Source organism: Triturus cristatus, chromosome 4_2 (genome assembly GCF_964204655.1).
Source record: "Triturus cristatus chromosome 4_2, aTriCri1.1, whole genome shotgun sequence".
NCBI lineage: Eukaryota > Metazoa > Chordata > Amphibia > Caudata > Salamandridae > Triturus > Triturus cristatus.
In genome coordinates this window covers 964,537,244-964,681,422 of record NC_140586.1, presented here as the reverse complement: position 1 = coordinate 964,681,422, position 144,179 = coordinate 964,537,244, and the positions used below count along the sequence as shown (strand labels likewise).

The 144,179-nt window shown below is 47.5% G+C and overlaps 1 protein-coding gene across 2 annotated transcripts; it reads right to left on the bottom strand.

Moving 5' to 3' along the window:
* Nucleotides 1-53,444: 53,444 nt before the first annotated feature.
* LOC146839152 (uncharacterized) lies at nucleotides 53,445-114,836 on the bottom strand. 2 transcript variants are annotated; one of them, XM_085603179.1, is made up of 5 exons: nucleotides 114,647-114,836; nucleotides 88,101-88,214; nucleotides 72,559-72,619; nucleotides 57,423-57,508; nucleotides 53,445-56,954 (listed from the first exon to the last, which is right to left on the bottom strand). In XM_085603179.1, exon 5 carries the CDS (start codon nucleotides 56,083-56,085, stop codon nucleotides 54,703-54,705), a length of 1,383 nt encoding a protein of 460 aa, XP_085459305.1. In that variant the 5' UTR covers nucleotides 56,086-56,954; nucleotides 57,423-57,508; nucleotides 72,559-72,619; nucleotides 88,101-88,214; nucleotides 114,647-114,836; the 3' UTR covers nucleotides 53,445-54,702. The 2 variants fall into 2 exon arrangements, with proteins under 2 accessions (XP_085459305.1, XP_085459306.1); XM_085603180.1 differs by lacking the exons at nucleotides 88,101-88,214; nucleotides 114,647-114,836 and adding an exon at nucleotides 81,247-81,302.
* Between the last annotated feature and the right edge of the window lie 29,343 nt (nucleotides 114,837-144,179).

Genomic DNA, 144,179 nt, shown 5'->3' with positions numbered 1-144,179 from the left:
ATGATTTACTGTATCAAAGGCAGCAGGCAGGTCTAGTAGCACCAAGGCTAACACCGACCCTTCTCTGCTGCTCTTCCAAGATCATCTAACACAGTTACCCAGGCAGATCCCATGCCATGAGCAGGGCAAAAGTCAGACTGTGCTGGATCAAGTAAATCATGATCTTCGATTAAAGAAGCTTGTTGACATAATTTTTCAAAGTCCAAAAATGGAGCACAGAAATAGATCTAAAATGTCCAGAGACCGAGGGGTCGGCTGATGTGTTTTTGAGATTGGAACTGCCATAGAATGTTTCCAGCCATATCATATGGTGCTGCACACCATGTTTTCATTTTTTTCCCCAAACTAAAGTGAGAGGGAGTCACACAACTGTTAGAGTGTTCAACTGTATTGGAGGTGAAGATGGGTTTTCTAGCGACTGGACGACAGAGAGAGGTAGTTTAGAGGTGTTGGATGCATTGAGTATTGTACTAGTAAAGAGCTCTCATTTAGGAGCATATTTTATTTATTTATTTTATTTCAGGAGTTTTTTATAGCGCTGACACAACCCAGGGGGTATCAGAGGGCTTTATGGGGAGGATGAGAAGGAGCATGTTGGAGCTTCTTAGGTTCTCTGGATGTCTTTTACTACACCTGCATTAGTGAGTTTAGCTGCAGGGTACTCTGGTTTGCCAGTGTGTAGGGCTTTGTGGATGAGGCAGGCCGTTTTGCAACAACAATGCGGTTCAATTGGTAGCCACTTTAAGTTTTGCGGTGCTGGAGTGATGTGTTTTGTGTTTCTTGGCTCCTGTGGCCATCCTTGCTGCTGCGTTTAGGATGGTTCTCATGGGGGCTACGTGTGCTCTGGCTGCTCCAGTAAGTGTGACATTACCATAGTCTAGTCTGGACAGAACTAGAGCTTGTGTTGTGGTTTTTAGGTCATTAGGTGGCAGGAAAGGCATGATATTGTTGAGGAGTTTTAAACTGTAAAATGAGCCCTTTGCAGTGGAGCTTATGTGACTGCTCATGTTTAGTCTTGAGTCCAGAGAGATCCCCAGAGATTTGGCTGAGTCAGGTAGAGTTCAGGGAGTCCAGGGTGTTTATCCATTCTTGGATCTGTGGGGGGTGGTTGTGATTGGAGAAGACAAGAATTTCATGTTTTTTCTTGGTTGAGTTTGAAGTGGTTGTGTGGAATGATATGCGGTTTCGTACTTTTGTGAGCGTGGAGTTAAGTTGTGAATATCATTAAGACAGGATATTTCTAGGTAGAGCTGAGTGTCATCGGCATGTCGGTGGTAGGAGATATTTGCTTGCTTGGTGGTGAGGGGTTCCATGTAACTGTTGATGAGTGTGGGGGAAAGGACTGAGTCCTGCGGGACATCTCGGGTTATTGGGGAGATGTCAGACATTGAGTTGTTGATTTTTATGAGCTGGGATCGGTTATGTAGAAATGAAGTTAACCGTTTCAGAACAGCGCCATCAGCTCTGATACACTTTTGTAGGGCTTCGAAGAGTAACGAGTGGTCAACCGTTTCAAAGGCCAAGACAAGTCAAGCAGGACGAGCAGGCAGCATCTCTTAGTGTCAAGGCCGTTGTGAATGTTATCTGTTATATTCAGCATAGCTGTTTCAGTGCTGCATCCCTTTCTGAAACCTGACTGGTGGGAGTCGAGGAGGTTGTTGAGTTGGGAGAGAACACATTTCTCGAGGATGTTTGCTAGGAAAGGAAGGTTGGTGATGGTCTAAAGTTCTTAGGATCGTTTGCGTCTGCATCAGGTTTCTTTAGCAGGGGGTGACTTGGCCTTGTTTAAGGCAGTTAGTCTCAGCCCGCTGTTCAGGGAGCTGTAAATGATCTTGGTCCATAAAGGGGTAAAGGTGAGATTGAGGTTTATAGCCAGGCAGGCAGTGGGTCTGTGTAGGAGGGGTAGGGTTTGTATTTGGCAATCACCATGGAGATGTCCTCTTCTGTGAGAGGTTTGAAGTCCTTCCAATTCTTGGGTGTGGAGGAAGGTTTTGGATGCTGTATTATTTTTGCAGTTGATGGGGGAGCAGTCTCGGTTTTGGGGATTGTGGAGTGAGCTAGGGATGAGTTTATCTTCGTTTTGGGTGAAGAGTTCCTGTGTTGAGTTTGTGGGTGATAGTCTAGGGAGAGCTCAATTTTGGTGATTTTCTCATTGTAGAATGTGGCCTGGTTGTCTCACTGTGGTTTTGAGGCAGGGGGATTTTCTTTGGCAGATTTGGAGGTTTGATTTCAGATGATGTTGAAGAGCTCTTAGGGGCTATTTTTAGCTTAGTCTAGGGTGATACCGAAGAAGGTGGTTTTCTCTTTGAGGATGCGTTTTTTGTAATACCTACATTCTCATCTGAGCTGGAAGAGATTGGTTGTAAATGGGTTTGCTCTCCAGAGTGTTTCAACGGCTCTTACTTGTCTTCTTTCAAAGTTCAAGTCTTTGTTGAACCAGGCTCTTGACGGGGTATCTCCGATCCTTTTGTGTTTCAGGGATGCCAGTTGGTGCAGCGCAGTTTTCATTGTCGAGTCGTAGAGGGGAGTGAGCTCATCCGTAATGAGGTCGTCTGTGGTGGGTGTGAGTAGGGATGACATTTTCTCTTTCAAATTAGAGCGAGGGATAGGATTGAGGTTTCTGCGCCATTGATGTGTCACCTGAGCTCGTTTCGGTGGCACTGTGGCTTAGTTAATATTAAAGAGAATGTCGTGGTGGTCTGACCAGTCGATTGGGAGAATTTTGTTGATGCTTACTTTTTCGTTTTTGACTATGATAACATCTAAGGTAGTCAGGAAGTCACCTAGGATAATGCTGTTGGAGTCAGAGAGGGAGTAGCGTGTTAGTAGGCCAGATAGTTGTTCTCCGAGTGCAGGAGTGTTTCCTGGCGGGTGGTAGATGAGATGACATTTTGTTGCTTTGTTGTCATTTCGTGTTAGGTTGGTGCTGTGTTATTCGAATGTTGGATAGAAGGAGGTTTTAGTTTCAGCTATTTTGATGCTGTTCTTATGTATGATGGCTATACCACCGCCTAGATGATCTAATCTGTCCTTTTTGATAAAAGAGAAACGTGGGGGACTAGGAGGTAAAGTATCATAACGGAGGATTCATTTAGCCAGGTTTCGGTGACAAACATAATGTCAACGTCGTAGTTCAGTATGCTATCAGCCAAATTCGGTTGCATGTTTGATTGCTGATCTACAGTTTATTAGCATGCAGTGTACCTTGCAGCTGGTGGTCTGGATTGGGGGTGTGTTGTTTTTTTGTGCTCTTATTATTTCAGACTTAATTTCTTAGGAGTAATTTACTTGCCAAAGCGTTTCACTAATTTTACACTCATGTTTAATTAGTTTACGGTTGTCATGGTGCAGTGGGCCATTTAACTGGGTGACACGAGTGTGAGGCCAGCTAAATCCAGTTCAGATATAAAACGGCAGCTTCCACCACTGAACATTCAGGTGGCAAAATGGTGACTGATTCAGGCACTTTTGTGTCCATAGCGGTGACTGAAGTATCATTGTCAAACTCAACTAAATACTTGGTTGTCCAGAATAAGATGGTAGAAAGAGGACTCGACAAAGCTTCAGGTGACAGTTTCGCCTATTGGAGTGCCTCAATAAATGGCTTCTATCGAATCCATGATGTGGCCCTTCTGACTTATAGAAACAGCAGCCTCTACCCTCCCCACACAGCATTGTGTATACCAGCCTCCCCTCTCACAGACTGCAGATAAGTATGAAGAGTTGAAGAATTGGGTTTGAACGTACAAATCACACGCAGCCTCACCCTGACACGTATCCAGGGCAAGTATGTTGGACCGCTGTTATACAATGATCTTAAAGGTGATAACTGTCTCATTGATGTGCGCTTGTAGAAACAATATACAAACTTTCATAACACAACCGTGTATGTTCCAGCTCATTATCCTTAGCTTCAGAGAGTCTCCTGTCTCTATGCATGCTCCTTTATGGAGTGGGGTGAGGCTTCCCCATGCCGCAGCTCATACATATGTATGAACCGTGCATGTTCCCTCTTATCACCTGAAGCTTCAGAGAGAACTCCTGACCCAATGCACACTCACATATGGAATGGGGCGAGGCTACCCCATGCCGCAGCTCAGACCTATGCATGAACCGTGCATGTTTCCACTGATCACCTGAAGCATCAGAGAGTCTCTGTTCCTATCCATGCTCATTTATGGAGTGGGGCTAGGCTACATCATGCAGCAGCTCATACCTATGCATGAACCGGGTATGTTCCGTTATCACCTGAAACTTCTAAGAGAACTCCTGACCCAATGAACACTCATATATGGAATGGGACGAGGCTACCCCATGCCGCACCTCAGACCTATGCATGAACCGTGTATGTTCAATTATCACCTGAAGCTTCAGAGAGACCCCTGTCCATATGCATGCTCATTTATGGAGTGAGGCGAGGCTACCCCATGCCGCAGCTCAGAACTATGCATGAACCGTGCATGTTCTGTTATCACCTGAAGCTGCAGAGAGAACTCCTGTCCCTATCCATGCTCATTTATGGAGTGAGGTGAGGCTTCCCCATGCAGCAGCTCAGACCTATACATGAACCGTGCATGTTCCCTCTTATCACCAGAAGCTTCTGAGAAAACTCCTGTCCCTATGCATACTCATTTATCGAGTGGGGTGAGGCACCCCATGCAGCAGCTCAGACCTATGTATGAACCGTGCATGTTCCCTCTTATCACTGAAGCTTCTAAGAGAACTTCTGTCCCTATGCACACTCACTTATGGAGGGGGGCGAGGCTACCTCATGCAGCAGCTCATACCTATGCATGAACCGCGCATGTTCCCTCTGATCACCTGGAGCTTCAGAGAGTCTCCTGTCCCTATGCATGCTCATTTATGGAGTAGGGAGAGGCTACCCCATGCAGCAGCTCATACCTATTTATGAACCGTGCATGTTCTGTTATCACCTGAAGCTGCCGTGAGAACCCCTGCCTCTATGCATACTCATTTATGGAGTAGGGAGAGGTTAACCCATGAAGCAGCTCATGCCTATGCATGAACAGTGCATGTTCCCTCTGATCACCTGAAGCTTCAGAAAGTCTTCTGTCCCTATCCATGCTCATTTATGGAGTAGGGAGAGGCTACCCCATGCAGCAGCTCAGACCTGTGTATGAACCGTGCAACCTCCCTCTTATCACATGAGCTTCAGAGAGTCTCCTGTCCCTATCCATGCTCATTTATGGAGTAGGGAGAGGCTAATCCATGAAGCAGCTCATACCTATGCATGAATCGTGCATGTTCCCTCTTATCACCTGAAGCTTCTGAGAGACTCCTGTTCCCATCCATGCTCATTTGTGGAGTAGAGAGAGGCTAACCCATGAAGCAGCTCATACCTATGTATGAACCGTGTATGTTTCGCCTTATCACCTAAAGTTTCAGAGAGAACTCCTGTCCCTATGCATACTCATTTATGCAGTGGGGTGGGGATTCCCCATGCAGCTGTTCAGACCTATGCATGAACCATGCATGTTCCCTCTTATCACCTGAAGCTTCAGAGAGTCTCCTGTCCCTATTCATGCTCAGTTATGGAGTAGGGAGAGGCTAACCCATGAAACAGCTCATACCTATGCATGAACCGTGCATGTTCCCTCTTATCACCTGAAGCTTCAGAGAGTTTCCTGTCCCTATACATGCACATTTATGGAGTGAGGCGAGGCACCCCAAGCAGCAGCTCATACCTATGTATGAACCGTGCATGTTCTGTTATCACCTGAAGCTGCCGTGAGAACTCCTGCCTCTATGCATACTCACTTATGGAGTAGGGAGAGGCTAACCCATGAAGCAGCTCATACCTATGCATGAACCGTGCATGTTCCCTCGGATCACCTGAAGCTTCAGAGAGTCTCCTGTCCCTATCCATTCTCATTTATGGAGTGAGGCGAGGCACCCCATGCAGCAGCTCCGACCTGCGCATGAACCGTGCATGTTCCCTCTGATCACCTGAAGCTTCAGAGAGTCTCCTGTCCCTATCCATGCTCATTTATCGTGTGGGGCAGGGCTTCCCCATGCAGCAGCCCAGACCTATGAATGAACCGTGCATGTTCTCTCTTATTACCTGAAGCTTCAGAGAGTCTCCTGTCCCTATCCATGCTCATTTATGGAGTGAGGCGAGGTACCCCATGCAGCAGCTCAGACCTATGCATGAACCGTGCATTGTCCCTCTGATCACCTGAAACTTCAGAGAGATCCCTGTCCCTATCCATGCAGCAGTTCTTTGCAGTCTTGCATTGAAACTGACGACATGACCCGACGCCAAAAGACACCTATGCACCCGGCTTCCCTGGGTAAGGTAACTCGAGTACTCCAGTGCTCCTGTGGGTGCTAGTCCTAGAAAAAGGGTTTGGTCCTGCCTCAATCAGATGTGTCCCTAATCTTTAAATTTCCAACCACGACATTGCCCATAGAAGATAACGGAACCCACGGTTGTGTTTACACACTGCATACAGTCCCCGTGGGTTCCCTGTGTCACTACCTTGGGTGGTTTCTTGGGGTCTCAGCGATTCTACAGGCTCTAGGCCTTGTGTCTATTTCAGTCGTGGTTCTTATACCATTTTTTTGGTATATGGTTTGGTACGCCCCTAGGGCCTAAACATGTATTTGTGCTATTACTGATGATTGCTCACTTGTAACGTAAGTACTTCGAACTCCGGTCTCATAAAGAGACTAGAGGGGTGTGTGTTAAGCGAAATACATATATTTTGAATATATACCTGGTGTGGTTGTCTTTTCATTTGATCATTCAAGAGGTTACAGACTAGTAAAACAAGCTGCTTTACATTCCTTCAAGATTTAGCATGAAGGCTGCTCTCCATAGCTACCACTAGGATAGCTTTCAATAAAGGTTGTCTTTAACCTATAACCAATAAGGGGTTGTTTGGACTGATACAGGGTGCCCACTATAACTAGTGGACAGCATATATCAGGCCAACTTCTCTCACAGGGTGTGAATGAACCCTGTGTATCGTCGATGAATAATCCTCTTTTTCCGATATTGAAACCGGATGGTTCATATCGTATAGTTTTAGATTACGTACATTTGAACAGTCATGTTCGTAACTTTGCCATTCAGAACACACATAGCTCTGTGTTATTAAACAACATTGTTCGCATAAAATATAGAACAACTTTTGATATTCCCAACAGCTTTTTAAGCCATTGATTGGCTCCTGAGAGCCATGGTTTGACCGCATTCAGTGCGTTAGGCAATCAAAGACGATATACAAGATTGCCTACAGGATATAAGAATAGCCTTGGCATGTTTGCGGCACGCATTGTATCAATTTTACATGAGATTGACCCTAGTGCCTTTTCGCAAGTCAATGAAATTTATTTGACTGATGATGAGATAAATTCTCATCTTCTGCGCGTTGATCGCATTGTCACACATTTTGCTAAATTGGGCTACAAATCGCACATTGCTTTTCTGGCAGTACTTTTTCTTGGTTATGAACTTAATCACAAAGGTGCGGGGTTGGCTCCATATTTGTTTTGAGAAATGTGCTCAATTGCAGACTCCCTCTGCCCTTAAAAATTTGCAGTCTTTGCTGTTTTTTCTAATTTTGGTAGAACATATATTCCTGATTATGCCCAGCATATCAAGCCGCTATACGCATTGATACAACCCTCTTTCTCATCTTCCAGTTGGCTTCCAGAACATACAGCAGTATTTGGGGCTTTGCCATCTGATCTGCTTGCCTCTCAGTGATTGTTAACGAGAGATAGTACTGCTAATGTGGTCATAAGGATTGTCCCAGGCGGGGTAGCTTTTACCTTCGTGACTTTCAATGAGGGGGGGCATGGTCCCCATTGCTTATAAATCACATTTGTGTACTCCAGCTGAGATGTGTTTCTCTTCTACAGAATATTTTTAACAGCTGTCCAGATGGCGATTCTGAACCCTCTTTGGCTCAGGATGAACGCATTTTCATGGTCTCGCCAGTACCTGCTTTAGATGCGGTTACGAAGGCTAGTGTCTCAAATTCCAAAGCCTTGCATCCACATTGGATACAATAGGCTAGTTCTTTGACGTCGTCTGGTGTCAACTTTGTCTTGAAACTTCTTTGCAAACACAGGAATTTTCACAATGTGAACATGTTCATCCAACTCCTTTATCATGACTCCCTCTTGATCAGTACAAATGCATTATTTACACTGATGGGTCTGCGTAGCCCGCCATTGGTTCTAAACTTGCTTATTCTGCAGCCTACGCAATTGTGGCAGGTTCGATTATTGATGGGGATTTCAAATCCTCCTTGGTGCACACACAATCTTTTGGGAATTGCACGGCTCAATTGATGGAGCTACATGCTTTGGTTTTGGCTCTTGAGTTTGCTTATTCGGACGTTCCTACACTTGTTGTGTGCGTTTCTTTTTCCTGTGTACAATCCTTCAATGACGACTTGTCGTGATTCTAAAAGTAGCGCACCTAAGCATAAAACGCTTTGGGTCCAAGTGGCTGCTCTTAAGGAACTTTTAACACTAATATGTTATCCATACTTTGGGACATCAACGTGTGAGAGCACACGCTGTTGGTAATTCAATGGCTGATGAGGCCGGCAAATCTGCAGTAGCCACTTGTTCAGTAGCAGCAGTCAGTAGGTCTATGACTAAAAGTGATGATGATATTCTAGCAGCTATAGAGGCGTCGAAGGATGGTACGGAGTTTCCCTAAGGTTTCCCTTCACATTATACATACCACTTGTCATCTGATCAAATTCCATTTGCAACTATTCCATCTGTTAGGGGTCGGCTGATTCCCAAAGAGAACCGCAGACTTTCTTTGATCATAGCCGCACATGAAGGCGTTACTGTGCATGCCGGAGTGACAGCGACTATTTTTCTTTAACAGCAATGTTTTTGGTGGCTTGGTTTGCATCAACAGGCACGTAAATACGTTCTTTGCTGTGACATTTGTCAACAGATTAAGCCTTCAACTGTTTCGCGTCCACCTCACACTCAACTGTACATTTCAAATCAACCGTTTGGTTGTATTTATCTTCATTACTGCGGTCCTTTAACGTCTGATAATGCTTCTAAATATATCTTGGTTGCAGAGGATTCATACCCTAGAATGCTTTGGGTTTGGCCTCAACGTAGTGCTGACACTCGAACTGTTATATAAGATTTGTGTATCTTTGTAGGGACATTTGCCTGTGGCACCTTCCATATAGACCAAGGTCCTGTTTTTGCCTCTAAGGCTTACCGGGATGCGATGAAGTGTCTGGGGGTGCAGGTGCAATTCTCGTCTCCATGTCGGCCTGAAGGCAATTCTATTGTGGAGCGGATGAACCGTGACTTAAAGCAATCTTTGACAGCGAGGGTATTAGGTACTGGTAGGGGCTGGTTTACTCATCTATATGGAGTTCAACGTGCATTTAACAATCTCCCAAGAAGATCTCTGAGTGGGCGGACCCCATACAAAATGCTCTTTGGCATTAAAATGTTTGTGCCAGACCTTGATGGTCTAGACTTTGTGGCGACTGCCGCACACTTTGACGTTGAAAACCATTGTGCTATGTTACAGGATCTACAAAAGGCTTTTGCTTCACAAGCAAAAGCACGGATGCAGCGGTGCTGATTCCAGTTTCTGGCTGACTTCCTAAAGTTGGAGATCTCATCCGAGAAAAGGTGGAGAACAAAAAAGAATTTGGTCCATCATACCGTGCACCGGTCTGAGTCCTTGGTTTGAAAGGCACCCGTTCTGTGATTCTGCCTCCACTACCTGGTCTTAAGGAGAATTGTTACATTTCAATCGAGCATGTCAAGCTACACCATATGGCCGATGCTGAGTAGTATGAATAAAAGCGTTCAACGCCGGGATATTTCATTGAATCCATCAGCTTCTGTTTCCTCGACGTCTCCCCAACAAATGGAGGGGTAGATGGAATCTTCAATTGATTTCTTTCCTGTTTTACCTTCTACATCTACAACTGTGGATAATGAGTATACTTCACCACCAGTTGAAGTTATAATTGACATTCCGGAGAGTACAATTCATTCATCTTCAAATGAAGAAAAACCCCTGTTGTTTCAGCTGGGGTCCAGTGGTTACTATATGGACCGTAATAGCTTTTCCTCTGATTCATCTTCGTTGTCATCATTAGAGGCAGAGCCCCCTACACATACCAGTCTTTTTATCACCTGGTTCAAAAAGACTTCCCAAGTTCCGCCCTGCACATATGTCTGGATGGTGCTGACAATGGTGTTTCTCTTCATGTGGATTGGGTTTGTGACTATGGTTTTCCTTTTGATTCATTTATCATGACTCCCTCTTGATCAGTACAAATGCATTATTTACACTGATGGATCTGCGTAGCCCGCCATTGGTTCTAAACTTGCTTATTCTGCAGCCTACGCAATTGTGGCAGGTTCGATTATTGATGGGGATTTCAAATCCTCCTTGGTGCACACGCAATCTTTTGGGAATTGCACGGCTCAATTGATGGAGCTACATGCTTTGGTTTTGGCTCTTGAGTTTGCTTATTCGGACGTTCCTACACTTGTTGTGTGCGTTTCTTTTTCCTGTGCACAATCCTTCAATGACGACTTGTCGTGATTCTAAAAGTAGCGCACCTAAACATAAAACGCTTTGGGTCCAAGTGGCTGCTCTTAAGGAACTTTTAACACTAATATGTTATCCATACTTTGGGACATCAACGTGTGAGAGCACACGCTGTTGGTAATTCAATGGCTGTTGAGGCCGGCAAATCTGCAGTAGCCACTTGTTCAGTAGCAGCAGTCAGTAGGTCTATGACTAAAAGTGATGATGATATTCTAGCAGCTATAGAGGCGTCGAAGGATGGTACGGAGTTTCCCTAAGGTTTCCCTTCACATTATACATACCACTTGTCATCTGATCAAATTCCATTTGCAACTATTCCATATGTTAGGGGTCGGCTGATTGCCAAAGAGAACCGCAGACTTTTTTTGATCATAGCCGCACATGAAGGCGTTGCTGTGCATGCCGGAGTGACAGCGACTATTTTCCTTTAACAGCAACGTTTATGGTGGCTTGGCTTGTATCAACAGGCACGTAAATACGTTCTTTGCTGTGACATTTGTCAACAGATTAAGCCTTCAACTGTTTCGCGTCCACCTCACACTCAACTGTACATTTCAAATCAACCGTTTGGTTGTATTTATCTTCATTACTGCGGTCCTTTAACGTCTGATAATGCTTCTAAATATATCTTGGTTGCAGAGGATTCATACTCTAGAATGCTTTGGGTTTGGCCTCAACGTAGTGCTGACACTCGAACTGTTATATAAGATTTGTGTATCTTTGTAGGGACATTTGCCTGTGGCACCTTCCATATAGACCAAGGTCCTGTTTTTGCCTCTAAGGCTTACTGGGATGCGATGAAGTGTCTGGGGTGCAGGTGCAATTCTCGTCTCCATGTCGGCCTGAGGGCAATTCTGTTGTGGAGCGGATGAACCGTTACTTAAAGCAATCTTTGACAGCGAGGGTATTAGGTACGTACTGGTAGGGGCTGGTTTACTCATCTATATGGAGTTCAACGTGCATTTAACAATCTCCCAAGAAGATCTCTGAGTGGGCGGACCCCATACAAAATGCTCTTTGGCATTAAAATGTTTGTGCCAGACCTTGATGGTCTAGACTTTGTGGCGACTGCCGCACCCTTTGACGTTGAAAACCATTGTGCTATGTTACAGGATCTACAAAAGGCTTTTGCTTCACAAGCAAAAGCACGGATGCAGCGTTGCTGATTCCGGTTTCTGGCTGACTTCCTAAAGTTGGAGATCTCATCCGAGAAAAGGTGGAGAACAAAAAAGAATTTGGTCCATCCTACCGTGCACCGGTCTGAGTCCTTGGTTTGAAAGGCACCCGTTCTGTGATTCTGCCCCCACTACCTGGTCGTAAGGAGAATTGTTACATTTCAATCGAGCATGTCAAGCTACACCATATGGCCGATGCTGAGTAGTATGCCTAAAAGCGTTCAACGCCGGGATATTTCACTGAATCCGTCAGCTTCTGTTTCCTCGACGTCTCCACAACAAATGGAGGGGTAGATGGAATCTTCAATTGATTTCTTGCCTGTTTTACCTTCTACATCTACAACTGTGGATAATGAGTATACTTCACCTCCAGTCGAAGTTATAATTGACATTCCGGAGAGTACAATTCATTCATCTTCAAATGAAGAAAAACCCCTGTTGTTTCGGCTGGGGTCCAGTGGTTACTATATGGACCGTAATAGCTTTTCCTCTGATTCATCTTCGTTGTCATCATCAGAGGCAGAGCCCCCTACACATACCAGTCTTTTTATCACCTGGTTCAAAAAGACTTCCCAAGTTCCGCCCTGCACATATGTCTGGATGGTGCTGACAATGGTGTTTCTCTTCATGTGGATTGGGTTTGTGACTATGGTTTTCCTTTTGATTAATGGCAATTACTTACCTGTACGCTCTGCTGTGTGCTTGGTTGACTTAGTTCTGGCCCCTCACACTTCTTCACATAGAATGAAAAGAGATCAAGCCCTAGTAAATATTTCAGCCTTCCCAGTTGTTCATGGCATTGTTTGGGATAAAGTACCAATCGGTATCCATGGCCCGACCGAAACTTTGAACATACCATACAATTTCCGTGTTTCTTTAGGCGATGTGGTTTGACCTGGAATACACTCCGATGACTGGGGTGTTAATGCTGTTTATTCACTGTTTTCTTATTTAAAATATTATACTGCAGGTATCCCGTATATAATACCAGTTTCACAACGTGTGACTTGTTGATCACAGATTTCAATTAGCTAAGCAGACTCAAAGTGCTATTGTTTCAACAATAACATGAATCTCCCCCTCCATTTTTGGAGAATTAATACACCAAATACTTAATTCGTTTAATACAGAGGGCCTTGCCCACTTTTTTAAACTTGTGGGAGCTGTACTTGTCACCTCCTTTCAGACTATTTTTGGAGTAATACCCGCTATTATTTATTCTACTTTTTCCAGCATCTTCGGAGGGTTTTCTCTGGTGCTACTGCTAATTTGTGGCGTACTTGTCCTTCTATTGCTGCTCCGCAATGGCTGCTCGATCTGTAAAGCTGCCAGACCGGGTAAAGTTGCAGCTGTACCGTGATCAGATGCGCCAGCTTTTTGGCTCCATGCCATTAAAGAATCTTAACATTGACTATTGGCTGACCTTCCATTAAGCCTATTTTACCTGCGTGCAACCTGTGTTCCACTGCCTTTGGTGCCCTTTTCAATGGGCCCTGGATGTCTGCCTCTCCAATGAGACACACGCTGCCCTGGATTATTCACTGTTAATGTGTCAGTTGAAGGCCCATGACCAGGAGTGTTCCATGGGTAGGCACCTGGTGTGCGATCCTCTACTTGGACCAACAGCAAATTTGAGTACCTGTGCTCTGGATCAGAGTTTCTTCTAAGTTAACACAGGTTGCCCTGATATGCTCCTAATCGCCTCTGGATATGAGGAGCATGTGTGCTCATTCGACTTACTTAACTGGATCGCATACCTTTTTACTATGGAAGGTTCAGACAACATATTGGAGTTTATGGAATTCCGCTTTTCCCACAACATTTTGGTCTCTGAAGAGTAGCTGTGAATGGATATGTTTTTGGGAACTACATTGGCTATTTGAAAGGCCAGGTACAGGCAGAAGCTGATGAAAACAATGCAATAATACAAGCCGGTGAATGGGCATCCGAAGGAAGGTCATGTAAAAAGCAGAAGCTGATGGAAACAATGCAGTAATATGAGCCAGTCAATGGGCGTCCGAAGGAAGGCCAGGTACAGGCAGAAGCTGATGGAAACAATGCAACAATACAAGCCGGTCAATGGGCATCAGAAGGAAGGCCAGGTACAGGCAGAAGCAGATGGAACCAATGCAATAATACGAGCCAGTCAAAGGGCATCTGAAGGAATGCCAGGTACAGGCAGAAGCTGATGAAAGCAATTCAATAATACGAGCCAATCAATGGGTGTCTGAAGGAAGGCCAGGTACAGGCAGACACTAATGCAAACAATGCAATAATATGAGCCAGTCAATGGGCGTCCAAAGGAAGGCCAGGTACAGGTGGAAGCTGATGGAAACAATACAATAATATGAGCCAGTGAATGGGCTTCCGAAGGAAGACAAAGTACAGGTAGAAGGTGATGCAAACAATGCAATAAAACTAGCCGGTCAATGGGCATCCGAAGGTAGGCCAGGTACAGGTAGAAGTTGATGCAAACAATCCAATAATATGAGCCAGTCAATGGGCGTCCAAAGGAACGAGAGCTACAGGTAGAAGCTTATGGCAACAATGCAATAATAGGAGCCAGTCAATCGGTGTCCAAAGTAAGGCCAGGTACAGGCAGAAGCTGATGCAACCAATGCAATAATACAAGCCTGTCAATGGGTGTTCGAAGGAAGGCCATGTACAGGCAGAAGCTGATGCAAACAATGTAATAATACGACCCGGTCAACGGGCATCGAAGAAAGGACTGGTACAGGCAGAAGCTGATACAAACAATACAATAATACTAGCCGGTCAATGGGCATCTGAAGGAAGGCCAGGTATACCAGAACCAATATCAATATTGGAGCTCTCTGATGCCATGTATACCAGGTTTCCTGCTGACAGCACAAATTATCTTGATAGTGTAGGGGAACAATCTCATTTAACATCTCTTTCTATACAATCACCAGCCAAATACCATCTATTCAAATACTTTGTATTGTATTACATGTCAACTTCTGAAAAGAAGCCTTGTTGTAGGCCTGGTTATCAACCAGTGTGTGGGTCATTGAGTTCCGTTAAGGATCCCTCGCTCTTCTGGAGAGAAGCCTTGTCCTAGTTCACAAATATTAAGGGCAGAGTAAGGCAGCAAGGCTCAGAAAACTGTACCACCCAGTATAGTCACTCACATGTCGCAGCTCATGTATTGCCCACCTCAAACGATCAGCTGCCACACGGTCATAAATTAAATACAATTTCAACAGCAAGATTAGAGGCAATACAATCTTAACAGGACATTTCAATCCGATGATTTTTTGTGGACGTGGGACTAACCCGATATGAATACTTTAACCAACACAAGAATTTGAAACGCTGGGAGCTGTATGGAGAGTCACATTTGATTTGATTTGAACCCAACTGTCGAAGGTACTCCTATGAATACTTGATGAATTACTATTCCATGAAGGATGAAGAAGCAGTCGAAGTGCGATAGAGTGCTGGCATTACTGTTTCGAATTTTAAGATAGTGTTAATACATTACGTTGCCCTGATGAAGCCCTTGTAGGGCAAAACGCGTTGGCTGTGCCTACTTGTTATTGAAGATAATGAAATAAAAAACCTTTCTGCTTACACAAAAATACAGTGAATGGAAAATTATTGAACATTGAAACGTCCCGTTAAGAGTTTATTGCCTCTCATCCTTCTTGTTGGAGGGAGGACCACCGGGGAGTCGGAGGGACTACTCCGGGCACCTTCCTACCGCCAAGTTATAGCCGAGCGCCGCTGAGAAGCCTCCTAGGAGAGGTCCTTCTCCTATAATCGTACTAGGCCCAGTAACACCACCACACAGGACTCCGTATCAGTTGCTTATCTTGGTTCTTTATATAAGAAAAGGAGCACGTTCAATATGTACAGTGGGATCGAGGGATCCAGTAAGAGTCTCAATGTCTTTGAGGGAATAGGGTAGCGGGACAGTCTTAGTACCAGCCAGGTACGGAAGGGCTCTGCGCCAGACCTTGGATGCTGGTCTCGGAGCGGTTTGGACGTGGAGAGCCGCGACGGCGTCAGCAGGGCTTGGGTGGTAGTTCCGCTTGGGTCGAGTCGCGACACAGTCAGCAGGGCTCCGGTGGTAGGTCCGCTTCGGTCGAGCCGCGACGAGGTCAGCTGGGCTCTGATGGTCTGTTGCAACAAGGTCGGGCCGCGACGGCGTCAGCAGGGCCCCAAAGGTTCGTGAAGGTCTTGTAAGCATGAGGGAGCCGCGACGTCATCAGCAGGGCTCAGTAGGTAGGTTCAGGAAGAGTCTTTCTCCGTAGGGTCAGCCGCGATCCGATCAGCAGGGCTCTTGACTCCGGGATACAACTGTCATCTTGTTGTCGGGTCGCCCCAGATATAGGTCTTGAGCCCTTTGATGTCCGGACCCTTGCGCCCAGGAGGGCGGAGAGGCTGGGTAGGGTGCGGCCAGACGCCCAGCAGGAGAGGCGCCAGGCCCCAGAGAGCTGTGGGGCGATCGCACCTAGGTGTGGAAGGAAGGTTGGGGGTCCCATCGATACTGCCCTCCGCCGGGAGTGGGAAGGGCTCACGTGGTATCCCCCGGGCCAGGGGTTGGCGCCTCGATGTCGGGCCTCGCTGGGACCGAGGCCGGGTAGAGCAGGGTCACGGAGGTGGTCACGTGGAGTGACGTGTAATCCAAGATGGAGGAGCCCCGGGGTGCATGGGACCTCGTGCGGCTGAGCGAGGGGGAACAGGACCACGCCACGAGGCTGGCTCCAACACGCGTCCCCCCCAGCTGAAGGCAGGGAGAGTCACCCATCTCCTTAGGGGTTCTCCTCGCCGAGGCGGAAGAATCGGGACAGGCCGTCAGCATTGGCGTGGTCATTGCCGGGCCGGTGTTCCACGGTGAAGTCCATCCCTTGCAGCGAGATGGACCATCGCAACAGCTTGGGGTTCTCGCCCCGCATTTGCATGAGCCACCGCAAGGGTCGGTGGTCAGTCTGGACCCTGAAGTGGGTGCCGAAAAGGTAGGGCCGGAGCTTCTTGAGAGCCCATACCACAGCGAAGGCCTCCCGCTCGATGGTGCTCCACCTCTGTTCTCATGGCAGCAGTCGGCGGCTGATAAAGGCCACAGGTCGGTCGAGGCCCTCGGCGTCCATCTGGGAGAGGACCGCCCCGGCCCCGTACTCTGATGCGTCGGTCTGCACCACAAATTCCTTGCTGTAGTCAGGGGCCTGGAGCACCGGGGCAGCACACATGGCCGCCTTGAGGGCTTCAAAAGCGGTCTGACAGCGGGGCGTCCAGTGCACCACCTTGGGCTGTTTCTTGGAAGTGAGCTCCGTAAGGGGGCCCACGATGCTGCCATAATCTTTAATAAATCGCCGGTAGTAGCCTGTGAGGCCTAAGAAGGCCCGGACAGCGGTCTGGGTTGCGGGGGGCTCCCACGCCTGGATGGCATCGACCTTCAACTGGAGGGGCGCCACCTGGCCACTCCCCACCTGGTGGCCCAGATAGGTCACAGATCCTTGACCGATCTGGCACTTGCTGGCCTTAATTGTGAGCCCGGCCCTTTGGAGAGCGGCCAGGACTTCGCCGAGGTGTCCCAGGTGCGCGGCCCAATGGTCGCTGAAGACTGCAATGTCGTCGAGGTAGGCCGCGCTAAAGGCTTCTAGCCCGGCCAGGACCTTGTTTACCAGCCTCTGAAAGGTCGCTGGGGCGTTCTTCATACAGAAGGGCATCACCCGAAAGTGGTAGTGCCCATCGGGGGTGGAAAAGGCGGATCGTTCCTGGGTGCCGGGAGTGAGCTTGATCTGCCAGTCCCCAGCGGTGAGATCAAAGGTGCTTAGGTAGCGGGCGGCCCCTAAGCGATCGATCAGCTCGTCTGCCCGGGGCAGGGGGTGGGCATCGGTCTTGGTGACTGCGTTCAGGCCCCGGTAGTCTACACAAAATCGGAGTTCCGGAGAAGTACCTGGGCGGCGGCCTTCGGCACCAAGACCACCGGGCTGGCCCACGGGCTGTCTGAGGGCTCAATGACTCCGAGGGCGAGCATCTTGGCGACCTCGGTCTGTATGCAGGCCCGGACTCGGTCAGGTACTCGGTAGGCGCGATGTCGCACAGGGGGGCTATCCCCGGTATCCACGTCGTGTACGCACCAGGGGGTCACCCCGGGCGTGAGAGAGAAGAGGGCAGCGAAGGGTTGCAGCAGCCTCCGGCAGTCATGGCTCTGTTCTGGGGTCAGCGTGTCGGAGAGGTGGACTACCTCCAAGGAACCGTCTTGGCCCGAGGACCCCAGGAGGTCTGGCAGGGGCTCGGAGTCGCTTTCGCCCCCATCATCAGTAGCCAGCAGCAGGCTTAGTTCAGTTCGGGCAAAGTGGGGCTTGAGCCGGTTGGCGTGCAGGACCCGGAGGGGGTTCCTCGGGGACTCCATGTCGACTAGGTAGGTGACGGGGCTCTTCCTCTCAACCACCTTGAAGGGCCCGGTCCACTTGTCCTGCAGGGCACAGGGGTCCACGGGTGACATGACCCAGACTTGCTGGCCTGGCTCGAACTCGATGGTCGAGGCATTTGCGTCATACCAGCGCTTCATGTCTTCTTGGCTGGCTTCGAGGTTGGCTTCTGCCAGGGCCCGGAACTTCCGAGTCTGGTTCCGCAGGGTCAGGAGGTACCGGTAGACGTCGGGGGGGGCATCTTGGACGTTCGCCTCCCAGCCCTCCTTGACCAGGCTGAGGGGCCCTCGGACGGGGTGCCCATACAATAGTTCGAAGGGGCTGAAGCCCAGGGATTTCTGTGGTACCTCTCGATAGGCGAACAGGAGGCAGGGCAGCAGGACATCCCACCTCCTCCACAGGGGCTCTTCCAGACCTTTGATCATCCCTTTTAGGGTCCTGTTGAACCGCTTGACCAGTCCGTTCCCCTGGGGGTGGTAAGGGGTAGTGAATCTGTAGGTGACCCCACATTGTTGCCAGAGGGATTTCATGTACTTTGAAATAAAGTTCGTACCCCTGTCGCTCACCACTTCTCGGGGGAACCCCACCCTGGAGAAGATGCCCATCAGGGCCCGGCCCACCACTGGAGCTGTCACAGTGCGGAGTGGGATGGCCTCAGGGTATCGGGTGGCGTGGTCGACCAGTACCAGGATGAAGCGGTGTCCTAGGGCGGTTCGGGGGTCGAGGGGCCCCACGATGTCGATCCCCACTCGTTCGAACGGGGTGTGGATGGCTGGAAATGGTTGGAGGGGGGCTTTAACTCGACCCCCAGTTTTTCCGCTAGCCTGGCAGGTCTGGCAGGACCGGCAGTGGTGGTCCACGTCTCTCCGCATTCGGGGCCAATAGAAATGGGTCACTAGGCGGCTGTAAGTCTTGTCCCGCCCGAGGTGTCCGGCGAGGGGCACGTCATGTGCCAGGTTCAGGAGGAACTCCCGGAACCGGAGGGGAACCACCAACACCCGGCCGGCTCCCAGCTCGGCGACTTTCTGCTCGCTGTATAGTAAGTCATTGTCCCAATAGACCCAGTGGGTTCCCGTGGGGTCCCCCGAGGCCTGGGCGGCCGCTTGCTGTCGGGCCCCCTCGAGGGACGGGCAGGCCTTCTGTTCTTGCTGGAATTGTTCGCGGGTGGGGCCCCCATCGTGGCGCCACTGAGCCAGCTCGGGGATCTCGCTGAGGGAGGCGGCCTCGTCGGGAGACAGTTCGGATGGCCCGGCCTCATCGTCGGGTTCCTCCGTGCCGGAGGAGGGTGATAGTTCTGGGCCCGTAGGCTGGTCGGTGGCCGCGGCAGCGGCGGGTTGGGCGGTCATGGACCGGGTGGTGGCGCAGGCCCACTCAGGCAGCCCTAGCATCCCCAGATGCTCTCGGCGCTTCACCTGGGCCCAGGGGGAGCTCTCTAGGTCATTCCCCAGGAGGCAGTCCACGGGGGCGTCGTCGCGGACAGTCACTTTTAGGGTGCCGGACACTCCTCCCCACTCGAAGGGGATCCTGGCCATCCGGCACATGCTTTCGGTGTTGTCCGCGGTCCGGACAGGGCTTTGGACATGTGGCAGGATTTGTTCAGGGGTCACTAGGTGGCAGCGGACAGCGGTCACGCTAGCCCCAGTGTCCCGGAGGGCTTCGGCCCGTCGTCCGTTGATGGTGACCCACTGCTGGTACTTCTGGGTGTTGCTTGGGATGGCCGCTCAGGGCACCATTTCTCGTGAGCCCAGGCAGACGAGCAACATGGCAGCTGGTTCCCACTCGGGGGACCCGTCCTCGCGGCTTTCCTCCTCTTCTTCTCCTTCCCCCAGGGCAGCGGCGGCTATTTGTCGGGGAGGGGGCCCAGCGGTCCCGTTTCATCGGTTCACGGGGCAGGCCGGGTCGCTCGCATAGTGGCCGGTCTGCTGGCAGCCGAAGCAGGTCACTGGTGGTCGGGGTCCCGGTCGGGCGATGGGGGTCCCCCTTCGGCCCAGGGTCGGGGACGTGTGGTTGGCGGCTTGGCCTCGTGGCGGGCTTCTGGGCGGTCCGGCCGGGAATTTTCAGCTGCGGTGGGACCCCCCTCCTCCTCCCCGCTGGTGAGGAGGTCCCGTGGTACTCCGTTGGTAGTCCCCCACGGGGTTCCAGGGGACCCTTGTGTTGACCCATCGGTCTGCTTCGGCGGCGAGCTTCCGGGGCTCGGTCAACTTACTGTCTAGGAGGTGTTGCCTTAGTTCCACAAAGCAGTTGTTGGCGAGGTGCTCCCAGACAATGAGGTCTAACAGTTCATTGTACGAGGTGACCTTGCTCCCTTTTATCCATCCTTCAAAGGCCCGGCTGAAGAAGTCCACGTACTCGACCCAGGTGGTACCGGGGAGCTTCTTGCAGTCCCGGAAGCGCTGCCCGTACATCTCGGCTGATAGTCCGTAGCGGGTGAGTAGGGCTTCCTTCATGTGATCGTAGGAGGTCATCACTGCGTCGGGGAGTTGCAGCAGGGTATCACGGCCCTCGCTGAGGAACCTCCCCCATAGGCCGGCACCCCAATCCTTCCGGGGTACCCGATGGGAGGTCATGGCTACCTCGTAGGCTCGTAACCACTGCTGGATGTCGTCGTTCTTGTAGTACTCTTTGACGACATCCTTGGGGATATGAACCTTTGGCTCGGTCAGTGGCAGAGCGTCCCGGGCCCCGGGGGTGCTGGTCTCCCCCGTTTTGGCTTTCAGTTTGAGTTCTTTGAGGCTCCTCTCATGCTCGAGGGTTAGCCGTCTCTCTTCGAGTTCTCGATGCCGTTTCTTTTCCTCGATTTGCTCTTGCAGCCGTAGTTGCTTCAGGGCTATTTTCTTCTCCGCCAGCTGGAGCTCGCCGTCCAGCCGGAGTCGTGCGAGGTCCATTTCGTGTGCCCGGACCCTCTCTCGTTCTCGTATTTCTTCGTGGGATAGGCTGGCTTCGGGAATGCCTCGCCCCCCATCTGTCGGGGTTGTGGTCGGCAGGTTTTCGTTCCGGGCCGAGGTCCCTTCGGTGCGGGGTGGAGTGGCTCGGCTTCGGCCCAGGCTTCCAGGGCTTTCTGCATTTCTTCCTTGGTGCCCAATCCTGTGGTTGGGATCCCTTTGTCCTTGCAGAATTGTTTTAGTTCTTTGTGGGTGTATTCTTCCAGTTTTTCCAGCTGGAAGGTTGCCGCCACGGTTGCTTCTTGGCCGTCCATGGTTCCCTTTTCTTTTTCCGTCTGGTTAGGTAGTGGGTGCGTTACTTGCTTGTACGATTGCGTCTGGCTCGGATCCCGTCGCTGGCCACCAAATGTTGGAGGGAGGACCACCGGGGAGTCGGAGGGACTACTCCGGGCACCTTCCTACCGCCAAGTTATAGTCGAGCGCCGCTGAGAAGCCTCCTAGGAGAGGTCCTTCTCCTATAATCGTACTAGGCCCAGTAACACCACCACACAGGACTCCGTATCGGTTGCTTATCTTGGTTCTTTATATAAGAAAAGGAGCACGTTCAATATGTACAGTGGGATCGAGGGATCCAGTAAGAGTCTCAATGTCTTTGAGGGAATAGGGTAGCGGGACAGTCTTAGTACCAGCCAGGTACGGAAGGGCTCTGCGCCAGACCTTGGATGCTGGTCTCGGAGCGGTTTGGACATGGAGAGCCGCGACGGCGTCAGCAGGGCTTGGGTGGTAGTTCCGCTTGGGTCGAGCCGCGACACAGTCAGCAGGGCTCCGGTGGTAGGTCCGCTTCGGTCGAGCCGCGATGAGGTCAGCTGGGCTCTGATGGTCTGTTGCAACAAGGTCGGGCCGCGACGGCGTCAGCAGGGCCCCAAAGGTTCGTGAAGGTCTTGTAAGCACGAGGGAGCCGCGACGTCGTCAGCAGGGCTCAGTAGGTAGGTTCAGGAAGAGTCTTTCTCCGTAGGGTCAGCCGCGATCCGATCAGCAGGGCTCTTGACTCCGGGATACAACTGTCATCTTGTTGTCGGGTCGCCCCAGATATAGGTCTTGAGCCCTTTGATGTCCGGACCCTTGCGCCCAGGAGGGCGGAGAGGCCGGGTAGGGCACGGCCAGACGCCCAGCATGGAGAGGCGCCAGGCCCCAGAGAGCTGTGGTGCGATCGCACCTAGGTGTGGAAGGACGGTTGGGGGTCCCATCGATACTGCCCTCCGCCGGGAGTGGGAAGGGCTCACGTGGTATCCCCCGGGCCAGGGGTTGGCGCCTCGAGGCCGGATAGAGCAGGGTCACGGAGGTGGTCACGTGGAGTGACGTGTAATCCAAGATGGAGGAGCCCCGGGGTGCATGGGACCTCGTGCGGCTGAGCGAGGGGGAACAGGACCACACCACGAGGCCGGCTCCAACACTTCTGTTGAAAAAGTCTTGTCCTAGGCCTGGTTATAACAGTTTGTGGGTCAGTGACATCCATTAATGATCCCTCGCTCTTCTGGAGAGAAGCCTTGTCGTAGGTCTGGCCATTACACAGTGTGAGGGAATCAGTGACTTCCATTAATGCTGCAGCGCTGTGACTTTCAATTATGATGCCTCACTCTTCTGGAGAGAAGCTTTGTCCAACAGCTGGTTATCACGAAGTGTGAGGGAATCAGTGACATCCATTAATGCTCCCTCACTCTTCTGGAGAGAAGCTTTGTCCAACGGCTGGTTATCATGAAGTGTGAGGGAATAAGTGGCTTCCATTAATGATCCCTCGCTCTTCTGGAGACAAGCCTCTTCCTAGGCCTGGTTATAACACAGTTTGTGGGTCAGTGACTGACATTAATGATGCCTCGCTCTTCTGGAGAGAACATTGTCCAACGGCTGGTTATCACGAAGTGTGAGGGAATAAGTGACTTCCATTAATGATCCCTCGCTCTTCTGGAGAGAAGCCTTGGCGTAGGTCTGGTTATCACACAGTGTGAAGGAATCAGTGACTTCCATTAATGATGCCTCGCTCTTCTGGAGAGAAGCCTTGGCGTAGGTCTGGTTATCACACAGTGTGAGGGAATCAGTGACTTCCATTAATGATGCCTCACTCTTCTGGAGAGAAGCCTTGGCGTAGGTCTGGTTATCACACAGTGTGAGGGAATCAGTGACTTCCATTTATGATGCCTCGCTCTTCTGGAGAGAAGGCTTGGCGTAGGTCTGGTTATCAGACCGTGTGAAGGAATCAGTGACTTCCATTAATGATGCCTCACTCTTCTGGAGAGAAGCCTTGGCGTAGGTCTGGTTATCACACCGTGTGAGGGAATCAGTGACTTCCATTAATGATGCCTCACTCTTCTGGAGAGAAGGCTTGGCGTAGGTCTGGTTATCACACAGTGTGAAGGAATCAGTGACTTCCATTAATGATGCCTCACTCTTCTGGAGAGAAGCCTTGGCGTAGGTCTGGTTATCACACAGTGTGAGGGAATCAGTGACTTCCATTAATGATCCCTCACTCTTCTGAAGAGAAGCCTTGTCATAGGTCTGGTTATCACACCGTGTGAGGGAATCAGTGACTTCCATTAATGATCCCTCACTCTTCTGAAGAGAAGCCTTGTCATAGGTCTGGTTATCACACCGTGTGAGGGAATCAGTGACTTCCATTAATGATCCCTCACTCTTCTGAAGAGAAGTCTTGTCATAAGTCTGGTTATCACACAGTGTGAGGGAATCAGTGACTTACATTAATGATCCCTCACTCTTCTGAAGAGAAGTCTTGTCGTAGGTCTGGTTATCACACAGTGTGAGGGAATCAGTGACTTCCATTAATGATGCCTCGCTCTTCTGGAGAGAAGCCTTGTCGTAGGTCTGGTTATCACACAGTGTGAGGGAATCAGTGACTTCCATTTATGATGCCTCGCACTTCTGGAGAGAAGCCTTGTCGTAGGTCTGGTTATCACACAGTGTGAGGGAATCAGTGACTTCCATTAATGATGCCTCACTCTTCTGGAGAGAAGCCTTGTCGTAGGTCTGGTTATCACACAGTGTGAGGGAATCAGTGACTTCCATTAATGATCCCTCGCTCTTCTGGAGAGAAGCCTTTGCGTAGGTCTGGTTATCACACAGTGTGAGGGAATCAGTGACTTCCATTAATGATGCCTCACTCTTCTGGAGAGAAGCCTTGTCGTAGGTCTGGTTATCACACAGTGTGAGGGAATCAGTGACTTCCATTAATGATCCCTCGCTCTTCTGGAGAGAAGCCTTGGCGTAGGTCTGGTTATCACACAGTGTGAGGGAATCAGTGACTTCCATTAATGATGCCTCACTCTTCTGGAGAGAAGCCTTGTCGTAGGTCTGGTTATCACACAGTGTGAGGGAATCAGTGACTTCCATTAATGATGCCTCACTCTTCTGGAGAGAAGCCTTTGCGTAGGTCTGGTTATCAGACCGTGTGAGGGAATCAGTGACTTCCATTAATGATCCCTCGCTCTTCTGGAGTGAAGCCTTGTCGTAGGTCTGGTTATCACACCGTGTGAGAGAATCAGTGACTTCCATTAATGATGCCTCACTCTACTGGAGAGAAGCCTTGTCGTAGGTCTGGTTATCACACAGAGTGAGGGAATCAGTGACTTCCATTAATGATGCCTCACTCTTCTGGAGAGAACCCTTGGCGTAGGTCTGGTTATCACACAGTGTGAGGGAATCAGTGACTTCCATTAATGATGCCTCACTCTTCTGGAGAGAAGCCTTGGCGTAGGTCTGGTTATCACACAGTGTGAGGGAATCAGTGACTTCCATTAATGATGCCTCGCTCTTCTGGAGAGAAGCCTTGTCGTAGGTCTGGTTATCACACCGTGTGAGGGAATCAGTGACTTCCATTAATGATGCCTCACTCTTCTGGAGAGAATCCTTGTCGTAGGTCTGGTTATCACACAGAGTGAGGGAATCAGTGACTTCCATTAATGATGCCTCACTCTTCTGGAGAGAAGCCTTGGCGTAGGTCTGGTTATCACACAGTGTGAGGGAATCAGTGACTTCCATTTATGATGCCTCACTCTTCTGGAGAGAAGCCTTGGCGTAGGTCTGGTTATCACACCGTGTGAGGGAATCAGTGACTTCCATTAATGATGCCTCACTCTTCTGGAGAGAAGCCTCGTCCTAGGCCTGGTTATCACACAGTGTGAGGGAATCAGTGACTTCTATTAATAATCCCTCGCTCTTCTGGAGAGAAGCCTGGGCGTAGGTCTGGTTATCACACAGTGTGAGGGAATCAGTGACTTCCATTAATGATGCCTCACTCTTCTGGAGAGAAGCCTTGTCGTAGGTCTGTTTATTACACCGTGTGAGGGAATCAGTGACTTCCATTAATGATGCCTCACTCTTCTGGAGAGAAGCCTCGTCCTACGCCTGGTTATCACACAGTGTGAGGGAATCAGTGACTTCCATTAATAATCCCTCGCTCTTCTGGAGAGAAGCCTGGGCGTAGGTCTGGTTATCACACAGTGTGAGGGAATCAGTGACTTCCATTAATGATCCCTCACTCTTCTGGAGAGAAGCCTCGTCCTAGGCCTGGTTATAACACCGTGTGAGGGAATCAGTGAAATCCATTAATGATCCCTCACTCTTCTGGAGAGAAGCCTTGTCGTAGGTCTGGTTATCACACAGAGTGAGGGAATCAGTGACTTCCATTAATGATGCCTCACTCTACTGGAGAGAAGCCTTGTCGTAGGTCTGGTTATCACACAGAGTGAGGGAATCAGTGACTTCCATTAATGATGCCTCGCTCTTCTGGAGAGAAGCCTCGTCCTACGCCTGGTTATCACACAGTGTGAGGGAATCAGTGACTTCCATTAATAATCCCTCGCTCTTCTGGAGAGAAGCCTGGGCGTAGGTCTGGTTATCACACAGTGTGAGGGAATCAGTGACTTCCATTAATGATGCCTCGCTCTTCTGGAGAGAAGCCTTGTCGTAGGTCTGATTATCACACAGCTGTAGCGCTGTGACTTTCATTAATGACCCCTCACTCACATTTGCTTCGCCACTAATGGTCATACAAATCACATATCCCTAAATATAAAATGGCCAATTTAAAACTAGTTTGTCTTTGTGAAAAAGTAAAAGGAATTAATCCTCCTAAATGTTTATGCGTTGTGTTATGTATCAGGATGTGTGTGTGGAAGATTGGTCTCTGCCATTTCCCACCGGTTGGGTGGTGGTGATGGTGGTCAGTGGTAGGGAGAACTTGCAGGACTCGGCACTTGGATAACATTAACTCAGTGCAATTCATTGGTAGTTACTGCTTCTGTCTAATGAAGACATTTCAGTTTTTTGGTGAACCTCTTTATATGTGATGCTGGGCTTGAGAACGCCCTGGGTTTTGTGGTTCCACCCACACACAAGCCGTATGCAGATGATTCAGAATGCTGCCTTCAATCATACTTGTAGTCTGAACAGCATCTTAATTGTTAACTCTATGCTCACGAGACAGCATCTACTTTTTAAGTCTATGCATTCACTTCCCGAAATGGGTTTTCTTTTTTTTTGCATAGACAAGCCCCAGAATCAGTTGTGTCCCTTCTCCCCTGAACCCAAGTTTGTTTTTGCAGTGCTAAGGTTCCAGAAACATAAAACAGGTCATCGACTTTCGAGTATAGCTCCCTAGACCAGGAATTACGCAGCCCATCTCAGAAAAAACAAGGCTTATATTTACCCATATCTAGATGATTGGCTTATAAAAGTAAACTCTCCTAAAACAACAGCAACAGCAACATTTTTTACATTTGTGGCGGATTCCCTAATACTGTGGATGATGGACACCATTATTTGTGTGTCGTCAGCATAAGACAACATCTCCAGCCCAAAGGATCTCACAACCTTAGCTAGCGGGGCAACATAGATATTAAAAAATGACGGGCTCAATGAGGAGCCCTGCGGAACTCCACATAACAAGGAATGTGAAGCCGAGTAGAATTGGCCCATTTTCACTGTCTGTGCCTAATCACTGAGAAAGGATGCAATAATGCCAAGGGCCGTGCCCCGATCCCTATCTCCTTGAGACGTTCGACCAGCCTCAAAGGAGATAGGGTATCAAAAGCTGCAGTAAGGTTGAGAAGAACCAGCAATGTGGTGTGCCCTGCATCGACCTGAGTACGGATGTTAGTAAATTCTGCAGTTAATGCTGTCTCCGTACAGGGCCGAACTAGGAACCAAAACTGGCCCTGGCAAATTGCTCTGCTGTCCCCCCAGGGGTTGGGGATGCGGCGAGCTGTTTGCCACGGCCGGTTTCGGCCGATTTCGTTACAGCGGCCGATATTGCAGCTGAGCTGCAAAAACGGCACTGCAACAATATCAGCCCCAGGGGCCCAACACCGGCCCCCAAGCTATAGCCAGTCTGGCCTTGTCTCCGTACTATGATGGCTTCTAAAGCCATGCTATGAGCCATCAAGTAGCTGGTGATCATTTAGGTAGGCAGTAAGGTGAGAATTTAAATGTGTTTCCAAAATCTTTGCTGGGACTGGTAGCAAAGACATTGGACGATAATTTTTCAATCCCGTTGGGTCCAATGAAGGCTTTTTAAGACTGGCTTAACCACCGCAGTCTTCCAAAGGGTAGGATACTGCCCCTCGGAGATAGCTACGTTAAGTACAGCGGTGAGGTGGGGAACAATAACTTCTCTACCTAATTTTAGTACCTTCAGAGGGCATGCGTCCAAAGGAGAACCGGATGTAACTCCTTCTAGCAGCCGGTCCGTAACATCTGGAGCCATGCGAGGGAAGGTGAGTAGCCTGGGTGCCTCCTCCATGCTTACACAATCATTCAGGTGGAGTTTGGGCTGAGCAGATAGAACCGCTTTAGAGTTGGAAGCCTCCAACAGAGAATATATATCTGTAATTTTGGTGTGGAAGAAGTTTGCTATTCTATCACAGAGTTCCTGCAAAACCTCCAATGGATCTGTGACAGGGGGGATGTGAGAGAGTTTATAACATTAAAAAAGCTCTCTTGAAGATTTAATCGACGCAGTGATCTTTGCATAATACATTCCTTTTTCTTCCATAATAGCCGCTTTATATTCCTTCAAGCGCTGTTTGTGTAACTCTCTACCCCTCGGCGCTAAATCTGTACGCCATAGCCTCTCCTGTTTGCGGCACTATTGCCTCAGCATTCTGAGTCTGTCAGAAAACCAAGGAGCGGAGGGCTTTTTCCTAGCTGCATGGTGATTTTTAACGGGTGCTAAAGTGTCCATGGCTACTAACAGCTTTTTAGATAATTCAGCTGCTTCCAGATTTGCATCCGGGTGCCTGGGAAGCTGAAAGTTCTTGAAGAGGTTAGTGAGTGCCTCCTTGCTAATAAGGCTACGATTTCTCCTTTCCTCCAATTTTCTACTTTCAGCTAAAACAGTCCCTGATGCCAAAGTCTGTAAATTAAAAGGAATGGCAAAATGATCTGACCAGGAGAGATGTATCGGCTCTCCCACCTTGATTTGCAGATCACTAGAAAAAATGCCATCTAATATATGCCCGCCACATGGGTGGGGCTCATAACCAACTGTGGAAATCCGCAGCAGCTCAGGGTTTCCAAGAGAGTTTGAATGTCTCTACATAACGTTTTATTCAGATTAGAAGTTAAAATCACACAACAGTGGAAAATGAGACCTTCCAGGTAGGGATCTCAAAGAGTACTTATCGGAGAGTAGGATCAGCACTTATGTTGCCCCCACTTTTTTTCTGATGTTAACACTGGTTTCTGGCTATAGTCTGGCTGGGTCTCTGCTAATCAGGGCCCCAGCCTCTCTGTTCTCTCTAAACAACTTGGACAGCATACTAGATGCACTAGTGATTGGATACTGTGGTACCTTATTAGCCCCTAGTATATGGTACCTTAGGTACCAAGGGCATAGGTACTTCACAGGCCTACCAGGGGCTGAAGCATTATGCCACCCCTGGGAAGCAGACTAAATCTGACACCACAGGCTTGCTACTGCAGCCTGGGTGAGGTAGTGTTAGCACTCCTCACTGAGATATAGGTTCCCTAAATCGCACCATACACACACATATAAACCTATCAGTCACCCCTAAGGCAGGCCCTATCAATCCTGAGGGCAGGGTGCTTGGTTTACAATGTGAGGGGGTGCCTCTGCATGAGCAGGGCCCCTCTGCAGCTGGCAGAGTCTATTCTCTGTGGCTGTTTGTGCATGCGGCTAAACCCTATACTCTTAAGTGCATTATAACCTCGCGGTAAATGCTAACTCTGGGATAACTGCATCAAAACATGTCGTGTTTGGTGTAAAACGCTTTGGAATCATACCCCCACACCAGTAACTGGCGTGGGAGTTATGATCCCACCCTTCTAGAGGGGAAGACATGTACCTACTGTGGAAACACGGTAGAAATCTGAAAGAGCCCTGGCATCACAAAATGGATTCAACCAGCACAGACACTGGGCTGCCCTCCTGCTGCTGACTGAAACTCGCAGTGCAGGAGGCCCAACAATAGGCATCCTGTCACAGGGAGGTGTCACCACCTTCCAGACAGGATTTAGTGTATTGGGGCTGGGTGGGTGCACTCCTAGAGTGCTTTGAAGTCCTGCATTGGGGGAGCAGTAGGCTCCTCTGTGCATATGCCAGCTCAAACCGGTTCAGGGGCTACCTGCCCCTGCTCTGGCACGAAACTGGACAAAGGAAAGTGGGTGTAACCACCCACTCCCCTGACCCTCCCATAGGAGTGGTCATAGAGCTAGTCCCTCCCTTTCCTTTATTATAAGTTAGGGAACCCTTGCCATTGCAAGTTAGATATCCCTTGACGACGCTCTACAAGAAGAATCCTGGCCCTTTGATGTTCTACTACCTTTGGAAGACTGAAAAATCTCCCTTGGAGTCAAGGAGCGACTCCCCTGCTTGGCAGGCACCAAAAACTTGAATCAACGGTCGCAAACTTTCCCGCTCCTGCTGGAGTCCGAAGTCCCTGCAGCCCCAGAAGTGGATTTTCTGACTTCTCGACGGCCATTGTGAGTCCCCAGCAGAGCTGAGGCGAGTGGACCCCACGAGTGACGAGGAATAGCAATACCCAGGGACCGTGCACTATTATCGAGTGCAATCCCTTCACTACGTTCTACGAACTTGTGCATTGGACCATGTGTGTTCCAAGCCTCCAGCAGGATTTCCACCGAAGATCAGAGGCCTACCTCATCCCGAGTGACCATGGGTGCCTGTGAAGTGAATCCTCACAAGGTGTCTTCGCGATCCCTTGCTGGCTGGCTTGTGGGTCCCCTGAAGACTTTCTCATCAAAACAAAGGGCTCTCCTGGTTTCCCCAGATGTGCCCTCACCTACCCTCGCTGGGTAAGTCCCTCAGACCTTGCCGGTCTGCACCGCTCACTTTCTTAAAATTCCACAAGACTTACTGTTGCCAAGGCTTGTTGGCTCCAATCCGGTTGCCGACACCTCAGTAAGCTGCAGACTTTGTGGGACACAGCAAATCCAGCTCCTGGTCATCGTTGACGCCTCCTGGACCTCGTGACTGAAGAGTCAAAACACCCTTGATCACCTGAAATCACTCGACTACCGTGGGCATCCATCTTGCTGGCCACCGGTCACTGGCAAGTGACTGTGAACACTGTCTCCTCTGCTTTCAGGTCTTCTTCTTCTTGAATCCAGCCTTGGATTCCACCGGACACTTCTTCAGTCTTCACAAGCAGCAACACTTCTTCGGCTTCCATTGAAAACGACGACGCGACCCGACACCAAAAGACACCTATGCACCCGGCTTCCCTGGGTGAGGTAACTTGTGCACTCCGGTGCTCCTGTGGGTGTTGGCCCTCGAACTACTTACTTTGTAGTGGCTTGCTTATAGACTCTCTAGAAGTACCCTAAAACTTTAAAAATCCAACCGCGACTTGCTCCATTGAAATCAATAGGGAACCCGTGGCTGTGTTCTCACACTGCACGCATCTCCCGTGGGTCCTTTACTTACCTGCCTTGGGTGGATTAGTGAAGCCCCAGCGCTTCCGAAGGCCCTAGGCCTTGTCCCTTTGCAAGACGACATTCCTAAACCTCTTTTTTAGTGTATGGTCTGGTACGCCCCTAGGGCCCCAGCCATTTTTGTGCTTAACTTATTGTGAAACGTTGATATTTGCATATGTTCCTGACTTCTAATCTCATAAAGAGATTAATAGAGTGTGTCTAGAAATAAATACATATATATTTGATATATATACCTGTGTGGTGTCCTTCCATTTGGTAATTCAAGACATTATAAGGTAAAACAAGCTGCTTTACATTCCTCAGAGACTTAGCCTGAAGGCTGCTCTCCACAGCTACCACTAGGATAGCTTTCTTTAAAAGGTTGTCTTAAACCTATCTACCATAAGAGTCGAATTGGACTGGTGCAAGGTGCCCACTATAACTAGTGACCAGCATATGCCAGGCCAACTTCACACATTGGTGGGCAGCGTGTGGGATTCCAGCTTGCCATTGTTTTACCAGAAAATCTCTATTTGAATTACTAACTGAAAACCACTCAAGGTACTCAAGATACATATAAAAGCCAAGCTTAGTATCAATAAGTTCTACATATACACACTTTACTTACACTCCTGCTGATCTGCTATTTTCGCACAAAGAGCACACTGGGCACTTTGTCTTCAGTGCCTCGCGCTGATCATTTGTTAATGCTTGCTGCTTGTGGGGGGAATCATAGACAGGACACCGCCATCTTGGCGGTTAGCATTCTAGCTTCTCTCCCTGGGGCTATAAATTGTCATGTTGACGCGACCGCGCCGCCGGCGCGCCAAAGGCAAGCCCGTCTGCGCCCGTCCGTGCTCGGTCCGGGCTCTGGGCCTGTCCCCCTGGTCCTTTAACATCAAACTTTGAAGCATATCCCAGGGAGCAGCTCATGGGCTGGGATCCTGAGGGGGGTAAGGCCTGCTGCCCAAGGATTATTCCTAAATTAATCAAGGAGGCACAGGTCGAGCACTGCCCTAAGTGCTCTCTTGCCCTGCCTGGCATCACTGAGAGTCTTAGTATTCCTCGTAGTAATATAGCCCATGCTAGGACCCTTCAAGCTACTCAGGCGCCACTTAAATGCCTTGTGCTCAATGCTAGGTCTTTAATCAAGCACAGTGTGGAATGTGCTTTGTTTATGGAAGACCATAACATCAAATTAGGTTTTATAAGTGACTCCTGGTCTGATGAAGCTTCGGGCCCGATCTGGTTAAAGCTACTAGCCCCGGTTTCTTCTGCTTCGCCCTTGACAGACTCTCCAAGAGAGGCGGCGGGCTGGCAGTCATTCATCATGACTCTCTTAAACCGAAGCCTCCGAGCAGACTTGCGAGGCACTGTTAATTATTATTCATACTTCGGATCATGACACACTTAACACTATCCTCCTATATCGACCCCCAGGGCCCAGGGGTGCGTTTTTAGACTCCATAGGATCACTTTTGGAGGAAGGATTGTGCAACTAGTATTTCACAGTCATGGGCGATTTAAATTTTTATCTGGAAGATCCGAACGACTCTGATAATATAAAACAAGTCTTGCATAACCACCACAAACCTCCGGTTAAGGCAATTATAACCACAAGGGCCTGGAAAAATATTGTTAATCTTGCTCTAGGAAATCTTCTACAAGGCTCACCATTGCCTAACGTAGAAGGAACCCCGACCATCAATACAGACTGCGTGGATTCTGCCTGCAAGAAACGAGTGCCAGGTAAACGGTGTATTCTCAAGCGGGCACTGCCAACTGCCCCGTGGTACTCTGAAAGCTTAAAAACTCACAAATTAGAGCCCAAAAAGTTGGAGAGAGTATGGAGGAGAGAGTATAGTAACTCTGGTCGAGAGGCCTACAAGGTAGGTCTTGCTAGTTATAAAAAACTGCTTTCTGAAACCAAAAAGACCTACTTTGGGGAACAAATTAGAGTTGCTGGATCCTCATCCAAAGTGCTGTTTAAAACTATTTCCGTGCTAACTACTTCTCCTAGCCCCAAGACAGAAAGCCACTCAGAACTATGCGAGTCTTTGGCTGCCCTCTTCTTACAAAAGGTTGAAAATATTTTTTCCTCCTTTACGTTTACGCCCGCAGCTACTAATGAGGTAGTGCCAATAGACCAGAGCAATTATAGACCCATCTCTCGTCTCCCCTTCCCGGGCAAGATGATTGAGAGGGCTATGAACGGCCAACTTAGCTTGTTCCTTCAGACCAACTCTTTATGAGACACCACGCAGTTTGGATTTCATGCGGAGCATAGCACTGAACTGGCATTAATAAAATCCACAGATGAGATCAGGGAGGCTTTAGATCAGGGTGGTGTCGCCATACTTATCATGCTGGATCTCTCGGCCGCATTTGATACGGTCCATCACGAAGTCCTGATGGACCATCTATCAGCGGTCGGTGTCCAAGGCAAGGCTTGGGACCACCTGAAATCGTTCCTGGCCAACAGAACACAAACTGTGGACCTCGGTAGAGATAGTTCTAAGCCCTTCTCTCTCCCCTGTGGAGTTCCACAAGGGTCTTCACTCAGCCCGACATTATTTAACATATATGTCGGTCCGCTGGCAGTCCTGATCAAATCCTTTGGATTCCAGTTAACCTCCTACGCCGACGACACGCAAATTGTGTTGTCAACCCAAAAAGGGTAAGAGGCTGAGACTGGCGAAAAATGTCATAACTGCATGGAGGCGATTGCAGCCTGGATGGCATCAAACTGCCTCAAACTCAACGCAGAAAAAACCGAGGTCATATTATACAGGAACACTGCCAACCTCTGGACACCGGACTGGTGGCCGAATACAATGGGCGGGCCTCCAGTTCCAGTGGAAAAGGCGAAAAATCTCGGAGTGATTATTGACTTGAAACTTGCTTTTGATGATCATGTCAGCAGGGTTGTCTCATCCTGCTTTTTTATTCTTAGAATTCTTTGTAAAATTAAATTCCTCCTCCCGGAAGACAGCCTGAAAACTGCAGTCACTGCGCTCATTCTGTCACAGCTGGATTACTGTAACAGACTCTACATTAACATCCAGAAAAAACATCTGTCCAGAATCCAGATCGTGCAGAATGCGGCAGCTAGGATGCTCACAGGTACACCCAGGTTTGTCTCGGTGAGGGCGGGACTCAGAACTCTTCACTGGCTCCCTGTGGAACTACGGATTCAGTTTAAGGCCATGTGTATAGTCTTTAAAGCCCTTAATGGCATAGGCCCCGATTTCCTGAAACATTCAATACAGTGGTATGTTCCAGGAAGAGCCCTGTGCTCCTTACAAACTAAACACGCTATTCTCCCCCGCTATAATAAAACTAGTTGGGGTGGCAGGAGTTTTCATCATTGTGCCACCAAGGCATGGAACAGCATTCCCTTCCATCTCAGGAACTCAACAGAGCTTCTTCACTTTAGGAAGGGATTACAAACTTGGCTATTTACCTAAATGGTCATCTTAGGCAATTGTCATAGTTTCCTCTTTTTGGTAGGTAGCGCACAGCGCCAGGACATCCCAGGGTAACAGAGCGCTTTAAAAATTTCAGTAACATAACATAACCAACGTTCCTACAACCAACTATTGCCAGCCAAACCCAGAGCTGAATATAGAAGAGAAAAAGCAGGGACTACTTCATAAATAACAAATGTTTGTATTGCGGAAATCAGTAGTGTTGCAGCATGGAAATCTATCCACGCCTTCGCCAAACACTATTGTTTAGAGTTTGATACTCAGCCAGAAGCTAGAGTAGGCCAGGCAACTCTTTGCAAACTTAGCAAATAAGGTTCTGTACTGTTTCTGTGGATGGACTATATTTTACTAACCGCTTTATGACTGTCAATAAAGAGCCTTCAATGCGGAAGAAAATGTTAGGCACCTGTGGTCCGGATTCTGCATTGTAAAAATGTTCAATTAATGCATAACTGACCTGCCCTCCTCCCTGACTGCTCTTTTAAAGGATGGGTATGGGTGCATCTCTACATACATATGCACATAAGTATCTTGGCTTTGATTTTAGCCTTAAAAAGAGCTGGATTTGTGAGGTAATTGCCAGTACTGTGCATTGTGGGAAGAGGTGCCTCGCACACTCTTAAACCGACAGGGTCCTTTTTCAGATTTCCTGGCAATGATTAAAGTAAGACAAAGGGACTGCATGTTACCTTCTTGCTCCCATTTAAAAAAGCATGCCTTCTTCTCTGCAAATGTATACCTCAAAGCAGTCATATGAAAATAAATTAAAAAGATTTACTAGAACTTTCAGGAAATATGAAGCCTCTGATGGCCTCCATCTCACAGATACCTGGATAAGACTTGACGGATAAGACTCCATGGAAAAAAGACTTTCTTCAAATGCTATTCTGTACATGGAAGAACCATATAAATGAGAGCTCGAGGTTCTGCGCATGCTGCAGCAGCTATTCTAGCGTTTGGCACTATCATTGGGGACCTTACGATGGAGAACCAGAATTACAGGTAGGTAACCCTGTCTTCGTCATGACACAATTATTCCTAGTGTTGGTTTTACAGTTAACGTAATCAAGTGTGCTTGGATGTTTTTTTATATACGCTTATTTCACAGAATGTTTAATTTCTTTTTTTTTCACATTGTGCTAAACTCACAATGTGTTTTCCTGGTTTCATGTGCCTTCCTGCATCGTGTGGAGAAATGAATGAACAATTGCTGAGAAAAGACACTGTTGGGAATGACCATCTTTTGCGAGGAATCGCGCAGATTCTTGCTGAACCCGTTTAGGTGGCTTTAGGGATCTGCACACCTTACTCCTGCTAACCAGTGATAAAGTGCTTGGGCTCTCACTTCCAGGTGTGGTAAAAATGGAATGCACCTAATTAGCATATTTAAATTACTTATATGTCCCTAGTAAATGATACGTTATATACCCAGGGCTTGGAAATTAAATACTACTAGTGGGCAGGAGCACTCATTGTGCCAGCCACTAAAGTAGCTTATAAACCTGTCTCAGGACTGACACTGCACCTGTAGGGCAGGTTAAAACTGCCATTTCAACCTGGCAAAATAAAGTTTCATAGGGCATGGTATTTAAAAAGTAGGAGGTGTACTTATGTTTTCCATGTTGTGTCAGTGAAACCCCCGCCAAAGTCATTTTTCACTGTGGCAAGGCTAGCCTTCCCTATATTAAAAGCGGGCTACCATATTACATTTAATAATTGATAACGTCAGCTTGAGAACAACTAGAAAAATACTTCTTCCCCTCATGTGAATTGTAATTTAAAATCCTCTTTAGGGGCGTGGTTTGGAGCGTCACGAATGCTCCGGACCCCTCCGTCATCCGCTCCTTAATACACAGCCATCGATGGTCCCGGGCCGTGTGGTCCGAGGGGCTCCCTGAACAGGGGCAGGCACTGAAGAGCCACCGTACCCACCTGGCCCCATGCTCCCCGGAAACTCCCCCCTTGCAGAGCTGGAATCGGGACCAGTCACGCGCCCTGGGAGGCCTCGCTTGATCCGCCCTTCCCATTGGCACCCTGCCGGCGGGGGGCCCCACTGGGCGGCATGGCTTGAGATGTGTGTAGTATATGGTGTTTGTTAAGTTTATCTGTTTATCTCATTTCATGTTTCTTGTCCTTTTATAGAATGTAATGTATTGGAGTGTTGCCAATGCTCTAAATTCTCTGTGGACTGTATTTGTACCTTGTCTGGAATGTTGCTGTTTGTAAACTCTATATTGCATCTGAAGATCCAAGGATGAGTTAAGATCATTCTTGGGTTTAGACGATTTTTATTCTAAATTCGTAAACAATTTTCTCTGAAAAAACTCATTCTATGAGAAATTTACTTAAAAACAAAGTTATAGTCTCATGGTCCACGGAATGTCAAGAAGCATTTCTTTTTATTACAAAAAGCTATTTGTAATGCACCTAATCTTCAAGGATTTGATCCTTGTGCTCACACGTTTGTTCCTACTGATGCAAGTTCTAAAGGCCTCGGTACAGTTTTAACCCAATTATCTGATAGTAAACAAGAGGTTGTTATCGCCTTTGCATTCAGGTCCCTTACTCCTACAGAGGAGAAGTATTCAGTAATTGGAAGATAAGACCTTTGCTGTTGTTTGGGGCTTAGAACATATTAGAAAATTCTTATGGGGGAAAAGATATATTGTTAGGACTCATCACAAACCCCTTACAAAATTACTTACCACTGAAGGTCTCAACAGAGCCACGTCAGGATTGCCAGACTTTCTATGCATTTGCAAGATTATTTGTTTGAAATTCACTATGTTCCAGGGGCTAACATGAAATGCAGACCGCCTTAGCAGACTTTCTTCACCCCTTACAGAGATTGATTGTAACTCATGGAATGATTTCTCTGTTGCCAATGTTCTTTCTAACAGTGATCTCAAGAATAGCATTTCTCAAGAACAATGGTTAAAGGCTGATATGGATGACAATATTTTAGCTGATGTTAAGTCAAGAGTCGTTGATTGGTGGAACATTTCTAGTAAAAAGAATCTTCATGATGACATGAGATATTTTTGGGAAGTTAGGGATAAACTTTCCATTTCTGATAATTTACTTTTAAGAGGTGACAAAATTATTCCTCCTGCTCTTTGAGAAAACAAATCATACATTTATCTCATGAAGGTCATCCTGGCATTTCTCGTACTAAATCCAGGGTAAGATACCATTATTGGTGGCCTGGAGTTGACAATACTGCTGAAAAGATTGTAAGAACCTGTGTAAATTGCAAAATTGCTGACAAGTCCGAGAAAACCTTTAATCCACCTTTAGGTATTGTTTGTTCCCCTAAATTACCTTGGGAAGAATTAGCGTTTGACATTGTGGGCCCTATCAATTGGATGGATGGTCCATTTAAGTACATTATTGTCCTTGTTGATTTATTCTCTAGGTGGTTTGAACTTAAAGTTGTTGCTAAAGTGGACACTAGAACTGTTAGTGTTTTTTTAGATCCCATTTTTCTTCAAGAATGTTTACCGGCTTATATTTTGACCGATAATGGGGTGCAGTTTAAATCTAAAGAAATGCTGAATTTTCTTACTTCTAACGGTATTATTAAAAAATGTACCCCCCTTTATCATCCCTCCAGCAATGGCACTGTAGAGAGACTTAATAGAGTTATCAAAGGCACTTTACAATTGTGTAGAAAATCAAAACTTTCTTGGGAGGAGGAGTTAAAAAAATGCTGTGAGCTTACAGAGTGACACCCCATCCATCTTTAGGCAAACGTCCTTTTTCTCTTATGAGATGTAGAATTCCATTTTTCAAAACAAATACCAGTTGGATGAAGCGCAATCAAATGTCTTTTTGTGATTTAAAGGATGTTGGATCTACTTTAGCTAACTCTCAAATAAAAAATAAGGTTTATTATGATGCTAAACATGGAACTAAACCTGCAAATTTGTATGTTGGTCAATGTGTTTGCGTTAAAAGTGCTAAAAAGGTACCCAAAGGACATAGCAAGTTTAGTTTTCCAAAAAAGATTCCAAAAATCCATCATAACACTGTGACTTTAGATAATGGTGAAACATGGCACATGAGTCGATTAGCTTTGGCTCTCTCTACCAGTTCGGGTGATTTACCTGTTTCTAATCACCAATTAAGTACTGGCACAAAGTCATCTCCCCATCATTATTTCTGGTGTTATGAAGATACCAGTAAAGATTGACATTCTTCTTCCTTTGATGTTGTTCCCTCCAACATTAACAGTGATCCAGTGCTTGGACGCCGGCGGGAGGGCAGCATTAATTTTGCTGGACCTCTAGGCAGCGTTCGACACGGTCCCTCATTCACTTCTCCTTGCGCGACTTGCCGGGATCGGTGTGTCAGGAACGGTCTGGGGCTGGCTTAGGTCGTTCTTGGAGGGGCAGGTTCAGCATATTTGGCTTCCACCGTCCTCCTCCTCCCCTCAGTCAGTGACAACTGGAGTCCCCCAGGGGTCTTCCCTTAGCCCCCTTCTTTTTAACATATATGTCACACCTCTGATATATCTGGCGGAGAGTTTGGTGGCCAAGGTGATGGCCTATGCTGACGACACCCAGCTGCTTTTCACCTGGGACAAAAATGCGGACTCTGTTCTATCGGTCCAACACTGTCTATCTTCTATCTTCAAATGGTTGGCAGATGCACAGCTCAAGTGCAATGAAGAGAAGTCCGAGATTCTTCTTTTTGAGAAATTTCCGTCCAACTTCCAAGAATATCTCTGGCCACCTGAGTTCTCCTTTTTGATGCACATTAAGAAGTTGGCTGGTTGTTGTTTCGGTCTTCACAAAACCCTTAGAAAATATTTTCCTCTCCTACCGCAGGCGGCAAGGGAAACTGTTACTTGTGCACTGATTCTGTCTCGGCCTGACTACGCAAGGGACAAGGGCTCTGCTCCCCTCCTGGACTTAACCCAACAATCGGCACTTGCTCCCTCGGGAGCCACGACATGGTCAAAGAGAACCCCTCCTCTTGAAGTCTGAGCCATGGGGCATTGACGGCTGCGAACGCTTGCCAGACGACCAGAGCCTGACCAACTTCAAAGTACATTCCGATAGGCTTCCCCTCTGAATCCCTGCTGGAGTCCTGCTGGATTCCTGTGCTTTGACTCGCCTCCGCTCCACTCGACATCTAGGATGGGGAAGGACAAGGCCCCCAAAGCATTCACCACCCAGACCCAGACTAAAATGGACCAATATACCACAAGCGCGTCAGGCCTAATTGAAGATGCGACCGGAGGCTCATCCCTGCCAGGTGCCGATCTCGCTGCAATCCTTCGTGCCATCAGCACGTCCAGGGCCTTATTAGAGAATAAGATCGGTGAGGTCCAGGTGGTCGTGGCTCTCATTTGCCAAGACTTGTGTAACGCCACAGCTCGTATCTCGGAAGCAGAATCCTGAATCTCCACAGCTATAGACTGTGAGAAGGTGGCCTGGTATATGCTGTCCACTAGTTAAAGTGGGCACCCTGTACCAGTCTACATGACCCTTATGATGAATGAGGTCAAAAATAACCTTTAGAAAGCTATCCTAGTGGTAGCTGTGGAGAGCAGCTTTCAGACTTAATCTTGAAGGAAAGTAAAACAGCTTGTTTTACCAGAATATCACCTCCTGAATGACCAAATGAAAGGAGAACCATATAGTAGTTATATATAAATATGTATTTATTAATGTAACACTCTCTACTATCCTCTACACGAGGATAGAACACAAAGCACACAATACTGGATCAATAGAACAGTCGTAAGTAGCACAATACACAGCGGGCTCCAGGGGGAGACCGAAACATATACTAAAACAAGCATTTGCAATGCAATAGGTCTCGCATTTATAAGAGTTTGAGCTATTGGCATTGTAAAATTACAATGCCTTTTATTTATGTTTTGGTTTTAAAACAAATAAAAGGCATTGTCATTTACAATGTCAGTAGCATAAACTCGCATAAAAGCAGTGTGTGGAGTGCAGTAGTGTGTGGCGTGCGGCGTGCAGCAGTGTGCGGCGTGCAGCAGTGTGCGGCGTGCAGCAGTGTGCGGCGTGCAACAGTGTGTGGCGTGCAGCAGTGTTTCGTGTAGTAGTGTGAGGCATGCAGCACTGTGTGGCGTGCAGCGGCGTGCAGCAGTGTGCGGCGTGCAGCAGTGTGCTGCGTGCAGCAGTGTTGTGCAGCATGCAGCAGTGAGTAGCAGTGTGAGGCGTGCAGCAGTGTGTGGCGTGCAGCAGTGTGTGGTGTGCAGCAGTGTGTGGCGTGCAGCAGTGTGTGGCGTGCAGCAGTTTTTGGCATGCAGCAGTGTGCGGCGTGCAGCAGTGTGTGGCGTGCAGCAGTGTGTGGCATGCAGCGGCATGCAGCAGTGTGTGGCGTGCAGCAGTGTGTGGCGTGCAGCAGTGTACGGTGTGCAGCAGTGTGAGGCGTGCAGCAGTGTGCGGCGTGCAGCAGTGTGCGGCGTGCAACAGTGTGTGGCGTGCAGCAGTGTTTCGTGTAGTAGTGTGAGGCATGCAGCACTGTGTGGCGTGCAGCGACGTGCAGCAGTGTGCTGCGTGCAGCAGTGTTGTGCAACATGCAGCAGTGAGTAGCAGTGTGAGGCGTGCAGCAGTGTGTGGCGTGCAGCAGTGTGTGGTGTGCAGCAGTGTGTGGCGTGCAGCAGTGTGTGGCGTGCAGCAGTTTTCGGCATGCAGCAGTGTGCGGCGTGCAGCAGTGTGCGGCGTGCAGCAGTGTGCGGCGTGCAGCAGTGTGTGGCGTGCAGCAGTGTGTGGCGTGCAGCGGCATGCAGCAGTGTGTGGTGTGCAGCAGTGTGTGGCGTGTAGCAGTGTACGGTGTGCAGCAGTGTGGGGCGTGCAGCAGTGTGGGGCGTGCAGCAGTGTGTGGCGTGCAGCAGTGTGCGGCGTGCAGCAGTGTGTGGCGTGCAGCAGTGTGCAGCGTGCAGCAGTGTGCGGCGTGCAGCAGTGTGTGGCATGGTTTGTAAAGAACAAGAAAAGCGGACATCAAAGGAAGGGTGGGAGGGAACGAGCATATGGGGTGTGAGTTATAACGAAAGTTAATTGTTGTAAGAGGGGATGCAGGAAGTGAGGCCGAGCGCGCGCTGGCGAAAGCAGTCTGCTGCTTTCAAGTCCGATGCCAGATGCCAGCTTCGCGCTTGAATGCCTCACATGCACTGGCCAAAAACCGCATTCCTAAGGTCTTGTGCCCCTTACTAACAAGCATTTGCAATGCTCCTTCACAATCCAGCCAATAGACAAAAACGCAGGAATGCAAGGCAATAAAACATAAGGGATAAAGGCTACGGGCATCGTAACACTGTACTGTACCCCATAAACCAGCAATCCGCCCCATTTAATAGCACCATTAATAACCCTAGAGCCAATCATAGGGTTGTTCAATGGTACACCAGCATGGGGAGCGCGACTCTGCTAAGGTACACTTGAGGAGTCAGGCGTCAATTGATACATTTCCACTGAAGTAACGAGTCACCATTCACAAATGTGGACAGCTTTTTCTCCAGGTCTATTGTCATCCCATCCTTAACCACTCTAGTACCTGCGACTTGCAGAGAAGCATGTTCACTGTTCACGTTTAAGATCTGCATCCCTGCTTAGAAATGGGGTTCCCTGCTGTTCTTTGTAACCTGAATGAGCTCGAAGGCGATGCCTGATCATGTATGGTTATTTACAGGACGGCAGTCAATGGGTCTTCCTAATTTCGAGGTTGGTTAAAGTAGAAACCGGCAATTCACTTGTGTTCCACTCCGCGTATTATGTTTTACTTCTTGGCCTGTCCTCGGGGCCTCTGCTGGCTGACGGCCTTGACTGCAGTGATTAGTTCGAGCATGTATGACATTGAAGCCTGGTCTAATAATGTTGAGTGAAGTGCAGTCAGCGCCAGGCCTGTGCATTAATGCCCGCTGCTCTTTTGTAAATGAAAAATCCAGGGGCCCTGAGCAGTGCGGGTGCTGCGAGCGCGCTGTGCTGTGAACACCAATTACATAAAAGATGGAATGTTTTGAATTATAGGAGTGGATTGCTTTTCCACTAATTTCCTCTCTTGAGTCTCTTGGCCAAGACTTGGAGTCGAATCAGATTTTCATTGGCGTGAAAAGAAACACGAGACACCCGCCGCGCTTCGGGCATTATGTAAAGTATTTCAGCAACAGATCCCAGCAACAAAGGCGCTTTATTAATTCATGTAGCCTGTGACAGAGAGGAAGATTGGATTCTGCGGTTCACCATCAAAAAGATGTTCTCTTTAAAGATACGTGCGTTTCCATCTGCTGAGCCAAATGTTCAGTAAGATGATTATTTGCCTTCAACAGTGTACATTACATTTATAAGGTTTGCTTTCTAGATTCTCCTGCCCCTGGCTTTCAAGTTTAAATGCCAAAACAACGCTTGCATGTTTCTGTGAGACAAATGCGAGATATTGAGACTGGATGAAACCACATCCTGTGCAAACATAAGAGTGATAATTGAATTTAACATTGAGCCTGCGAGTCCGGATCCCCCGGGGCTGTATTGACAGCAGGGATGAAAGGGCAGAATTCACACCAAGTCTGATTGACTCAAGCACCAAAGTGCACTCGGCGGTGAAGATTGTCGCATTGACTGGAAGATAAAAAAAAACAAGCATTGGCCGCTAAAGCACTTAATGAGTCATGACGGCTGGTAGATAAGAAAGGCAGATGGCGGCTGGAGCCAAAGCTATTGAGAAGGGAGGGGGGAGTGGGAGCTGACGAGCCATTAGATGCCAGCTGTGCACGTGCATGTGATCGTGCACTCAAGGTTTAGGCCAGCCAAAACTGTGGGTAGCACTTTGAAAATCCCACATATAAAATGTCTCTTCGAGCCTTTGGCTCGCGAGACCTAAAAATGGTATGACTATTACGAGTTGAATAAACACAGTGCCTAGAGCATGTAGAATCGCTGGCACCCCAAGGAACCGCCCAAGGTAGTGACACAGGGAGAACACAGAGGACGGGTACAGTGAGGAAACACGACTGCGTGCTCCATACAACTCTATGAGAAAGTTGCTGTTGCAAAGTTATAGTTAAAGGACACTTCTAGGAGGACTTCAAGCAAACCCTTTGGAACATAAGAGGTTCTAAGCCCAACCCACACGTGGATACCAAGGTACCCGACTAACCTATCCCAGAGGAGCCGGGTGCCTAGGGGTCAAGTGGTGTCGGAAACCTAAGTTGTTTTCAATGGATTGCTGAGAAGAAGTGCTGCTGCCATGAAGGTGAAAAGTGTCCAGTGGAATCCAAGCCTGGATTCGGGAAGGAAGGAACCTGAAAGCAGAGGGGACAGAGTCTGGGTCACTTCACGTGACCGGGGGCTCGGCGGTCACAAACCCGGAGATGTCTAGGACGACGAGGAGCCAGAGTGAGCTGTCCCACAAAGGATGTAGAGTGCTGAGGGGTCGGTGTCCGGCTGGAGCACCAATCAAGCCTTGGCAAATGCAACCCATGAAGGAAGACAAACAGGTTACTGTGTGGACCAGCAAGGTCCAGGGGACTCTCCAAGCAATAGAGAGTCAGGGTACGTCTAAAACAACCAGGAAAGCCCAAGAACAAACAAGGTGACCCTCACCAGGACCCACAGGCCAACGGACCAGGAGTCGCGAGGAAACCTCAAGCAAGTTTGCAAAGTACCAGCCCACGGAGCACTAAGGGTGAGGAGGCCGGAGTTCTTCGGGGAAAATACTGCTCGGGGTCACGACTACCTGGAGTTCAATGCACAAGCTCGGGAATCGCCAATTTGCAAATGTATGTGGTGAACAGGGGTTCGGGTCAAGCAGTCCCCACGAGGGATACTGGCCTCAGAATTGCTGAGAGGGCAGATCAACCTCAGGGACCTTCTGAAACCCACCTCCTGTGTTGTTGAAATCTCCGGAGTCCTCAGGAGCTCGGGAGCAGCAAAGGCGCAGCAAGCCAGTCAGATGCACCTAGGTGCCTGTTAGTGCAGGGGAGTAACTCCTTTACTCCAAGGGAGATTCTTCAGTCGTCCAGCGTCGTGCAGACAGTCAAAGTACTTGGTATCTTTTTAGTAGAATCTTGTCCAGGTAAAATCTAGCCAGGTAACCCATTTTATACTCACGGGAAAGGGCTGGACAGATTCAGGGGACCCTCCTAGGGGAGGGGCAGGAGAAACGGGCGGCTACATCCATGTCCTTTGTAGGAAGGTGGAATCTGACTGCATGGTTGCCCCCACTTTTTTCCTGGTGTTTTGATGGTTTTTGACTTAGTTACTGGAAACCTGCTATTCAGGCCCCCAGCCTATCTGCTTTCTCTTATAAATTGATTCCATGTACTTAAGGTACACTCCAAATTGGATTCTGGGGTACCCTTGTGAGTCCCTAGTATATGGTATACTATGTACCCAGGGCATAGGTACCCCAGAGGCCTACCAGGGGTTGAAGACTGTATTATGCCACCCCTGGAAAGCCACCCAAAATGACACCACAGGTTTGCTACTGCAGCCTGGGTAAGGTGGTGCATGCACCCCTTACTGAGGTATAGGTTCTCTATACCTCACCTATCACTGCACATACAAACCGATCAGTCACCCCTATAGCAGGCCTTATCAATCCTGAAGGCAGGGGCTTGTTTATATGTGAGAGGGTGCCAAGGCATGAGCTGAGCCTCTCTGCAGCCTTCAATCACTTCTCCGGGGTTGTCAGTGGTGCAGCCTGACCATATACTCTTAAGTGCATTATAACCGAAAGGTAAATGCTAACTTTGGACTGGCTGCACAGAAACATGTTGTGTTAGGTGTCAAACACCTTGGAATCATAACCCCACATCAGTAACTGGTGTGGGAGTATGATCCCACCCTTCTAGAGGGAGAGACATGACAGCACTGGGTTACCCGGTAGAAATCTAGTAGAGCCCTGGCATCACAAAATGGATGCTGCAGCCACAGACACAGGTCTGGCCTCCTGCTGTTGACTGAAACTCCAGCAGGGGAGGCCTGGACAATAGGTTTCCTGTCACAGGGAGGTGTAACCACCTCCCAGACAGGATGATGTGTATTGGGGCTGGGTGGGAGCACTCTCTGAGTGCTTTGAAGTCCTGCACTGGGGGCACATTTGGTGTCCCTGTGAATAGTCCAGCTCAAAGCAGTTCAGGGGCTTCCAGCCCCTGCTCTGGCGTGAAACTGGACAAAGGAAATGGGTGTAGCCACCCCTCTATCCAAACCCTAACATAGGTGGGTCCCCAGAGCTAGTCCTACCCCTTCCTCAGGTATAAGTAAGAAACCTCTGTAACCAGAACTTTAGATATCCCTGGACGAAACTCTGAAGCTGAATCCTGGAACTTCAACGCTCTACTCAAGACTAGAGGACAGAAGAAATCTCCCTTGGGGTCAAGGAGTGACTCTCCTGCTTGGCAGGCACCAATGGAGCAATTTGGCGGTCTGCATTTCCGAAGCTCCCGCCAGACTCCGAAGTATTTGCAGCCCAGGAAGAGGATTTCCAGACATCTCAGAGGCCAACCCGAGTCCCCATCAGAGCTGAGACCCGCAGCCCTCGTGAGTAGCATGGAACCGGAACACTTGGTCACCGTACACTTTTGCAAATGCATTGACTTCTCGACAACTCTTGAAGTCGTGCTTGGGCTGACTGGTAGCCCCTACCTCGAGCACAGAATCCACCGAAGATTGTCAGCCTAGTCACCTCGAGTGACCTGTGGGCTGCCATTTTGTGCTTCGAATTGAGGTCCCTTCGCATTCCATGGTCCGCCGACTGGTGGGTCCCTGAGGGGGTAACTTTGAATTTGCTTGGGCTTCCCTGGTTGCTCCAGACGTGCCCCGACTCCATACCAAGTGGTGAGTCCCACAGACCCTGCTGGTCTGCACCGAAGCATCGTTCTCGTTTCTGAGTGGGTTGCTGTTGCCAAGGCTTGTTGTCTCCAATCCGGGCACCGACGCTGCAGTACTCGACATCCTTCGTGGGACAGCTCAAATCCAACTTCTGGTTTGTCCTCAACGCTTCCTGGTCCTCGTGGCTGAGGATTCAATATTCACCTTCTTCACCTGAAATCAACCGACATCGGTGGGCATCTGCCTATCGCCTTCCTGGTCACTGGCTAGTGACCCAGTCTCTGTCCCCTCTGCTTTCAGGTTCTTCTCATCTTCGATCCAGGCTTGGATCTCTTCGGACACTTTGCATCTTCCCGGCAGCAGCACTTCTTCGCCAGCTACCATTGAAATCGACGATGCGACCCAACACCATTTGACACCTCTGCACCCGGCTTCCCTGGGTGAGGTAACACGAGTACTTCGGTGCTCCCGTGGGTGTTGACCCAAGAACTTCCTAAGTCTCAAAGGGTTTGGTCCTGACTCACTTCTAAGTGTCCCTAATCTTTAAAAATCTAACCGTGACTTTCCCCATAGAAGCTAAAAGGAGCTCGAGGTTGCGTTCACACACTGCACACGGTCCCCTGTGTCACTACCTTGGGTGGTTCCTTGGGGTCCCAGCGATTCTACAGGCTCTAGGCCTTGTGTCTAGTTAAGTCGTGGTTCTTATACCACTATTTTAGTATATGGTTTGGCTCGCCCCAGGGCCTGACGTGTATTTGTGCTATTTTACTGTCATATTTGAAGTGTAACTTATGTGTTTTGACCTCTCGTCTCATAAAGAGACTAGGAGGGTGTGTTTAGTAATAAATACATATATTTTATATATACCTGGTGTGGATGTCTTTCATTTAGGCACTCAAGAGATTATAGACTGGTAAAACAAGCTGCTTTACATTCCTTCAAGATTTAGACTGAAGGCTGCTCTCCATAGCTACCACTAGGATAGCTTAAAATAAAGGTTGTCTTTAACCTATAACCAATAAGGGGTTGTTTGGACTGGTACAGGGTGCCCACTATAATTAGTGGACAGCATATACCAGGCCAACTTCTAACATCCTTTGTCCAGTTTCGCGCCAGATCAGGAGTCAACAGCTCCCAGAACTGGTTTGAGCTGGACTATGCACAGGGACACCAAATGTGTCCCCAGTGCAGACTTTCCGGCATTCTCAGAGTGCACCCACCCAGCCCCAATACACTAAACCCTGTCTGGGAGGTGGTTACACCTCCCTGTGACAGGATGCCTATTGTTATGCCTTCCTCTGCTCGAGCTTGCCTCAGCAGCAGGAGGGCAGAAATGTGTCTGTGGCTGGCAACGTCCATTTTGTGCTGCCCGGGTCGAGAAAGCTGAGACCGGGTAGACTGATGACCCATAAAGGTTACTTCTGAAGGGCGTAATCATACCTCCCACACCAGTTACTGGTGTGGCGGTACGATTCCAAGGTGTTTGACACCAAACAACATGTTTCTACGCAACCGTTTTAAAGATAGCATTTTACCGAGGTTATAATGCACCTTTACCTATATGTCTGGCTGCATCACAGACAACCCCGGAGAATGGTCTCCAAAGGCTGCAGAGGGGCCCTACTCATGCAGGGGCACCCTCTAATGTAAAACGCAGCACCCTGCCTTCAGGGTTGGTAAGGCCTGCCATGGGGGTGACTGATACGTTTTAAGTGTAGTGATTCAGATATAGTGAACCTATTTTGAAAGGCCTTTCATGGGTGGCATAATACATGCTTCAGCCCAGGGGAGGCCTCTGGGGTACTTATGCCAGAGTACATGTGTACCATATACTAGGGACTGATAATGGTACCCCAGTATCTAATCTGGAGTGCACCTAAAGTACATAGATAGCAATTTAAAGGAGAAAGCAGATAGACTGGGGTTCTGGATAGCAGGATCCCAGTCAGACTAGTTCAAAAACATTGAGACATCAGCAAAAAGTGGGGGTAACCATAAGAAGCAGATACTACTTTCCTACAAAGACGACATCGGCCAACTGAAAGAGCAAGTAACCCACCTACGAGCCCACACCAAGGAACTGCACAGAAGAGCTGAGGACGCCAAAAATAGGTCACAGAGCAACAAACCCCGCCTGGTGGGATTCCTGGAGGGGGCCAAATGGGACCAAATGGTGGCCTTCCTTGAAAGCAGGCTGACATCATGGATGCCCAGAGACGAGCTGTCACCATGGTTCGCTATCGAACGTGCCCACCGATCTCTTGCGCCTAAACCACCTCCTGGCGCCCCACTACGCCCCATCATTGCCCGAATCCTCATTTTTAAAGACAAAGACGCTATCCTGAATGCGGCTCGGGCCCAGGGTGCCCTGAAATTCCAAAATGAAACCATATGATCATCCCAGATTACACTAAGGAAGTTCAGGCTCAGCGGCGCTCCCACACAGAGGTCAAGCAGAAACTTTGTAACTCGGGCCTCCAATACAGACTTCTCTTTCCAGCCCGTCTCTGAGTTGTTTTCCAAAACAAAACGCATTTCTTTGAGTCTCGGCAATCAGCCTGGACCTGGATAACCGAAGAATGACCCCTTTGGGTCCGCTCCGTTTCCTCGCCTGGGTCATCCAGATCACAAATACCTGGTCCTCCATCCCCCATGCAAAGCAGGAGATGCACACAATCACGTAGGGGCAGGGGAGCACGCAAGGAGGCTTGCAAATCGTCCAGTGCAAAGATGCGGGGATCCAGTATCCAATGCTGCCACTGACCCGATGAACTCCCCCCTACCCCACCCCTGACATCGGGATGGCTCTGCGAATGACCTGTCCCCTGCAAGAAGTCCCTCCAAGACTTTAGATCCGACAGCTACATACTCAGATCTCTCCAGAAGCCCTGTGATTTGAGGTATCACATCACCATTGAGAGGTGGGCAAGGGAGGGTCTAGCGAAAAAGAGACATGTGGACCATATCCCACGGAATTACAGAACCTAGAGATGCCTGCTATTGCTAACATTAGATCCGATATTATGGAGGGGTCCAACACGCAGCTCTCAGCGAAACGTATTAGTTTAGTTTAAGTAGTTATGTTTTTACTTTGCAGGGCGACAGATGCTTCCGTTCCGGAAGTATAGGGTGGAGGGGAGCAGGGCGGGGAGGGGTAGGACCTTTGTCCTCTGCCTAATTTTATGTTGGGATTTGTAAAAATTTCCCTTCTTCATTGTTTGCAGCACCTCAGCTCTTGATCACCATGTAAGCGCTACGACCACGGACCTCACAGGGAGAAGACCCTCCGCTCCCACAACACAGCACCAATCCCCCTGGGGATTCCCTGCCCCATTTCCCATCCAATGCATACACCAGATATGACACGATCATCCACTTTTATCTTGGAATGTGAATGGATTGCTAGATCGTATTAAACGGACAGCGGCCCTTAATTGCGCCCAAAGACACACCCCTGACATACACCTACTTCAGGAAAACCACCTCCTAGGGACTCAGTGCCCCTTCCTTGCGAGGTATGGCTTTGATAGGGTATGGAACTCTGGGTTTGAGCGAGGGTCATGAAGAATCGTCATCCTGCTATGACGAGGCCTTCCTTTCACACCCAACCACATTACTACAGATCCTCAAGGCCGGTTTGTCACCGTATCCGGGCCGCTGGAGGGGAGCACCCTCAACTTGGTTTCCATATACATTCCACCAGCTACGGTCACCTCCTCTCTGCACAACCTCACTGACATTATCACTGCCCTACCCCTGGGCCAGATGGTGATAGGGGGTGACTTTTATGCGGTTATGGCATCAACGTACAACACCACTAGCACACTCACTACCGCTAGGTTGGCGAACGCAAAGAAACTGGTTGACTGGGCGGCTGCCCTGGGGCTGTGCAATGTCTGGAGCATCTGGAACCCCCGGTGCTCTCAGTACACTCATACCGTGGCAGCACATCACACACATTCGCGAATCAACATGATCCTCATGCCTGCCTCTGAGTGCCAGAGAGTATCAAACATTGCCGTCCTCCCCGGGGAATCTCAGACCATTCAGACCTACTTCTATACCTAGGCGAAACCCCTGATACGCCCTGCCCACTGTGGTGACTAAACGCTTGGTTCCTGCAGGACAAGGAGTCCAAGGAAGCGATAGGGGAGGAGCTATGCCAATACTTCCCCGCTAATCTAGGATCTGTCCCCTCCTGAGCACCCTTTGGGAGGCAAGTAAAGCCACCATGCCGGGGTGTAGCCAGAAGTCAAGTCCAAGCGCGTCGGCTGGCCCAGACCAGCCGCCTAACCCTTTTTGAGGCCCAAGCAATATGGATTGAAACAGCCCCAAATGAATCTCCAAGCGATCTGCGAGACAGGCAACTCACGGTCATACGTGAGGAGATTAAACATATCTCATTAGAAACGGCCAAGATAATGTGGCGTTCCTCTGTACCCCGAGTGTACAGCTGGGGAGACAAGAACGGGAAGCTGCTGTACAACCTGGTCTCTTACCCCCTGGCCAACCGAATAATCCCCGAGATCCATGACGCCTCAGGGACCACCAAGCACACGCCACCGACAATCGCACAGGCATTTGCAGACTATTACGCTCACCTATACACCACTCCCAGGTCCGAAACTTCCATTGTGGACATGATTAGCCAAATGAGGGTCCAGCTCCCCTGTCTCGTGGAGACAGAGGCGGCAGACCTGCATCTTCCCTTCACTCCAGAGGAAATGCACAGCGCAATCTCCTTGCTGAAGGCCGGTTAAAATGCCGGGGCCAGACGGCTTCCCGCAGGAGTATTACGCAGCTTATCGGGACCTATAGGTCCCCCACCTTACTGAACTGTATCGCTGTGTTGCTGAGGCCCGGTCTTTCCCCCCTTAAATAGATAGGGGTGGCAACCATAGTGATGATCCCCACGACCCAACCACCTTCACCATCCTGCACAGACTACAGCCCCATTTCCTTAATTAACACAGAAGTAAAGATATATGCCACGATACTGGCCCAATGTCGGCCCAATGTCTGCACTCACAACAAACTACTCCACCCGGACCAATGCAGCTTCATGGCAGCACACAGTACGAGGCACTACCTGAGGCACCTCCCCCTGGCCCATGTGCACCGTCCACTTCTCACACCCTACCGGACGCTCCTCCTTGTCTATTTTGAAAAAGCCTTCAACACGGTTGACTCGCTCTACCTGGAGGAGGTTTTAAAGACAATGGGCCTGGGTCAGCAATTTAGACACCAAGCGAGCCCTGTTAGAGGCGTTCCCTATTCAAAGAGGAACGAGACAAGGCTGCCCCCTCTCCCCCTTCTATTTGTGCTGGCAATGGAGCCCTTGGCATGCCTAATTCGGTCAGATGACTTGATCCAGGGCTGGGCTTGGAGGAGCCACCACATTGACAAAATTGCCCTATATGCGGACGATGTCCTGCTTTTCCTGGCAGACCTGGCCAACTTGGGCCCACGCTGTCTCCAGGCCCTCCATACCTTGGAGAGCGTCTCTGGGTTCCGGCTCAACCCGGAAAATTCGACCCTAGTACTCCTTCATCCCTCGAGGGAATGCTTCGACTGGCAAACCTCCATCCCTATTAGGAGAATATCCTTCAAATACCTGGGGATATGGATTGCTCTGCTCCCCATACTAGAGTGGGCATTAAATATTACCCCGCTGGTCAGAAAAACCAAAGAGGATCTCAAGCGCAAACCTTACCACTCAACCCACTGGGGAGGGTGGCTCTGTTTAAAATTATGATCCTCCTTCCACCTCCCATGCAGCTGGTTTAAGCTACAAGATTCCTGTGAGGGGGCGGAAGACCACGCATCGCCCTCGCTCGATGTCTGATCCCACTTTTGATGGTGACATGGGCATGATTGACTTTCACCTGTACTACTTAGCTACCCTACTTTTAGTCCTCCACGACTGGTTCACCGGGGGCTGGTCTGACCCGGCTTAGAGAGCAGAGCTGAAGGACAGGGAGTTTCCTCAGATCCAGGCATTCCTATATGGCAGCCCACTACCTACAGCAATACCACCAATTACCAGGGCAGTCCTGATCGCCTGGCGTATGGCCATCAGACACACACGTTGGGACAAGAAACTAAGCCAGCAGACACCTCTCTGGCAGGGCATGTGGCTGGGCAAGGTGGCGGCGGGGATTCAGGCGATGGGACCATATTGGAATATCCCAACTGGGCGATGTCTGGGTGGGCGACCACATTAGACATTTCAAGACCTGCAGAGAAGCTACACTCTTCATACCTCACCATTTTATAAGTACCTACATTTATGTCATGCTCTCGGCACACATATTCCAGCAGACACAACACTCCTTGAATTTAGCCCATTAGAAGCGGAGGTCATGATGGGAAACTTGGGGAAGGGAGGAGTATCCCGGATATACCATACCTGGTGGAAAGGACGGCTGGCCTCTGGAGGAAGAGGACTGGCACGATGACCTTATGGCCCCCAAAGCCATTGCAACTTTGGCCAGACTCCGCCTAATCCAACCATATTACTTACACACTGCCTATGTCACCCCAGAGCGCCTTTTAAGAGCGGGCTTACGGCCCTCCCCAAGCTGCACACGCTGTGTCCACAAACAAGCAGACTTTTACAACATGACCTGGACCTGACCATGCCTTGCCCCTTACTGAGCTGCAATAGAGTCCGAACTCACACACATCCTGGGCTAGCAGGATCCCCACAATCCCCTAAGGCTCTTTTTAGGAGTAATGGACGGTCTAGATGGATCTCGATCCGACAAGGTGTTCCGGGGACAGCCATTGCAGTAGCCAAACGCGATGTTGTGGCGACATGGGCACAGTCTAAGCTTCCAAACATATCTAGGTGGCACCGAGGAGTAAACTGGTGTGCTGCGCAGCAAAAACCCATATTTGAGGCCAGGGGATGCCCTACTAAATACCAAAGGGTCTGGGGCAAATGGACAAATCAGTTAAATTGATTAGAATTGACACCCACCACTGTCTACACATGTAATGTCCATGTGCTGTGGTTGTAGATCGACACGCATGTACCTTACTAATGCAACTGTACTCTGAGATACCATGTATTACTGATCATATGTGCTATGCTGCTATTTGTTTGCTCAGAAATCAATAACATTGTTTATCCAAAAAAATCCTCTTTAATAGTAAAGTTAGATTTTTACTTTCTATTTTGAAAATGGCACTTTCAGAAGGTTTTTACATTAAGTGGGATTTGATCCTGTTCACACTCATTTGGGGGCATCAAGTATTAAAAGTGGAAAAGAAACAATACCTCCACCAGCCTTAGATTAAACTCTGCTGAGCCCTGTGGGACTGAGTCAGACCCCCCAATTGTTGTCCTCCAGGTCCTGGACACTTGGCTGGAGACGGACTGTACTCCTCATTGCCCAACTGGAGACTTCACAGAATGCAGCACATGATGACACTGGGCCTCACAGCACCACTCAGCTCCTGGTCAGCAGATTTACCCTGACCTGATGCAGAGCAATGCCAAGAGTTGCATCACAGCTCACAGCACTGTACAGCTCCCGATCTTTGGCTCCACTGGACAGCACACAGAGTCTCCCATAGAAGCACCATGCAACTCCAGAGGGGTGGCTTCACCGGGTCCAACTCAGCATGCACAGTTCGACACAGAGCCCTGCAGAGCCGCACCACACCGTCTTTACACCAATAGCACAAGGTAAACCTTCCAGCCGAATTAACCTGGACCTTGATACGGCCCATGCTTTTTCACAGTCATCCTGCACTTGTGACGTTTTCCAACGCCGGTGTAATCAGATACCCACAATTGGTGCTTTGCACCTTTTTGTGCTATTTTTACCTAAAATTGTAAAAACCCATAACACCGATTCTACTTATTGGATTTTTGTTTCCATGGTACCAATTTATTAATTAAAATATCCTCTACTTTTCTAAATTGGATTGAGATTCTTATTCTTCTTGTGTTGTGTTTTCACATTATTTCTGTTAGAGTGCTATGAATACTATGCACACCGCCCCCAAGTTAAGCCAGACTGCTTAACCAGAGGGTTAACCGAAGGTTTATTTATTGACGTTTGTGGTTCCACCTGACAACGACTGTGATATTATTAGACAAGGTTCTAACCCCCTTCAACCAATAATTCAATTTTGTACAGGCACTTTTATAACCCTACAGATATCTCTGCTTTTCTTTATTCTGACTGGTCAAGTTTTCTATCTACTTTTTATCATCTGGTATTTCAATGTCCTACGCAGTTGTATTTTTATATAATTTTACGTAAATCCTTCATCGAACAATAACTGTATAATTTTGCCCCTATGTGCGTCCACTGATGGGTCAAGATTATTGTTGTTTGTACTTAAATTATTGCCAATTTTGCTGCATCTCTATAAATTATTTCTATGTTTGTTCAGTGATGATGTGTTTTCGTTGATGTCCTTGTAAGTGTACTAATCGACTAAAGCTCTTCCCATTTTCACTGCACTTGAATGCCTTTTCACCTGTGTGTGTTTGCTGATGTGTTTTGAGGTGTGATGACTGACTAAAGGTTTTCACACATTCACTGCAATTATATGGTTTTTCCCCTGTGTGTGTTCGCTGATGTGTTTGTAGGTGTAACAACCGACTAAAGCTCTTCACACATTCGCTGCAATGGTATGGCTTTTCCCCTGTGTGCGTTCGCTGATGTCTTTGGAGCTGTGATAACTGACTAAAGCTTTTCACACATTCACTGCAATGATATGGTTTTTCCCCTGTGTGTGTTCGCTGATGTGTTTGTAGGTGTGACAACCGACTAAAGCTCTTCCAACATTCACTGCACTTGAATGGCTTTTCCCCTGTGTGCGTTCGCTGATGTGTTTGTAGGTGTAACAACCGACTAAAGCTGCTCCCACATTCACTGCAGTAGTATGGTTTTTCACCTGTATGTGTTCGCTGATGTACTTGTAGTTGTGATAACCGACTATAGCTCTTCACACATTTACTGCACTTGAATGGTTTTTCCCCTGTATGTATTTGCTGATGTATTTTTAGGGCTGAGGGGTCACTAAAGCTCTTCACACATTCATTGCACCTGAATTGCTTTTCCCCTGTGTGTGTTCGTTGATGTCTTCGTAGGTCTGATAATGTAAAAAAGCTCCTCGCACATTCACTGCACTTGAATAGTTTTTCCCCTGAATGTATTTGTTGATGTCTTTTTAGGGCTGAGGAGTGACTAAAGCTCTTCACACATTCATTGCACCTGAATGGCTTTTCACCTGTGTGTGTTTGCTGATGTGTTTTGAGGTGTGATGACTGACTAAAGCTTTTCACGCATTCATTCCACCTGAATGGCTTTGCCCCTGTGTGTGTTCGCTGATGTGTTTGTAGGTGTGACAACCGACTAAAACTCTTCCAACATTCACTGCACTTGAATGGCTTTTCCCCTGTGTGCGTTCGCTGATGTGTTTGTAGGTGTGATAAACATCTAAAGCTGCTTCCACATTCACTGCAGTAGTATGGTTTTTCTCCTGTGTGTGTTCGCTGATGTTTTTGGAGATCTGATAATTGACAAAAGCTCCTCGCACATTCACTGCACTTGAATGGCTTTTCCCCTGTGTGTGTTCGTTGATGTCTTTGTAGGTCTGATAATTGACGAAAGCTCCTTGCACATTCACTGCAATGGTATGGTTTTTGCCCTGTGTGTGTTTGCTGATGTCTTTGCAGCTGTGATAACCAACTATAGCTCTCCTCACATTCACTGCATTTGAATGATTTTTCCTTTGTGTATGTTAGCTGATTCATTTTTAGGTTTCCTGAGTGACCAAAGCTACTTCCGCAATCACTGCACTTGAATGGCTTTTCCCCTCTGTGTGTTCGCTGATGTCTTTCTGGGTGTAATATCAGCCTAAACCTCTTCACATATTTACTGCACTTGACTGTCTTTTCCACCTTGTGTGTTTGGTGATGGTGCTTTAGTTCTGATGACAAACTGAAGATTCAGCGGCATGTGTTTTTTTTTTCTTTCTCGGGTAGATATTTTTCTACATCCCAAGATTGTGTTTTCTGAATGCCCCCTGTATGTAATGGTATTTTGTAAGTTTGATTTCTAATTTAACAATAAAGTACAATGGTCACTAAATACTCGTCGCATTCATAATATGTGTCAGGCGTCTTTTTGGGTGATTGTCTCTTTAAACTAGATAACGGTTTTGCTCACTTGTGGGTACAGATCCTTCCTCCTCCTAGTTGATGCAAACGGAGGCAGTCCTCTGTATTTAAGACAGAAGAGCTCCTCTTTGCCTCACCCTCCAGTTGTCTGGCTCCACTCCATTGTGCCTTTGTCTGGTTGCTGTGGTTTTGCCAGAAAGAGTTTACAAGATACCCAGAGCACTGAATGATGGTCTTATATCATAGAAAGAAGAGCACTGCTGTAACCACATCAGACCGATCCCATGATCAAAGCTGTTGTTGGACACTGACTTATACCGGAGGTGGTTTGTTATTGTTTTTGCCTTTAGTTTCTTCGTCGTGTGGCTGGAGGCGCCCAACTCTGACTTATGCATTCACTGAACTGCCCTTGACGGCTCCTTCCAGGATCGGTGAGTTTAGGTTCAGGTTCCTCTGTCTCGGACTGCGCTTATTTTGTGCGCTCAAGACTTGTTTCCTGTTGGCTGTAAAGAGATTGAAAATCGCTAAATGGAAATGTAATGGAATATGAATACACAATATTTTACTGGTTGCAAAAGACATGTCTCCTTCACCATCTGTGAAACTTATCAAGCGATATTTCATCATACACTAATAATTAACTAAAAGTTCTATTACCCATGTGACATCTTTACTTCACAAAAGGTGGAGATTTACCAGGGTTCACAGAGTAACTCAGTAAAGAATGGGCGGTCACAGAGCACCATGTCCAGCTTTAGGCAGACCCAAGTGGACAATATTACAATTAAACAAGAACAGGTTGAGGAAACAGAGATGGATCAGGACATGATGGTGTTACTTTAGTTGGAGGAAGTGTATAACAAAGGTAACTCTTCGGGAAGTATATAACAAAGGTAACTCCATTCACACACTTCTTCACAATCCTTTCCTCTTCACATTGGATCAGCTGATGCGCCAACTCCTTTCTTTACCTTGTTGTTCACTTGTTATCTTTGCCACTTTGCCACTTTCCACAGCCCCCCTGGGGTTGGTTCAAGCATTTCTGGTCTCTTCAAACCTGTAAGATTGGAGCATTATTGTGAATTGAGGTGGATTTTCTATCACCGTAATATCCGCCCATCTCCCTGAGACTAGTGCAGCTACACAGCCTAGTTCTGGCCCGGACACTTTACACAAACTAGAGATTCTTTAGTTCTTCCTAAAGCAAACAACAGCGATATCAGTCATTTAGCTCTTAACAGAGTGAATCCACCACAATCAATAGTTGACCTGACATACCCTTGCAGCCAAAAGAGGTGTTCATATTACACAACTGTTGCTTTTTTTTCTTTCAATGATATTTAATTTAATGTTGTCCGTTTAGTGCTGAGGAGGCTACTCTGTGGCCACGAGGGTATTTGGCGGAGCGGAGGAGGTGTAAGTTCAATACCCCCTACCACTCCCCTATACCTGTTTTCTCACTCTACAGGGCTCACTGTTAGCCAAAACAAAGGGAGCGGTTTGAAACCTGTACAGAGCACAAATCGGGTAACAGCCTAATAGTCAAACGACCATTGTTGGCAGTGTGGGATCACAAGCTTCATTTTTAGAAGCTCACCTGGGAGGTGTAAATGGAGGAGGTGCACCGGTAGGTGCTTATGGGGTACAGACAGAGGAGGGGCAGAGGTAGGTACTAATGAGGTACAAGCAGAGGAGGTGCATGGCTAGATGCTTGAGAGGTGCAAACAGAGGAGGTGCAAAGGTAAGTACTTATGAGGTACAAACAGAGGACTGCAGAGGTAGATGCTTATGACATGCAAACAGAAGAAGCACACAGGTAGGTGCTTCTGAGGTACAAACAGAGGAGGTGCAGAGGTAAGTACTTATGAGGTACTAACAGAGGACGTGCAGAGGTAGGTGCTTATGACATACAAACAGAGGAAGCACACAGGTAGGTGCTTATTGGGTACAAATGGAGGAAATGCACTGGTAGGTGCTTATGGGGTACAAACAGAAAAGGTGCAGAGGTATGTGTGTATGAGGTACAAACAGAGGAGGCACACAGCTAGATGCTTGTGAAGTACAAACAGAGGAGGTGCACAGGTAGGTGCTTCTGAGGTACAAACGGAGGAGGCGCACAGCAGGTGCTTATAGGGTAAAAATGGAGGAGGTGCACCGGTAGGTGCTTATGAGGTACAAACAGAAAAGGTGCAGATGTAGGTGTGTATGAGGTACAAACAGAGGAGGCACACAGCTAGATGCTTGTGAGATACAAACAGAGGAGGTGGACATGAAGGTGCTTGTGAGGTACAAACAGAGGAGGTGCAGAGGTAAATGCTTATAGGGTACAGAGGAGGTGCACAGGTATGTGCTTAAGAGGTACACACAGAGGAGGTGCACAGGTATGTGCTTAAGAGGTACACACAGAGGAGGTGCACAGATAGTTGCTTATGAGGTACAGAGGAGGCACACAGACAGGTGCTTATTAGGTATAAAAAGAGGAGGTGTACTGGTATGTGCTTAAGAGGTACACACAGAGGAGATGCACAGACAGGTGCTTATGAGGTATAAAAAGAGGAGTTGCACAGGTAGGTGCTTATGAGGTGCAAACAGAGGAGGCGCACAGACAGGTGCTTATGAGGTATAAAAAGAGGAGGTGTACTGGTATGTGCTTAAGAGGTACACACAGAGGAGATGCACAGACAGGTGCTTATGAGGTATAAAAAGAGGAGTTGCACAGGTAGGTGCTTATGAGGTGCAAACAGAGGAGGCGCACAGACAGGTGCTTATGAGGTATATGCAAAAGAAACAATTGATGGACGGAATGCTGGACAATGCAAACATTCCCCCCTAGTCACAAGAATCTCTGGTTGGTGGCCAACCTGTTGATTTAATTCATACACCATTTCCCTTCGTGCTATCGTTTTGCTCACCGCTTTGTCCGTAAATACATTGATAATGGCTGCTTTTGCAAATCAGTATCTGCCGCTGTATTAACGCAAGATCTTGACCTTCCTCAACTGCCCTGACCAAATCTTCTTCAACTGCCCCCATATTATCCTGTAATGTTTTTAGGGACTGCTTGACCTGTTTGTTACGATTCAAGGAATATCGCAATGTTTCCCCCCTAATTCTGCTTTCATGGCATCCCATACTACCTCGACGGAGGTACTTCCCTATATTATCTGCCAGAAATATTGGGATCCAGCGTTTCATATGGGTAGAATATTCAGAATAAGAGAGTAAAGCTCTCTCGAATGACCAAAACCTCCAGTTAAAATTAGCTACCTCTATTTCAATCTCTAGTACTAACGGATGAAGATCCGATAGTACTCGTGGTAGTTTCGATATATGGCATATTGAATTCAATGAATTTGAAATAAACATATAATCCAATCTTGCATGGGACCTGTGTGGATTAGAAATAGAGGTGTATCCTGGTGTACCCTGGATCATTTGATCTTAACAATTGCAAACAGTCAACTAATCCATGAGTCTGACACATATTCCTTAAGGCTTAAAATACTTTTGACTTTCGTCCCACATATCTCCACCGTCCCTCCAGAGACCAATCACTTGGTAAATTAATATTGTAGTTTCCACATACAATACGTGGGAGTGGCCAGTGAGCGAGTTCGCTCGAGATAGTATTCAATACTGTAGGATCATCTCTGTTGCATCCATATAATGTGCAGTGTTAGTTTCTTCCCCGCCCCATATTGGCATTCAGAGATAGCCCAACGTCCGAATTTATCTGAACATGATCAATTAAACTGTAGCCCCCCTCCTTTAGCCAGGATCACCACACCCCGTACCTTAACCCCCTGTGTTGTCGCACTTATCACCCTAAATCCCAGTGTATTTAGAATATGTAGTTGTGACCCATCTATATGTGTCTCCTGGAGGCAAATGATATTAGCACCCATCAATTGTAACCCAACCGCAACTTTCTGTCTTTTCTTTACATCGTTTAAACCACATATATTCATAGACACCACTCTCAAAATCTCCATACCATTTTATGGTGTTGACCTACGACTAATACCTTATCTCCATTAAACCCCGCCACCTTTCCAAAAATTTCTATCCCCTTATAAGAAGTACTGCAGAAATGTCTAAACCATCCAAGAAGCAATGTAGCAATGTCCGCTTAGCCTTCCCAAGGCTTGGTCACCCCACTCTCCTTGCCGCTCTTGCCGCCAGCCTCGCTGTTTTCCCGCTCCTGATTCCCCCGTCCTTCGCTCGCTGTTCTTTCCCGCCGCTGCCTCCCTGCGGCCCAGCCCCCCTGTACTCCCATTAGCCGCCCCGCTCCCGCCGCCCAGCTGCCCCTCCCTCCAGGCTCCTTATTTATGACGCCCCCAGAGCGACCGCGCAGCGGACGCGCGCAGCGGACGCGCGCAGCGGACGCGCGCAGCGGGAGTGCCGATTGATCGCCGAAGGTGCGCCAAAGGTAAGCCCGTCTGCGCCCGTCCACGCCTGGACCGCGCCCAGCGCCAGACCCCCCGGTCCCCATCGCCGCCAGCGCACCCGACTCACCTACGACGCCAGTATCCTCCACGCACTCAACGCCGGACGACGCACCGCCTGATACCGACCCACCCCGAGACGCACCAAAGGACCCTTCACCTGCCAATCCTGCCGATTCACCTGCCTCCTACCCTGCACCGCACCAGCCAAACCGAACCCCAGCAACAACCATCTGAGGTGCATCCTACTCAACACCCGCTCCATCCACCATCATGCCATCGAACTCTGGAACCTCCTCGACACGACATCACCAGACATCGCCTTCCTGACGGAAACCTGGACGAACGCCTCCTCAGCGCCCGACATCGCCATAGCCATCCCAGACGGATACAAGATCACCAGGAAGGACCGCATCAACCAGACAGGAGGAGGCATCGCCATCGCCCACAAGAACACCATCCGCATCACGACCGACTCAGATGACACCCTCACCTCCGCCGAACACCTCCACTTCCAGATACACACCAACCCCGAGACCACGCTCAGAGGTACCCTCGTCTACAGACCACCGGGACCACGCACACAATTCAGCGAAGCCATCACAGATTTCATCAGCCCACACGCCATCAACTCGACCGACTACATCCTCCTAGGGGACCTCAACTTCCACTTGGAGAACGCCAAAGACCGCAACACCGTCGCCCTGCTGGACAACCTCGCCAACATCGGACTCAAGCAACTGGTAACCACCCCCACCCACTACGCCGGCCACACGCTCGACCCAGTTTTCCCATCCAGCAAGCACGTCGCCTTCAGCCACTCCACCACTCTCCAATGGACCGACCACAGCTGCGTCCATTTCAGCTTCAGAAAAACGGCGACCCACCATCACCCGCTACTTGCCCCTCGCAGGAACTGGAACAAGATCACAAACAACCAGCTCACCACCGCCCTCATCCAGAACCCCCCCACCAGCTCATCGGACCCCAACGAAGCCGCCAACAACCTCACTCTGTGGCTCACCAACTGCGCAGACACCCTGGCTCCACTGAAGAACCCCCCCAACAGACACGGCAGCAAGAAAACCTCCTGGTTCACCGACGAACTCATCACCTCCAGGAAGAATTGCCGCACCCTGAAGAATACCTGGCGCACCAACCGGACCACAGACAACATGACTGCCCTCAAACACGCCACCCGCAAACACCACCAACTGATCCGCGCCACAAAAAGAACAGCCTTCAAGGAGCGACTGGACAACCACTCCCACAACAGCAAAGAACTCTTCACCATCGTCAAAGAGTTCTCCAACCCCGACGCCGGTAACAACGACATCACTCCCTCGCAAGACCTCTGCGACTCCCTAGCAGCCTTCTTCCACGACAAGATCACCGACATTCACAACAGCTTCGGCCCTCCGACCACGAACCCCATCACCGAACCAACGCCCCCCACCGCCACCCTCCGCACCTGGCCCCGGATCAGCACCGAAGACACTACACGCACCATGAACATCATCCACTCTGGATCCCCCACGGACCCCTGTCCTCACCACATCTTCAACTCGGCCGACCACATCATCGCACCCCACCTCCATGACATCATCAACGCCTCCTTCAACACCGCAACCTTCCCGGACTGCTGGAAACACGCCGAGATCAGCGCCCTGCTAAAGACACCCACAGCAGACCCCACCGACCTCAAGAACTTCCGCCCCATCTCGCTCCTCCCGTTTCCTGCCAAAGTCATCGAGAAGACCGTCAACAGGCAGCTAGCCTCCTTCCTTGAAACCAACGGCTGCCTCGACCACTCGCAGTCCGGCTTCCGAGCCAACCACAGCATGGAGACCGCCCTCATCGCAGCCACAGACGACATCAGATCCCTACTGGACAACGGAGAAACAGCAGCCCTCATCCTCCTGGACCTCTCCGCAGCATTCGACACTGTCTGCCACCGCACCCTGATACAACGCCTAAACAACACCGGAATCCAGGAGAAGGCCCTAGAATGGATCTCCTCTTTCCTCACCGGAAGAAGCCAGAGAGTCCGCCTCCCCCCATTCCGGTCAGCGGCCTCCGAAGTCATTTGCGGCGTTCCACAGGGGTCATCGATCAGCCCCACCCTCTTCAACGTCTACATGAGCCCCCTCGCAGCCATCGCATGCCAACATAACCTCAAGATCCTCACCTACGCCGATGACACCCAGCTGATTCTCTACCTCACCAACGACCCAGACACCGCCAGAGCCAGCCTACACGAAGGGATGAAAGACGTCGCCGAATGGATGAAGAACAGCCGCCTGAAACTGAACTCAGACAAGACGGAGGTTCTCATCCTAGGACCATCACCCTCCGCCTGGGACGACTCCTGGTGGCCCCCCACCCTAGGCGCCACCCCCAAGCCTACGGACCACGCACACAACCTGGGCTTCATCCTAGACGCTTCCCTCTCGATGTCCAGGCAAGTCAACACCGTCTCGTCCTCATGCTTCAATACCCTGCGCATGCTTCGTAAGACCTTCCGGTGGCTCCCCACCGTGACCAGGAAGAGGGTCACCCAGGCCCTCGTCACCAGCCGACTGGACTACGGGAACGCCCTCTACGCCGGCACCACCACCAAACTCTAGAAGAAGCTCCAACGTATCTAGAACGCCTCAGCTCGACTCGTCCTGGACATCCCCCGTCACAGCCACATCTCCGGACATCTGAGAGACCTCCACTGGCTCCCCGTCAACAAGAGGATCACGTTCAGACTTCTCACCCACGCACACAAGGCCCTCCACGACCTGGGCCCCAACTACCTCAACAACCGTCTGACCTTCCACCAGCCCACCCGCCAGCTCCGCTCCGCCAGCCTCGCTCTGTCCACCGTCCCTCGCATCCGCAGAGCCACCACCGGAGGAAGATCCTTCTCCTACCTGGCGGCCAAGACATTGAACTCCCTCCCCATCCACCTCCGGACTACCCAGGACCATCTCGCCTTCAGAAAGCAACTCAAGACCTGGCTGTTCGAACGGTAACCCCCCCCCCCAGCGCCTTGAGACCCCCCGGGTGAGTAGCGCGCTATACAAATGCCGTTGATTGATTGATTGATAGGCATAACTTAGTTCCTTTCCTCCCCTGTCTGGGAATCCCCCCTCCCTCTCCCCCTCACCCCCCCACCACAATTCAGGTAACCAGGCTCAGCCATGTGCTCATGTGAGGACGTCTGTACCAACTCTCCTCTCCCTTAAGCTCCTCCCCCATCGAATGTGCCTTACCAAATACCCATATCCAGAGGAACCATCCTTCAAGCCTACAATTCTTGCTTACAATAGTTACTACATTTTTTTTTACAATTTACGATTTACCCCCCCCCATACTCCCCGCTGCAATATCGTCCAAGAGTTTCTGTGCTTGAATTTCAGAGGTGAAACTGAAATTCTGGCCTTTGCATATCACCTTTAACCTCGCTCGATTTTGTAGGAAAACCACAGTCCCTGCAGATTGAAATGGGGTCATTAATTGCCTGAGCCGACCATCTCCTCTCGACCGTAGCGTGTGCAAAATCCGGTTTGGCAAAAACAGAAAAAACTTCAAAGTTCCTTTTGGCATTGGGTCTAACTAAATCATACACGGCTTGTTGAAGCAAGAAGTTACCAAAATAGATCAATATTGCATGGGGCAGAGCTTTTTCTCTGGAGGAATGCCTTGATGGTAAAAGGGGGAATCTGTGAGCACGTTGAACTTCCTTGTCCCAATCCCATGTTGGGAGCTCGGGTAGGGAGCCTCTTAGCATGGTTACTATGAACTTTCTTATGTTGTTACCCTCACAGTTTTCAGGAACTCCCTAACAGCCTGAGGTTATTGCGGCGCTGCTGGTTCTCATAGTCCTCAAGCTTTTACATCACATCTTTTATAGTACTGCCCTGCGATGAAGCCTGCGCCTTTCCACTGTGCTTTCAAGCATTTCCGTTCAGTCACTCAGCAATGTCGGAGCAGATCTTCCCCACTTTTCCTATGGAACCTTAAAGTTTCTTAGTTGCTAGTCGTGCCTGTCGATTGTCGGCTTTGACATCATCCTGAAAAGCTCGTAGGGACTGCAATATCAGAGCCAGTGAGGGCTCAGCCGGGTTTACTCGCTTCGTCTGATCTGAGATGCCACCGATATTTTCCGCCGTTCGCTTCTCACCTTCGTCTATTCCCTCCGGGAATAGCATTGATGTTGCTGAATAGTCATTCCTCCTCCGTCTCCTGCTCCCCTGTGATCTTCCAGCGAGCCTTCTTCCCCGACACCCTTTTGTTTTTTACTTGAGGTTGTGACTCTCTCTGACTCTTCTGTCAGTGAGAAGAATTTTTCCCCAGGTACATCTGGGGTCAAGCAGTCGGCTTCCATATCCCCGTTTGGTCCTCAGTGCCTCCCAGAGTATATGGCCCATTTTTGCCAGCCACAGATGTTACTCTGTTCTCCTGTTCGTTCTTAGCTGTACCAGAAATACCCGCGTCCAAAATCCGGGATCGAGTACCCTGCATTAATACGTCTTTACTTGGGCTAGTATGTACAGCATGCACTTGTGCCTCTATAATGGTATTATCACCATTTGCCTGCCATGGAGTCGAGTTTCCCCCATCCGGGACGTCTGACCTTTTAGTGGGCGTTCGCACTGCGGATGTTATTGCCTGGTCAGTTTCTGATACATAGTCGCTTCTAATCCTGTCCATATCACCATTGCCATTATTTTTGTTATTGCTGAGGTCCTTTTGTGTCCCCATTTTTAGAGGCCCCTTCCCCACCCGAAGCTATGGGCGAAACGATGTTTAAAATGGATGGTTGTGCTTCCTCTACATCAGTGGATGGTTTAGTTCGCCATAAGTTTGTTTTTCCAGAAAGTTCAGTTTTGTCATGTTCGATTTCCCCTTGCTTGTCTCCTTTATTTGGCAGTAGATCCACTTTTTTGAGATCTATTTTTAAATCAGAGTCCTCCCGCTGTACCTGTACGGCGGTAGCGATCACTCGTTGCTTTCCCCTGCCTCGAGCAGCGATTGCCACTGGCTCGCTGTTACGCTCGGGCTCTGTGTCTAACAGCGCTCCTGCCGATAGCGTGTTGCCATCTCCAGGCAACCACTGCGAGCCGTAGGCGTGCCCTGAACCTGTTGCTGCCATCTGCAGAAGCCACATTAGGGCCTCCCAGCATCCCTGACAGAAGTTCCCTTTAGCTCTGCAGGAATGCCCTCGCTGTCCGACTTGATGGAAAGTTGGAGAAATCCACCGGAGCACAGCATGCCCGTTGCGGACTTCCCTGCAGCTCCAATCCATACTCTTGGGCTCCAGCTGGGATTTTTACAGTGAAGAGGGGGAGAGAGGTAAGCGGTGGCTCCTACTCAGACGCCATATTGCCCCGAATTGTGCTAGTAACAAATTTGTGATGATGTTTGAAGAATTGTTTAAGGATACGTTGGGGCGTATGAAAAGCTATAGTCATCGTATTAAGTTGAAGCTTGGTGCCAAGCCAGTTGTAGCTAAGGTGAGGAGGATTCCTTTAAGTGTGCAGGATGCCATGAATTAGGTAATCACCAGGTTAATGGATTCTGGATTGATTGAGCCTGTGGAGGCAACGGAGTGGTTTGCTTCAATTTTGGTGGCCAATAAGAGTGATAATGAGATTCGCTTATGTGTGGATCTTCAAGCACACAATATGGAGGTGGTGGTGGATAAATTCCCACTCCCCAATATTGATGAGGTCATGTCAACTCTGGATAGGGCATTTTAATGTAACATTCTTGACCTAGCATCCGCCTACCATCAGGTGCTTTTGGATAAAAGTTCACAGGAGTTGACAGCATTCATAACTCCCATGGGGGCTTTTAAGTTCGTAGGGATGCCTTTAGGTTTGGTGTCGGTGGCTTCCGTCTTTCAAAGGATCATGAATGATATTGTCAAGGGAATTGCAGGTGTTTGTTGTTACCAGGATGATGTGTTGGTTTATGGGAAGACTGTTGAAGAGCATGATGACAGAGTGGTGAAGGTTTTGGAGAGGCTATTAAAGGCAGGGTTCATGCTACGTTGTGAGAAATGTAAATATGGAGTAACTAAGGTTGACTATCTGGGTCATCACATATCAAGCAGTGGGGTTAAGTCAAATAAGGATTTGTTTGACACTATAACACAATTGAAAGATCCATGTTCTAAGGAAGAGATGGCCTCATTTTTGGGTATGGCTGAGTTTTATAGCAAGTTTGTAAAGAAGTGCTGCGACGTTCTTCATTCCTTCATGGAAACAGAGTCTGGTGTCTTCGGGACTCTTTGTGAGTGAGAGAATGAGCTGGGTGTTATCGGCGTAGAATACTATGCTGAGCCCATGCTGTCTGACGATGGCAGCGAGGGGGGCCATGTAGATGTTATAGAGCGTGGGGCTGAGTGATGATCCTTGGGGAACTCCGCAGTTGGAGTCGGTGGGAGCGGAGAAGAAGGAAGGGAGTCTAATCCTCTGGGTTGTGCCTGGGAGAAAGGATTGGATCCAGTCGAGGGCGGCTCCTTGTATCCCTGTGTCGAGAAGTCTGGCTGCGAGCGTGCGATGTGACACGGTGTCGAAGGCTGCGGAGAAGTCTAGAAGGATGAGGGCCGCAGTGTGTGCCTGGTCGAGTAGCATGCAGATATCGTCAGAGGCGGCGAGGAGGGCAGGCTCGGTGCTGTGGTTGCTGCAGACACCAGACTGGGAGGCGTCTAGGATGGAGTTCTCTTCGATGAAGGCGTCAGCTGGGCGTTGACGGATGTATGACGTTACAACGCATGCTATTACAACGCATACCTTTACAACGCATTTTTTACAACGCACAATCCATTACAACGCATGACATTACAACGCAGGACACTACAACGCATTTTTAAAAACTACCTTTACAACGCATATCCATTACAACGCATACTACCTTTACAACGCATACCATTACAACGCATAATATTAAATTACATTTAAGGTAAGTATTAGATAGTATAGGGTTAAAAATTACTAATCTAACTCCAGGGGGTCCAACAGTAGGGTAAGTGTTGGATAGTATAGGGTTAAAAATTACTATTCTAACTCCAGGGGGTGCAACAGTAGGGTAAATGTTGGATAGTATAGGGGTAAAAATTACTATTCTAACTCCAGGGGGTGCAACAGTAGGGTAAGTGTTGGATAGTATAGGGGTAAAAATTACTATTCTAACTCCAGGGGGTGCAACAGTAGGGTAAGTGTTGGATAGTATAGGGTTAAAAATTACTATTCTAACTCCAGGGGGTGCAACAGTAGGGAAAGTGTTGGATAGTATAGGGGTAAAAATTACTATTCTAACTCCAGGGGGTGCAACAGTAGGGAAAGTGTTGGATAGTATAGGGGTAAAAATTACTATTCTAACTCCAGGGGGTGCAACAGTAGGGTAAGTGTTGGATAGTATAGGGGTAAAAATTACTATTCTAACTCCAGGGGGTGCAACAGTAGGGTAAGTGTTGGATAGTATAGGGGTAAAAATTACTATTCTAACTCCAGGGGGTGCAACAGTAGGGAAAGTGTTGGATAGTATAGGGGTAAAAATTACTATTCTAACTCCAGGGGGTGCAACAGTAGGGAAAGTGTTGGATAGTATAGGGGTAAAAATTACTATTCTAACTCCAGGGGGTGCAACAGTAGGGTAAGTGTTGGATAGTATAGGGGTAAAAATTACTATTCTAACTCCAGGGGGTGCAACAGTAGGGTAAGTGTTGGATAGTATAGGGGTAAAAATTACTATTCTAACTCCAGGGGGTGCAACAGTAGGGTAAGTGTTGGATAGTATATTACTATATTATGCGTTGTAATGGTATGCGTTGTAATGGTAGTATGCGTTGTAATGGAATGCGTTGTAAAGGTAGTTTTTAAAAATGCGTTGTAGTGTCCTGCGTTGTAATGTCATGCGTTGTAATGGATTGTGCGTTGTTAAAAATGCGTTGTAAGTGTAGTGCGTTGTAAAAGTTGCGTTGTAAAGGTTGTTCCCCGGCGTTGACGAGCCTCTCAGTGACTTTGGCCACGAAGGGGAGGAGCGAGATGGGCCGGTAGTTTTTCAGGTCCGTTGGGTCGGCCGTGGGTTTCTTGAGGAGGGGTTTAATCTCCGCGCATTGCCAGTCATCTGGGAAGATGCCAGATCTGAAGGAGGTGCTGATGGTCCGTCCTAGTTCGGGTGCGATGGCCGCGGCGGCTCTGTGGAATATGTGCGGTGGGTAGGGGTCAGTTGGGGCTCCTGAGTGGGTTTTCTTCATGGTCGAGGTGATGTGTTCAACGGTGGCGGCATTCCAGGTGATGGTGGTCGGCTTATCAGCGGTGGTGGGGAGGGGGGTGGTGTCCGGTGTCTGTTCGCTGAAGCTGTCATAGAGGGCCTTGATCTTTGGATGGAAGTAGTAGCTGAGCTTGTCGCAGAGTTCCAGGGAGGGTGTGACGTCTGTGAATTCACTGTGGGGTTTGGTGAACTGCTGTATGACGTGAACAGTTCCTTGGCGTTGGTCACGTTGGTCTGGACTTTGTCTCTTATGAAGGTCCATTTGGTGTCTCTTATGCGCTGCTGGTATTCCTTCAGGGCGCTCCTGTGGTTGTTCCGTACTCACAGTGAACAAGGATAGCCCAAGGCTTCAGGTTATTGGAGAGATAGTGAGGGAGACAATGTACTGATCACCCACAGTGAACAAGGATAGCTCGAGGCTCGTTCCTTCTTCCTAGTATTTAAGTAGTCACGTCATACCTTCCAGGGTTAGCTGTCAGATGTCTCGACGCTTCCCTAAAGGTATGTCAAGCCACAGCCGGCTGCGCTATTTTCACCCTGTCGGTTAGTGATTAGCTGTTTCCTTCCCATGTAATTAATCTAAGTCACTGGCTGTCGGGTTCAAGTTTCCACCCGCGCCTAATCTCATTTACATGTACGATCATTCTGCCACAATGATTTAACCTTTTCTGTATTCTCCGACCCCTTGCGGTCTTAGCCTGTCGGTTTCAAATGCCTTGCCCCCCGCGCTGCTCAGAATCCTGCAAGCCTTGATTCCCGTATTGACACGGCATTGTTTTCCATTTTGACTGCGAGCGAATTCCGGTTGCCATACACTGGAACGCACGCGTATTTACACATTCACTGCAAACCAATTAGTGATCAAAGTACCGCCGTTTTAACTCGGCACTAACTTTAATTAATTTCTCTCCCCCCTTTTTAAATCACTGAGCATTTGGCACGTTTCCCCACCTTTATCCATTAGTTTAAGCGCGCCCATTTTACCGACCTCTCAGGTTTCTACTACAAAATTCTTCTCCCCTTATGTCTTCGGTCTCAGCCACAGGTTACTTCTGAACCTTCTGTGCCGCGCTACTAATCAGCCTACCCTAGTTACTGTCTACATATGGTAATTCTCCATGGTGAGTACACACTTACCTTTTGTTTTTAAAGCCCTTTCCTCCTTCAGCCACCAATACGAATCCTGACCCTAGCGATGGCTTTCTTGTTTTCCTCCTTATAGGAGCACAACAGGCCCATTCTCTCATCTCCCAGCATAAAGGTCTACGGCTAACGCCGGTAAATTTTGCTCAAAATGTTTTTACAACGAAATCATCCCTTTTTTCCTCCCTCTTTTCAGACACACCACAAATTATTCATATTGATTTCCCTAGGTGCTACCCCTCTACCCTCTGGTCCTGAAGAAGACCCCACTTCCAAGACTCACAGTTTGCTAGTCCCCCATAGGGGTCGAAACATCGACATTCCTTTTCCTTGTATCTCAAACCTGGATGACAGTGATACTATAACTGCATCTGCTGTTTATGTTATTACATTTAATGTATTTGCCAGAAATCTGGCCGGATAGGTTTCATGAATTGTATGTGGATGTATATAGATGCACTACCTTTCCCTTGCACCTCACCTGCACTGACCCTCAACTCCTCACTTATCACTTTGTATGCACCTGTCTTGATCAAGAATTTTGAAAGTACAATTCAGTCTGTCTTTTTGCACTTTGATCCTTGTGACAACCGTAGCCTAATGGATTAAATAACGGTGATTCATCGCATTGAATTGTTTGGTGTTGTCTTAACTCATATTTAATCACTACATCAGAGCAGGACATTGTGATTCATCAGGGTAGCAGAGATCTCTAAATATGGACATAGTGATCCATCAGGGTAGCAGAGATCTCTAAAAATAGAGACAGTGATCCATCAGAGTAGGGGATATCTCTAAATATGGAGATAGTGATCCATCAGAGTGGCAGAGATCTATAAATATGGAGACAGTGAACCATCAGGGTAGGGGAGATCTCAAAATATGGAGACAGTGATCTATAAGGGTAGGGGAGATCTCTAAATATGGAGATAGCGATCCATCAGGGTAGAGGAGATCTAAAAATATGGAGACAGTGATCCATCAGGGTTGGGGAGATCCCTAAATATGGAGATAGTAATTCATCAGGGTAGCAGAGATCTCTAAATATGGAGATTGTAATCCATTAGTGTAGCATAAATCTCTATATATGGAGATAGTGATCCATCAAGGTAGCAGAGATCTTTAAATATGGCTATAGTGATGCATCAAGGTAGCAGAGATCTCTAAACATGGAGACAGTGATCCATCAGGGTAGCAAAGATCTTTAAATATGGAGATACTAATCCATCAGAGTAACAGATCTCTAGAATTGAGATAGAGATCTATCAGGCTAAGAGAGATGTGAAAATATGGAGACAGTGATCTGTGAGAGTGGCAGAGATCTCTAAACATGGAGACAGTGATCCATCAGGGTAACAGAGCTTTAAAAGTGAGATAGTGATCTATTAGGCTAGCAGAGATCTCTAAACATGGAGACAGTGATCCATCAGGGTATCAGAGATCTTCAAATATGGAGATAGTGACCCATCAGGGTAATGGAGATCTCTAAATATAGAGATAGTGATCCCTCAGAGCAGCAGAGATCTCTAAATATGGGGACAGTGATCCATTAGGGTAGCGAAGATCTCTAAATATGGAGACAGTGATCCATCAGGGTAGCAGAGATCTCCAAATATGAGATAGTGATCCATTAGAGTAGCAGAGATCTCTAAAATGGAGATAGTGTGTCAGGATCCTAAGGAGAATTCCTGCCAATCATTCCACAATTGCCAGCCTTGTCACTCGTAGTGGAATCAAACGACAAAAGAGACCAAAGAATAAGAAATGGAAACTGAGCTGGTAGCGTTGGAATTGTGAGATGTCTGCCAGCCTAGTTCTCCTAACTGCGCACTAGTGTTTTTCTCCATAGAATTGTACACGGAATGTGAGGCGCGCGCTGCTAACGGAATGCGCACTTCACCTGAAGAATTTCAAGAAGCAGGAACTTCCTTGAGTTCTCGTGGGTTAGTTAGTCAGGTAGTTTGTTGCTGGTGTCCCTTAGTTCCTCTTCGGCAACGCAGCATTGAAAAGAGTCTTCCAGGAACAGTGTCTCGGTCTCCTGAGCCTTTCTCAGTCGGAGCCTGTTTTCTGAGGTTTGGTAGTGTTTCTGACTGGGGCTTGCTCGTTATAAATAACCCTCGTCAGAGTTCTTTACATTGTGTCCAGAGTTAACCAACTGAATTACAGTAGTTCTTGGCAGCAACTATCTGAAATTCTCAAATCTCCCTAAATAAAGAAAAGAAAGAAAAGACGACCATTCAGAACTTACCTTACAGATCTTTCGGCAGTCTTCCGCTGGTATTCGACCTTTTGGAACACGCAAGTATTCTCTGAAATTTCCAAACAAAGAAATAATTGAATATATGTTCTCAACAACTAATGCAAGAGATATCACTTATAATACATTTTAAAATCTAGAAGAAAAGAATTGAAAACTGAATAATTAATTACAGAAGAGGAGCTATAGCCAACATTGTAATTGGGTATGTGGTAATGTGAATTGGAGTAATAAGAAATATAATATAGAAACTAATAGCAGCTAGAATAGTTAGAGAGGGAGTTTTACATCATCTGTTATGCTTGTTTTTTCTTTCAGTTCCATATCCTCCTAGAAGAAAAGGACTATGCTTGGGATAGTCAATTGATGAAAGGAAGATTCTAGAAGAGGGAACCATAGAGGGTTGGCTGTCTCTTCTTTTACTCCCCACCCCCTTTCCCCTGTTCGGAACACTTCTGTGCTATATCTTGCTTGGAGGAGGTGAAGAGCGTTCCGAGTGGGGGCATTGGGAAAAGCCTTCATTCTGATCCTGTGCAAAATGGAGATAGTGATCCATCAGGGTAGACAGGATCTCTAAATATGGAGATAGTGATCCACAGGGTACGCAATATCTCTAAATATGGAGACAGTGATCCATCAGGGTAGTAGAGATCTCTAAATATGGAAAGAACTCTGACATGTTCCTAACAATACAAGATCATTTTAAAGTGGGAGTCCTGTAACATCATAAGAGCTACTCTGTGCCTACAGGCCTCTTGCTGACAATGCGAGCTCTTGGGCCTCTCCCTGTGACCTGGAGCTCTACACCAAGCATGCCTTCTTATCAGACATTGGACTACTGTCCCTGCCTTGGGTAAGACACATGAGCAGTGGAGGCAGAATACCAAGGTTGTGAATTCACAGATCAGACCTTTTCCATCTGTGACAATGAAAACATGGTCTACTGACCTCTCTCAAGTAAACGTTCTGCTGTTGAGCGAGACGTAGAAATGTGAGCTGGAAATCCGGTTGATTATTGAGTCTGTATGTGTGTAGGGTGAGTGTATAGCACAGATATGGTGTTAGGACTCAGTGTGTGTATGTGCGGTGAGTGTGTAGCACAGCAATGGTAGTAGGACTCCGTGTTTGTATGCATGTTTAGTGAGTGTGTAGCACAGATATGGTCGTAGGATTCTGTGTATGTATTATGTGCAGTGAGTGTAAAGCACAGATATGGCAGTAGGACTCTGCGTGTATATGTATGTATAGTGAATGTGTAGCACAGCTATGGTGGTAGGGTCCTGCGTGTGTATGTATGTGCAGTGAGTGTATAGCACATATATGGCGGTAGTGCTCTGTGTGTGCATGTATGTGTAGTTAGTGTGTAGCACAGATATGGTGGTAGGACTCTGTGTAGGTATGTGTAGTGAGTATGTAGAACAGATATGGTGGTAGGACTGTGTATGTATGTGTAGTGAGTGTGTAGCACAGATATGGTGGTAGGACTTTGTGTGTGTATGTGTGTAGTGAGTGTATAGCGCAGATATGGATGTAGGACTCTGTGTGCATGTATGTGTAGCACAGCTATGGTCGTAGGACTCTTCGTGTCTATGTATGTGGAGTGAATGTATAGCACACATTTTGCAGTAGTACTCTGCGTGTGCATGTATGTGTAGTGAGTGTGTAGCACAGATATGGTGGTAAGACTGTGTATGTATGTGTAGTGAGTGTGTAGAACAGCTATTGTGGTAGGACTCTGCGTGGATGTATGTGTAATAAGTGTGAAGCACAGATATGATGGTAGGACTCTGTGTGTCCATGCATGTGTAGAGAGTATGTGGCACAGATATGGTGGTAGGTCTGTGTGTGTATGTGTGTGTAGTGAGTGTGTAGCACAGATATGGTGGTCGGACTTTGTGCGTGTATGTATGTGTAGTGAGTGTGTAGCACAGATATGGTGGTTGGAATCTGTGTGTGTATGTATGTGAAGTGAGTGTGTAGCACAGATATGGTGGTTGGAATCTGTGTGTGTGTATGTGTAGAGAGTGTGTAGCACAGCTATGGTGGTAGGACTCTGTGAGTGTATGTGTGTGTAGAGAGTGTTTAGCACAGATATTTCGGTTGGACTCTGTGTGTATGTATGTGTAGTAAGATTGTAGCACAGATAGGGTGGTAGGACTCTGTGTATGTATGTGTAGTGACTGTGTAGCACAGATATGGTGGTAGGACTTTGTGTGAGTATGTATGTGAAGTGAGTGTGTAGCACAGATATGGTGGTTGGAATCTGTGTGTGTGTATGTGTAGAGAGTGTGTTTCACAGCTATGGCGGTAGGACTGTCTGATGTGCAGTGAGTGTGTAGCACAGCTATGGTGGTAGGACTCTGTGAGTGTATGTGTGTGTAGAGAGTGTTTAGCACAGATATTTCGGTTGGACTCTGTGTGTATGTATGTGTAGTAAGATTGTAGCACAGATAGGGTGGTAGGACTCTGTGTATGTATGTGTAGTGACTGTGTAGCACAGATATTGTGGTAGGACTGTGTGTGTATGTATGTGTAGTGAGTGTGTAGCTCAGAGATGGTCGTAGGACTTTGTGTGGGTATGTGTGTAGTGAGTGTGTAGCGCAGTGAGGATGTAGGACTCTGTGTGTGTATGTATGTATGTATGTATAGTGAGTGTGTAGCACAGATATGGACGTAGGACTCTCTGTATATGTATGTGCAGTGAGCGTGTAGTGCAGTAAGGATATAGTACTCTGTGTGGGTGTATGCATGTATAGTGAGTGTGTAGCACATAAATGGTGGTAGCACTTTGTGTGTGAATGTATGTGGAGTAACCGTGAAGCAGAGATATGGTGGATGGAATTTGTGTGTGTATGTATGTAAAGTGAGTGTTTCACAGCTATGGCAGTAGAACTCTGTGTGATGTGCAGTGAGTGTGTAGCACAGCTACGGTGGTAGGAGTCTGTGAGTGTATGTATGTGTAGAGAGTGTGTAGCACATATATTGCAGTTGGACTCTGTGGGCCCTATTCACAGAACTAACTTAAGACAAAATCCTAAACTTACTACCATTTTCGTATTCACAGAAGGCACTTACTCATTTTGGTATTCACAGAAGACACTTACTCATTTCGGTATTCACAGAAGTTAGTAGTCCTAACTTTAGGACTCCTAAATGCCTTCTGTGAATACCGAAAGTCTTAAAATTAGGATTTTTCTCATTTTAGGAGTCCTAAACTTAGGACTCCTAACTTTACTACTACTAAACTGAGAAAAATCCTAATTTTAAGGCTTTCGGTATTCACAGAAGGCATTTAGGAGTCCTAAAGTTAGGAGTCCTAACTTTACTACTACTACATTGAGAAAAATCCTAATTTTAAGACTTTCGGTATTCACAGAAGGCATTTAGGATTCCTAAAGTTAGTAGTCCTAACTATACTACTACTAAACTGAGAAAAATCCTAATTTTAAGGCTTTCGGTATTCACAGAAGGCATTTAGGAGTCCTAAAGTTAGGACTCCTAACTTCTGTGAATACCGAAATGAGTAAGTGCCTTCTGTGAATACCAAAATGAGTAAGTGCCTTCTGTGAATACCAAAATGGTAGTAAGTTTAGGATTTTGTCTTAAGTTAGTTCTGTGAATCGGGCCCTGTGTGTTTGTATATGTAGTGAGTGTGTAGCACAGATATGGTGGTAGGACTCTGTATGTATGTGTAGTGAGTGTGGAGCACAGAAATGGATGTAGAACTCTGTGTTTGTATGTATGTGTAGTGAGTGTGTAGCACAGCTATGACTGTAGGATGTGTGTGTATGTATGAGTAGTAAGTGTGAAGCACAGATATGGTGGTAGGACGCTGTGTATGTATGTGTAGTTAGTGTGTAGCACAGATATGGTGGTAGGACTCTCTGTGTATGTATGTGTAGTGAGTTTGTAGCACAGATATCACGTGTGAGAAGCAGACCTGGTATTTGATGCCCACAAATGTAAGCAGGCACCCTGCAACATTCCAGACAATCCTTATGGTGATTTAAGAGGTCTTAGACAATGTTAGAAAGCTCTCTAAGTGGTAGCTGTGGAGATCAGCCTTCAAGCTTAGTCCAGAAGGAATGTAATGGAGCTTGTTTTACCAGAATTAAATCTTTTAGTATAGATTAAGTGAAAAAGAACCACACAAGGTATTTATAAAAATAAGTATTTATTATATAATACTCTCTAACGAGTTTAGATATCTCCTACCCGAGATAAACACAATACTTTTTTTTACAATACAGTAAATAGCACAGAATACATAGTGGACCCCTGGGGGGCGGGGCCAAACTATATACTAAAAAAGGGGTATAAGAACCATGACTCGGGTCAAGACAATGTCAAGAGGACATAGAAGTGCTGGGAACCCAAGGAACCACCAAAGGTGAGTGACTAGGAACCCCACGGAGCGAGTGTGCAGTGTGGGAACACAACCGCACAATCCCTACAACTCTACGTGTAAGTCGCGGTTGGATTTTAAAAGATTAAGGAGCCTTCCCAGTGGACCCTGAAGAAACCCCATGGAAGACAGAAGGTTGGAGAGCCACCCCACCCATGGATACCCTAGTACCCACATTACCTACACCAGGGAAGCTGGGTGCATAGGTGTGACGTGGTGTCGGAAACCGCTGTCGAACCCAATGGAGGACTTCAGAAAGTGCCGCTGCTATCGAAGGAGAAAGTGTCCAGGGGAATCTGAAGGTGGATTCTAGTTGAGAGGTACCTGCAAGCAGAGGGGACAGAGTCTGTCACTCAGGAGTGACCAGGAGATCTGGAAGACGAATGCCCACCAATGTCGGGAGTTGCACGAGAGTTGATGAGGACATTGACTCTGCAGCTGAGAGGACCAGGCGATGCTGAGGAAGACCAGGAGCCATGTAAGAGCTGTCTCATGTCGGATGTCAAATGCTGAGGGGTCGGTGTCCGGCGCAAGCACCAACAAGCCATAGCAAGTGCAACCCACGCAGAAGTCGAAGAAAGTGCAATGTTGGCACCAGCAAGGTCCAGGGGACTCACCACAAGCAGGGAAGTCAGGGTAGGCCCAGAACAATCAGGGGAGAACAAAAGTTACCCTCAAATGGACACACAAGCTGGAGGCCCTGGAGTTGCGAGACGACCTCAAGGTGGGCACGATGCACAACGGTGCTGTGAGGCCAAAGATTCTGGTCACTGGAGGTGCTCAGGGTTGGGGCTACTTGGAGCCCGAAGATCTTCTTGGAAGGAAGCCAACAAGGCTTTGCAACTGCAAGTTAGCACAGTGCAAGGGGGTTCGGTTATTACAACCCCCACTAGGGATACTAGCCTCAAACTTGGTGAGAGGGCATGGCAGACCTCCAGAGCTGTGGAGAACAACTACCTGTGTTGCAGAACCTTTCAGAGTCCGGAGGAGCTCAGGATCAGCAGACCGGTTGACTTAGATGCGGTGCCTGCAAATGCAGGGAAGTGACTCCACTGCAAGGGAGAGTCCTGCAGGTGTCTTTGATGCCCACAGGCCTTGGAAGGGTCCTGTATGGTGCACAGGCACAGACAATGCAGCAGACTGGAAGGGAGATGAAGTTGAGCCCAAACTAAGGCCAGAGTGCCCAGACAGTAGAGGAAGAAGTGGTGTCTGATCTGAATCTTGTCCCATGACGAATCTAGGGACCCACCCACAGGTAAGCCCTCAAGTACCCTTAGGAAAGGGTTGGGACGATTCAGGGGACCCTCCCAGGTGAGGGTCTGGATAGGGGGGAGGTTGCTCCCATGTGCTTTGTCTAGTTTCGCACCAGAGCAGGAGCCAACGGCTTCCAGAGCTGGTTTAAACTGGACTATGCATGGGGACACCAAATGCACCCCTCCTGCAGAATGAGTGGTGCTGGCAAGCACACTCACCCGGCTCCAATACACTAAATGCTGTCATTGTTCTGCCTTCCCCTGGTCGAGCTTGGCTCAGCAGCTGGAGGGCAGAATCATGTCTCTGGTCGGCAGCCACCATTTTGTGCTGTCCGGGTCTAGAAGGCTGGTACCAGGAATACTGAGAGCCTAACGGAGGGCTCTTCCAGTGCTTAGAATCATACCTCCCACACCGTTTACATTGTGGGAGGTATGATTCCAACATGTTTGATGCCAAACATGATAGGATTAGTTGCAGCCGTTTTCTAGATGGTCATCACGTTATTACATGGTGCCCCTCTATACAGTATATGGATGCTTCACTTACAACCCGGGAGAATGGACTCCGTAGGCTGTAAGGGTGTCTTCCTCATGCAGGGGCACCCTCTCACTTAGAACCAAGCACCCTGCCCTCAGGATTGTTAAGGCCTGCTATATGGGTGACTTATAGGTTTTAAGTGCAGTGACCCTAGATATAGGAAACCTATATCTTTAGTAAGTGGTGCTAGCACCAGCTTACACGGGCTGCAATGGCAGGCCTGTAGTTCCATTTTGAATGGTATCCAATAGGTGGCATAATGCATGCTTCAGCCCATGGGGGACCTCTGGGTTGCATAGGCCCTTGGTACCTTACTACCATATACTAGGGACTGATAAGGGTAACACAGTATCCAATCTGGGGTGTACCTAAGTACTGAACACAACAATTTATGGAAGAAAGCAGATAAACTGGGGTCCTGATTAGCAGGACCCTAGACAAGAACAGCATCACAACAAGCAAAAAGTGGGGGTAACCATAGAAGCAGATCCTACTTTCCTACATGGTGATAGGACTCTGTGTGTGTATGTATGTGTAGTGAGTGTGTAGCACTGAAATTGTAGTAGCGCTCTGTGTGAGTATGCATGTGTAGTGAGTGTGTAGCACTGAAATTGTAGTAGCGCTCTGTGTGAGTATGCATGTGTACTGAGTGTGTAGCACAGCTATGGTGGTAGGACAGTGAGTGTATGTACGTGTAGTGAGTATGTAGCACAGCTATGGTGGTAGGACAGTGAGTGTATGTACATGTAGTGAGTGTGTAGCGCAGCTATGGTGGTTGGAATCTGTGTGTGTATGTACGTGTAGTGAGTGTGTAGCGCAGCTATGGTGGTTGGAATCTGTGTGTGTATGTACGTGTAGTGAGTGTGTAGCGCAGCTATGGTGGTAGGACTGTGAGTGTATGTACATGTAGTGAGTGTGTAGCTCAGCTATGGTGGTAGGACTGTGAGTGTATGTACGTGTAGTGAGTGTGTAGCGCAGCTATGGTGGTAGGACTGTGAGTGTATGTACGTGTAGTGAGTGTGTAGAATGGATATGGTGGTTGAACTCTGGGTGTTAAGGAGACTGTGGGTTCAATTTTAAATGCTTCCTGTTTAACAAGGAACATGAGGGACGGAGGAGGAGGCTTCCACAGACACGGGGGAAGGGCTGCCTGCATTCCTGTGAATGGAGAGTTTACACTCACACCAGGGGTGTGGAATTTAATAAAATATCGACTTGTCCATGGGGCAGGTTGCTTCATAAATCTACTTGTCCTGTAACAAAATCCACTTGTCCCTTTTGTGCCATGTAATGTGGCGACAAATTACGGCAGCAATCTCATTAAGCAAGAGTTCTGATAAAGCCTCTCTAATTATGCCAGGGCTTGTATCATAGTAGGGTTTGAATACTAGCAATTCCCTTGTGTTGCTGCGTTTCTGCAGGTCTACATACTGGGGCTGAAAGTAGTGGTTAGCAATAGTTCAAGGGTTGAAATGCCCTTTAGAGTCTGTGCAAACCTACTAACTTGCATGTTTTAAGGGTTTTCACAAACTCTTTTCTAATCTTTTCCCATACTGAAAAAGGTTGGAAATTTACTCCTGGCAGTGGCAGGCGTAAAACTTCTTCAGGGTTGGTAAAAAAGTGGTTGGAGGAAAAGTGAACTTGAAACATTCTGATTTTCACATGAGCAAATCTACACAAGCACATTTGCTCATGCTAAAATGCAGTTCACAAATATTTTCTAGGAGTACTATTTCTTAGCCTACTTCTGTAAACTCTTGTGAATTCACGGAGACTGTATATATGCACGTAACGCATGGATATATACCATGGATGCACTTTTGAGACTGTCTTTAATAATTGGGCCTCTAATTAGGCCTGGGGTTAACCATGACCTTTTGTGTTTAGTAAAATTATGTCTCTCGCTCTCTCTTTCTCTCGGTCTATCAGCTGGCTTCACTGTGAGTGACAGTATTCTGCTCTATTACAAGGAGCATATTGGCACACAAAGTAGTTTTGTTCAGTGCCTGGAACTGCTGTGGCAATGTGTGCTTTTTGAGACCCAAAACTGTTTTTTTGCTTTTGCCAATGCTTGTTGGAATGGCGAGGGACCTGCAGCTCCCACACAGATAAGGTTTTACAAAAACCATGCTTAAACAAGTCACGCACTGACAAAACCAAAGGCCTGACCACCCATTTCAGACTTACTGGCTTTGCCAATGCTTGTTTATTTTTGTTTCCCATAATCTGGTTACACTGATTTTCCATTATGAATATTTTGGGGAAATAGAAGCATACTTCAACATGTTACTAAATGATGCTGCAAAGATATGGTACCTAAAATCTTACAGTAGTTAAGCAAAATATTTTTTTCCTACTTACATTTTTTTGTGAACATTTTAATTTGAAAGCAAAGAATCACTGTTGCTTTCAAGCTTCTGCAAATATTTGCATATAATCAGAGAGCATTCTGGGAGCATTATACATAGCCTCATATTACTAACCTTTGAAAACGTGTGTGCATGTTTATACTGGAACCACCGTCAGTAGTACAGGCATAGCTGACATTTACTTTTAGTGCTCACCCTAATAATAAAGGCTTTGCATTAATGAACCATAAATACAAGTTTGAACAGCGTTAACACATCAACACATATATTATCTTAACTGTAGACACTGCCCTTCCTTGATCCATAATGTGGTATTGTAAACTGCAAGCTAAAGTGTTTGTGCTGTAGGGGGTTGGGCCTACTTGGCCCAAGGGCAAAATAGACATTAAAACTTGTTGCCCTTGACCCCAAACAATATGTCCCGGGCGTCGGGCTATAGGATTTCCACATCCCTGCTCACACACTGAGTTTGTGTGGGAGTTAAGAGGATGGAGACCAGGCAACTCTGTTTCGAAAACCTACAAAAGAAATACACTCCTCGGTACACCAACTACCACCCTAGAGCTTTGCGAGATGGCCTCCCTTACAGACAAATTTTGTGCATTCGACACAACTGTAAGTTTGAGGAGGACTTCTTTAAAGAAGCAGAGAGCTTATCATGCAAACTCAAAGCATGAGGCTACCCCAGAAAAATGATAAAACAATCACTCAAAAGGGCATGGTATTCTCAGAGGGAGACTCTATTACAACCAAAAAAATAAAACTCTTGTGATACGTTCACTTGTGTTACGGCCTTTTGCCCTTCAACTAACAAATTGATAAAAATCATTAAAAAAACATTGGAATGTGCTCTCCCTATCACTGGGATTGCCCCTTTTATCTTTTAGAAGAGGACGCAACCTTAGAGGCCATCTGGTGAGAGCATTCAAACCTAAATCCGTTGACACAATGTTGGGCCTTCCCCCAGTCAAAGGACACTTTCAACGTGGAAACAGCACAGCTCGTAACACCACAGCCAACACACAAATCGTTCAACACAAAGATATACTTCAAGAGTGGGATTTCTTTTCCAATTATAATTTGCAGAATGTATTTTACAGCATCTGTTGTCCCTGTAATTGGATTTACATTGGCTAAACTATTCAAAAAGTTAAAGCCAAGATTTATCAGCATAAGAGCAGAATCCGATGTAAAGTGGCCTCTGTACCACTGGCCGAACACTTTATGGAGGATAATCATACCGAAGATGACTTCTATTGGCCGGTCATTGATCTGATTAAACCCCAGCCTCTGGAGGTGATGTACAAACCCTGGTAACTCGACTGGAATGTAAGTGGATATTTAAACCTCAGTCCATCCAAGATGGACTCAACGCTACGGAAGAATGGAATGCTGGACTCTAATGGGCGGAGTACAGTCCATACTCCATTTCTCAACCATGACAAGTTTACGAAGGTTGCCTTATTTGTTTTGCCGTACCGTCTTAAATCTGTTTGTAAGCAGCTTGTTCTGATTGTTTGTCCATCTATGCACGTTTAAGTTCAAATCAAATTTTGATTTGATGAGGATACATTTCTATAAATTAGATTTCTTTCCAATGATTATCAGTATATGATGTTTAATGTATAGTGGTGGTTGTATTATTTTTCTTAATTTTATTTCTTTGTGATGTTTATTATTTTATTTATGTGACAATATTTGTTTTTAATACAACATTGTCCAATAGCATTTTATGCTACATTTAAATAACGTTTGTTAATTCTGTGTTTTCACCTACCTGTCACTGCTTCCTTTTTAAGGTTTTAATTTGTTTTGCTTGGCCTACTGTATATAATTTTGATTTGGGTTGTGCCAAATGTAAATATGATCTCTTTTCATGTTTATTTTGTTTGTTTTGTTTTTATTGGCATTTTCCGTAATGACAATACATTTACATTCAGATGTGACATATCAGCATTCCCAATCCTTATCTTCGCAGTGCGGAGATGTAAATTTCACAAATCATAAGCTTCTGTTCTCAGATCCTCCTCTGAGACGTGTACAGCATAAATGTTGCATATACCATTATCCCAACTATATAGAACAATAACGTTTAAAGTATCCCCCTTCCCCCCTTCGCTCCCAAGGACGTGTTAGTGTCATATCGTCGCCAGAGAGCCTCCGGGCCCGGCCACTGTGACCATCTCTTCCTGTCCTGACTGCATCAAGTTTGCCTCCCCGTCGGGGGTCTTCCTTCTCAAGTATATCTATTTCATGAGATACCAGGCCCTCGCAACTTCTTCTAGCTTATCGTCTTTTCTGACTTTTTTCATTCGGATTAGCTCTGCTGTGGCCCATTCGGGTACGTCCTTAACCCATCTCTCAACTGTGGTGGGATCTGAACTCAGCCAATTAATTGCTATCCTCCTTTTTGCGAGTACTAACCCTAATTGAACACATTTTCTACCAAGTTTCTTGTTTTTTGGCATAGTGAGTGGCATAGTGAGTGGTATTTTCCACCCCCTGGCGGTTTGTAGACTGTCTATTATTTTCCCCCAGTGGTTTGTTAGTTCCAAGCAGTCCCACACCATGTGTACAAAATGAGCGTCTGCACCTAGGACAGTGATTTGTGTGCTCCGGGTATATTTTATGTAGTACTCGCGGGGTGAAATATGCCTAATTTATGATATTGTATTGTATGAGTTTCAACCTTGTGTAAGAGCTTACCTGTGTGACCCCCTCATGCACATTCTTCCATCCTGTCGCTGTTAGGGGTTCATCCATTGCGGGGTCCCATTTTGTGTGAATTGGAAGGGGACCGGTGGGAAAATCTTCCTCAAGCGCTCTGTCTATATGTGAGAACAGTCTACGTCCTCCCGCCAGGTTGGATATCGTCTGTGGGACTGTCGTAACGGGTGGCTCTTGCGGAGCCACCCGTTCTCAGGCCACTGCGGACATTTTCGCATATTGCAGTAATTGCCCTCTGGCAAGCTCAAACGGGTTCTCTGCCTCCTCCCTTGTTATAAACTGCTCAGCGTTATATGTCTCCCATCATGTGGCAGCCTCCCTCTACCCATTTATTAATTGTCATTGTTTGCCCTGTCCTTTTGAAGAACAGTAGAGCATCTGGGGCATAGGGCGCTCGTTTGACTACCTTCTGTACAGCAGTTTCCCAGATCGCAGCAACATGCCTGATAATGTATGGGAAGGATTCGGGCACCCCAGACCCGGTCATGAGGAGCTCCGGGAGAGGGGTTCCCTCGTGTGTACCTGCTAACAGCTGTTTCTCCCAGTTCTCCCGTTCATCCAACCAGTGCACGGCATGATGCAGTTGTGTAGCCATGTAATATACTTCTAATTGAGGGACTTCCAGCCCCCCTGCTCCCATCTCCTCTGTAAGGTCCCTTGCTTGATCCGTTTTCTTTTGGATCCCCACAGTAGTTCCACTATCAGGTGTTCTAGTTGTGAAAAATACCTGTGTGGGATTCTATATATAGAATTCTGAAGGGCATATAGACATCGTGTTAGGATGACCTTTTTTGTTAGCGCCACTCTGCCCATCACCTTTTAATGCCCTCCACGCTCCTTCCTATATTACTTTCTAGATAAACCATGTGTGTGTGTGCCACTCTAATCCCAAAATACCTCACCTCGTCACGTACCCAGTCCATCCCCACCCTTGGTAGCTAAGGCTCACTTTTTCCCACGAGATTTCCCATGGGGAACAGTTTGGATTTCCCCGGGTTAAGGCGCAGACCGGACTCCTCCCCAAATCTCTCCAGCTCTGTGATAAGTGCTGGTACTGCTACTTCGGGGCGACATAGGTACAACGTGTCGTCGGCATACATAGATACCACATGGTTTGTGTCCCCTAATCGAAATCCCCAGCCCTCTATTTTGTTTCTCAGGGTAGTCGCCAACGGCTCCATCGCAATGGCAAACAGCAGCGGACACAAGGGGCACCCCTGCCAGGGAACCTCTACGAAGGCGTATCCTCGCTGCCACCTTAATGTATAGTATTTCCATTTATTTTATGTACTGTCTTCCCAATCCCATCCTCTCAAGTACCGCCCATACATAGTTCCATTCTACAGAATCAAAAGCCTGCAGTATATCCAGCAGACCCAGCGCCCAGCTCTCTTTTTCTAAACTTGGCACATGTCACACATGTGCCAGGCTACGCAGATTATGTGTGGTATTTCGTCTAGGAATAAACCCAGCCTGGTCCAGGTGGATCAGCTGAGGTATGTAAGGCAACAATCGGATTGCCAGAATTCCACTTAGTATTTTAGCATCTATATTTAATATGGACATCGGTCTGGCTTCGGGATCATAGACACTACCGCCTCCAGCATAGTTTTTGTAACACTTTGTGGACTAGGGCATTCATTAAACACGTCCAGTAGGCGGTCGGCCAGCAGCAGGGCAAATTTTTGATAATACCCCGCTGGGAGCCCATCACCCCTGGGACATTTCTCCGGTTTCAGTTTTTTGATAGATGCGAGAATTTCCTCCTTGGAGATTGGCGCCCCCAAAGCTTCTGCGTCTGCCTCTTCTAGGGTGGGGAGTACCGTATCCACCAGGAATTCCTGTAATATGTATGACCTCTTTTCATGTTTGTCTGAATTACGTAAATTGTAATCGTATAAGGTCTCAATATCCCCATGCCATAATGTCGGTATCTCACATTCAGCATCTGTTGCCCCCTTTTGGCGTGCTGGTGACTATTTGACTATTCCACTGATAAAAATCCTTTGTCATGATGGGTTCCATCCCAGCCAGACCTCTTTTGGCATTCTACTGTCCCACTGTCGCAAACTTTGTTAGATGGAACTTTACCCGCTGTAGCAATCTACACGGGGGAGAGAGCATCGATAGAGCCATGTCACCACCACTAAACATGCTTGGGACATAAGACATGACAATCCTCTCTCTCCCCTCATATTTACTCTGTATTTGGAGCCAGCTGCAGACAAAGGGAGGTGCAAGACTAATTTTACTGGGAAAAGAATTGTCAGGAATAACCACAAACTTGACCTATACGCATGCAACATCTTGGCGTTCTTGAGCGGCCCAACAAAGTCTCTTCCTAAGCTTGTAAGAGAAATGAACCCCTTTAGCGAGGTATCGGGCTTTAGCCTTAATCTTCAACCAGTCTTAGCAAAGCCAACAGGTCTCGCTTATGAGAGAGCTGTTGGCTTTGTCAATGTCTTTATCTATATCTTACAGCAGCGCGGCGCTGCATTGCATGGCTAAGCGTTAGAAAAATAGTGCTGGCTGTCACGCTGCTGGGTCTGGGCGCATCATAGCACTTTTTTTTATGCAGGAGGGGCAGGGCAGGCAACATAACACTGCAGGGGCGACAGGGTAAGTGACAACACAGGAGGGAGTGGAGGGATTAGGTAAGCAACACAATGCAAGAGGGAAGGTAGTTGGAGCAAACAAAAATGCAGTTAGGGGTGGAAAAGGACCAGGAGGGGGAACAAGGCATGCAACGGAATGAGGGAGAATGGTGGGGGGTGAGGCAAGCAACTCAGCTCAGGAGGGCGCAGGAGATCCAGGACAAACAAGAACAAAGGGGCGAGCAACGACGACGGGTCAAGCTACAATGGCAAGGCAAGCAACAACAATGGAGCAAGCAACCGGACCGGGAATCAACAACAACACGGTCAGTGAGGTGGGAGGACAGTGCAAGCAATAGAATGTTGGGGAGAAGGGGCAATTGATGCAACGCAGGAGGGAGCAGGGGCGAGGAAAGCACATCACATGGGATGGATAGGACAAGCAACGACGGAAGGAAAATAAATGGCCTCAGAATTCTGAAAACGAGCAACGGAAAGACACACAGTAATCAAGGAAACAGTACTTGAGTCATGCTCCAGGGGACGAGCAAACATACGAACAGAAAGTGATGCCAGCATGTGAAGACCAAAGAGAAGCAAGGAAATAAGAGTGACAACAAAGATAATCAATAGTAAATAATGGCTGGGCTCTAAGGCCCCTATAAGTAAACCTAATGTCTCACAAGAACAACATACTGGGGCAAGAAGATACTTTGAGTCGCACTACCCGAATCAGACCTCTGTATACATATGTTTCTCTACGCAGAGAGAGCTGGAAAGAGGGCTAGAAGACAGAGCAGTGAGGAGCAGCCTTCCTAGGAGGGACATCAGCTTGGGCTATTCTCAGTGGTACACACAAGAAGGTGTGGGGTCCCAGAGAATACAGTATTATGTAGGGGTACAAGTATCACTGTCAAAATTTACCTCACTAGGTCCAGGGATTGTCCTTATCAGGATGCACAGACACTAATTAATTATGTTGGATTTGTGATTAGATCCTGCTAGTCCACAACCATCGGTCTTTTTAATCCCACCATTGATCCAACCAACTAACAATAAAATAGTCAGCAGGTTATTTATAGGTCATTCTAGCTATATATCACCCAATCTAAACACATTCACTCCTGACACTTATCAAGGGATTAAAAGCATCGCTCTTTCGACCACTTTACATAACGAATCGTAAAGATCTCTACAACATGGTCCTGACGGAGCCCATTAGGTACTGTACACCCCACCCAACGTGGAGCACGACCCGATGATGAAGCATGCCTCCTCGGTGGGTGATGTCTGAGCATCTGATGAGGATAATCCCGGGACCTAAAGAGATCAATCATTCCCAGGATAATTGTAGCCCAACAAACGAATGTTTCTTTCACAACACCACACCTTGTTGGGTGCACTTATGATTTAGGAGGAAGTGTGAAGGCCCAACATAACCCTCTCTTTCCCTTGATATTGAAGGTCATTCCCAGCGATAGAGGAAGTATTTGGAAATCAGGCCTCTGTAAGATGGTGGTTGATGAATTTGTAATGTTTTAGAGTATTTATACAAAATGTCATGTTTTTATGCTGTTTAAGGACCAAAGGTCTAAATAAACTTTACTTTTTGACTTGACTAGACACTGATAGACTAATTTGACTTACCAGACGCAAGACCTGCTGAGTTTGGCAGCCCAGAAGATTTACCGATGGAACCTCTGGCATAAGACTGGGCAGGTGGTGTGTGGTGTGTGGTAAAAAGGCTGTGGTGTTCTGCAGCTGAAAAGAAACACAATTGCTTTATTCAGGGATAGATAAACACATGCATCGATGGACAGACCACACTTCATGTTTGGCCATCAAATTAAAACAAGGAAACATCTCGGCACAACTTCCGAAGGATTGCTGTTGTTGGGCGCGTGAGGTGGTGTACGGACTTGTGAGACAGACCACTAGCAATGGGGAGGAAATCTTCTGAGGAGCTATATATGTCTTAAGAGGATCAACCTCTCATGAAACCTTATGACAACCACTTTACACCAATAGCTATAAAACTAAAGCATGAATGCTTGGACACGGCTTTGCAAGCAGTTTAGCAGGTTGTAGTTCTCGCAATATATCCTGCTGACGCTGCATTCTTTCCTAGAGTTGGGATAGCGTTTCTGCAGTGACTTTGGATCAACAGCGGATGGTGTAAGGAATGGACAACTGTGAAACGTAACAGGTATTGAGAGATTTGTTGAGAGTTGAAATATTGAGACTTCTGGAAATGATCAAGGAACCAGTGTGTGCTCAAAGCAGTTGAACTCTCGATACCAACAGCCGCATGAAAAGATATTTGAGCCAGTGAGCCTGGAGACTTGCTGGTTACAAACCACAATGATGCTGTGGCAGGTACGGCACAAGAAGTGTGAAGAGACAAGAAGCTACAGCCAGTGAGAAACATCAGACAAGTGATGTGCAGGAATCAGAGATCATATTTGAGAAAATAAAACAGATCCAAGTGCAGTGCAATGAATGGGAGCTGGAAGACGTGCTGACCAGAGCCGCTGAACACATCCAACAGGACACTCCACCTGGGTACTCTCCGGCAGGAGCCGTCGGGTACAGGAGCTGGAAGAAGTGCCGACCAGAACAGCTGAAAACACTCTCCTGGGCACTCCACCGTGGTACTCTCAGAAGGAGCCGTCGGGTACAGGAGCTGGAAGAAGTGGCGTCCAAAGCCGCTGAGCACATCCAACAGGACACTCCACCTGGGTACTCTCAGCAGGAGCCGTTGGATACAGGAGCTGGAAGGAGTGCCGACCAGAGCCGCTGAGCACACCCAGCAGGACACTCCACCTGGGTACTCTCAGCAGGAGCCGTCAGGTACAGGAGCTGGTGAGCGCTTTTCTTGGTGTCTATGACACTGCAACTGAATAACCAAGTTTTTCCAGTGAGTAATTGACCCTCAAGGGGCAGTGAAGTAGCAAAGACAAGCATTCAAGGCATGCACTGGCACAGGTTGGAACTCAGACGCAGCACAACACAGTAAGACACACACAATAAGGCCAATGTCCAACCAGAACTACAGCGTCAAAGAAGAGTAGGAATTTCATCAAAAAGTACAAAAAGGAGCAGCTAAAAATATACTGAAGGTGCTGGAACCCCCTTGGGCAGAGATACAAACCCCCAAAAAGTTACCACATATCGTGTTTACGCACATAGAGTTGGAGTTTTCAGTTGAACCCGTGTCTAAAGTTAAGCTTCGGCATAATACTCAGGTGATCCCAGAACTCCTTGGGACTCAGTAGATCATTCTACAATGTTTACAAACAAAACTAGTCAATAGAAAGTGGTATCTAGTAGAAACTGGCCAGCTCATTGGGTCCGAGTCCCTGCTACCATTTTCTCAATTTTGAACAATGTAAAATCCATCTTAAAAAAATAGAACATTTAAGCAGCACAAGAGTTACACCCAAGTACTCTACGTATGTTATTTGGTGCCAAAAGTCTCAGGGTCCTGTCAGAAAGCCTTATACCTATGTTTACTGCTGTAAATTCTTCCACTGATACCTGGCAGCTATCCATGAAAGGATTCTTTCCAGTTTAAATGTTTTTAACACCGTGAAGTTATCATTCAGTCATGCATAGTTGTACACACTAGTAAATGGAGAGCAAAAACGGGGGAGTGGGAGGAGCAAGGTGAAGATACCCTTGACAATTTGTAAATGACCACAAACTTGTGAAAATGTGAGCATTTCCCAAAGTTGAATGTGACCCTTTCCCATGCTGGACATTGTTAGAGATTTACTTCAGAAAAATGCTGGGGTAACTTCACATCCAGGGTGGGAAGGGAAATGGATCACCAACCAAACTTGGTGGCATGTTGAAGGGGTTTCTCCCTGATAAACTGGTGAGATGGCAATAAGCACTGGGAAAATGCCATGTCACTAACATGTTATGGGATGTGTATTTGTAGAGCACACAAGTCATCCTAGTGCTGAAAGCATGAGCTACAAGTGCCGTGCCCGGTCTTACATTTATTGCAGAATCCATAAACTGAGGAGGCGGCTCTGATACGTAGCGGACGGTCGTCTCAGACTTATGAGCGTAGGGGAAGGCACAACTGCCAGATCTGGTTTTGCGTAAGCTGGGGAAGTGTGTGAGTAGGAGTCTGGCTGAGCAGAGGTGGCTAGTAGGTTTGTGGAAGTTTATGAAGTTGTTGAGGCATGTGAGGGACAATGTTGCATAAGGCTTGATCTCACAGCATGAGGAGTTTTGAGAGTGCTTGTTTATTGACTGACAGCCAGTCAAGATCTTTGAGGTGTGAGGTGAGCGCACGGAGGTAGGTTGAGTGCGAGTCTGGCTGCTGCGTTTTTTATGGTCTTGAGTCTTCTAATGATTCAGACATGGAATGCATAGCCGTAGTCCAGCTTGCTAGTGATAAAGGCTTGGGTGACGGCTCCGAGCGTGTAAGTGGGGAGCCATTTGAAAGGCTTCTTGAGCACTGTGAGTGTGTGGAAGCAGGAGGCGGAGACTGCGTTCACGCGGCCAGTCATAGCGAGTTGGTTCTCTATTACTAGTCCAAGGTTTTTAGCATGAATTGCCAGGAGGTGTGTAGGTCCACATTCAGTAGGCTACCAGGTGGAGTATGAGATAAAAAGCTCTTTGCCGAAGGTAACTTCTCCTGTCTTGTCTGTTTTGAGCTTGAGACAGTTAGTTCCATCCATTCGGCGACTTCCATCATGCATGTGAAGAACCTTGTCTGGGTGCTTGCCATGTTTTCGAGAGGGAGAGTATGAGCTGGGTATCTTCAGCGTAGGCTATGACATTGACTGCATGGACACGGAGGATGTTGGTGAGTGGGGCAATGCAGGCGTTGAACCAGTTCAGGTTGAGCAAAGATCCTGGAGGAACTCTGCAGATGAGGTTGGCATCTTCTGAGATGAAGGGAGCCAGGCTGACGGACTGGGTGTAGCCTGCAAGAAAGGAGCAGATGCAGCGAATCGCAGGTCCTTGGATGCTGGCTTTGTCCAGTCGTTAGATTAGGATGGGGTGTGAGATTGTGTCGAAGGCTGCAGATAGGTTCAGTATGGTGAGGGCAGAGGTGTTTCCTCTGTCCGTGATCAGTCATATGTTGTCGGTGGGGGCGATGACGGCAACCTCTTGTGCCTTAATCAAGACTGAGGAGGTGGTCAAGAGGGTCAAGTCATTGAGGTTGGTGGCTAGATGTTTGGTTATCATCTTTTCCATAACTTAAGCTGTGTAGGTTTGCAGCGAGATGGGTAGAGAGTTGGCAAACGTCTTTGTGTCTGCTGAGAGTTTCTCGAGGAGGATGGGGGTACTTTGACATATCTGCAGGCATCTGGGCTGAGTTGACTGGATCATTTGGGATTGGGGTAAGGGCTGCACTGATTGGGCCCAGTCCTTTAGTGAAGAGGTAGTTACTGCAGGGATCAGAGAGTGCTCTGGAGTGTATGACTGCATTGTTATTGTCGTTTCTTGAGGTGTGATGGTGGGCCAGACAGTCTGGGCACTCGTCTGGGTGACTGTTGGTTGGGTGTTGGTTGTGATGGGCAGGATGGCTGCAAGGATGGAAGAGTTTGGTTGGAGTTCGAAGAGGGGAAATGGCAATACGCACTAAGAAAATGGCATGTCTCTAAAGTGTGACATGACATTTCCACTACACAACGTCAACTGGTCTCATAGCTAGAAGGTTCTCATTGAGCGATAATGGCAGTACTGAGGCCGTGCTCTCTACAAAGTCTGGTGCAAGGGGCTTTTTCTGCCAGTGTCTTGAAAGCTTCAAGCTGCAGTCACATTTTTGTAGTGGCAGGGCGTTTTTGGATTGTATCCACTGCTGACCAAATACTTGTCCAGTCCAGCTGAAACTAGGATTTAGGTCTATCAGCACCTTCGGAATCCATCGTCTCCAGAACTATCCACGCTACAGAGATGGGGGAAATAGTTCTGTAATCAGGACAAGTGCTTGCAGACAACAGGGCACAACACCAATGGTAGGGGGTGAAAGATCTGTGTCTCTTTGAACAGGATGGTGCCAGATATGGGTCCACTAATGGCACCGGCTGATTATCAATCGATCCCTTGTTTCGAAGTTGGCCCTAGATGCTTGCAGAAAGTGTGAGTAATCATCACCTTAACTTGCATTTTTGTTTGGGTAGAGTCCAGAATCCCATCCTGGTCATAGCATGGAGACATTTCTTCTGACCTTCCCAGATGAGTTTCAAATGACTCGTATTGAAGGGCTTGGTGCAGTTAGAGCTGACAGCTACTTTGGACACTGTTGACACTTGATAATGGTTGACCGTCCTTTGGCGACGGGTCTAGCGGCTTGGGTTTCCAAGGCGTCTGCTCCTGTGTGGGTGCACACAGGTTGTTGCTCCTCTGCCCTTCTGCTCAGCAGTGTAAGGAACAGTGTATGGAACAGCCAATGGGATGTTATGTCTCATCCTTTCTCTTTACTATGCATTCGGCACTACTGAGGGGTTATTCCACTCCTTTAGTTTGATGGTATCACCCTACGTCAATGACACACAGCTGTTTCTTAGGCTGAAACAGGATTCTGACAATTGTATCAGTCTTCTGAGGGTCTGCCTCACACCTATTCAAGTCCTGACGACTACTAAAACTTTAAAGACAAACAGAAATAAAACTGTTCTTTTCATTGGTGGAAGACAGGAAGACAGAACTTTGGCCTCCACTGGTTGTCGCTGCAACAGGGTTAGAACCTGGGCATCACATTTGTCTCAACTGTGCATCCCTGGAGTGGTTCTGGCATTACTCATCACTCCTTAAAGAGTGGAAGAGGTAAGAGCAGTTATTCTCTACCAAGTAGACTGTCTGTTAAACCTGGCATCTTTTGGTGTGTTTCCCCTGTCTTTTTGCTTCTGACCTCCTGGTTTTTGTGGTACTCTGGATCTTGTTTTCACTGGTTTCCCTACTACAGTGCACTGTGTGTACCGAGGGTACACAAACCAAATACTGCTAGTGGGCCTGCAGCACTGATTGCGCTACCCACACCAGCAGCCAGTCAAAATGTTCTCAGACCTGCCACTGCAGTATCTGCGCTCAGTTTCCGCTGCCATGTCGACCTGGCAAGTGCACTCGCCAGGCCCAAACCTTCCCTTGGCTCAACATTCCCCCATGGGCAGGGTGCAGTGTATGTGCAAGGTAAGACACGTACTGGTGTGTGTGACATGTCCTGATAGTGAAATACTGTCAATTTCGTTTTCACTATTGAAAGGCTATCTGTCCCGTAGGCTAACATGGGAGTTGCTTTGTACCATCCTACAAGAATTACTTTCCATTGGGACAAAAGGGAGACATAGAGTTTAGGCTTCCTGAACTCAGAATTTAAAAATACATCTTTTAGTGAAGATGATTTTTATGTTGTATATTTGAAAATTCCACTTTTAGAAAGTGGGCATTTTCTTGCTTAACACACAAGATGATGGATGGAATGTTGCACAATGGCAAAACACTCACCCCCAGTCACAGATCTGGGTTTAATCCATCGTTATTTTGCTCACCACACCACCCCAGTTCAGACATGGCCATATGCAAATCGGTCTTGACCCTGTGCCTCATGGGAACAGTCCAGCCCGAACTAACAAGCCATGTCTTCCCTGGACCGGAATCAAGCATCCGAGGACCGGTTTCTGGCTATCAGCCGTCATCAGCCAGGATAGCTTGACTCCAGTGGCGTAGTGAGCACGGGACCCACGTCTGGGCATACCCTTCCCACATAGGGTGAACAGCAAAACACACAAGATGATGGACGGAATGTTGCACAATGGCAAAACACTCACCCCCAGTCACAGATCTGGGTTTAATCCATCGTTATTTTGCTCACCACACCACCCCAGTTCAGACATGGCCATATGCAAATCGGTCTTGACCCTGTGCCTCATGGGAACAGTCCAGCCCAAACATCTCTGTACTGGGGTGAATGTATGGCATTGTTCTGCATTCTGTCCATCAACTGTTGTTTTGCATTTGTCACCCCGAGTGGGAGGGGTATGCCCAGACATGGGTCCCGTGCTCTCCATGCCACTGGAATCAAGCTATCCTGGCTGAAGAGGGGTGAAACCCCGAAACCGGTCCTAGGATGCTTGATCCAGTCCAGGGAGGACCTGGCTTGGCAGTTCGGGCTGGACTGTTCCCATGAGGCACAGGGTCAAGACTGATTTGCATATGGCTGGGTTCAAACTGGAACGGCATGGTGAGCAAAAAAACGATGGATTTAGGCCCAGATCTCTGTACTGGGGTGAATGTATGACATTGTTCTGCATTCTGTCCATCAACTGTTGTTTTGCATTTTCTTGCTTAACCACCCTGTGTGCCTCTGCCATTTGTGTATTCACCATCTGAGTTCAGAGTGACAAGAGCAGGGATGTGCATTCACACTAGACAATCGCAAAGGGGGGGTGAGGTGTGCCCTGCCTTTTCTGGGTGACTCATACCAGGCAGAATAGACCTGGCTGCATTTAGAGCAGGGGGAGGACTTGTCACTTGCACCTGAATGGACTGTGGCTGCTTTCCACAATGCTGTCTCCACCTGCCTGAGACGGACAGTACTGGATTGTGAGTGCCAGGAGAACTTTGGTTGTGCCAACAACACAGAACTTCAAAGGGAAATGTGATATAAATATTAGGGCACAGACCCTGGGATCTTAGAACTCTTTTGGATCAAGAAACCTGCCAAGAAGAAGAGTTGAAGAAGCTGTTAGGAGAGACTACCACTTTGCTGAGTGATTTGCTGTGTTGGCCTGCAGTGGCTGCTTCTGTGTTGGGTAGTGAAAGGTCTGGACTTTCTGCATCCTATTTTCCTGAGTTTCTCCAAAGGCTTAAGGCAGAGCTTGCCTCCTGTTCAAGAAGTCTCAGGAATAGCAAAGACTTCAAGTTCATCTACTATCAACACTGGGAACTGAGAGTTTTGTGCTGCAACAGAAGAAAATGCAACCCGACGCCGTCTATGAAGTCGCTGCCGTCTCCATGACCTGAAGGCACCGCAAAGGGCACCGCAAAGGACACCGCGGCATCGCACATTCAGAATATATCAGTAATGCAGACGCCAGTGCTGCAGAAATCCCATCATGTCATTTCAGTAGTTCCCAAGCAAAAAACCAAACAAATCCACTTTAAAATCCTCTGTGTTATTCATCAGACCTTTTACAATGTACAATGTAAGTCCAAACTCCATGTCAGACACGGTGGTGCCCCACACTCTTACATGGCTTCAGCGATCCAGCCAGCAGGCCCTGAATCATATTCCTCGTTTCCAGAGGACTAGATACAGGCAGATGATCTTCAGCGAGCTGGGTCATCGCCTATGGAACGGGCTATCTTTGGCCCCTCGACTCATCCCTTCCTATTGTAAAGTCAGAGTAGCTTTAGGAATGATCTGGCAATGTCCTTATTCAGCTGACGCACTGTCCTGTTGGCCTGTGCTTCGTCTGTCTGTTTCAAGTCCATGAGTCTGACCTTAGTCACTAGTGCCAGGACGCCTGTGGTACGATTGATAGATATAACGTTTCTACAGCTACAGGAGCTTGGATGAAAAAGTGGTGCACGACACACAGATGCAGTGGCACAGACTTCTTTTAGTACAGTAAAATGCAGTGCAGCGTCCACAGATTTCTTATTGTGTAGTTAGATGAAGTGGGACAGATTTCTGAAAGTGCAGTGTGAGAAAACCAGGCTTTTGTAGGAATCCCCCCAATTGTTGCCCCTGACTGATACTGGTGTTTTCTGACTCTGACTGTGCCCTGGGCATTGCTAATCAGGCCCAGTGCTCCATTTAAAAGGTACATGGTAATTAGGTGTAATTACAATTGATACTGACAACCTACCTGTAAGTCCCTAGTATATGGAAGGGCATGTAGGTGTAGAGGCCCTGTAGATTTAATGCACTTAAGTGTGCACTGCCGTGGAGCCTGATGTCATTTTTAAACCAGCTCTTTCTTTCAGGCTGCTTTTAGAGTAAAATTATGTCCAAGTACTTTAGAATTAAAAGTACTTCTAAAGTACCCTATTCTTGCATATATATACCCTAGGTTCTGCCCTAGGTGCCCCAAGAGTAGGGTGCCATAATAAAACAAGCATTGGCATAGCCAATAGGTCTCGCCTTTGGGACCTTATAAGTGTTTAGCCATGCAACAGTTGCATAACTAAATACTTATAAGGTCCCAAAAGCGAGACCTGTCGGCTATGCCAAGCAGCCGTGCGGCCGCGAAAGTGATCGCGATCAAACATCAAAGCGGCCGTGAAAGTAATCGCTGTCAAGCGCGGCGCGCGCGCCCGCGCACATGCACTGTAGCTCTAGGCTGGCCTGGTAGCACTTTTTGGAGCACTCTCAAAAAGTCTCTCCAGAGCAGCTCATGCGCTGGGTCAGGCGAGACCTAATAAGCAGGGACAGTGTAAAAGATGTTTTAGATGCCTGGTGACGGAAAAACGGCCACGTTGGTTTTCCCCACTGTAGTACACTAGCTCAATAGGCTAACGTTGGAAGGCTTTATTTGACATTAATGAAGTTTTTCTTTTGACAGTAGGGAGAGCTAAAATAGTAATTCAAAGAGTCAAATTAACAGTCGCAATGAATCTACAACTTGCCATGGTTGTATTTATTATAACTATTGTAGGAACTAAGTTATAGAACTGCTTTCCTAAAGTTACCCAATTCAACTCTGTAGCAGCCGCTTTGGATTGGCCAGCCTTTGACAGGCTGAACCAAGCTGCCTTGATGAGATGTGAAGTAGCCTGAAATGAGACGAAGTAGACATCTGGTCGGAGGTGATCTGCAGCCTGCAGATGTCAGGACAGGAAGGGGGCTCGGTAGCCAAACTGACCTCCAAAGGAAGAAAGACAGTGAGGACAAGAACTAGGCCCACCCCGCTTCCTGCAACGCCAGCCAGGCGGGCGCCCCTGTAATTGAATTAAGAGGGGATGGAAGGCAAGTGTAGGGGGAAAGTTAGCCACACCTGTGGGCGGGCTTAACAAGACCTGAAGCTCCATGAGAGATTTTTTCCATTTTGTTTTTTGTGGAACAGTGATTTCTGAGACAAAAATATACCACGCATCTAAGGAAGTGGTCATCACATGCACCCCATTGGTCAGCTTCTTTCCAGCCCAGAAACCTGGATACGTAGGGGAGACCTGCCCAGCAACACAGATCCCTGCCTGGAATAATCAAGGGAAAAAGGACTTCCCTGGTGAAGAGCTGGTCTGCACCACACGAGGACTGCCCTCATAAGGACTGCACCTGCTCCACGCTTTGGGCTTCACAAGACGACTTTGCCTTGCTTCAAAAGATTAAGGAGTGGACTCCCTGAGGCAACAGGTACAAAAGACCTTTGAGAGGTCACCTACATCAACTCCACCACAACAAGTCCAGCTGGCTAGCTTCGCCTGGAATTTAAAGGATTTGACCAGGTGCATTGTGGAAATTGTGTTCCCAAACCTCCAAGAGGCAAATCAGAGCTTCTGGACCCTTGGCTGATGGTGTGGACCCTCAAAGACCCAAACGAAATATCTGGAGGAGAAGGACTGCCCTGCAGGACCCTTGGACTGCACAAGAGAGGACTACACTCAGGAGGACTCCATCTGCTGCACTCACAAGGCTTCACAGCAAAAGGACTCTGCCTGTCTCAAAGGATCAGAAGTGGACTCCCTGATCAGCAACAGACAGAAAAGTGCTGGATGGGCTACGTGCAACATCAACAATGAGGACAACTCCAGCTGACAAGCTTCACCCGGATTTTACTTGGATTGACCTGGTGCATTCTAGGAGTTGTAGTCTCAGGTTCCAAGAAGCAACCCCGAGCTTCTGAGCCTTTGGCTGGTGCTGTGGACCACTTTGCTGCATCAAGAAATACTTCTGCAAGTAAGTGTGAAAGTGTTGCATCGTGGGGGCATGATCTCTTGACTTTGTGCCGGTCCAGCGTGACCTTTTTTTAACCTTTGAGTGTTATTTGCTTCTAAGCGTTAGTTTTACTTTTAATCTTTAAAAATTAATATCCACTGTTCCCTACATTGGATTTGTAATTTTGGTGCCATTTTGAACGAGGCGGTGTTGTGGCCCTCGCACAACGGGAGAGTCCTGCTCAGTCGGTACAGGTTGTTCGAGTTCTCTCCCCAGAGTCCCACAAGAGAGGGGTGGGAAGCAAGCGGAGCCGACAGAATGTCAATGTGGATCTGGCTGCTTTTGGTGAGAGGATCGCATAGTTTGTGCTGCTCGGTTCCCTAGTCTGTTTAGGTGGTGATGACCCTCTCAGGACCCGTTCTCACCAGGGCTGCCTCTTGCGACCTGGAGTGGGAGCGCAGGCGGCTGAGAGGCACAGCGTTGACAGCCCCAGCCAAGGAGGGCTGGGACACGTCTGATTCTGGTGCGGCACTGCAGCCCCCGCTGATAAGGGCTGGACCGCGTTCGATTCGGCCTGCAGTGGCGAGTGCCTTCACCTCATAACTGCTACCGAAGAGAAGAGTCCCCGATGGAGGTGAGAGAGAAACATAGTGGTCAGTGAGTCGGTTGCACCCTGCACAGCGCACACATCATTTTTGCCATGATCTCCGTCACTAACCAGCTGCGGCCCTGGGGAGTAGGTGAGTCACCATGAAGAGTGCCTACATCAGTGGGATAGACGGAGGCTCCTTCTATGGGTCACCTTCATGAGGAGTGGCAATCTTAGCTGCTCCAGTGAAATCAAGTCCACTAATATTTTTGACCAATGGTTATTGGCTAATGTTCCATTTTAGGGGGTCTCTCTCTCCAGCCCTGGCATGAAGAGCACATCCACAAGATGGCACCCGATCAGTTTGATTGAAATACACACAGGATATTCTTTCTAGCCCAGGCACATAAAGTAAAGAACGACTACGTGCAACTTGCCATTGCATTAAAAGAAAGGTAGGACTATACACTTTGGTACATCTATGGAGCGGCCATCTTGTAATGGTGTCTCCTCATTGCTTATCATATACCTGGCTTCTTCTTTGAACCTTTTACAGTCGCTCTATTGCATTGAAACACAAGTAAGTCCCATGCTGACATACCAATTCAATAATTGAATTGATTATGGAATTTAAAACAGGACGACAGATTCATCAAGACATTGAACGATATTATGACTTGTTCAGCTACAACCCTATTCTACACAAATAGCTATCCAATAAACGTCCTTTGAAAATCTCATTTTCAAACTCAGAATTAAATGCATCTCACACCGTTGCTTCGTTTAACAGCATGGCTCAAAAAAACTCTTACCCGAGCGATAACCTGCTGCCATAGGTGGGTTATAAGGCATTTCAGATTGCCTACCCCCTAACCTATCTAAAAACACTGCTAAGAACTTCAAACATAATCTACTCAAACGGCACAACTAAACATTTATCTCGGATGTCTACTTTTGCACTTCAAAAGATGTTGTGGTTAAAGACCTAATCTCCTTCACTAACAGAGAAGCCAATGAAGATAAGTCCCAACCTCCATGCTCTGATACCAACCAATGAGAACAACTCCTCACGGTTTCGGAATAACCACAATACCCTCACCAGACTTTAAGAACAATTTCGTTATATCCTTATATAACAATGGGAATAACCTATACAAGAATCGGACCGAAATCTAGAACAGTGTGACAAACGTTTTTTGAGGATTAAAAATACTTTGACTAACACTGTACCGTCTACTGTACAAAATCAAAGTCTCTCCTCTGCATTGAAACCCCACGCCGCATCTACCACCTCTTCCTCTTCCATCTGCTTCACCTCTTCCTCACTTACTTTGAGTCGGCATGACCAGTCACCCTGCAGCACCAACGATGAAACCAGAGTTGACGAACCAAGACCTTGCATCACAATCAAAGACTGCCTGAGCACCAGTGTGGGACTTGCCTTCTCCCTCTACTCACATGTCATTAAAACACAATGCTCCCCCCTCACCCCCTAAAGCTTTCATCAACAATCTGGGGAACTTCAGGTTTGCTAACTACCCTTCCTCTACATCACCCTCGCCCGAATGAGAGCCTCACTCATTCACCGCGCTCCCCAACCCACGGGCTTAACTACCCTAGTACACAACAGGCCTATCGATGAAACTAATCCGGCACCTTTTCCTACCCCACTTCCTCTTTCACCTCCAGCACACCTCTCACTAGCCTACAACATCCCATCACCTTGCCTCCTACTTACCTCCTTACCTATGAGGAATCCTTACTGCATACCAACACTCCCTCCTCCGAGTGATCTCACTTACTATCTACCCCTAGACCATCTACCCACACTTTAAACCCTCCCTCCACTGAGGATAAGCTGCAGACCTCAAGCATGATCTTCAACTAGTTAAAGGTGGCTTTCAAAACCGATTACACTCTCTATGAAGATAGAGAAGCTTTGGAATCGCAATATGACCTCTGAGACTAATCAACCCAGCCCTCCCGCAATGGTTAAACACAACCGGAGAAGAACTTCATCCATGAAAAACCCGGGGAGCCTGCATTGGAAATCACTGCCACATCTTAATCACCATTCCAGGCCCCATGGGATTAATGACCATTTGTCTGAGGCTGACATTCACTCCATTCTACTTTTTTACAACACATCTCGAAGTGACTCATTACCCCGCACCATTTTAGATCCAAACTATTCCCTCCAACCCGTTTAGAGAATTCAGTGTCATTCTCAGAACTATGAACGAGGATAGTTTATTACATGTCTCCACATCACACCTAGAAACCGTAGTAACTAAATCTCACATCAAATCAATGCCTCCTAACTGCAGGTCAGCTGTAAAGCCCACAGCTGATATTGCAGACCTCAATCTTACACAAGTACTGGACCTCCTGATCCTAACTGAAACTTGACTGAATGATTCCTTCTTACTAATTTTGGACTTTTTAGTTAGCCCGAATATGAAATCATCAGACTGAATAAACCTGGCTAAAGTTGAATCGCATAGCATGCATCTTTTGCTCCATTCTCACCCTGAGGCATACACAAACTGCTCCGATGTCTACTTGTGAACACCTGGGCATCGAAATCTGGAACAATGACAAGATAGCTTGTACACCCCACAAATCTATCACCCCCCCAGGTGCTAATCTTTTTATCAAACAAATAATGGAGACCATATCCTCTAACTCTGACCAACACCCTAACCAAATCTTCCCTGGGTATTTCAACTTACACTGGAACAACGCAAATGATCCCTTACTGTGCACCTTAGATGCTTTCCTCTCCGACCTAAACTTCGCCCAGTCCTATAACGGACCTACCCACAACAAGGGTCCCACCCTTGATTTAATCATAGCTAAAGATAACGTTACACAACTGGATGGCATATCACCTTGTGACTGGTTAGCCCACTACCTCATCTCTTTTCTGATCTTGGAAAGGATGCTGACTAGACAGGGACAACCTCGTAAGACCAAACACAGGTCTAGAGATTTGACGAACATCAACGTAAATGATCTAACCTACATTAGCAATAACCTACTTCCTCCGCCCCCCAATATGACAAATCTGGATAACCTTACTGAACACTACATCCACTCCATGATGGATTTGTTCGACGCAATTGCTCCGAAGCAATTCAAAAGGATTCCCAACAAACATTCCAATCCCTGGTTCAATTGCTCCCTTAACGAGGAAAGTCACAAACTAAGGTTGGCAGGGAGATCATGGAGAAACTCTCCTTCTATAACAAACCTCAAGCAGTTGAGGATGACAAGAAGTGCGTACAACAGACACATCCATTGCATCAAAGCCGATCACTTTAAGTTACTGCTAGACAATGCCAAAAACAGACCAAAAAACCTTTTTGAAATCATCAAACAAGAAACTAACCACTCCACTAACCAACACTCTGCACTCAAGGACTCACCCCCTAGCCGTGAGAAGTTCTCTACACACTTCATTGAAAAGACAAGAAAGATTGAACTAGAAATACAACTGACCTCAAAAAAAGCATGATCAGACCAAGCCCACTCCCCCTCCATGGCTGCCTTTGGCCAGTTCCCCTCTTTCTGGCTCTAGGGAGTATACGGAAAAAACATCGCATCGTGGAATACCTTTATACCACTAGATGATGCCGAGCTACTCACAATTATAACTTCATTGAAACCTTCAAATAATTTCCATGGTCCTCTGCCCGCCAAGCTTCAGAGAGCTTAGATCTTCCATTCTCCCCCCTGGTCTAAGATTGTCCATGAATCTATTGTGCAGGGCTTGATTACCGGCTGCCTCAAGATAGGGCAGGTCACCCCCATCCAAAAGAAGCCACATGCAGACTTATCTGATCCGAACAACTTCCGACCAATTTCTAATATCATGACTTTAGCCAAACTACTTGAGAAATGCACACACACAACTCTGTAATCACATCCAACAGTTTCAGCTCCTAGACCAATACCAATCAGCCTTCAGATCGGGACACAGTACGAAACTGCCCTAACGCGCATTGTTGATGACGCCCTGAGACTACTTGACTAGAACGAACTTTGCCTACTTATACTTCTTGGTCTTGCCTCAGTATTTGACACGGTCAAACATGACAACATGATTGATCTTCTTGAAAAAAGGATGGGATAATCGGATCCAGTTTTAACTTGGCTTGCCTCGTTCCTACATCACAGAAAGCAGAGAATCCAAGTCAACCATTCCCTTTTTAGCAGTACACCGGTCTCAATTGGATGCCTCAAGGATCCACACTCTCGCCCACGCTCTTCAACATGTTCATGGAACCTCTCACCGAAACTCTGAACTGCTCAAAGGTACAATATCACTTGTATGCCGATGATACTCAATTGTACTTGAAAATGTCTTCACCGGATGATATCTAAACTCTTAACTTTGCTCTTCTAAAAAACTCAACAATGGTCAAGTCAAAATCAACTTATGTTAAATACATGCAAGACGGAATTCTTCCTGATTGCCCCCCACAATCACTCTGGCCCCATTCAAGATTGGCTCAAACAACTAATGGCTCTCAACTGCGCTCTTCGTGTTGTTGACTTCACTAGATCTTTAGGCTTAACTCTGGACAAACACCTGAATATGCAAGACCACATCAGTGCAAGAACTAGGGGAGCCAATCACCAATTCAACACTTTAAGGAAAATCAAACCGTTCCTGCCTCCTGTTGGTATGCAGCTAGCAGTACAATCCCTAGTTATCTCCCGTTCAGATGACGGAATTGTGACCCTGGCGGGGATACCCAAAGCTAGACTGGCCCCTTTAAGGGCTACTCTGAACTCTGCGGCTAGACTAATCATGGGATCGAGAGAAGGTGATCACATCACACCACATATAATTCAACTCAATTGGCTCTCACTTGAAGCAAGGATTCGCTTCAAGATAGCCTGCTTGAGGCACAAAGCGCTTCATTATAACACTCCCGTTTACCTGGCAAAAAAAAGCAATCTTTCTGGTTTGAATCGGTCCCTAAGAAGCTCTAACACTCTACTATTGGAACCACAAAAATTGAAAAAGAAGAGAACTTATAACCGCACCTTCTCCGGTCTTGCTCCGAGAATATGGAAGGATCTTCCTCCCCAAATCAGCGCTAACCTTCCACGCCTCATTCAAAAAAGAAGTCAAAAGGCGGTTCCTGATAGCGACCTGCAGCAATAGACTTGAAGTAGCCGAAACTAACATTTATCTCATGTTTGCAGCACTGTTCTCTCTTTCAACTATGCAATGCTTTGCTTCTTTATATCTAATATGATGCTGGCTGTTCTATCTTTAGCATTGTGTATGTCTAGCTTCTTATGTGATTAGTACTTTACGCCTTCACTTGCTTATCTTGTCCGCTTCTATGTGCAGGGCTCTGATACCCTGACCACCTCTGCGTGGACTTTGTGGCCGTAACCTGTCCCTTCCGTGCTAAAGAGAAGCTGCATTTCTGTGCTCGATGCTTTAGTTGTTTTTTATGCAAGCCATGGCAACCGTACTTGGCCAGTCCCCTAATCCATGACCCTGCAGAGTTTAGCACTGCTCTGTGGCGGCTACACCGATAACTATCCTTTACTGCTTTATTAGATTCGTATTATTTTTCATGTTTCTGAATTGGAGTTTTTTTTTACATTATTTGTGCTCCCTTCCACGGGCCTGTCTTCCCCTCTGCCTTCTTTCCCTCCTTATCTTGCTTTCTCACAGACATCACACACTGCTGTACCAGCCCCCCTTCCCTTAGACCATGCACCATAACTATTGACCACACAACGCAGCCTTATTCTCAAACCACACAACAACTCAACTGTATAGTTTAAGATGGCAGTCCTGTTTTTTTTCCATCCAGTTTCCTTGAGTTGTGGATACAAGTTTCCCTCTGTGACAATCCTCATGTTGTCAGTGCTTGTCCTTTTTCTTCCTCCCATTGTTGGTCAGTTTGACAAGCTCTTACTCTGGAAATCCCCCGTTTTGACACAAAATAGGTTTATCACCTACCCTGTGATGTGCTACCTGCAATGCAGAACCACCAAGTGTTCCGCTTCTTCAACCTGCCTAGGGACACCTCTGGAGCAGTGGGAATCCAGATGTGCTCATTGACGAAGCCCTCAAGCAAGCCCCTTGCTTCATTCTTGTTCTGGAAGCGGTTATATGTGCGTTTTAGTGTTTTTTGCTCGTCTCTAACCGAAACGATTCCAAGACTTAATTTTTTTATTAGATATTTGTGTTGCAACCAATTGCCATTGAATCAGATCACCCACCCCCAAATTTTGAGAAGAAATCTACAATTGCAAAGAAGATTCCATCCACCAAGCCAGTGTAAGGATATACTTACTGAAGGCCCAAGCAAAACTGGATTTTCCTGTTCTTCTCCCTGAAATTTGTACCAACAGCTGTAGATGTTTGTTCGCTGTACGCGCCCTTTAAAAACCTCAAAGAGAGATCACAACTCTGCCAGAGATTCAGATCCTGCCTCGGTGCAGTGTTTGAGAGGACCATGCAGTGTCTCTGCGCCTTTGACTCTCACTTGTGACAGTCCCAGCTCCTCACTCTACCTCCCATGCTCTGTGCAAACGCTTTATTCTGGCTGCCAGTGTCTCTAACTCCCTATCTCTCATACACTTTCTCGCGCTCTCTTTCTACGTGTCTCTCTCTCTCTAAATCTCCCTCTGACATTCTCTCTCAATTTATCAGTCCACCCATGTCTCCCAATCTCTCCCTCTCTCACCTCTCTCGCTCACATTTCCCTATCCCTGGTCTCCTCATCTCTCTCTTTCTGTCTCTCTCACCAGACCCATCCGCTTGTCTTTTCATCCCACTCTCGCCCTCTCTCTATCTCTCTTATTTAACCCACCCATCCGTGTCACGCAATATCTCACGCCTTCTCTATTTATCTTTCATCTAACCTACCCGTTGTCTTATCTCTCCCTTGCTCCTTCGTCTTACTTCTTCACCCAAGACGTCCCATCTACCTTTCCCTCCTTTTTTCTTTTTTTCTCACCTTACCCACTCACCACTGTGTTTTCATCTCTCTCCTCTTTCTCTCCCACCTTTGCCTTCATCTCTCTCTCTCCGTTATCTCTCTTGCCCTCTCTCTGTAACTATCCACACATTTTGCCCCATCTCGTTCTTTGTCCTTACCATCTCTTCTTTCTTCCCATCTGTATCTCTATTTCTCGCGTCTGGATTTTTCGGATAGCTCTCCCCCATCTCACACACTCATCTCTCTTTTGTTTCTATGTCTGCGCCCTATCTTCCTTTTATCGCCATCTGTCCATCTGTCTCTTGTTTCTATGTCTGCTGCCCTATCTGCCTCTTATCTCCATCTGTCCATTTGTCTTTTGTTGCTATGTCTTCTGCCCTATCTTCCTTTTATCTCCATCTGTCCATCTGTCTTTTGTTTCTATGTCTTCCGCCCTATCTTCCTTTTATCTCCATCTGTCCATCTGTCTCCTGTTTCTATGTCTGCCTCCCTATCTGCCTTTTATCTCCATCTGTCCATCTGTCTCTTGTTTTCATGTCTGCCGCCCTATAGGCCTCTTATCACCATCTGTCCATCTGTCTCCTGTTTCTATGTCTGCGCCCTATCTGCCTCTTATCTCCATCTGTCTCCTGTTTCTGGGTCTGCCCCCTATCTGCCTCTTATCTCCATCTGTCCATCTGTCTCTTGTTTCTATGTCTACCGCCCTATCTGCCTCTTATCTCCATCTGTCCATCTGTCTCTTGATTCTATGTCTGCCGCCCTATCTGCCTCTTATCTCCATTTGTCCATCTGTCTCTTGTTTCTGTCAGCCCCCTCTCGGCCTCTTATCTTTATCTATCCGCTGCCCCAATCAGAACACTTCAAAAGCTTACATTTTCAAAAATGCAAATTAAATATTTAATTGAAGCCACCTCACAGGGGTGAGACAAGAGACACAAGAGTGTGTGGGTGCCTGGGTGCATGTGCGTGTAAGTGTGCATATATACGTAGGTATGTATAAGTGCCTGTATATGTCCGCTTGTATATATGTGCATGTGCGTGTGTGTAAATGTATCTCCTCATGGTAATGCTGTATATGTATGTGCATGTTTGCTTATGTGCATGTCTATGTGCGCGTGTGTGTCTGCGTTTGGTTGTTCTCTTGCCCACATGCGAATGTATGCATGAGTGTGTGTGTGTGTGTGTGTGAATGTATGCTTGTGTGGTTGCATCTATTTGTGTATGTGGCTGCCGGTGGCTGTTTCCAAATGTGTGCATGTCAATGTGTGTGTTTCTGTCTGCGTATGCGTGTGTATTTGTATCTGTGCTTGCACGTTGGTGTGTGCCTATCTGTGCATCTATGTTTATTTTGAAGGTTTTTTGTTTTATTGCACTTAAAAGGCCCATTGGGTGGGTGAGAGTGCTGTACTAAGAACAATATTTGTGACAATAACTACTGGCTGGGAAAAAAGTAACCTCATTAGTACCAGTTTAGTACCTGAATTCAACAATCTGCAACTGTACGGTGACAGATAAACTTTGCAGAGAACATGCCAGTGCCCAGCACAACGGCACGTTTTTTTTTTGCTTTCATTTGAGCTACGATGTGTTTATTGTTATAATCTGAGATTATGCAGTAGGTTGAGGATTATGTGTCATGTTTGTGAATTACATAGTCCTGTTTAAAGTCCTGTGGCTTCAAGAGCATATAATTCCATTGTTGTTACTTTCTTTTTCAGAGCCAGCATATTACTCTTGTCTCCCCTCCCTCATAACCTAATTCCCATTTTCTAGTTCTCCAGCGCCACAAGGTCATACGAATGGCAATAGTGCTTTGCAAATATCACCACTCCAATGCATACAAAAAACAAAAGTAAAAACATTGTCATTTTTAACACAAGAGCTCTAGCTTTTACAAATGTGATACCTATTGCATTGCAAATGCTTGGTATGAATTGGTGTTGGATTTTTATTGTGTGTTGTTTCCTTCCTATTTACTGTTATTGGTGTTTTTAAATGCTGAACACACCCGTCTCCCAAGTTAAGCCTCAATGCTCGTGAGCCGAGCCACCATGGGTCGAGCAAGGATTCATTTATTGAGACTTTACTGGACCTTACCTGCGATTGTGGCGTTGCTCCTAGCTGTAGGTGCTTACCTGCACTTACTAACAAACCACCTTCCAACATTTGGTGCGCAGTAGTGGGGTCCAGTGTTTGCGTTTAATGCAATACAGCATTTAAGTGAAGATCTTTAAAAATACTCCAAACTGACCTAGAGCAAAATAGATTTAATGAAATGTTGACGAATTTCTTTTAATGACTTCATTTTTTAATCTTTCTAAATAGTTCTGATCAATTGGTGCCAAAGCTTTTCTGTGACCCAAAACTGATCGATCTGGCTCGCCTACCCACACTCACTGTAGCTGAGCTTAGGGTGATGTGCAGAAAGAGGGGTTTACCTGCCCATACCAACACTAGGAAAGGAGAGCTGGTGCATTACTTTGAGGCCTGGGCAGTGCTAGAAGAAAGAGGAAGTTCCACTGACAGAGGGGGGGGGGGTAAGTTGACCCTTCCAACCTCCACGAGGAGGATGATGACCGCCTGTCCATTCTTTCAGACACCAGGGCCAGACCTACAGCTCGTGGGAGGAAGGATTTATGGGATCCACCAAAGAAGAGGCAGAACTGTCCCTCAGGAGAAGAGTGTGAGGCCCAGTTAGCTTACATAGCTGTGGAGGATAAAAAGCATGCCTTGGCGCGGGAGAAGTGGACATGTGAAGGCAAATCAAGAGATGGTGGCAACTAAACAGATATTTGAGATGTCAAGGGGTGGTGGGTTTGACCCAAAGCTGCCCAAGGAGGTTGTCCCTAAGTACTAGGAGTGTGACAACATACAAGAGTGGCTGGCAGCATTTGAGAGGGCCCCCAGAACGAGAAGGGTTAACTCTCCATACTGGGGTTCACTCCTGTAGGACTTGGTCCCAGTAGCTGGGAGGGATGGGCTCCTGACGCTAGAGGGGGAGGCAGCAGAGGCTTACTCACACATGAAGCAGTGTCCGATCGGGAAATCTGGGCTCACCCCACAGCAGTACAGGATGAAGTTCAGGGCCCCCGACAAAGTCAGCACCCAATCTTGGGGGGACTTTGTTGGTATATCAGTGAAGGCACTAGAGGGCTGGATACAGGGTAAAAAGGTAAGTACATGTGTGGGGTCTCTCATCTGTTCATGGAGGAGTCTCAGTGTCTAGTTGATTCTAAGTTGTCTGGCCCCAGGGAGGGGAGACAGCTGATAGGTGGGTGTGTAAAAGAGATCCAAGAAGTCCCCGGGGTAGACTCCAAGAAGGGAGCGGGGGGGTAGGCCCACAAAAACCTAAAGAAGGAGGTGGTAGGCTAACTGAAGTGATTCCCTCAGTACCCCAGAACCCTAAAAAGAAGGAGGGCAGATCCTACCCCAACTCTGACAAGCAGAGGCAGGAAAACCAGGGCTTAAAAACATCTTTGAGAACACTCTGTGTTTTGACTGTTTGAAGCCAGGTCACTTTAGAGGTGTCCCCGCCTGTTCAAAAAAGGTGGTTAGTACTGGGCTGTCCAGTGTAGCCTCCATAAAGTAGGACACCTCAGACAAGGAGGTCCTCCTAGCATTGTGTTGGACGACAGATCCAGATGGTTAGCTGGGGATCCCTGAGGGTGGGAGTAGGCAATGGGGCGGTCGCCCAGGGCACACACCCATCCAAAGATCCTGGGTAGCCAGTCCCTATGGTTAGGAGCCTGGGATCCCAAAAGAAAGGGGAAAAGAAAAGGAAAGGAAAGGGAAGCCACTCCTAAATAGAGATCCAGTGAGCCAAGGGAATCCCGACCCAGTAAGGAGGAAGAGCAGAGATGGCATGGTAAGGCTTCACCTGACCCCAAGGACGTCCTGAGCAGTCCGGCAGCTGTCAAGGTGGAGGGTGGAAGAAGGGTGTCTGCCACAGGATGTGGTAGCCCCCACTCTAAACAGCAGAAGAGGTTCCAAGAACCCAAAGTTGCCCCTAAAGCAACTCAGCCACTTGTCTGTGGAGAGCTGAGGGTGTGGTCTATGATTTGCGCTCCCCTCAGTGTTGAGCAGTCCATGATTTGCGCTTCTCTCAGTGTTGAGTGTAGTGTGACACTACAGTCAACAATGACGGGAGCGCAAATCATGGACTTCATGTACCATGATGCAAAGGAGCAAACTTTTCTGGGATATGATGTAGTGTCCGGCCACACCCTTTTCCCTGCCCAAACTGCTTTTCATGACCTCCTCTACCATTTAGCACACATTCCTAATGTTCCTTCTTGTAAAAAATTGGATTCCGGCCCATTGATTACACTTCATCTGGCCCGAGCCGGTGAGTACGGCTGGAGCCGAAGAGTACGGCCCGGGCGTGGAGAGTACGGTCCGGGTGAGGAGATTCTGGCCAGACTGCGGAGATTCCGGCCTGACTGCAGACATAAAGATACGACTCGTAAATGACCTCTGTGAATACCAAAAGTCGTAAAGATAGAATTTTGTCTCAGATGGCCTTTGTGAATTCGGCCTATCTTTTGACAGGAGTAAGCAATAATAATAATTCAAACGTGTTAAATTAATAGATGCAATGAATCCAACAACTTGCCATGGTTGGATGTATTGTAACTATTGGTGGAATAAAGTTATAGAATTGCTTTCCAAAAGTTACCCAATTCAACTCTGTAGCAGCCTCTTCAGATTGGCCAACCTTTGACAGGCTGAGCCAAGCTGCCTTAATGAGGTGTGAAGTAGCCTGACATGAGACTAAATAGACATCTGGTGGGAGAAGATATGCAGCTGTCAGGACAGGAAGGGGGCTGGGTAGCCAAACTGGCCTTCAAAGGAAGAAAGACAGTGAGGACAGGAACCAGGCCCACCCCCGCTTCCTGCACCCCCAGCCAGGTGGGAGCCCCTGTAATTGAATTAAGAGAGGGGCTGGAAGGCAAGTGTAGGGGGAAAGTTAGCCACACCTGTGGGTGGGCTTAGCCAGACTTGAAGCTCCAGGAGAGATTTTCTCCATTTTGTTTTTTGTGCAACCATGCTTTCTGGGACACAAATATGTCACACTTCTGGGGAAGTGGTCATCACAGAAATGGCACCCTGCACCCCATTGGTCAGGGGCACACCCCTTGTTGTCAGCCCAGAAACCTGGAACAATAGGGGATGGCTGCCCAGCAACATCAGGTGCCTGCATGGAAATATCAAGAGAAGAACGTCTGCCCTGGTGAACTCTGGTCTGCACTACAACACGACTGCCCTCATAAGGACTGCACCTGATACACACTTTGTGCTTTACAGAAGAAGACTTTACCTTGCTTCAAAAAGATTAAAGAGTGGACTCCCTGAAAGCAACAGTTAGAAAAGAGCTCCGAGTACTCACCTGCAACAACTCTACCAAGACAAGCCCAGCTGACTAACTTCACTTGGACTTTAACCCCTTGTGTGCCACGCCCTTTCCCCGCCCTGTGCCGGCCGTTGCATTAGCGGGCGGGGTTCATGACAAGCTGGACTCGTCATGGGCACAGCGCAACCGCGGACCATGACGAGTCCAGCTCGTCATGGGCACACAAGGGGTTAAAGGATTTGACCAGGTGCATTATGGGAATTGTATTCCTAAACCTCCAAAAGGCAAATCAGAGCTTCTGGACCCTTTACTGGTGTTGTGGACCCTCAAACACCCAAACTAAATATCTGGAGGAGAAGGACTGCCCTGTAAGACCCTTGGGCTGCTCAAGAGAGCCCTGCACTCATAAGGACTGCACCTGCTGCACTCACAAGGCTTCACCACAAAAGGACACTGCCTGTCTCAAAGGATAAGAAGTGGACTCCCTGATCAGCAATAGGTAGAAAAGTGCTGGAAGGGCTACCTGCAACATCAGCAACAAGGACAACTCCAGCTGACAAACTACACCCGGATTTTAATTGAATTGACCTGGTGCATTGTGGGAGTTGTAGTCCCAGACCCCAAGAGGGGTCTGGGACTACAACTCGGCAGACATCAGACGCGCCCCCCTACCTGAACACCTTCAGGAAGACCCTCAAGACCAGATCTGCGGACCCCTCCTCCCCCTCAGCGCCTTGAGACCCTCACGGGTGAGTAGCACGCTTACAATTCCCTGACTGACTGATTGAAGAAGCAAACCAGAGATTCTAAACTTTTGGCTTCTGCGGTGGACCACTTCCTGCATCAAGAAACACTTCTGGAAGTGAGGGTAAAAGTATTAAATTGCAGGCGGCCTGAACTCTTGACTTTGCCCCAGTCCAGAAGAACCTTTTCTTAACTCTTTGAGTGCTATTTGCTTCTAAGCACTAGTTTTACTTTTAATATGTACAAATTCATAGCGCCGGTTCCTGCATTAGATTTTTGTCGTTTTGGTGTCATTTTAATCATAAAATTGGCTATTTCTATAAATTAGTGTCAGATTTTTATTTTGTGTTTTTTCCTACTTATTTACTGGTGTGTTCTAAACCCTTTACACACCTGTCTCCTAAGTTAAGCCTGACCACTTGTGAGCCAAGCTATCAAGATTTGAGCAAGGACTAATTTATTGAGACTTTACTGGATTTTTTTTGGGATTGTGCAGTTGGTACTAGCTGTAGGTACCTACCTGCACCTACTAACAAACCACATTCCAACGTGCAGTAAGATACAGTGCGGCGTTCAGAAGTTTCTTGCAGTACATTAAGATGCAGTGCAGTGGTACAGATTTCGAACAGCTAAGTAATAAGCAGTGCAAATTGAATAGATTTATCACAGTAAGATGTAGTGCAGTGGGACAGATCCCTCACAGTGCAGCAAGATGCAGTGCAGTGCACAGATTCCTCATAGTGCAGTAAGATGCAGTGCAACGTGCACATATTTTCCATAGTGCAGTAAGATACAGTGCATTGTGAACAGATTACTCACAGTGTAGTTAGATGCAGTGCAGCATGCACAGATACCTCATAGTGCAGTAAGATTCAGTACAGTGCACAGATTCTTCAAAGTGCTGTAAGATGCAGTGTCAAGTGCTGATTCCTCACAGTACAGTAAGATGCACTGCAGCATGCACAGATTCTCAAAGCGCAATAAGATGCAGAGTGCACGCAAGATGTAGTGCAGTGGGACAGATCCCTCACAGTGCAGCAAGATGCAGTGCAGTGCAGCAAGATGCAGTGCAGTGCACAGATTCCTCATAGTGCAGTAAGATGCAGTGCAACGTGCACATATTTTCCATAGTGCAGTAAGATACAGTGCATTGTGAACAGATTACTCACAGTGTAGTTAGATGCAGTGCAGCATGCACAGATTCCTCATACTGCAGTAAGATGCAGTGCAGTGTGCACAGATTCCTTACAGTGCAGTAAGATGCAGTGCAATTTGCACACACTCCTCAATGCAGTAAGATGCAGTGCAGCATGTACAGATTCCTCACAGTGCAGTACGATGCAGTGCAGTGTGCACAGATTCCTCATAGTGCAGTAAAATGCAGTGCAGCATGCACAGATACCTCATAGTGCAGTAAGATTCAGTACAGTGCACAGATTCTTCAAAGTGCTGTAAGATGCAGTGTCAAGTGCTAATTCCTCACAGTACAGTAAGATGCACTGCAGCATGCACAGATTCTCAAAGCGCAATAAGATGCATAGTGCACGCATTCTTCACAGTGTGATAAGATGCAGTGCACACATTCCTTATTGTGCAGTAATATCTAGTGTGCACAGATTCCTCACAGTGCAATAAGATGCACCGCAGTGTGTAGAGATTCCTCACAGTGCAGTACGATGCAGAGCAGTGTGCACAGATTGCTCACATTGAAGTAAGTACAATGGGCACAGATTCCTCACATTGCTGTAAGATGCAATGCAGTGTGCTCAGATTTCTCATCGTGCAGTAAAATGCAGTGCACAGATTCCCCATATTGCAGTAAGATTTAGAGCATTGTTTACATATTCCTCACAGTGCATTAAGATGCAGTGTGCACAATTTCTCAGAATGCAGCAAGATGAAGTGCACAGATTCCTTATAGTGCAGTAAGATGTAGTGCAGTGTGTACAGATTTCTCACACTGCAGTAAGATGCAGTGCGGTGTTCTCAGATTCCTCATAGTGCAGTAAAATGCAGTACACAGATTCCTCATAGTGCAGTAAGATGCAGTGCATTGTTTACATATTCCTCACAGTGCATTAAGATGCAGTGCAGTGTGCACAGATTCCTCATAGTGCAGTAAGATGAAGTGCACAGATTCCTCATAGTGCAGTAAGATGCAGTGCAGTGTGTATAGATATCTCATAGTGCAGGAAGATGCAGTTCAGTGTGCACAGATTCATCACAGTGTATTAAGATGCAGTGTAGTACACAGATCTCTCATAGTACATTAAGATGCAGGGCACAGAATCCTCACAGTGGAGTATGATGCAGTCCAGTGTGTACAGAACCCTCATAGTGCAGTAAGATGTAATGCACACAGATTCCTTATAGTGAAGGAAGAATCGGTGCAGTGTGCACATATTCCTCAAAATGCAGTAAGCCGCAGTGCAGTGCACATATCTCCTCTTTAACACAAAGGAAAGCCCCCCGAGGCCCCCGGATAGAAGAGCCTAGCTCAGCCCCCAGAGGCCCCCGGATAGAAGAGCCCAGCTCAGCCCCCCGAGGCCCCCGGATAGAAGAGCCCAGCTCAGCCCCAGGGGCCCCCGGATAGAAGAGCCCAGCTCAGCCCGGCTCCTGCAGAGATTGCCCCCAGGATTATTCAGTTTATTTCTACAAACACAGTAGAAGGTGCTGACAATCTCCTACCTGAGCAGAAACCTGTGCAGACATGTCCACGTTCTCTCCTCCTCCTCCTGGGGGGCTGGGGAGGGTGGCAGATCTAGGGTCTGGGGGGGCAGGGGCAGATCTAGGGTCTGTGAGGGTCTGAAGATGAAGTTAACTGCACAGACACACAGGGAGTCCTTCCTCCTCTGCAGAGGCCCGAAGTGATGTCACCGCCGCTGCTGGTGCTGTCTCTGCCGCCGCTGACCCGGAAGAGGAAACCCTTCTCCCTTTCATCCAATGTGTAGCTCAGTGGTTTCATCAGCAGGCGAGGAGCGCCCTCTGGTGGCCGCTGATGGAACCGCCGCCTCCAGGCTCCAGCAGGGAAACAAGCATTGGTGCCTGTAAAGACACAGACATGGGTGTTTTTAAGACACACACAGTCCATGACAGGCCTCCCAGGGATGCTCTGTGAGACTTCAGCAGGAGCAGGACTCTTCTACATCCTGTTTCTTCAGCAAACTCCAAACTGGAGTCCATCTTCTGCCATTAGTTTTGAGACAAACCGAGAAATGTTACTCGAGGGGATGTAGTTCAGTGTAAGTGAACGCATTCTTTGCTCCTCAAATGATAGCTTTTGTATCTGTTTCATTTCTTGTGCATGGAGGTCTTTGCTGAAGCCTGGCCTCTCTGAATCTACAGCAGGCCCAGAGCTCTCCCTTCCTTGAGCACAGCTGCACACGTTTGTTTTATTTCCTCCATGAAGGACACATGTTTCCCTGAGGAGAAACACACCAACTGCCCTGTTGGTCTTGGCCCTTCTGGCAGGTTCACCCCTAAACTTTTTGCGAGTATATCAGCTTTTTCCCTATGGAGTACTAGTGGTTTTAGGCCTCTAGGCGCTTTCACACTGTGTCCCAGTGGAAAGCGCGTGCGCTCTGTGTATGGTTCAGAGAGACTGACCTGCCCTCCCATAGGAATGCATGGGGGATCTGAGTGACCGTGCTAGTTCCTGATGCGTGGGGAGTGCAGGGTCGAGTTTGATATGTGCAAACTCGTGAGAGTGAATGTTGCGCAATGATGTGTGCGGCGTTACTGTAGCTAGTATAGAAGTGCCACTTCTAGACACTGGCATAAATGTGCAGTGACTGTCTGGCGTGTGATTGGCTGGTGTGCCTGGCTCCAGGAGTCAGGATGGGTCTACCCCAGTGGTGAGTGGAGAGGTCTGCATGTTGATGAGTGGGAGGAGTACACCTATGACCTGAATAGGGCTGAGCTTTCCCCACACAATGCTGGCTCCGCCCCCTGTGGTGCGACTGATGACCCTGGCCTGTTCTGTGAATAGGGAGAGGGGCTGAGCAAAACAAAGTGCTCAAGAACCAGTTGCATCTGGTTCGCCCCTTCCCTGCACCTTGAAACAAAGGTAACCTGTGTATAAGAAGGGGCTGTGACCCCATGTAAAATGTTCTCTTCTGATCCTAACTTGAGGGGGCCTGCTGCTGCTGGGTGCCAGGAGAGACCACCACTGGGGACTGCCTCCCTGCTGGAGGGCCCTGTGAGCCCCCCTGCATCTAAAGACTTTTCCTGGACCTTGCCGTCAAGCGCCTGGGAAGCGCTATATCTTTATTTGCTGAGGAGCACCCTCGTTGGGGCCAGCAGCGCTGAGCTGCGATAATTTACGAGGGAACCCCGACGTAGGGATTCCCCCGCTTTTTGCCGTGTTTTATAGCGGGTGCCCACCCCACATTGTGGTGCTCGTTGGCGGGAGCCCACCCCGCTCTTTGTTGCCTTTAATTAAATAGCGGGTGCCCACCCCGCGTTTTTGCCTCGTATTGGAATTAGGGAAAAGCGGGTGCCGGCCCCGCAGATCTGCCGTCTTTGTATCCCTAGCGGGTGCCCACCCCACCAGGGGCTGTGAGGGGGGGTGCGGTGGTCGGGGGCAGCTTAAGATCTGAGGGAGGGGGCAGGGGCAGATCTGGGGTCTGAGGGGGGCAGGGGCAGATCTAGGGTCTGGGGGGGGGCAGGGGCAGATCTGGGGTCCGTGGGGGGTCTGTGAGGGTCTGATAATGAAGATAAACAGACACACAGGGGGCCTCCCTCCTCTGCAGTGGCCGGAAGTGATGTCACCATCCGCTGCCGGTGCTGTCTCTGTCGCCACTGACCCGGAAGAGGAAACCCTTCTCCCTTTCATCCAATGTGCAGCTCAGAGGGTTTTAGCAGCAGGCGAGGAGCGCCCTCTGGTGGCCGCTGATGGAACCGCCGGTGTTCTTTAAATGTCCCAGACATGAATGTTCTTCCATCAGTTTGTGTCTCACACTTGGGGTCACAGAGACCCTCAGACTCCCCACAGTGAACCCCAAAGGGCACTTTATGCAGCACTTTGTATTTTGTGGGGTCTGTAGAGAAATATTCACAGCTTCACTTGCAGGAGGATCTTCCAGACACTAGTGCAGAGGACAGAAGTGTGTCTGGTGTTTACAGACAGACAACCGGAAGTGACGCTTGTGTCATTACACACATGCTTGGAGTGAACTGGGCAGCTTCTTTCTACCTCTCCTGGTTCTGTGGGTTGTTCTTTATATTTAATATGGCTGTGTGTCCTCAAACACTCCCAGCTGTGGCTCAAATGAAGTTGGAATTTGTGGTTTAAGAGCCTGGTGCCTCTTCCAATATTACACCCCAGGCCTCTGTCTGCCAGGCTGTGACCAGAGGCTCTCTGTTTGTTGCTGCTGTGGGGGCCTCTAGGGTGGCGCCTTTACCAGAGGAACATAGCGGCCATCTGCTCAGGTTTTAACACTCAGCAAAGGCCGGACATGTGGAACTTTACATGAAATCACCAGCATTCATTTTGAAAATGACCTTCCTGTGTTGACATTTATTCAAATTATTATTAATAAAATTATTATTATTTCCACTTATAGAGCCCAACTGTTACCCAAGAATGTCTTGGCACCTAAGAAAGAAAAAACAGACAGTCTCAGTGGAAAGACTCCAAAGACTGAACAGAACCGAATTTGTTAATGTTTGTAAGGCCAGGTTTTCAGTAATTTCCAGAGAAAGAGCGACCACCAATCCGTCTCCTCCTCACGTGGGGCACAATAAGTAGGTTGGCATTAGCCAGTGAAGCCCAGTGGTGGCTCCTGCGCTAAGGTGGAGGAGCGTTGCCCTACTGCTCTTAGAGCAGTGAAAGAGGGAAAAGTAAAATGATGATAACTGAACGCTATCATCATTTTATTTTTGGGTGCTGCGAGGCTGGGTTAGGGTCGGGCAGGGCTGGTGACTAAGGGGGGAGGAGTGGACTATGCACACTAAGTGCGCATGACTGCTTGGCCGGACGTTTGCGACAGCCTGGTAGGGATTATGCACAGGCTCCTACTCTTGATCTGGGCGCCGATCCACGTGCCCAGACCAATCACAACGCTCCATTGCAGTGTTGTGATTGGCGTAGGGGAGCCTGTGTGCCCGGGTGCTTCCTGCATCTTCTTCCAGACTGGATTTAGAAAGAGCAGAGAAGCGAAGGAGAGATGAGTGTGTTTTTAAAAAAAAATTCAGTTTGTTCACTTGAGTAGAAAGGGCCAGACCTGCATCCATGTAAACTCCCAGGTTATGACCCACACAGGTGGAGAATTCATTGGCAGAGTGAGGTTCTGGACTTTTAAGAGTCCAGAGGTGTCAGGGAAACAACACCCAAAGACCCCTGAGTTCCTCCTGTCTCGGTGCACAAATAAACAGAGACACGGGCTTCTCGATGGCGGCGTCAAAGACCAAGGTTTATTTACTGCAGGGACACAGAAATCATAGGAACCACACAGAGGCAGAATCTACGAGACTGTTCGAATTGCATTAAGTGGGTCACTCTTTAAATACACGCAAATTGTCTTTAGGCAACATTACACAAATATTTCTCATGCTCAACCCGGCATCCCAAACAAACAGTAAATTTGACATCAAACAATAATTAGTCGTAGGTTTTCAGTATTCGATCAGATCCCCTCGACAGTTCTCCATTCTTCGCCCGATCCTCCCCATCATAAAAATCGTAACCTCCCCATTGTAAAAGCCCAGAAGGAAAGGAGCAGAGCCAGGTGCAAAGGATTGAAATGTAGGATAAGAGGTGTTTATGGATCATAAACGGGCATGGCTACCGTCTTCGGCCTTTCAGTCAGGACAACGGACACGAGAACCAGTATAGCAGGACTGGCCTCAGGCAAGGGAGGCAGCTTGATTCTGCCTGGTCATGCAGCGTCAGCCTTTCTCGGGCTCGAGCTTACGTGTCCTTAACAAGGTGACTCTGCCGGGGTCATCGTTCGTTCATTGACTATGTGAGGGCAAGAAACAAGATGGATGCCGTAACTAAAATGGATGCCATGACTTTTACGACAGAATGCCCTATTTCCCAGTGAATTCATGCTAGTTGCGCAGCGAAAACACTGTCATGTATACAATGGATCTTTTGCGGTTCATTGGTAACGAAATCGTGTCAGTACTACGATACCGAATTCACGGGTTCGGATCGCTACAGAACCTCAGACCGTCCTTTTGCCCTTACATAGGCAATAACTCACTCTATGTCAGATTCCATTTCTATGTTCATCAGGTCACTGATGTGTTGTTGAAGCATTACTCTATCCCGTGGCGTATCTCTAAAAACAGGTGGTCTTCTTACGCATGTAGAAATGCAGAGATTACATAAGGCAGGACCACACTGAACAATGAGACAGCACGAAAATAAAAATACTAATGCAACACCAGTGACTATCAGAACCTTCCATCCCCACGCGGACAACAGGCTCCAGAACCATCCCATTAATGACCAGTCACCTTCCTCTACATGAATAGAGTCAGAAATCTTATGTAACTTAGAGATGGCCTTGTATACTGTTGGCGCATTATCTGGAATAAAAACGCAGCAACATGATTGGATCATTTTACATAGTCCACCTCGATCTGCAAGTAACACATCAAGAACCATACGGTTCTGTAACGTCATGAGGCGATCCGCTTGAAGCTCAGCTGTCAAGTTACTAAGGGCACCCGCAGTTTCAGTGATGGTGGATTCAACTACCCGTGTTAGTTGACGTAAGTTTCTACTGTTGGCCATAGGCCCCCAGAATGGGAAGAAACCCTTGAAAAAGTCTCCTGCCTCTTGGCCAGCAGTATCTTCTTTACTGAAAACACCTCTCACAACTCTAGTTTTGTGATAATCCGGTGCAGCAGTATATGTCGGAGGTAACAGTTGAGCGATATAACATGAGCCTGAGAAATCAGCAGGCAGCCATGTATATGCTCTGTCTTGGCAAACAAAATAGGTACCCTTAGCAGCTAAGAATGCAGGGGAAGACTGTGACGGGAAAACATACGTTTCGATACAGTCACTTTTCCCTAGTCGAGCTTTCGGATTCCTCCCATTTCCTTGCAAACAGACTTGACCTTGGTGGGGTACGACCCAGATCGGAGTTGAGCTCTTACGTTTGTTCTCACCCAGAGTAATGCCGTATTCCGTAACATTCCAACCCACGTAAACTCGTAATTCATCCTTGGGAATGTACGGAGTATTGTTGACATCTCTCACCATGTCAGTGATTCCTTTTACCAAGGCTCTATTAGCAGAGTTATACCGGGTGGAACGCGGAGGTCGTGGGGGATAGGTCTCTAGGGCATAAGCGAACATGGTCTGAAATGCCCAGAATGATCCATTATAACTAAAAGGCAGAACCAGATAAGGGATGCCCTTGTCCATGGTATGTGGTATCAAGCCACATACCCAGCAGTTTGTTGTGTTGACCACTAGTTGATGTTGGTGCAAGAGCTGAATGAAAGTGTTATTTATAAACTCAGAGCGTCGAGCTTGCTCGTGGGCAGGAAAAGGATGGAAAGAATGAAGAGAAACAACAGTCGGAGAAACAGGAGCATGGGGAGATACTGTAGATGCAACAGGTGTAAAGATCAACTGAATACCAAAAATAATTCCGCCTACCAAGGTTATTAAGACAATCAGAAGTGTCAGAGTACATTGCATTAGGAAACATTTACTGTACAATATGTCATATAATTTTGTCTTGTGCACATTTATGACATTAACCCGTCGTAATTCAGGAAGCTCCATCTTCTACAACCGTTCGCAACGGATGGTTTGTACCTGTTAAAAACTTGCCTCTGTTTATCCTGGGAGTTCCCAAGACAAACAGAAGAAACCGACCTAGTGTCTGATCCCCTGCAAATTAAAACAAGGCACACGTTACGACCCTACGGTAACCCAGATGGTAAGGTGAGAGAAACAGAAAAAATAAAAAGATAAAAATTCTAGCAAACTTCCTGACTGAATGGAATGCAATACGATCAAAACAGTTTTGCAGTCTTCGAACAAAAAGGTAATAATGCAATGTCATTAGTTCATAACATGAGAACGTAGATTATATCTGTACTTTCCGGGTCTTGTCTGGTCTTGGAATAGTTGGTCTACAGGTGTGGAAATGTTCAACTCCACAGGTGACAAGTGTTCACTTTGTACAATACTCGGTTCAGGATTCAAAGGAGCGGTTCCTGTTGAGGTGTCAAAGTTCTGTGTTTCTGTTCGTGGGTGGTCCGTTAGGTACTCTGCATCACTGAAAGGGATGTGCCTAGGAACAGGTTCTGTCTCGGATACACCAATTCCCTGTCTAACCCAGTTGTCATAGGGGAGTGGAAGAGGGACACGCTTCGTATGGCTGGCGTGCACCCAATTTTTCCTGCCAGCTAGGCGTACTGCAGTTCTGGTTACGAGGAGGACCTGAAACGGTGTACTGCTCGATTTTCCCGGCCTTCTTGTGTTGTAGAGCGATCAATATGACTTCAGTCTCTTTCCATCCAAGTCTAAGGACTAGAGTAGTGAATAGGGCCTATTTATTAGACACTTTGACACAATCCCGTGCTCCTACCCATAGATCAGGGCCTACATACATAGCCTAGGGGAAAGATTCGTTAGCATTGAGGATAACTTGCCCTATAGTGAGGGTATTTCATGGAGTCGTGCTGAATTCAGGCCTGGTAGGCCTCAGACAGGAGAGACTCCATCTTTCTTTCTGCTCCGGCAGCTTGGGACATTTCTAGAGGGAGGGTGATGTTTTAGTTATGAGGTGTTATTCGCTCGGAGAGAACCGGTTCAGGCCGGCCCTTATCGAAGGAGTGTATTTTTCCCCTGCCGAAGACACTACATCAGGCCGGCCGGCTGGGAACGTGTCCTTGGCACGGGGAGGTACAGGAATTTGGTGGGCGGCAGGTTTCGAGCTGGAAATTTCCATGAGAGAATGCACCTCTATATTAGTGAAAGTCTGAGTTAGATATGGGTACTTGCTTCTAGACCATAGGCGGCATCTGGCCGTTAGCAGAAAAGCTACTACTTATTCTAGGGAAGACAGATGACGAACTTGAATCTAAAGAGGAGAGAGTAGCCGATGAGGAAGAGGTTCCAGTGACTCGGAGAGGGAGAAGGGAGTAGACCCGCGACTGCGGAGGTGTGACTTCCAGGCGAAGCCGAGGCACAGACGAGAAGGGAACCTAGATGACCATTGAGCACAGGCTACATACGACTAAGGTGATGTCGACCCCTTTTTCTTTGAAGTGTATAACTTAACCTTTTACTTTCCTTGCAGGTTGTATATATAATGTATTCTGCGAATGTGCATGTGGCATTTAAATAAAGTATTTAGCTTGTCGTGAGTTAGCATGTGTTGTGTATCTTTGTATAGGAGGATAGCCTATTCTTTTAGTCAGAGTTAACTCGACATGAACAGAGGTTAATCCTGGTCAGGTAAGTGGTAACTGGATGAGGGGGAAACGAGCCCCTCGAACTAGAGAACAGGTTGTGCTCAACTAATAGTCTTTGTGTGATCTGATATATAGTAATCCCGATTCCCCTGTCGTGTACTACGGTAATAATAGGATGAGCTCGTGCTAAGGCTGCCGTCTGGTAGGAGATTCTGGGTCTGCCTGAGGCCGCGAGACTATGTGTGTTGCTACCGTCTGGGTAGGAGATTCTGGGTCTGCCTGAGGCCGCGAGACTATGTGTGTTGCTACCGTCTGGGTAGGAGATTCTGGGTCTGCCTGAAGACCGCGAGACTGTGTATTGCTGCCGTCTGGGTAGGAGATTCTGGGTCTGTCTGAGGCCGCGAGACTATGTGTGTTGCTACCGTCTGGGTAGGAGATTCTGGGTCTGCCTGAAGACCGCGAGACTGTGTATTGCTGCCGTCTGGGTAGGAGATTCTGGGTCTGCCTGAAGACCGCGAGACTGTGTGTTGCTACCGTCTGGGTAGGAGATTCTGGGTCTGCCCGAAGACCGCGAGACTGTGTGTTGCTACCGTCTGGGTAGGAGATTCTGGGTCTGCCTGAAGACCGCGAGACTGTGTATCGCTGCCGTCTGGGTAGGAGATTCTGGGTCTGCCTGAAGACCGCGAGACTGTGTGTTGCTGCCGTCTGGGTAGGAGATTCTGGGTCTGCCTGAAGACCGCGAGACTGTGTGTTGCTGCCGTCTGGGTAGGAGATTCTGGGTCTGCCTGAAGACCGCGAGACTGTGTGTTGCTGCCGTCTAGGTAGGAGATTCTGGGTCTGCCTGAAGACCGCGAGACTGTGATTGCTGAGATCGCGAGGCTGTGAGGTCTTGATATATATATATATATATATAATAGGAATTCCCTGTCCTTAGGTGGTACATATATATGTGGTTACTTAGGTGTAAAAAGGCCCTAGGGAGGGGGTAACGTTCTGGTTTGGGTTAGAAGGGCTCTGTTGAGCGGGTTCCACCTGATCCGAAAACCCAAGCAGAACATTTGGCGTCACGAACTGTTTACGAAACCTGTGTGCATTTTGTTTGTCTTATGTTTGCTTTCGGTGTGTGCGTAGTTTTCTTTGCATTCTTTTTTATATATTTGCGTGTATAGTTTTTTTTCTCTCTCTCTCTTTCTCTCTCTTCCTTTCTTTCCTCTGCGTTTCTTTTTCTTTCTTTTTCGCGATGTTTTCTAAGAAATCTAAATCTACTCTTAAATTGTCCGTTGATATTCCCGGATGGGATTCAACGCCTTATAGAGCTTTAGCCCGTGAGTGGGCTGACTCTACTGGTCTGAGTGAAAATTGGAACTCTTCTTTGGAGTCGGCGGAACCGGCTGACGTGATTACTTGTTTGCAGACGGCACCCGTATTGAAGGGTGAGGAGGTTCCCGCTTTGGGGCGCAGAGGTTGGGTTATTCTGTCTGCGTATCGGATTCTGCATGAGAGGTTGTTGAAATTACAGATCTCTCTTAAGGATGTGGAAGCACACTTTGTTGAGATTCAGAATTCTAATACTCTATTGCGGTGTCAAAATAAGTTGCTTTCTGACAAACTTGACACTTACCAAACGGTTGCCGAAAGGGCGGCTGTGCGGATTGCTCGTTATAAGTACAAGAATAGGCGTGGTCGAGTTTCGACGCGTAAGGTGCGTCTGGTCGTGGCGAAAGCTGGACTAGATTGGAACCCTGATGAGTGGGATGGTAATATCTGGGACTCGAGTACGTCTTGTTCCTCGGGTGAGGAGTCTGCTACGCACGAGTTTTCTCGTTCCCGTCATGAATGTAAGTCTACTTCTCGCACCTCTGATGGTGCACCCCGTGATTACGCTCGTTCTTCGGGCGGGATTGATGCTTCTTACACTGATTGTCCCTCTACTAGTACTGCTCGGGCTCCTTGTGATGCTCGCCCCGTGGTCTCTGCGCATCCGGTTTTTCGTCGGAAGTTGCAGCAGTCTCCCAATGCTCCGCAGGGTGTTTCTTTAGACTGTTTAGAAGATTTTACCCAACAAGAAATTAGTGATATTTTGCAGCGCTTTCGGCAGCGGACTGGTGAGGCCTTGCTCACATGGATGGTGCGCCTTTATGAACTAGGCGCTGCTGGTATTATGTTGGATACTGGCGATTGTTTGAAATTTTGTTCTTTGAGTTTGGATTCTACTGTGCAAGATCATTTTCGTAACTATAATGGTGGTGGTCAAATTTCTTTGCTCCAATTGGCGACTGAGGGTTGTAATTTGAAGTATCCTACTGAATCTGACTGGCCTGTCAATGACAAGCCGTGGTATACCTTGCGTGATGCTGCGCAACGTCTTAAGGAGGAAGTGATGAAAACGGCTATTTTTCTGGGCACTGCTGACAGGTTGCTTGATGGGATGTTGACTTCTTCTGTGCGAAATCGTATCATTCGCTCTTCTCCTGTTGCCTACAAGCAGGTCATGATGACTTTGTTGATTAACCAGACTGGTAATGTACTATCTACGGTGTTGGAATCGGTACGCCAACTCGGTGAGTTGGGTGAGTGGTTTAAACCTGAACGTCAGTCCCGGCCTGACACTCGTACTCCTGGTGAATATAAATTTACTAGACGTGATATCTTTACTGGTCTTTTGGCTGATGGTGTACGTCGGGAGGACATTGATGGTGAGACTACTGCTCGTTTGTGGGAGTTGTTTCGCAAACGGGGCTTGGATCGGAAGGAGGGTGCCCGGCGTGTTCGAACGACTGAGTGTGATCGTGGTTGTTCTGATGGAGCGGTGATGACAATCGCCGTGGGCGCTCTGATCGTCGTGATGATCGGCGTCCTGTACGTGATCTGTCCCCCCGTCGAGAGCGGGACAGGGAGAGAGAGGGGGAAAAGGAAAGGGGGAGAAATGATCATGCTTACAGCAGGCGTAGAGATGATAGGGACCAATCTCCTGAGTTGAGGAGGAGAGAGGATCGTCACAGCTTGGTTGATCGTAACCCGCGGTACAATACTGAAGACTCGAATCCGTTCCGTATGGGGAATGGATATGAACAGGAGGTACCGATACCTAAGAAACGTGAGAGTGTTTATCCTGATTTGTCCTGGTACGCAGAATGCAGTAAGAATGACTAGGAAATAGGTCAAGCTCCGGTACACAGATGGGCTCACAGAGATAATAGACCCTATGTAGATATTGATATTTATTGGAGACATCGTAATATCCAAAGGGCCCGAGCATTAGTTGATACAGGAGCGGAGGCCACTCTTATTCATGGAAAATCAAAGAAATTTACAGGGCAGCCTTTTACTATTACCGGATTAGGAGGAAAAGAAACCCCTGCAGTTCAAACTTTGCTTGAAATGAGAATAGGTAGAATCCCTAGAAAGGAATATTCTGTATTAGTGGTGCCACTCTTAGAATTCATAATTGGAATTGATATTTTGAAGGGAATGACGTTGCATCTTGATGATGGGTGTTACCAATTTGGAACGACGCATTATATCTCGTCCAGACCTATACGGGTTGGTCGTTTAAGGATGCCCCCCATACAAGTTCCCCAGGCGACCAAAGTGGTTTGTCAGAAGCAGTATCGTATTCCGGGTGGTCATGAAGAGATTAGTACCACCATTCAGGAGTTGGTTGATGCAGGCGTTATAACTCCAGTTACTTCTGCTTGGAATAATCCTGTTTGGCCGGTGCGTAAGAGTGATAATTCTTGGCGCATGACTGTTGATTATCGAGAATTGAACAAACACACGCCCTCTTTGACTGTTGCAGTACCGGATGTTATCACCCTGATTGAAAGAATCCAAACACATCCAGGTACGTGGTATGCGTCCATCGATATTGCTAATGCTTTCTTTTCTATTCCAATTGCCCCTGAGTGTCAGGAACAGTTCAGTTTTACGTGGAATGGACGTCAGATGACGTTTAGAAGTCTTCCTCAGGGCTATGTGCATAGTCCTACGATTTGTCACCGGCTGGTGGCAGAACATTTGGCTGAGGTACCAATTCATCCCAAAATTCAGATATGTCATTATATTGATGATGTTTTGATCCAAGGCGAAACACAAGAGGATGTTCAGACACAATTAGATAGAGTCATTGAGTGTCTGCGTGAGAAAGGTTGGGAGATCAATCCGGATAAATTACAAGGTCCGTCTCAAGCTGTAAAATTTTTAGGTATTAATTGGCACGAGGGACACCGCGAGGTGATCCCTCAAGTTAAACAGAAGATTCTTGATTTTTCGGTTCCGAGGAATAGGAAGGAAGCCCAGAGCTTCATTGGCTTATTTGGTTTTTGGCGCCAGCATATTCCTCATTTGAGTCAAATATTGGCCCCTTTGTACCGAATTACACGTAAAAAGAATGCATTTGAATGGGGTAAGCAACAGCAAGATGCATTTAGTCTGGCGAAAGAGGCAATTCAACATGCTATGGATCTATGGCCTGTACGTGATGGTGATGTGGATTTGAATGTGTCTGTGCAAGGCCCTTATGCAAATTGGAGTCTATGGCAGAAACAAGGCAGGAGTAAGGTACCGTTAGGGTTTTGGACCAAAAAGCTACCTGATGCTGGTGAGCGTTATACACCCTTTGAGAAACAGCTACTTGCTTGTTATTGGGCTTTGGTGGATACCGAGCAATTGACTCTGGGACATGACATATTTTTGCGTCCTGAAATTCCTATTATGCAGTGGGTTTTGAGTTCACCAAAAACTCATCGAATTGGGCATGCTCAGGAGGCGAGTGTGATTAAATGGAAATGGTATATACAAGACAGGGCACGTGTGGGTCCGAAAGGAGTTGCGTTTTTACATGAGCAAGTGGCGCAAGCACCGTCGACTGAGACTGAGAGTGAGTGTTCCGTACCTTTAGAACAGGAGTCTCCTGTCAAGTGGGGTAGACCTTTTGATGATTTGTCCGTTGAGGACAGAAACCATGTTTGGTTCACAGATGGGTCAGCGAAGTTTATTGGGACGACACGGCACTGGAAGGCGGTGTCTTATAATCCGGTCACACAGAAACTGTTGAGCACAACTGGTGAAGGGAAGAGTAGCCAATTTGCCGAGCTTTACGCTGTTTACCAAGTTTTGAAACAAGAGTTACCTGGTACATGTCATATTTTCACCGATTCCTGGTCCACTGCCAATGGACTGGCTGTTTGGTTGCCGACCTGGCATTCCCATAATTGGAGGTTACACTCCAAAGAATTGTGGGGAAAAGAGTTATGGCAAGAGATTTGGGAGATGCTCCCACAGAGTACTGTTACCATCTTCCATGTGGATGCTCACACCCCAATAGACTCCCTTGACAAATTTTTTCATAACATTGCAGATGAAAAATCTAAAATTGCTGAGGCAGTGGTGGACAGACAAGATCCTGATATTGCGGGATTGGCGAAATGGGCACACCAGAAGGCAGGACACTTTGGAGAGAAGGCCACTAGCAGGTGGGCTGCTGATAGAGGAATTTATATTCCCCTGGATCTAATCAAAAATGTTATCTTACATTGTCCCGTCTGTCAACATATCAGACAGCGTAAGGTACCCCAAATTGTTAGAGGCCATTTACATCGCGGGAAACTGCCCGCTCAAATTTGGCAGATTGATTACATCGGACCCCTTCCCATGAGTAGAAATTGTCAATATGTTTGCACAATTGTCGATACATATAGTGGCTTGCTGGTAGCTCTTCCATGTAAGCAAGCCACCCAATTGAATACCATAAAAACATTAGAATTGATTATGATGTATTATGGTGTGCCATTCCAAATTCAATCTGATAATGCATCCCATTTTCGTGGAAGATTGGTACAGGAATTCTGTGTGGAAAATAATATTGAATGGATATTTCATATACCCTACTACCCGCAGGCCTCAGGCCTAGTGGAGAGATTGAATGGCCTGCTAAAGGATCAATTACGAAAGTTAACAGATGACAAGTATAAAAATTGGCGAGACTTTTTACCCCAAGCACTATTGATCCTGAATAATCGTCCTTTTTTAAATGCTGAATCTCCACTTATGCGTTTGTTTCCCCCAAATGTTGAGACTATGCCTAATGTAATCAATGAAACGGTGATGTATTGGGAAATTATTCCCGGAGCTCTGGCTCCATGCAGAGCGACCCCAGGGTCGGCAGGTTTAGACTTGCATGCCATGGATGACACCGTTCTGGAAAGTAAGAATCGGGTCATCATTGCTACCGGTGTTGGTATTCATATACCACCTGGGAATTTTGGATTGATCGCCCCTAGATCGGGGCTGGCTGTAAAAGGCATCCAGGTACTTGGAGGGGTTATCGACAGCGACTATCAGGGAGAGATTAAGGTACTTCTGCTAAATAGCAGTGAGATTGACTTACTGATACACCGCACCGACCGAGTGGCTCAATTACTCATTATGCCTGTTTTCAGTGGTGAAATAATGAAAGGCACTGCCCCAACTTTGCTAACTGTACGTGGCCAGAAAGGCTTTGGCTCTACGGATAACCCTGGGGCCAAGGTTTGGGTGCAATCGCCTAAGAATCCCCCTGAACAAGCAGAGGTTATTGCCACCGGTCAGGACAATACCATTTTGGTTATGAGGCCAGGGAAAGATAGCTGGGAAGCTGTCCCAGCTGATAAATGTTATTTACGAGAATGATTAATGCCTGTATTTGGTTCTTTTTCAGATCATTCTTTGGATTGTTGCTGCAGGATGTGTCGGTATTGGACTCCTTTCGGATTGCTTCGGCGAGAGAGAAGGGATCCCATCAACCCGGGATGAACTGGGAACCCGAGTGTTGCGTTCCTTCAATGCGTGGGATTCGTCATCGAACTTTTGGACATTACTGGCCAAGAGAGTGACTGATGCCCCTCACTTCTGTTTGACACCGATGAGATCTGTGCACGACATTCTCGCGACTTGCCTAGTTGCTGTCCCCGCCTCACTGGAGACTTTAATCAGTATCTTTAACATTTCGAAGGCTCGTCCGAATATTATCCTGGGTGATTTTGCTACCCATGTATATTGTCCTTTGTGTATTGAACTGCCGAATGGCCAACTCCCCATCCAGTCCCAAATAATTACGTATAATATCACACAAGGTGACCTATGCTTCTTTCTTACATGTAATCCTAATGCAATTTCTGAATGCCTACGCCTCAAGCTAAGAGGCGCCACTTCCTTCACAACTCACGAACGAACTTTGTGTTTCCAGAGGACACCGACCACATGTGTCTCAGTCCAGAACAATATGACTTGCAATAGTTTGGTAGTCACTCCTAGTCACTATCGTGCGATGTTGCTACCTGCCGGATGGCTTTTCTCATGTGGTAATACTTCCTGGCCATATGTCCCTGCAAACATTTCCGGAGGCCCGTGTGCCATTACTAGATTGAGTTTACTTATGTTTTCATCACATCCAAATGCCAACTCTCGTGTGCTTCGAGATACTATGAGGTTACAGGAGGATTGTGACTCATCTTTGCATTTATATTCCAAGTCTGAATATCTTAGCCTAGCTGTTTCAATTATTGGTGTTCCTGCTTTGGCGGTTTACAATGCCAAATCCATTGGGAAAATGGCTTGCTGGATGGTGAAATCTATTAATCATACTTCTACAGTCTTGTCTGACTTGCTATTAGACGCCCAGGGTGAACGTAGGGCCATTTTGCAAAATAGAGCAGCCATTGATTATCTTTTGCTTAAACATGGACATGGTTGCTCGGACTTTGAAGGCCTCTGCTGTTTTAACTTATCTGATCATACACAATCCATTCGTGCACACATAGATAAATTGCATGACTTAACCGATGAAGTTAGAAAACACATTGATCAGGGCTGGTTTGACTGGCTCTTTAATTGGTTACCGGACATGCATATGCTACGCCACACATTAGGTGGCATTTTGATTGCTATTGCTGTTTTGATTTCTATCTGTTGTTTTATTCAGTGTATCCCTTCACTGCTTCAATTCTGCACATCTGGTACTAGACATAGATCGGTTAGTTTTGTTTCATATTATTCTTCCACCGATGTTAGTTCCGTTTAATGGATGTATAATAGACTGAAGTCAAGGGTGAAATGTACTGCTCGATTTTCCCGGCCTTCTTGTGTTGTAGAGCGATCAATATGACTTCAGTCTCTTTCCATCCAAGTCTAAGGACTAGAGTAGTGAATAGGGCCTATTTATTAGACACTTTGACACAATCCCGTGCTCCTACCCATAGATCAGGGCCTACATACATAGCCTAGGGGAAAGATTCGTTAGCATTGAGGATAACTTGCCCTATAGTGAGGGTATTTCATGGAGTCGTGCTGAATTCAGGCCTGGTAGGCCTCAGACAGGAGAGACTCCATCTTTCTTTCTGCTCCGGCAGCTTGGGACATTTCTAGAGGGAGGGTGATGTTTTAGTTATGAGGTGTTATTCGCTCGGAGAGAACCGGTTCAGGCCGGCCCTTATCGAAGGAGTGTATTTTTCCCCTGCCGAAGACACTACATCAGGCCGGCCGGCTGGGAACGTGTCCTTGGCACGGGGAGGTACAGGAATTTGGTGGGCGGCAGGTTTCGAGCTGGAAATTTCCATGAGAGAATGCACCTCTATGTTAGTGAAAGTCTGAGTTAGATATGGGTACTTGCTTCTAGACCATAGGCGGCATCTGGCCGTTAGCAGAAAAGCTACTACTTATTCTAGGGAAGACAGATGACGAACTTGAATCTAAAGAGGAGAGAGTAGCCGATGAGGAAGAGGTTCCAGTGACTCGGAGAGGGAGAAGGGAGTAGACCCGCGACTGCGGAGGTGTGACTTCCAGGCGAAGCCGAGGCACAGACGAGAAGGGAACCTAGATGACCATTGAGCACAGGCTACATACGACTAAGGTGATGTCGACCCCTTTTTCTTTGAAGTGTATAACTTAACCTTTTACTTTCCTTGCAGGTTGTATATATAATGTATTCTGCGAATGTGCATGTGGCATTTAAATAAAGTATTTAGCTTGTCGTGAGTTAGCATGTGTTGTGTATCTTTGTATAGGAGGATAGCCTATTCTTTTAGTCAGAGTTAACTCGACATGAACAGAGGTTAATCCTGGTCAGGTAAGTGGTAACTGGATGAGGGGGAAACGAGCCCCTCGAACTAGAGAACAGGTTGTGCTCAACTAATAGTCTTTGTGTGATCTGATATATAGTAATCCCGATTCCCCTGTCGTGTACTACGGTAATAATAGGATGAGCTCGTGCTAAGGCTGCCGTCTGGTAGGAGATTCTGGGTCTGCCTGAGGCCGCGAGACTATGTGTGTTGCTACCGTCTGGGTAGGAGATTCTGGGTCTGCCTGAGGCCGCGAGACTATGTGTGTTGCTACCGTCTGGGTAGGAGATTCTGGGTCTGCCTGAAGACCGCGAGACTGTGTATTGCTGCCGTCTGGGTAGGAGATTCTGGGTCTGTCTGAGGCCGCGAGACTATGTGTGTTGCTACCGTCTGGGTAGGAGATTCTGGGTCTGCCTGAAGACCGCGAGACTGTGTATTGCTGCCGTCTGGGTAGGAGATTCTGGGTCTGCCTGAAGACCGCGAGACTGTGTGTTGCTACCGTCTGGGTAGGAGATTCTGGGTCTGCCCGAAGACCGCGAGACTGTGTGTTGCTACCGTCTGGGTAGGAGATTCTGGGTCTGCCTGAAGACCGCGAGACTGTGTATCGCTGCCGTCTGGGTAGGAGATTCTGGGTCTGCCTGAAGACCGCGAGACTGTGTGTTGCTGCCGTCTGGGTAGGAGATTCTGGGTCTGCCTGAAGACCGCGAGACTGTGTGTTGCTGCCGTCTGGGTAGGAGATTCTGGGTCTGCCTGAAGACCGCGAGACTGTGTGTTGCTGCCGTCTAGGTAGGAGATTCTGGGTCTGCCTGAAGACCGCGAGACTGTGATTGCTGAGATCGCGAGGCTGTGAGGTCTTGATATATATATATATATATATAATAGGAATTCCCTGTCCTTAGGTGGTACATATATATGTGGTTACTTAGGTGTAAAAAGGCCCTAGGGAGGGGGTAACGTTCTGGTTTGGGTTAGAAGGGCTCTGTTGAGCGGGTTCCACCTGATCCGAAAACCCAAGCAGAACATTTGGCGTCACGAACTGTTTACGAAACCTGTGTGCATTTTGTTTGTCTTATGTTTGCTTTCGGTGTGTGCGTAGTTTTCTTTGCATTCTTTTTTATATATTTGCGTGTATAGTTTTTTTTCTCTCTCTCTCTTTCTCTCTCTTCCTTTCTTTCCTCTGCGTTTCTTTTTCTTTCTTTTTCGCGATGTTTTCTAAGAAATCTAAATCTACTCTTAAATTGTCCGTTGATATTCCCGGATGGGATTCAACGCCTTATGGAGCTTTAGCCCGTGAGTGGGCTGACTCTACTGGTCTGAGTGAAAATTGGAACTCTTCTTTGGAGTCGGCGGAACCGGCTGACGTGATTACTTGTTTGCAGACGGCACCCGTATTGAAGGGTGAGGAGGTTCCCGCTTTGGGGCGCAGAGGTTGGGTTATTCTGTCTGCGTATCGGATTCTGCATGAGAGGTTGTTGAAATTACAGATCTCTCTTAAGGATGTGGAAGCACACTTTGTTGAGATTCAGAATTCTAATACTCTATTGCGGTGTCAAAATAAGTTGCTTTCTGACAAACTTGACACTTACCAAACGGTTGCCGAAAGGGCGGCTGTGCGGATTGCTCGTTATAAGTACAAGAATAGGCGTGGTCGAGTTTCGACGCGTAAGGTGCGTCTGGTCGTGGCGAAAGCTGGACTAGATTGGAACCCTGATGAGTGGGATGGTAATATCTGGGACTCGAGTACGTCTTGTTCCTCGGGTGAGGAGTCTGCTACGCACGAGTTTTCTCGTTCCCGTCATGAATGTAAGTCTACTTCTCGCACCTCTGATGGTGCACCCCGTGATTACGCTCGTTCTTCGGGCGGGATTGATGCTTCTTACACTGATTGTCCCTCTACTAGTACTGCTCGGGCTCCTTGTGATGCTCGCCCCGTGGTCTCTGCGCATCCGGTTTTTCGTCGGAAGTTGCAGCAGTCTCCCAATGCTCCGCAGGGTGTTTCTTTAGACTGTTTAGAAGATTTTACCCAACAAGAAATTAGTGATATTTTGCAGCGCTTTCGGCAGCGGACTGGTGAGGCCTTGCTCACATGGATGGTGCGCCTTTATGAACTAGGCGCTGCTGGTATTATGTTGGATACTGGCGATTGTTTGAAATTTTGTTCTTTGAGTTTGGATTCTACTGTGCAAGATCATTTTCGTAACTATAATGGTGGTGGTCAAATTTCTTTGCTCCAATTGGCGACTGAGGGTTGTAATTTGAAGTATCCTACTGAATCTGACTGGCCTGTCAATGACAAGCCGTGGTATACCTTGCGTGATGCTGCGCAACGTCTTAAGGAGGAAGTGATGAAAACGGCTATTTTTCTGGGCACTGCTGACAGGTTGCTTGATGGGATGTTGACTTCTTCTGTGCGAAATCGTATCATTCGCTCTTCTCCTGTTGCCTACAAGCAGGTCATGATGACTTTGTTGATTAACCAGACTGGTAATGTACTATCTACGGTGTTGGAATCGGTACGCCAACTCGGTGAGTTGGGTGAGTGGTTTAAACCTGAACGTCAGTCCCGGCCTGACACTCGTACTCCTGGTGAATATAAATTTACTAGACGTGATATCTTTACTGGTCTTTTGGCTGATGGTGTACATCGGGAGGACATTGATGGTGAGACTACTGCTCGTTTGTGGGAGTTGTTTCGCAAACGGGGCTTGGATCGGAAGGAGGGTGCCCGGCGTGTTCGAACGACTGAGTGTGATCGTGGTTGTTCTGATGGTAGCGGTGATGACGATCGCCGTGGGCGCTCTGATCGTCGTGATGATCGGCGTCCTGTACGTGATCTGTCCCCCCGTCGAGAGCGGGACAGGGAGAGAGAGGGGGAAAAGGAAAGGGGGAGAAATGATCATGCTTACAGCAGGCGTAGAGATGATAGGGACCAATCTCCTGAGTTGAGGAGGAGAGAGGATCGTCACAGCTTGGTTGATCGTAACCCGCGGTACAATACTGAAGACTCGAATCCGTTCCGTATGGGGAATGGATATGAACAGGAGGTACCGATACCTAAGAAACGTGAGAGTCTTTATCCTGATTTGTCCTGGTACGCAGAAAGCAGTAAGAATGACTAGGAAATAGGTCAAGCTCCGGTACACAGATGGGCTCACAGAGATAATAGACCCTATGTAGATATTGATATTTATTGGAGACATCGTAATATCCAAAGGGCCCGAGCATTAGTTGATACAGGAGCGGAGGCCACTCTTATTCATGGAAAATCAAAGAAATTTACAGGGCAGCCTTTTACTATTACCGGATTAGGAGGAAAAGAAACCCCTGCAGTTCAAACTTTGCTTGAAATGAGAATAGGTAGAATCCCTAGAAAGGAATATTCTGTATTAGTGGTGCCACTCTTAGAATTCATAATTGGAATTGATATTTTGAAGGGAATGACGTTGCATCTTGATGATGGGTGTTACCAATTTGGAACGACGCATTATATCTCGTCCAGACCTATACGGGTTGGTCGTTTAAGGATGCCCCCCATACAAGTTCCCCAGGCGACCAAAGTGGTTTGTCAGAAGCAGTATCGTATTCCGGGTGGTCATGAAGAGATTAGTACCACCATTCAGGAGTTGGTTGATGCAGGCGTTATAACTCCAGTTACTTCTGCTTGGAATAATCCTGTTTGGCCGGTGCGTAAGAGTGATAATTCTTGGCGCATGACTGTTGATTATCGAGAATTGAACAAACACACGCCCTCTTTGACTGTTGCAGTACCGGATGTTATCACCCTGATTGAAAGAATCCAAACACATCCAGGTACGTGGTATGCGTCCATCGATATTGCTAATGCTTTCTTTTCTATTCCAATTGCCCCTGAGTGTCAGGAACAGTTCAGTTTTACGTGGAATGGACGTCAGATGACGTTTAGAAGTCTTCCTCAGGGCTATGTGCATAGTCCTACGATTTGTCACCGGCTGGTGGCAGAACATTTGGCTGAGGTACCAGTTCATCCCAAAATTCAGATATGTCATTATATTGATGATGTTTTGATCCAAGGCGAAACACAAGAGGATGTTCAGACACAATTAGATAGAGTCATTGAGTGTCTGCGTGAGAAAGGTTGGGAGATCAATCCGGATAAATTACAAGGTCCGTCTCAAGCTGTAAAATTTTTAGGTATTAATTGGCACGAGGGACACCGCGAGGTGATCCCTCAAGTTAAACAGAAGATTCTTGATTTTTCGGTTCCTAGGAATAGGAAGGAAGCCCAGAGCTTCATTGGCTTATTTGGTTTTTGGCGCCAGCATATTCCTCATTTGAGTCAAATATTGGCCCCTTTGTACCGAATTACACGTAAAAAGAATGCATTTGAATGGGGTAAGCAACAGCAAGATGCATTTAGTCTGGCGAAAGAGGCAATTCAACATGCTATGGATCTATGGCCTGTACGTGATGGTGATGTGGATTTGAATGTGTCTGTGCAAGGCCCTTATGCAAATTGGAGTCTATGGCAGAAACAAGGCAGGAGTAAGGTACCGTTAGGGTTTTGGACCAAAAAGCTACCTGATGCTGGTGAGCGTTATACACCCTTTGAGAAACAGCTACTTGCTTGTAATTGGGCTTTGGTGGATACCGAGCAATTGACTCTGGGACATGACATATTTTTGCGTCCTGAAATTCCTATTATGCAGTGGGTTTTGAGTTCACCAAAAACTCATCGAATTGGGCATGCTCAGGAGGCGAGTGTGATTAAATGGAAATGGTATATACAAGACAGGGCACGTGTGGGTCCGAAAGGAGTTGCGTTTTTACATGAGCAAGTGGCGCAAGCACCGTCGACTGAGACTGAGAGTGAGTGTTCCGTACCTTTAGAACAGGAGTCTCCTGTCAAGTGGGGTAGACCTTTTGATGATTTGTCCGTTGAGGACAGAAACCATGTTTGGTTCACAGATGGGTCAGCGAAGTTTATTGGGACGACACGGCACTGGAAGGCGGTGTCTTATAATCCGGTCACACAGAAACTGTTGAGCACAACTGGTGAAGGGAAGAGTAGCCAATTTGCCGAGCTTTACGCTGTTTACCAAGTTTTGAAACAAGAGTTACCTGGTACATGTCATATTTTCACCGATTCCTGGTCCACTGCCAATGGACTGGCTGTTTGGTTGCCGACCTGGCATTCCCATAATTGGAGGTTACACTCCAAAGAATTGTGGGGAAAAGAGTTATGGCAAGAGATTTGGGAGATGCTCCCACAGAGTACTGTTACCATCTTCCATGTGGATGCTCACACCCCAATAGACTCCCTTGACAAATTTTTTCATAACATTGCAGATGAAAAATCTAAAATTGCTGAGGCAGTGGTGGACAGACAAGATCCTGATATTGCGGGATTGGCGAAATGGGCACACCAGAAGGCAGGACACTTTGGAGAGAAGGCCACTAGCAGGTGGGCTGCTGATAGAGGAATTTATATTCCCCTGGATCTAATCAAAAATGTTATCTTACATTGTCCCGTCTGTCAACATATCAGACAGCGTAAGGTACCCCAAATTGTTAGAGGCCATTTACATCGCGGGAAACTGCCCGCTCAAATTTGGCAGATTGATTACATCGGACCCCTTCCCATGAGTAGAAATTGTCAATATGTTTGCACAATTGTCGATACATATAGTGGCTTGCTGGTAGCTCTTCCATGTAAGCAAGCCACCCAATTGAATACCATAAAAACATTAGAATTGATTATGATGTATTATGGTGTGCCATTCCAAATTCAATCTGATAATGCATCCCATTTTCGTGGAAGATTGGTACAGGAATTCTGTGTGGAAAATAATATTGAATGGATATTTCATATACCCTACTACCCGCAGGCCTCAGGCCTAGTGGAGAGATTGAATGGCCTGCTAAAGGATCAATTACGAAAGTTAACAGATGACAAGTATAAAAATTGGCGAGACTTTTTACCCCAAGCACTATTGATCCTGAATAATCGTCCTTTTTTAAATGCTGAATCTCCACTTATGCGTTTGTTTCCCCCAAATGTTGAGACTATGCCTAATGTAATCAATGAAACGGTGATGTATTGGGAAATTATTCCCGGAGCTCTGGCTCCATGCAGAGCGACCCCAGGGTCGGCAGGTTTAGACTTGCATGCCATGGATGACACCGTTCTGGAAAGTAAGAATCGGGTCATCATTGCTACCGGTGTTGGTATTCATATACCACCTGGGAATTTTGGATTGATCGCCCCTAGATCGGGGCTGGCTGTAAAAGGCATCCAGGTACTTGGAGGGGTTATCGACAGCGACTATCAGGGAGAGATTAAGGTACTTCTGCTAAATAGCAGTGAGATTGACTTACTGATACACCGCACCGACCGAGTGGCTCAATTACTCATTATGCCTGTTTTCAGTGGTGAAATAATGAAAGGCACTGCCCCAACTTTGCTAACTGTACGTGGCCAGAAAGGCTTTGGCTCTACGGATAACCCTGGGGCCAAGGTTTGGGTGCAATCGCCTAAGAATCCCCCTGAACAAGCAGAGGTTATTGCCACCGGTCAGGACAATACCATTTTGGTTATGAGGCCAGGGAAAGATAGCTGGGAAGCTGTCCCAGCTGATAAATGTTATTTACGAGAATGATTAATGCCTGTATTTGGTTCTTTTTCAGATCATTCTTTGGATTGTTGCTGCAGGATGTGTCGGTATTGGACTCCTTTCGGATTGCTTCGGCGAGAGAGAAGGGATCCCATCAACCCGGGATGAACTGGGAACCCGAGTGTTGCGTTCCTTCAATGCGTGGGATTCGTCATCGAACTTTTGAACATTACTGGCCAAGAGAGTGACTGATGCCCCTCACTTCTGTTTGACACCGATGAGATCTGTGCACGACATTCTCGCGACTTGCCTAGTTGCTGTCCCCGCCTCACTGGAGACTTTAATCAGTATCTTTAACATTTCGAAGGCTCGTCCGAATATTATCCTGGGTGATTTTGCTACCCATGTATATTGTCCTTTGTGTATTGAACTGCCGAATGGCCAACTCCCCATCCAGTCCCAAATAATTACGTATAATATCACACAAGGTGACCTATGCTTCTTTCTTACATGTAATCCTAATGCAATTTCTGAATGCCTACGCCTCAAGCTAAGAGGCGCCACTTCCTTCACAACTCACGAACGAACTTTGTGTTTCCAGAGGACACCGACCACATGTGTCTCAGTCCAGAACAATATGACTTGCAATAGTTTGGTAGTCACTCCTAGTCACTATCGTGCGATGTTGCTACCTGCCGGATGGCTTTTCTCATGTGGTAATACTTCCTGGCCATATGTCCCTGCAAACATTTCCGGAGGCCTGTGTGCCATTACTAGATTGAGTTTACTTATGTTTTCATCACATCCAAATGCCAACTCTCGTGTGCTTCGAGATACTATGAGGTTACAGGAGGATTGTGACTCATCTTTGCATTTATATTCCAAGTCTGAATATCTTAGCCTAGCTGTTTCAATTATTGGTGTTCCTGCTTTGGCGGTTTACAATGCCAAATCCATTGGGAAAATGGCTTGCTGGATGGTGAAATCTATTAATCATACTTCTACAGTCTTGTCTGACTTGCTATTAGACGCCCAGGGTGAACGTAGGGCCATTTTGCAAAATAGAGCAACAATTGATTATCTTTTGCTTAAACATGGACATGGTTGCTCGGACTTTGAAGGCCTCTGCTGTTTTAACTTATCTGATCATACACAATCCATTCGTGCACACATAGATAAATTGCATGACTTAACCGATGAAGTTAGAAAACACATTGATCAGGGCTGGTTTGACTGGCTCTTTAATTGGTTACCGGACATGCATATGCTACGCCACACATTAGGTGGCATTTTGATTGCTATTGCTGTTTTGATTTCTATCTGTTGTTTTATTCAGTGTATCCCTTCACTGCTTCAATTCTGCACATCTGGTACTAGACATAGATCGGTTAGTTTTGTTTCATATTATTCTTCCACCGATGTTAGTTCCGTTTAATGGATGTATAATAGACTGAAGTCAAGGGTGAAATGTACTGCTCGATTTTCCCGGCCTTCTTGTGTTGTAGAGCGATCAATATGACTTCAGTCTCTTTCCATCCAAGTCTAAGGACTAGAGTAGTGAATAGGGCCTATTTATTAGACACTTTGACACAATCCCGTGCTCCTACCCATAGATCAGGGCCTACATACATAGCCTAGGGGAAAGATTCGTTAGCATTGAGGATAACTTGCCCTATAGTGAGGGTATTTCATGGAGTCGTGCTGAATTCAGGCCTGGTAGGCCTCAGACAGGAGAGACTCCATCTTTCTTTCTGCTCCGGCAGCTTGGGACATTTCTAGAGGGAGGGTGATGTTTTAGTTATGAGGTGTTATTCGCTCGGAGAGAACCGGTTCAGGCCGGCCCTTATCGAAGGAGTGTATTTTTCCCCTGCCGAAGACACTACATCAGGCCGGCCGGCTGGGAACGTGTCCTTGGCACGGGGAGGTACAGGAATTTGGTGGGCGGCAGGTTTCGAGCTGGAAATTTCCATGAGAGAATGCACCTCTATATTAGTGAAAGTCTGAGTTAGATATGGGTACTTGCTTCTAGACCATAGGCGGCATCTGGCCGTTAGCAGAAAAGCTACTACTTATTCTAGGGAAGACAGATGACGAACTTGAATCTAAAGAGGAGAGAGTAGCCGATGAGGAAGAGGTTCCAGTGACTCGGAGAGGGAGAAGGGAGTAGACCCGCGACTGCGGAGGTGTGACTTCCAGGCGAAGCCGAGGCACAGACGAGAAGGGAACCTAGATGACCATTGAGCACAGGCTACATACGACTAAGGTGATGTCGACCCCTTTTTCTTTGAAGTGTATAACTTAACCTTTTACTTTCCTTGCAGGTTGTATATATAATGTATTCTGCGAATGTGCATGTGGCATTTAAATAAAGTATTTAGCTTGTCGTGAGTTAGCATGTGTTGTGTATCTTTGTATAGGAGGATAGCCTATTCTTTTAGTCAGAGTTAACTCGACATGAACAGAGGTTAATCCTGGTCAGGTAAGTGGTAACTGGATGAGGGGGAAACGAGCCCCTCGAACTAGAGAACAGGTTGTGCTCAACTAATAGTCTTTGTGTGATCTGATATATAGTAATCCCGATTCCCCTGTCGTGTACTACGGTAATAATAGGATGAGCTCGTGCTAAGGCTGCCGTCTGGTAGGAGATTCTGGGTCTGCCTGAGGCCGCGAGACTATGTGTGTTGCTACCGTCTGGGTAGGAGATTCTGGGTCTGCCTGAGGCCGCGAGACTATGTGTGTTGCTACCGTCTGGGTAGGAGATTCTGGGTCTGCCTGAAGACCGCGAGACTGTGTATTGCTGCCGTCTGGGTAGGAGATTCTGGGTCTGTCTGAGGCCGCGAGACTATGTGTGTTGCTACCGTCTGGGTAGGAGATTCTGGGTCTGCCTGAAGACCGCGAGACTGTGTATTGCTGCCGTCTGGGTAGGAGATTCTGGGTCTGCCTGAAGACCGCGAGACTGTGTGTTGCTACCGTCTGGGTAGGAGATTCTGGGTCTGCCCGAAGACCGCGAGACTGTGTGTTGCTACCGTCTGGGTAGGAGATTCTGGGTCTGCCTGAAGACCGCGAGACTGTGTATCGCTGCCGTCTGGGTAGGAGATTCTGGGTCTGCCTGAAGACCGCGAGACTGTGTGTTGCTGCCGTCTGGGTAGGAGATTCTGGGTCTGCCTGAAGACCGCGAGACTGTGTGTTGCTGCCGTCTGGGTAGGAGATTCTGGGTCTGCCTGAAGACCGCGAGACTGTGTGTTGCTGCCGTCTAGGTAGGAGATTCTGGGTCTGCCTGAAGACCGCGAGACTGTGATTGCTGAGATCGCGAGGCTGTGAGGTCTTGATATATATATATATATATATAATAGGAATTCCCTGTCCTTAGGTGGTACATATATATGTGGTTACTTAGGTGTAAAAAGGCCCTAGGGAGGGGGTAACGTTCTGGTTTGGGTTAGAAGGGCTCTGTTGAGCGGGTTCCACCTGATCCGAAAACCCAAGCAGAACATTTGGCGTCACGAACTGTTTACGAAACCTGTGTGCATTTTGTTTGTCTTATGTTTGCTTTCGGTGTGTGCGTAGTTTTCTTTGCATTCTTTTTTATATATTTGCGTGTATAGTTTTTTTTCTCTCTCTCTCTTTCTCTCTCTTCCTTTCTTTCCTCTGCGTTTCTTTTTCTTTCTTTTTCGCGATGTTTTCTAAGAAATCTAAATCTACTCTTGAATTGTCCGTTGATATTCCCGGATGGGATTCAACGCCTTATGGAGCTTTAGCCCGTGAGTGGGCTGACTCTACTGGTCTGAGTGAAAATTGGAACTCTTCTTTGGAGTCGGCGGAACCGGCTGACGTGATTACTTGTTTGCAGACGGCACCCGTATTGAAGGGTGAGGAGGTTCCCGCTTTGGGGCGCAGAGGTTGGGTTATTCTGTCTGCGTATCGGATTCTGCATGAGAGGTTGTTGAAATTACAGATCTCTCTTAAGGATGTGGAAGCACACTTTGTTGAGATTCAGAATTCTAATACTCTATTGCGGTGTCAAAATAAGTTGCTTTCTGACAAACTTGACACTTACCAAACGGTTGCCGAAAGGGCGGCTGTGCGGATTGCTCGTTATAAGTACAAGAATAGGCGTGGTCGAGTTTCGACGCGTAAGGTGCGTCTGGTCGTGGCGAAAGCTGGACTAGATTGGAACCCTGATGAGTGGGATGGTAATATCTGGGACTCGAGTACGTCTTGTTCCTCGGGTGAGGAGTCTGCTACGCACGAGTTTTCTCGTTCCCGTCATGAATGTAAGTCTACTTCTCGCACCTCTGATGGTGCACCCCGTGATTACGCTCGTTCTTCGGGCGGGATTGATGCTTCTTACACTGATTCTCCCTCTACTAGTACTGCTCGGGCTCCTTGTGATGCTCGCCCCGTGGTCTCTGCGCATCCGGTTTTTCGTCGGAAGTTGCAGCAGTCTCCCAATGCTCCGCAGGGTGTTTCTTTAGACTGTTTAGAAGATTTTACCCAACAAGAAATTAGTGATATTTTGCAGCGCTTTCGGCAGCGGACTGGTGAGGCCTTGCTCACATGGATGGTGCGCCTTTATGAACTAGGCGCTGCTGGTATTATGTTGGATACTGGCGATTGTTTGAAATTTTGTTCTTTGAGTTTGGATTCTACTGTGCAAGATCATTTTCGTAACTATAATGGTGGTGGTCAAATTTCTTTGCTCCAATTGGCGACTGAGGGTTGTAATTTGAAGTATCCTACTGAATCTGACTGGCCTGTCAATGACAAGCCGTGGTATACCTTGCGTGATGCTGCGCAACGTCTTAAGGAGGAAGTGATGAAAACGGCTATTTTTCTGGGCACTGCTGACAGGTTGCTTGATGGGATGTTGACTTCTTCTGTGCGAAATCGTATCATTCGCTCTTCTCCTGTTGCCTACAAGCAGGTCATGATGACTTTGTTGATTAACCAGACTGGTAATGTACTATCTACGGTGTTGGAATCGGTACGCCAACTCGGTGAGTTGGGTGAGTGGTTTAAACCTGAACGTCAGTCCCGGCCTGACACTCGTACTCCTGGTGAATATAAATTTACTAGACGTGATATCTTTACTGGTCTTTTGGCTGATGGTGTACGTCGGGAGGACATTGATGGTGAGACTACTGCTCGTTTGTGGGAGTTGTTTCGCAAACGGGGCTTGGATCGGAAGGAGGGTGCCCGGCGTGTTCGAACGACTGAGTGTGATCGTGGTTGTTCTGATGGTAGCGGTGATGACGATCGCCGTGGGCGCTCTGATCGTCGTGATGATCGGCGTCCTGTACGTGATCTGTCCCCCCGTCGAGAGCGGGACAGGGAGAGAGAGGGGGAAAAGGAAAGGGGGAGAAATGATCATGCTTACAGCAGGCGTAGAGATGATAGGGACCAATCTCCTGAGTTGAGGAGGAGAGAGGATCGTCACAGCTTGGTTGATCGTAACCCGCGGTACAATACTGAAGACTCGAATCCGTTCCGTATGGGGAATGGATATGAACAGGAGGTACCGATACCTAAGAAACGTGAGAGTCTTTATCCTGATTTGTCCTGGTACGCAGAATGCAGTAAGAATGACTAGGAAATAGGTCAAGCTCCGGTACACAGATGGGCTCACAGAGATAATAGACCCTATGTAGATATTGATATTTATTGGAGACATCGTAATATCCAAAGGGCCCGAGCATTAGTTGATACAGGAGCGGAGGCCACTCTTATTCATGGAAAATCAAAGAAATTTACAGGGCAGCCTTTTACTATTACCGGATTAGGAGGAAAAGAAACCCCTGCAGTTCAAACTTTGCTTGAAATGAGAATAGGTAGAATCCCTAGAAAGGAATATTCTGTATTAGTGGTGCCACTCTTAGAATTCATAATTGGAATTGATATTTTGAAGGGAATGACGTTGCATCTTGATGATGGGTGTTACCAATTTGGAACGACGCATTATATCTCGTCCAGACCTATACGGGTTGGTCGTTTAAGGATGCCCCCCATACAAGTTCCCCAGGCGACCAAAGTGGTTTGTCAGAAGCAGTATCGTATTCCGGGTGGTCATGAAGAGATTAGTACCACCATTCAGGAGTTGGTTGATGCAGGCGTTATAACTCCAGTTACTTCTGCTTGGAATAATCCTGT

Coding starts and splice junctions, on each gene's coding strand:
- LOC146839152 (XM_085603179.1), bottom strand. CDS start 56,085: ATGAATCAGCTAACATACACAAAGGAAAAATCATTCAAATGCAGTGAA.